Genomic DNA, 138,401 nt, shown 5'->3' with positions numbered 1-138,401 from the left:
AAGGATGTTGGTGGCAGCATTGCAGGAAAGTAGGGAGACTAAAGGGCCTACTAGGGCACGGTCAGAAAAGGATCGGTGTGCAATCGATTAGAAGAAGGGACACTGGAAAAGAGAATGTCCAGAAAGGAAAAAGAAAAATAGGATTCAGACACAATTGAGGAGAATTATTAGGGAGGACTGGAGAGAACCACGAATACCCTGGCAGACTCTATGGTTATAATGAGGCTAGGGGAAAAGGAAAAGAAATTGGAATGCCTGGTTGATAACAGGAGCAACCTTTTCAGTCTTAAATCAAGCCTTGCTACCTTTGGATGAGAGCTGTGTTTGTGTGGTAGGGGCTACAGGTCAGACCAAGAAGGTGCATTTTTTTAAACCTCTTAGATATAAATATGGTAAAACCTGGGGCTTACCAAAGATTTTATATATGCCAAATGCCCAAGAGTCATTACTAGGAAGGGACTTGTTAGAAGCATTGGCAGCTGAAATTAAATTTAATAAGGGGAAGGTAGAATTTAGGGTAAGGGAGGAACAGCTAATTGAGGTTTTAAGTCTTGCACTAATGAGCCCTCAATGAGAGGAAAACAAAATAATAGAAAGCATAAAAGATCAGAGATATCCTGGGGTTTGGGACACTGAGCAACCTGGAAGGGCCAAAAATGCCTTACCAATAATAATACATCTTAAACCCAGAGCTCAACCAATCAGGATAAAGCAATATCCTTTAAGGAGAAAAGATAGGGAAGGAATTTTGCCCATTATAGGAAAATTTATAAAATATGGGCTATTAGCAGAATGTGAATCATCATACAATACCCCAATTTTGCCTGTGAAGAAACCCACAGGAGAGTACCAGGTAGTACAGGATCTAAGGGCCATAAATACAATTACGAGGGACATTCATCCAGTAGTAGCAAACCCATACACTCTCTTAACTCAATTGAGGACAGAGTTAGAATGGTTTATCGTTTTTTTTTCTGCCTACCCCTGGCCCCTGAAAGTCAGTCACTGTTTGCTTTTGAATGGGAGAATCCAGAAACTAACAGAAAATGTCAACTGACCTGGACAGTGTTGCCCCAGGGATTTAAAAACAGCCTCACTATTTTTGAAAATCAACTGGCAAAAGAATTGGAGAAGTGGGATCAGCCAGAAGGAGACGGAGTCCTGCTACAGTATGTAGACGACATCTTGATAGCAACTTGAACCACAGAAGAATGTGAACAATGGACTGTGAGTATGTTAAATTTTCTGGGACTTGATGGGTATCGAGTCTCCCCACAAAAGGCCCAAGTAGTACAGCAGCAAGTAACTTACTTGGGATATGAACTGACTGCAGGGAAGTAATGGACAGCCAGTAATCCATGATTGTTTGGAAACAATCGAGGCTACTTACTCCAGCAGACCTAACCTGAAGGAAGAACCCCTGGAGACGGCAGATCATAACTGGTACACTGATGGAAGCAGTTTTGTGATCCAGGGAGAAAGAATGGCTGGTTATGCTGTAACTATTGATGAAGAGGTGATTGAGGCAGAAGCCCTACCGGGTAACACCTCTGCCCAAAAGGCAGAAATAATAGCTCTGACTAGAGCCCTAGAGCTCTCTCAAGGAAAGAGTACAAACATATGGACAGACTCCAAGTATGCCTTTGGAGTAGTGCATGCCCATGGAGCCATCTGGAAAGAGAGAGGACTATTGTCAACCCAAGGAAAAGGCATTAAGCATGCAGAAGAAATATTGAGGTTATTTGAAGCAGTACAAAACCCAAGCAAAGTAGCTATAACGCACTGCAGAGCACACCAAAAGGGAAACACTGGTCAGGAAAGAGGTAACCGGTTGGCAGATGATACGGCTAAAACAGTGGCCAGGGAGGGGAAAGAGGTCCCGGATGCTAAACTGACAATTGAGCAAAAGGAACCAGAACCTGTGTATAACACAGAAGATCAGAAATTAATTAAGGACCTTTTAGGGACTAGGATAGGGAAAGGATGTGCTAGGACACCAGATGGAAAATTAGTCATACCTACTAACTTCCTTTGGGCATCTCTTCAGATGGAACACGGAATAACTCATTGGGGAACGGAAGCTCTGTATCAAAAATTGTTTCAGGAGTGTACAGCACAGAAACTGTACACCAGTCTAGAGCAGGTAACTCGACAATGTGAAGTATGCCTTAGGGCCAACCCCAAGGTGGTGAAAGAAGTCAATCTGGGACAAATTAGTAGAGGAAATTATCTGGCACAACAGTGTCGAATTGATTTCACTGAACTCCAAAGAAAGGGGGATATAGATATCTTTTGGTACTTACTGACACCTTCTCTGGTTGGCCAGAAGCATTTCCCTGTCACAAAAAGAAAGCTCAGGAGGTTACCAAAGCAATGTTACAAGAAATAATACCCCGGGCTGGGGTGCCTGCTACTATTTCCTCAGACAGAAGATTACATTTTGTGGCCAAGGTAGTACAATAAATAAGTAAAATCTTAGGAATTGATTGGCAACTCCACACTCCTTACACTCCATACTCAAGTGGACAGGAGGAGAAAATGAACCATTTAACTGAGAATCAGATAATAAAAATTGGACAGGAGGCAAAACTCCCTTGGCCACAAGCATTACCAATTGCTCTGTTGTGAATTCGAACTAAGCAAAGGACTAAGGAGAAGCTAAGTCCATTTGAAATTCTACTTGGAAGACCCTATGTGGTGGGAACAATGGATCCTTCCGAACCAGGGCAGTTCAGAGAAGAGATGCTGAATAAGTATGTCCAACAGATTTATAAGAATTTAAACATGATTAACAAACAAGTGGTTGGAACCAATGTGAGGGGACTAGACAGACCAGTTCGTGATGTGGAACCTGGAGACTGTGTCTATGTTAGATCTCTTTCAGAAAATCCTCTGGAACCCAAGTGGACAGGACCATATCAAGTGTTGCTTATATCCTTCACAGCCATCAAAATCAGAGAGCAAGCTGCTCGGACACACCACACGTGAGTAAAGAAGGCAAAAGGCAGCCCTTGGAAAGCAGAAGAGCTGGGAGATTTGAAGTTGAAAATAACTTGTCAATAATGTTTACTTATTTGCTGTTATTTAAAATAATAATAGTGGGAGCATGGGATGATAACTTGCATGTAAAGTGATGAGAAACATAACTTTAGGGTTTAAGCTAGAATCTTGTTGGGTATGTACCACTCTCCCAACTGACCAATTAGAAGTGCCACTTTATGGAATACCTCATAAGAACCGGACATTTGAAGTTAAAGTAGGTAAAGAATTTTCAGATTTTACGAGCCAATATGGAATGGGGAATGGAGAAAAGGGACCTAAATATGATCTTTTACCCTGGGATGAGAAACAAGAAACTAAAGCATAGGCAAGATTTACTCACAGAAATATTACCAGATTCCCATTTGGGAATAGGCATTTTTTTTAAATATTTGAGTTACTGTCCTAGAAGAGGCATTAATAAACCAGCTAAACTGGCCACTGACGTTTCTCCTCCCTGCCTGTTGCAGTGGTCCAGGTTCGCGGTCAAGGAGCCAATAGGCAGGCACCGTTGATGCTGCCTGGGGGGGGTGGAAGCTGGACCCCATGCCTCACATTTCACACAGACAACTGCATGTGTCAGAGGCTAGTCGAGAAGGTGTGTACTGTTTGCCCACCACACAGCACTTTGAACTGATTGGCGATATTTGAAAAGGTAATCTGCCATTGGGCCATCCAGTTTTCAAAAGGGGAATTTATAGGGGATGATTCGAAAGCCCATATCCCTGTTCCTTAGCGGGATTCAAGAAGGTGACAAGTACCCACTTTGTGCCTGTCTTCAGGGTAGTTACCTCCTATTGTCCTCGTAGCAGCGTGTTGGGTTCCAAGCCACATCACAGCGGAGTGCTCTCTCTTTCTCTCCCTCACTTCCAATTTGGGACTTGTTTTTGGATTATCCCTGCCCTTTGGACTACAAATTGCAGCTCCGTGCATCTCTTCATTTGTCAAGAGTTTGGGTGACTATAAGCTCAGCAGTTCTTGAGTAACTAAAGCTAATTTACTTGGTTATTTCTAAAGTTCACAGACTGTTTCTCTGTGGTTTAACTCCACAGTGAGGCTGGGAGGGTCTATCCTGCCTCCCGAGGTGGCATAGTTGTTTGTTTTCGTGTTTTAAGAGTTTCCAGTTTGTTCCTCTGTATTCCAAGCTTCTGATTTTTCTAGACCGTTATTCCATTGTTCATTAATGTCCTATAGTGTGCAATCAACCTATCACCAACTGGGCAAAAGAACCTGAATCAAATTAGCATGGAAAAATTTTTTTATATCTAATAAATCATATTAATATTTATCAGATTTCCATCTTATAAATTTGATCATAAATCATATCAGTTACCAGATTGTACAAATACTACTAAAGTAGGAAAATTTAAAGGACTCAAGAGGAGGCTAAAACAGTATTATGATTTTAAAAAGCAATCGTATTTGAATCGGTGTAAGATGGCTGCAGGTTGGGGGTGGCTGTGCGGAGATGGATATGCACGAAAGAGCTTACTGGAGAACTGGGAAGGACACTGTGTGGGGGACAATTGATCCCACAGTATACAATACATAATGAAATAATTACAGGGATTGTAAGAAGTCCCTGCAGAAGGGTAAAAAGAGTAATAAACCCACTAGCAGAGAGACTGAGGGGATTCCATAGTTTTGTCAGATGGCTGATTCCTACGCTAGGAGTAAGTGAATTAGAAAAGGCTATAGTGAATATCTCAGCCACTATGGAGATTGCCCTTTCAGCAACTGAGGATGCCACTGGGCAGAGCAGAAAGAAATAGAGTCCACATAAAATTACAGGACAGTTTAATACGCTTTAGATATTTTATTTGCCAAAGAAGGACGACTATGTACAATAGTGAATGATAGTTGTTGCTCACATGCAAATGAGGAAAAGAAGATAGAAACAGACTTGCATAAAATACGGGAACAAAGTAAGGTATTCCATGAAGTTAGCAGGGATGATGTATCATACGGATTTTCAAACCTCTGGGAGAAGTTAACCTCGTGGATGCCCAACATTTTCTGGCTTAAACAGTTATTAGTAGGAATTGTAATGATTATCATATTAATAGTATTAATATTAGTCTTGATTAAGGTAATTATGTGTATTGAAAAGAGTGATATGAAATCCTATCAGAGGTATATAAATTATAAACTTAGGCATGATCTGGAAACAGGAAATTATTTTAAGAAAATGTAGTATAGGAATATACTATTGGGCGGAAGAAATGGGGAAATTGATTGAAGAAGAAAAGCAAAATAAACAGAAACCAGGACTTTCTGTGAGACATCAACATACGCCTGTTGTTCTTAAATACATAATGTTTGCATAGATAGGAAGAACCAGGACTTCCTGTGTAAACATCAACCCCCCAGGGATCAGTGCTGGGCCCCATCCTGTTCAATATCTTTATTGATGATCTGGATGAGGGGATTGAGTCCATCATCAGTAAATTTGCAGATGACACCAAGCTGGGAGCAGGTGTTGATCTGTTAGAAGGTAGAAGGGCTCTGCAGAGGGACCTTGACAGGCTGGACAGATGGGCAGAGTCCAACATGATGGCAGTCAACAAATCCAAGTGCCGGGTGCTCCACTTTGGCCACACCAACCCCATGCAGAGCTACAGGCTGGGGTCAGAGTGGCTGGAGAGCAGCCAGGTGGAAAGGGACCTGGGGGTACTGGTTGACAGGCGCCTGAACATGAGCCAGCAGTGTGCCCAGGTGGCCAAGAGAGCCAATGGCATCCTGGCCTGCATCAGGCACAGTGTGGCCAGCAGGAGCAGGGAGGTCATTGTACCCCTGTACACAGCACTGGTTAGGCCACACCTTGAGTACTGTGTCCAGTTCTGGGCCCCTCAGTTTAGGAAAGATGTTGAATTGCTGGAGCATGTCCAGAGAAGGGCAACGAGGCTGGTGAGAGGCCTTGAGCACAAGCCCTATGAGGAGAGGCTGAGGGAGCTGGGACTGTTTAGCCTGGAGAAGAGGAGGCTCAGGGGTGACCTCATTGCTCTCTACAACTACCTGAAGGGAGGTTGTAGCCAGGAGGGGTTTGGTCTCTTCTCCCAGGCAACCAGCACCAGAACAAGAGGACATAGTCTCAAGCTGTGCCAGGGGAGGTTTAGGCTGGAGGTGAGGAGAAAGTTCTTCACAGAGAGAGTGGTTGGCCATTGGAATGGGCTGCCCAGGGAGGTGGTGGAGTCACCATCCCTGGAGGTGTTCAAGAGGGGATTGGACGTGGCACTTGGTGTCATGGTTTAGATAGTCATGAGGTTTAGGGTGACAGGTTGGACTCGATGATCTTTGAGGTCTCTTCCAGCCTTCTTGATTCTATGATTCTATGATACCTCTGTCGTTTTTACATTGATAAATTTCTGAATAGGTAAGAAGCATGGACTATACATGTTTGTACTAAAACCCCTTTCAATACACAGGTCTTTTGGGAGAGATCCTACCTGTGTCCAGTGCTGTAACAAAGGCATAATACGAGAAACTTACTAAGTTTCTTGTCCTTCTCTAAATCATCTGCACAATTAAGAATTTCACTGAGTCCACCCCTCTCCGAGCATGTGTGAACCTGAGGATCAGCTAGTGAACAGACTGATGGGGAACATTGGATAACCAGCAGGGAAGGTCAGGAGGATTCTTCTTGAAGACCCCAGAGCGCACATGTGAGAGAGACATTTGCATCCATCCCCATGAGATCCAAGAGACTGATGAAGACGATAAAGATTTCTGGGCAGTGATGAAAATGCAACGATGCTGCTTTAAACGCTGTAACCAAACCCTCTTCGACAGGTGCAGACTTTGCAGGAACACCCGTCTGCACCTCCTCATCTGAAATCAAGCCTCCCTAAATGTTCGAACACGGTCTTGGAGCATTCGAATACGAGATTTTCGGTAACAGAACTATCCCGGGTCAGGTTGTTTGCGGCTCTGAGCAATCTGCTGTAGTTGCAGATGTCCTTGATGACTGCACGAGGCCGCCCTGGATGAGCTAGAAAACTCCTTCCCACACAAACCACCCTGTGCCGCTCTAACCACCCGAAGCCGGAAAGCCCGCACCGCCGCGCACGCACCGCGCCGCGCGCGCTTCCGCTTCCGGTATCACTTCCTCACTTCCTGTGCCGGAGCGGCTGCCATGGCCGTGCTTGCCTCCAATCCCAACAACCCCGTGGTCTTCTTCGATGTCACCATCGGCGGGCAGGTGGGCGTGGCGCGGTCCGGGTGCTGCGATCTGTGACGGGCGGCGCCTGCGGGGCTGTGCTGGGAGGGAGAGGGGCTGCAGTGGAGCACCGAGGGAGGGGAGGGGAGCACTACAGAGTGGGGTCGGCAGGGTGCATGGCGGGGGCGGGGGGGCTGTAGAGGGTGTATGAGCGCAGAGAGGAATTGTGGGGGTGCACTGGGCTTGTATGGTGAGTGGAGGGGAGCACATAAGGCTATGGAGTGGGAGGAGCAAGGGACCTGCAGTGTCTATCTGGGAGCAGTTTTGCAGGGGTGCACAGCTCAGGTTGCTGTAGGGGTTTAATTGGGCATGTGGGAGTGCAAAGGAGGCGCAACTGGGAGCGGGAGTGGCCCAAGAGTTCATTGTGGGGCTTTCAGGGGGTCAACTGGAAGAGCTTTGAGGGGTGCAACAAGAGGGAACAGCAGGGGTCTGTACAGTGACAGGGTGCATGGGAAGGGGCTTCAGGGGAGGGGAGGAGAAGTGTATTTAGAGGGACTCACCGGGAGGGAAGGGTGCAGCAGGAGGTTGAATATGGGGGAGAACCCTAGATGTGGACCCTGGTGTGTGTGAGTAGGGCCCAGAAAGCTCACCTGGCCACTGTCTCCCCAGGAGGTTGGGCGCATGAAGATTGAGCTGTTTGCTGATGTTGTACCCAAAACAGCTGAGAACTTCAGGTAAGCAGCAGCCAGTGCTCCTGCAGCTCAGCCTGGACACGTGCTGCAGAGGCTTTTTTCAGTGCAGGAATGTCTCTGGAAGCACAGTGAGTGCCTGCCCCCTACAGCCACTGCACCCACTTTGTTCTTCTCTCTTCTCCCAGAGAGATGTGACCTTGTGCACCTTCCTAAATTCCCTGGGGGAGTCCGTTTGGCTGGAAGGGAATGGGCTCCTTTTTCTGCTCCCTCTGTGGAGTTCTGATACACTTGGTACATTTATAGAATCATACAATCACAGAATTGGTAGGGACATCTGGAGATCATCAAGTCCAACCAACTGCTAAAGAAGGTATGCCTAGGGCAGGTTGCAAAGGAACACATCCAGGAGGGTTTGGAAAGTCTTCAAAGAAGGAGACTCCACAACCTCTCTGGACAGCCTGCTCCAGGGCTCTGTCACCTTCCAAGAAGTTTCTTCGTAAGTTCAAGTGAAACCTCTTGTGTTCCAGTTTGCACTCATTGCCCCTTGTACAATCACTGGCCACCTTCTGCCTTTTATACAAAGCAGTCCCTCAATACCATGGTGGAGTTCTCCTGGCACTTGCTGAAAGATGTACTGCTTAGACATCCCACACTTCCACAGAATACCCATGGAGATACATTATTCATTGTAAAAGATGCTGCCTGCTCCCTATTCACTGTCTCTCACATCCTCAGTGTTATATATCTGCCCCTCTCAACTGCAGAAAGCACAGAAGTCTGTTTTGAAACAGCAGCAGGGAGGCATTGCTGCCTGTTCCTGTTTCACTTGGGAGGTCCCCAGTGCAGTAAGGAAAGTCCTGTACAGCAGGCAGTGCATGGTCAGTGAGCTTCTGTGTCCTCAGAGTTCATCTCTAACCTCACACTCTGCTCTTGTTTTTGTTTTCCAGGCAATTCTGTACAGGGGAATTCAGGTGAGTGGGTTAAAGTGCTCTTTTAAGTAGCCTACTCAGAGAAACAGGGCTGGGTGAGAAGGAAATTTCTCTTACTACAGTAGCACAACCTGCAAGGGTTACAGAAGTCTGCTCTGAGGAAGTTGTGCCAGGCTCAGTCAGTCACGGACAAGGCAGGCTTCCCCTTCTGGGCATGACTTTGTGCTCAGGTTGCTCTAAAAAGCCCCTTCTGCAAATTCCACCTGCTGATGCTGCACACCATGCTGGGATCCCATGAGGATGGTGGTACAGATGTTGTAGGGAACCATGTTGCTGAGCATGCAGAGCCCATTCAAAGTGGTCTCTGTTGGCCTCTGATGGCACCAGGGTGCAGCATTTGGCTCTGTAGCAAGGCAGCTGATAACATACAGGGTAACCCCTTGGAACTCAATTCCTGGGATAGCAAGTATTGTATTGGCAATGATTTTCCTTTTTGTTTCCTTGCAGGAAAGATGGTGTGCCTATAGGTTACAAAGGAAGCACTTTCCACAGGTAATTCATCTACTTAAACAGCAGCCTGAGCTAGAGGTAGTTTTGAGAGCTGTCTCAAGGTCCTTACTGGTCTAAGAGTCATTTTGTAGGTCACTGCTAATGTTGTCCTTCTGGGGATTTGTGGGCTTCAGGGATGTTCTCAGATGTGCATTGTGGGATCACTGGGAGGGATCCCCTGTACCTGGTGTGCCAGGTCAGAGATGATTTTTCTGGCATCGCTGTCCCTGGTTGAGCAGCAGGTCCCAAATTACCTGATAGCAACCAACAGTTAATGTTGCGGATTTTAGATTGTAGCATTTGTAGACCCTGATAACTTCGGTTGTACTGCAAGGCAGAACTCCTTTTTACCATGTTAAGCTTCTTGAGGCATTTGTCTGCTGAGGACTAAGTATTGTTTTACTTTTTAGGGTTATAAAAGATTTCATGATCCAAGGAGGTGACTTTGTAAATGTATGTACTTCTCTATTCCTTTTATACTTTTCCTGCATGCTCTGATGTGCAGCTCCTTCCAAGGACCCATGCTGATTGGCGGGATCTGTTGGCTCTCAGTAATAACAGGAGGTTTCCTCATAGCATTGCTGCCATTTTACTGCAACAGATCAGAAATTCCTTGAAAACAAATGTGGAGTCTTGTTTGAGCATACCTTCTGCATCCCAAAGCATTTCCTCCCTGCAAAAGTGTGGCACTACAGCTGGAGGCTTTCAAACAGGCAAAGATTTTTATACCCTGTTAGAGAATCCTGGAGTGGCTCAGGTTGGAAGGGACCTCAGAGATCATCTACTCCAACCTCCCCACCATGGGCAGGGACACCTCTCAGCTAGACTCAGCTGCTCAAGGCCTCACCCAGCCTGGCCTTGAACACCCCCAGGAAAGAGGCAGCCACAACCTGCTTGGGCAGCCTCTTCCAGAGTCTCACCACCTTCCTACTGAAGAACTTCTTCCTCAGATCCAGTCTAACCCTGCTCTGCCTCAGCTTCAAACCATTCTCCGTGTCCTGTCTCTAGACACCCTTAGGACAAGTCCCTCTGCAGCCTTCCTGTAGGATCCCTTCAGGTATGGGAAGGGAGCCCTAAGGTCCCCCTGGAGTCTTCTTCTCCTTGCACTTTGACTGGTTGAACCTCATGCAGCTGGCTTTAGCCCGCTTTTCAAGCCTGTCAAGATCCTTCTGGATGCCATCCCTGCCCTACAGTGAGTCCACTGCTCAATCCTCAAGCAAAAGGACAGGGTCAAACTCAGCCCAAAATGGATGTAGAGCCATTTATATACACGAGCAACAAACTTCACGTTTCATGCATGAAGAGGAGCAATGACTGGTTTCTACCTACACAGTACAGTGTTAAGTCACACAGATATTGGCTGAATCTACAGAGCTGGTAAAGATTAAATCCAAGCTTCCCAGAGGGAGATGGAGGCTCTATGTTGCTTGGTATGGCCCCACCTGGATTTTGCAGGGAAAAGGAAGGTGACTAAGAGCTAGTGTGATGAGAAAAGCAGAAGTGGTTGTGCAGAAACACTTAGCTGATGGGATGGTTACTTCTTTAATTTTATTTGCTGTCATTCCACTGAAAACAAGGAAGTGATCTCTCTGTTCAGCAAGAACAAACCTAACAGGAAAATGAGCTGCTAGCAATATCCTGTGTGCAGTTCCACATCTTCTGCTCTGCTTGCCTTCCCCTTGCTTCTTTTCCTCCTGTTCTTCACTGAACTGCCAGCTTCTAGCCAGTCACACAATCTGTCTGAGCAGTCAGTGAGACTGTTCTTGCTCCTCAAGAGCAAGTCTGATTTATAGGACTGTAGAATCACAGAATGGTTTGGGTTGGAAGGAACCTGCAATGGTCGTTTACTCCAGGCCCCCTGCAGCCAGAAGGGAGATCTTAGATTATCTTGCTTTGTCAAGCCTGACCTTGAATATCTCCAAGGATGAGGCCTCAGTTACCCCCCTGAGCAACTTGTTGCAGTGTACCGCTACCCTCACGGTGCAGAACATGTTCCTCACACCCAATCTAAATCTGCTCTAGTTTGAAGCTGTTGTTGCTCATCCTGTCCCTGCAGGCCTTTGCAAACAGTCCCTCCGCAGCCTTCTTGTAGCCCCTTCAGGTACTGGAAAGTTGCTTGAAGGTTTCCCTGGAGCCTTCTCTTCTCCGTGCTGGACACCTCCAGCTCCCTCAGCCTGTCCTTGTTGCAGAGGTGCTCCAACCCCCTGATCATCCTCTGGACCTTCTCCATCAGGTCCATGTCCTTCCTGTGTTGAAGGTACCAGAGCTGGATGCAACATTCTAGAGCAGAGGAACAGAATCGCCTCTCTCCCATTGTGGCAGTTTAGGCTGGGTGCCCCCTGCCACTGCCGCATGAGATACACCTCTGGTGTCCTGGGTGCCCACCCACAGGGGTGGACACAGGAAACGACGTATTTCTACCCATAAGTCCTGCGCCCTATAAGGCCATCTGCAGAGTCATTCTCTTCCTCTTTCTTCCCTCTCTGCTCCCCTGGGAGATGTCCTCTCTTATCGGGTAATGCCGGGGGAGTATCCTCAAGGCCTCTTAGGCCTGACTAGGCCTAATGCCAGGAGGAGAATGGAGGGGGGACAGTCTCAGACCTGGCCAGCCTGAGACTTGCCTAGCAGCGGGAGGGGGAAGAAAGAGCCCTGGGGGGTTTGGGTTTACCCTCAGGTGGGAAGAAGGGAAGGATTGGGAAGCTTTGGGAATCTGTGAGGGGTTCTGTACGCTTGGGGATACTCTTTGCCACTATGCTTTGTAGTCTTTTGTAGCTTCACCAATTGCTTTTCCATTTAAACTTTCCATCACTCTCCAATCCGTTTGTGTGAGTCTCATTCTTTTGTCCCTTTCGGGGCAAGAGACAATCTGTCTGGCCCCAAACCAGCACACCCATCTGCTGGACACGCTGTTTTTGATGCAGCCCAGGATGCCATGTCCACTTCCCATCCACCAGAAGTCCCAAGTCCTTTTCCTCAGGGCTGCTTCCTGGCCCCATCCCCCAGCCTGTATTGATAATGAGGATTATTTTGGCCTGGGTGCAGGACCCTGCACTTGCTCTTGTTGAACCTCATGAGGTTCACCTGGGGCCACTCTCCAGCTTGTCCAGATCCTCCTGGATGACATCCCATCCCTCTGGCATATCCCTCAAGCTGTGTGGTGCACTGGACTTGTTGTAGGTCAGAGGTAGCATCCTGAAGGATCTTGACAGGCTTGAGAAGTGTGCCAGTGCCAACTGCACAAGGTTCAACCAGTCAAAGTACAAAGTCCTGCAGCTGGATCAGGCCAATCCCAGGCATAAATCCAGGCTGGGTGCAGAGTGTGTTGAGAGCAGCCCCGAAGAAAGAGACTTAGGGGTGTTGGTTGCTGAGCAGCTCCCCAGGAGCCAGCAATGCCCTCATGCAGCCCAGAAGGCAGTTGGGTGCTGGGCTGCATCCAGAGGAGTGTAGGCAGCAGGGCAAGAGAGGGGATTCTGCCCCTTGACTCTGCTCTGCTGTGAGACCTTGCTTCCAATCCTGCCTCCACTTCTGGTGTCCCCGGCAGGAGGACACAGAGCTGCTGGAGAGAGTCCAGAGAAGGCCACAAAGATGATCCAAGGGCTGGAGCACCTCTGCTATGAGGACAGGCTGAGGGAGCTGGGGGTGTTCAGCCTGGAGAAGACTCCAGGGGGACCTCAGAGCTGCCTTCCAGTACCTGAAGGGATCCTACAGGCAGGGCTGCAGAGGGACTTTGCATGAGGGTGTCTAGAGACAGGGCAAGGGGAAATGATTTGAAGCTGAGACAGAGCAGGGTTAGACTGGAACTGAGGAAGAAGTTTTTCAGTAGAAGGGTGGTGAGACCCTGGAACAGGTTGCTCAGGGAGGCTGTGGCTGCCTCCTCCCTGGGGGTGTTCAAGGCCAGGCTAGGTGAGGCCTTGAGCAGCTGAGTCTGGTTGAGAGGTGTCCCTGCCCCTGGTGGGTAGGTTGTGAGCTGTTGTGGGATGAGTTTAATTTTCTGCAGCAATTCCTACAGAACAAATGCTGTGGCTGACTGGACACCTTTCTCTTGCAGGGAGATGGCACTGGAGTAGCCAGTATATACAGAGGACCTTTTGCGGATGAAAACTTCAAGCTGAAACACTCCGCACCTGGGCTGCTCTCCATGGTGAGTGTAAAATGATGACATGCTGGAGCTAAAAAGCTTTTGGTACTTTCTCTGTGCCCTTTTCTTAACTGGATAAATTATTTGCCAGGCAACAGAAATCTCCATCATTTTAGATACAAGGTCTGCTTTGTAACTCCTTGTTAGAAGGCTCCTCAGGGGTTGATATGTTGAGTAACACAAAAGTCCTGATCCTGCAGCATCCTTTCTTTGTTAACTGTTGGGGGGCTGAGGCAGGCTCTGATCAGCTTTTGGAATAGCTTGATCCTTACAGTTTCCATACAGTGGCAAGTGGTGGTGTTTTCTTCTTCCCTGATACTACCACTGATCCTGAGGTGGAGACGAAGAGATTTGGGATTTTCAAAGTTACTGTGGTAGCTTCCTGTTGAACATTGTAGGACAGACTGCAACCTTTCCATGTTCTCTGTCTGTGCACTGACTTCTGCAGTAGAGAACAAGTGGAGTTGGTGTTTCAGTGTTCCTGTCCACAAGTGCTGCTTGCCCACTTCTTCTCAGCTGCCCTGCTCTTAAAACCACTTGAATGGGGCATTTGCTCTGTGGATTAGTTAATCATGAAAGACATCATAAGAAGGACACAGAGCTGTTGGAGCAAGTCCAGAGGAGGCTGCTAAGATGATCCAAGGGCTGGAGCACCTGTGCTGTGAAGACAGGCTGAGGGAGCTGGGGGTGTTCAGCCTGGAGAGGAAAAGGCTCCAGAGGTCCTCAGAGCTGCCTTCCAATACCTGAAGGGATCCTGCAGGAAGGCTGCTGAGGGTGTCTAGAGACAGGACAAGGAAGAATGGTTTGAAGCTGAGGCAGAGCAGGGATAGACTGAATCTGAGGAAGAAGTTCTTCAGTAGGAGGGTGGTGAGACTCTGGAACAGGTTGCCTAGAGAGGTTGTGGCTGCCTTTTCCCTGGGGCCAGGTGGATGAGGCTTTGAGCAATCTGGGCTGGTGGGAGGTGTCCCTCCCCATGGCAAGGGGCTGGAACTGGATTCATAGCTTCATAGAATACTAGGTTGGTAGGGACCTCAAGGATCATCCAGTCCAACCTTTCAGAGTAAGAATAGTGTTGAAATGAGCTGGCCCAGCACCCTGGTAAGCTGGGCCTTGACACTCTCTGATGTAGGGGAATCCAGCACCTCCCTGGGGAGTTTATTCCAATGTCCACTAGTTTGAATGGTGAAAACATTTTTTTCTGGCATCCATTTGGAATCTCCCCAGTAGCAACCTGTGCCCATCCCCTCTTGTCTTCACGATGGGACTCTGTACAAAGGGAGTCTGTCTCATGAGAGCTGCTGGTTATGTACCTGTACGTGGTTATGAAGTCTTCCCTAAGCATTCTCCAGGCTGAGCAAACCCAGTTGTCTCAGCCTTCCCTCAATGACATGGCTTCCAGTCCTCTGATCATTCTTGGGGCCCTTCTCTGGATCCTTCCCAGCCTGTCCCCATCCTTCTTGTACAGCAAGAACCAAACCTGTGCGTGGTGCTCAAGGTGCAGCCTGCCCAGCACTGAGCAAGGTGGGACAATGACATCTTTATTCCTGCCTGTAGTACCCTGATTAATGCATCCCAGCATCCTTGATGGCTTTCTTTGCCACTGCAGCTCGTTGTTCACTCATCTTGAGCCTTTTGTTCACCAAGACCCCCGGTCCCTCTCCACAGGGCTGCTCTCAAGCCAGGTGGCTCCTAATCTGAGCTGCATTCCTGGGTTATGTGTTCCCAGGTGCAAGACCCTATACTTGGTTAAACTTTGCACAGATGATCTTTAAGCTCCCTTCCAACCCAAACTGTTCTGAGTCTCTGAAGTCTGGAACTGTACACATTTGATATTTTGCCATTCCCACCCCCCAGGCAAACAGTGGCCCAAGTACCAATGGCTGCCAGTTTTTCATCACGTGTTCCAAGTGTGATTGGTTGGATGGCAAGCACGTCGTGTTTGGTGAGTCCCTGCAGCCTGTGGTGCCCCCTCACAGACACTCATAAAGCAGCTGCCTTTTTCCCTCCACCCCCTTCCCCCACTTATGCCAGCAGAGGTGATAGAATGAGAAGAAATGGCCTGAAATTGTGCCAGGGAAGGGTTAGGTTGGAGGAAAAATTTCTTTGCGGCAAGAGTGTAACAGGCTGCCCAGGTGGGTGGTGGAGTCCCTGTCCCTGGTGGTGTTCAAGAAACATGTGGGCATGGCACTTTGGGATATGGTTTAATGGCCATGGTGGTGTTGGGTGTTGGTTGGACTCCGTGATCTGGAACAATTTGTGCCAGGGCAGAAGGGACAGATGAGCAAAGGGGTGATTTTCTTCTCCACTGTTGGAGAGTTTTCACCAGAGGTTTTAGATAATAATTCTAGGAAACCACAGCTGCTCATTTTTTCTTGTACTGCCACTTGAACATGTAGGGTTTCAAGGCTAGACTTTAAGCTGGTGTCCTCGTACCACTTCCTTTGATTCTTAAGTACCACTGACATTGTTCGTTGTGGGTTTTGTGTCCTTAGAGGCTGTGGTGGTAGCAGGCAGTTCATGCTGTGTTCTAGCACAGCTAGAATCTCAAACCCTACATATCCACTCATCTCCCCTGCAATCAGAAAATGTGCTTGGTTTCTTCTGAATGTGGAAAATGTTTTAAGAGGGCTTGTTTCCTTTATCAGTTTGGGGATAGATGACAAACCCTGAAGTGTCCCTAGCATAAGAAGGACATGGAACTGCGGGAGCAAATCCAGAGGAGGGCCACAAAGATGATCCAAAGGCTGGAGCACCTCTGCTCTGAGGCCAGGCTGAGGGAGCTGAGGTTGTTCAGCCTGGAGAAAATTCTGGGAGGATCTTAGAGCTGCCTTCCCATACCTGAAGGGATCCTACAGAAAGCTGCAGAGGGACTTGTCCTAAGGTTGTCTAGAGACAGGACAAGGGGGAATGGTTTGAAGCTGAGGCAGAGCAGGGTTGGACTGGATCTGAGGAAGAAGTTATTCAGTAGGAGGGTAGTGAGACTCTGGAACAGGTTGCCCAGGGAGGCTGTGGCTGCCTTCTCCCTGGGGGTGTTCAAGGCCAGGCTGGGTGAGGTCTTGAGCAGCTGAGTCTGGTTGAGAGGTGTCCCTGCCCATGGTGGGGAGATTGGAATAGATGATCTCTGAGTTCCCTTCCAACCTGAGCCATTCTAAGTGTCCAGTAGCTATGGGCTCCACAAGACTTTTGAGAAGGAACAAAAATGCACATACTTGTGATCAGTGGTAGGGAGCAAAGGTGAAAATGGGCTGTACTGAAGTGGATTCCTTTTCTTGTTCTAGGTAAAATTGTCGATGGGCTGTTGGTCATGAGAAAAATTGAAGTAAGTTGAATTTGCCTCTTTGTCTGTGAATGTCCATGTTGGAAAGTCATGTAGCAGATTAACTAACCTGGATTGTTCTGTGGTCTCCCACTGTCTGGTTCCAGGATACCAGGGAATGGCAGTGTTGATAACTTCTTAGGGGTTGTCCTCATTCTAGAGTAGCAAAGGGCTGTCAGACTAACTCTCGCAATGCTGCCCTCTTGTGCTTGCTGGTTAGTCTCTGAGTGGGGATTGTGAGGTTTTGGCTTTATTTGTAATGCTTTGCATTTGTTCAGGGAGCTGAATTGAATCATCACCAGCTTAGAGCAGTGTTTGGAGCAGATCACTTCTGTGACACTGCCTGGCATTTTGCAGCTAATGCTAAATCATCTGTTCTGTGATCAGCATGTTCAATAAGAAAAAATAACCTCATCTTCTGATGGCCTTCCAGAAGCTAAACATAAATATGTTCAGGGGTGGTGATTGGTACCACCATTGAGAGTGGGTGTCACAGTAGGATAATGAGTAGATTTAGCAAGTAACAGTGAGTTCTAGACAGACAAGATGGGCTGCATCCAGAGGAGTGTGGCCAGCAGGGCAGGAGAGGGCATTCTGCCCCTTGACTCTGCTCTGCTGAGACCTCACCTCCAATCCTGCCTCAAGGTCTGGTGTTCCCAGCATAAGAAGGAAACAGAGCTGCTGGAATGAGTCCAGAGGATGCCACAAAGATGATCCAAGGGCTGGAGCACCTCTGCTATGAGGACAGGCTGAGGGAGCTGGGGGTGTTCAGCTTGGAGAAGAGAAGACTCTAGGGGGACCTTAGAGCTGGCTTCCAGTACCTGAAGGGATCCTACAGGAAGGCTGCAGAGGGACTTTGCATGAGGGTGTCTAGAGACAGGACTAGGGGGAATGGTTTGAAGCTGAGGCAGAGCAGGGTTAGACTGGAACTGAGGAAGAAGTTTTTCAGTAGGAGAGTGGTGAGCCTCTGGAACAGGTTGCCCAGGGAGGCTGTGGCTGCCTTCTCCCTGGGGGTGTTCAAGGCCAGGCCAGGTGAGGCCTTGAGCAGCTGAGTCTGGTTGAGAGGTGTCCCTGCCTATGGTGGGGAGGTTGGAGTAGGTGATCTGAGGTCCCTTCCAACTTGAGCCACTCCAGGATCCTATGACAACAGTAACTCCATGCCACACACATGGGGTCATGTGCACAAGACCCTCTAAATCTAGATAGTGGGGCAAACACAGAGTTGACAGCTGTGAGGTTGAGAAAAGTTCCCACACAAGGAGCTGTACAGCATGATACAGCCCATGTGCTGGTAGCACTCTTGGCCAGAAGCACTGATGGAAAGGTTATGGTGTCCCTGCTTTGTGCATCACTGCAGAAAAGGGCAAGTTAAAGGAAACAAGAGGCTCAGGAAAAAGAACTCTAGTGCATCAGAATGAGATTCAGAAGGAGGGTTGCTCTGTAATTGCCCTGTGTGCAGATTCCCCTTTGGCAGGGGCCAATAAGAAAAATGGAGACAGTCTCTTGAGCAGAGCTTGCTGTGACAGGACACGGGGTGATGGCTTGCAACTAAAAGAGGTAGATTCAGGCTGGAGAGAAGGGAAAAATTTGTTATACTGAGGGTGCTGAGATGCCCCATCCCTAGAACTATTCCAGGTCAGGTTGGATGGGGCTCTGCTTTGGTTGAAGGTGTCCCTGCTGACTGCAGTGGGGTTGGATTATATGACCTTTAAATGTCCTTTCCAACCCAAACCATCATGTGATTCTATCATTCTGTATAAATGCAAGTTTGCTTTGCATGTGGAACTGTAACTGATTGCTTTAAAGATTTAAGCCAGAGCAGCCTCAAGTGGTGTGGTGCCTGTGCTGTATCTTGTGAGGACCTCTCCAGTTTTTGCTCTGTTCCTTCCCTTCCATCCAGAGGATTAGAGTCTGGTCTGTATCCCAAACCTCTGCACAGACAGTTCTCTGCCAAAATTGTGACAGTGCTTCTGTATTACTCAGCTGTGTCAGGGTTTCCCTGTTGCTGATGTTGCACAGACACCTCTTCTCCAGCCTTCAACCACCTGTCATTCCCAGGATTTCCTGTGGTTTTGTAAGATTTACCATTAGATATTTGTTTGTCTCCAGAATGTGCCTACAGGTCCAAATAACAAACCCAAGCTGCCAGTTGTGATCTCTCAGTGTGGGGAAATGTAAAGCAGAGATTGGTAAGTCTTAGTTTTCACAGGCACCCAGTGCCATCTCCTTACTTCTTTCTTGACTCATTTTCACATTCACTTGAGCCTGCAATGAGCTGACTCAGCTCAGTGAGACACCAGAACATGCTTCTCTAACAACATTAGGTTTTTGTCACCTCACCTCCCTGAACTGGCTTCCTCTGAGCTACACAAACATGAAAGGCAGTGCTTGAGGGGTAAGATTTTGCAGCTGCAGGCAAGGGGAGGGTGGGGTTGTGGGAGCTGAGCCTTGAGTGGGGTTAGGCTGCAAGGGAAGTGCAACAGGAATCCAGCTGGTGTTACCCAGGCAGTCTGGGGGCTGGGAAGCTTCACTTTGTCCTGTTGGTTGGTGAGCTCTGGTCGCTACAGAAAGCACAGCATCTGTGTGTGAGGCAGGTAGAGATGAAGAAGGGACAAGGAGGAAGAGAGGACTTGAGCCTGCTTGCTCAGTACAGCTGCAGGACTGCCACCAGTGAATGGCCAAGAAGCTGTCATGTTCATGGTGTGAAACAACTACCACTGTGCTCATCTGAAGGAGGAGGTTTCCAGAGCTTGCTGTTGTTCAGGCTCTATTTTGGTTAAAGCAATGGGCTCAGGGCAGAGCTCAGGCTCTCATGCTCTCATGCTGTGTTCCCTCTCCATTTGCCTGCCCACTTTACTGTAAAAACACAAACATTTAAACAAATCTGTCTAGATTTCAGTGTGTCAGGCTGCTGTATTGGCCTTTTTGGTTGCTGATTTTTAAAATGGCAGCAGGCACTGACAAAAATAATTCCCCACAGCTTTTGATCTTTTATTAAATAGTGTCTAAAGACATCTCGAATTGCCCACAAAGCTGCCTTCCCACCTTCTATAAGAAAGTCTTTCAGATCTGCAGTGCAGACTCCTGTCTGATGAAGTGACAACAAGAAATTGAATCATTGTTTGATTTCCCTGGTGCTTCTGGTAGCATTTATAAGCTTTTGAAGGTAGGGTCAACCTTTTTAACAGACTTTCTTGCACATGGGCTGTGGGTCAAAGGGTCAGATCCCTTTCAGGGCTGTGCTCAGGCCTAGACTTTGTTTGGAGAACACAAGTCTTTGGCCAACATCCAACTTGAGACTGGAAGCTTTTAATTTCTAGTTATGAGGCAAGTGCCACCTTGCTTACTTCCCAGGCAGGTCTGAGGAACTGTCTTTCTGCACCCTTCTGGCAAGGGAAACAGGCACTCTTGGTTTGAAGTTTGGAGGTAGATGCAGTTGCCTGGCATGGAGACCCAGAAGGGCTCCTAAGTTCTCCTGCTCAGAGTTAAGGTGAGCATGCAGCAATTACGCTGCCTTGAACCTCACGGTAACAGCACCCAGGTCATTGCAGAGCCTTGCTGTTGTGTGATGAGTTGCAAATGTCTGTTCAGCACTTTGGACCTCTTTCTTCTCTGTTTCAGTGTTCCTTCACCAGTGGTTAGGCCTCTGCTGGCCCCAAGCAGTTCCAGCTCCAGACAGTTCTCCCACTGCCCCAGCTCTCTCTGCCCGCCACATCTCCACTCTTGACATTCTCCTGAAATGTTTTAAATAGCTGACATCTGTCTTTTGGGGTTTTCTGTTTTGAAATGTAAATAAAGAGTTTTGTTACATCTGTGTACAGCATGCATCAGTTACCATGCTTGGGAGCAGGTTCCTCTTCAGGTGAGGATGGCTGGAGCATTTCCAGCAAGGTGTACCAGCCCCAGCTGGTTCTATAGGGAACATTTTCTGAGCCTAGTGTTGAGGGGTACTGCTGCTAGACCTTTGCAAAACAGGAAAGAAGGGGTGAAGGGAGCATGGCAGGGCTGTGTTACATCAACTCCTTTACTCAAGACAGCCTGGCACATAGGTTCTTGGCATCTCATAAGCTTAGGAAGTGTGGGTTAGATGAGTGAACAGTGAGGTGGATTGAGAACTGGCTGAACATCAGAGCTCAGACAGTTGTGATCAGCAGTGCAGTCCAGTTGGAGGCCTGTAGCTCATGGTGTTCTCCAAGGGTCAGTCAGTACAGGGCCCAGTCTTGTTCATTATATTCATCAGTGTCCTGGATGAAGGAACAGTGCATGCTAAGCCAGTTTGCTGATGAGACAGAACTGAGAGGGGTGGCTGACACCCCCTCAGGCTGTGCTGCCATCCAGGGAGGCCTGAACAGGCTGAAGAACTGGGCAGAGGAACCTCATGGAGTTAACAAGGGCCAGCACAAGATCCTGCACCTGGGGAGGAACAACTCCTGCACCAGTACAGGTGAGGAGGGACCTGCTGGGAAGGATCTTTAAGGAGAAAGACCCAAGTTCACCATGAGCCAGCAATGTGCCTTCATGCCTCAAGAAGGCCAATGGTATCCTGGGGTACATTCAGAAGAGTGTGGCCGGCAGGTCAAGGTAGGTTCTCCTTCCCCTCTTCTCTGCCCTGGTGAGGCCACAGCTGAAATCCTGGGTCCAGTTCTGGGCTCCCCAGCTGAAGAGAGAAAAAACTATGGGAGAGAGTCCAGTGGAGGCTATGAAGATGCTGAGTGGCCTGGAGCATCTCTATGAGGAGGAAAGGCTGAGGGACCTGAGGCTGTTGAGCCTGGAGAAGAGCAGCCCCAGAGGGGATTTGACCAATACTTGCCAATATCTAAAGGGCAGGTGTCAAGAGAATGGGGCCAGATTTGAGTGGTGCCCAGCAACAGGACAAGGCTCCATGGGTGCAAACTGAAACCCAGGAGGTTCCATCAGAACCAGAAGAAGAACACCTTTGCTGTGAGGGTTCCAGAGCACTGGAGCAGGCTGCCCAGAGAGGGTGGAGTCTCCTTCTCTGGAGAGATTCCAAACCCACCTAGATGTGATCCTGGGAAGCCTGCTGTGGGTGTCCCTGCTTTAGCAGATGGTTGGACTGGATGATCCCCAAAGGTCCCTTCCAACCATGGTGGTTTTATGACCTGGAGAGTCTCCAGAATCTTTCTATAGGCAGCCTTACTGAAGCACAAGAAATCAGCGTGACACAGACTTCCATCCCCATGGAACTCTGGGGCGAGTTAGTTGTAAACAAGCATTTTTAAAACCTGGCACTAGGCTGTTACAGGAATTTACCTGGGGGTACAGGGATGTGAGCCGGCCTTTGGGCTGGGAAGCAGAGAATAGCTGTGCTGTAGGTGTGAAATTCAGGGCTCCTCATTCTGTATGGTTTCAAAGAGCACAGCCAAGGCTGCAGGCTGGTGGAAAAACTCTCCCAGAACTGAGCTCAGCTGTCTGCTGACAAGAAAGCCCCCCTCACAGGTGCTAGGCTACAGCACAGGGTTTCTCATTTGGCAGATTAAGTATAAAGGAGGTGGGACAAATTCTGTTGTGTCACCTGCACGCCTTTCATCCCATCTAGATATATCCCATCACTGCTTGGGCATCAGCAGTGCCTTGAGTGGGGCTATCTTGGATGTGAGGGTGATCTGGCTGCGACATCTGTCACCCCATTGATCACCAGGGTTGATTCAGCTGATCTGGCTGGATAGGCGGGTGTCCCCTTCCTCCCTCACCGCTCCATGTGCGCCCTCCCGAAGCTGCGCGCTCGGTCGAAGAGGACGACCTTCCCTGATAGAGACGGTACCATTCATCGGTCAAGGCTATATGGTAGCTGCACTCCCCTGCTAGAACCTCCAAACAAGCTCAAGGTCCATTTGTAGGAGAACATAGAGTAGTCAAGCTTCCAAGACTGCAGACACATCCAAGTGAGGCACTGCATGGGGCAGTCTGAGAAATATAAAAAGGGAGACCTCATTGCTGTCTACAACTACCTGAAGGGAGGTTGTAGCCAGGAGGGGTTTGGTCTCTTCTCCCAGGTAACCAGCACCAGAACAAGAGGACATAGTCTCAAGCTGCGCCAGGGGAGGTTTAGGCTGGAGGTGAGGAGAAAGTTCTTCACACAGAGAGAGGTTGGCCATTGGAATGGGCTGCCCAGGGAGGTGGTGGAGTCACCATCCCTGGAGGTGTTCAAGGGGGGGTTGGACGTGGCACTTGGTGCCATGGTTTAGATAGTCATGAGGTTTAGGGTGACAGGTTGGACTCGATGATCTTTGAGGTCTCTTCCAACCTTCTTGATTCTATGATTCTGTCTCCAGGAGGTGCAGTCCGCCCACTTAATTTGTGCATTACCCAGTGCTGGGCAGCAAGCACTGAAGTGCTGGAGGACCAGCCCCACATGTATACCTTGGTGTGCTTGTTTATCTGATGTGACCAAAGTCCTTGAAGACTTTCCTGGTCTCTGTTCCTGGGATTGCAGAGCTGCTGAGGACACTCATGCTCACTTCTCTCCAGCCCAAGGCCTTCTTGTACCTGCAGAACACCAGATTGATGAAAGAAACACAAAGCACACACCACCATCCCTTTCCTCTCCAGCCCCAGAAAGACTTTGCAGAAGGCTCTTCCCAGTGAGACGAAGGTTGAAGATTCCCAAGAGAGCGCTAAAAAAAACCGGACTTGGATGACTGCTGTCGGATAGAGGTGATCAAAACCAGAGAAACTCAGATGCTGGTCCTGCTCAGGAAGTGTGCCCTGATGGCCCTTCCCTGTGGGGTTTAGGCAGGAGCTTGGCTCTGGGCAGCTCACATTGCTTTGCCTGCTGGCTGCAGAGCTGGGCTTTGCAGTTCTGGCTGCGGGTACCCAAATTCACCACTCTTCTTCAACAGGGAATCCAGCTCCTCTTTGGGTCCAGGCTCAGCAGTACTTTCTCAGCCTGATGTACTCATGTTCCTGCAACCAGCCTGTCACCCTGCCTGCAAAGCAGGGGTCACAGAGCTTCCCCAAATTAACAGCAGCCAATCCCTTACAACCTCTCTGAAAGTTGTTCCCATGATTAATTATATCTGGCTATGTTGTTCTTTGATGCTGAGCATGCATAGTTTCAGCTTTCCAGCTGAACCCTTCAGATATGTTGTGTGTAACAAGTCCTCTTAGTTCATTTGAGGATGAGATTAGCTTCTGGGCCCTGCAGTGTTGTGTCATCATCCTCCCCCATCCACATGACTGCCATGGTGGCCGACATTTTCTCCTGTAGGTGCATGGCCCTGACATCCTCACAGGCTTCATCACTGAGATTTGAAGTTTTCTGCCCAGCTTTCTCCCTCTAGAGTCCCTCAGATGGCGGATTCCCTATTTGCCATTATAGTTTAACATCCATTTTTCAATGGACATACTAAGCATCATCCACTTTTGATACCATTGTGTTTTCAAGGTCACAATGCTGATGTGAATCCCTTGTGGAATTGTGTTATTGTTTTAAAGCTCTCCATTAGCCAAGTTGGAGATCTCAAGGAGAAGTTACCAAGATAGCTTGACAAGGCCTATGTCCATAACCCCAGTTGTGGTAGGTTGACCCTGGCCCCGTCCAAGACTCTCACCTGGCTCTGGTGTGATGTGGGAGACCAGGTTCCTGGCTTTTATCTTCCACACTAAGATAGGGGTATCAACAGTAATCTGTGGGTGATGCTGGAAGGGCTGATACCAAGGGCATACGCTACACCAAAGATGGGTCAGGAAACTGCCTGTGTGGGGAGCAGGGCTCAGAGCTGCCTCATACTCTCCATCCCTCTGGCAGAGAAGCTCTGCTGAGAAGGAAGGAGGGCAAGGGAAGATGGCTTTGACTAGACTAAAAACTAGGCTTTGAAGAGACCTCTGACCCAGGTCTACAGCCTGGCTCTTAAAATGACTCAATTAGGAGGCATTCCGTGGAGTGACTGTACAGGCAGGTGTGATCCCAGGAGCTCCTGTGGAGCAACACAAGCATAGACAGCAGAGCCCATGCAGTGCACCTGCCCTTCATCGTGTCTCAGTTATGTAGGTGCAGCCCAGACCCTTTTCCCCTCCTCACCAGGAGGCACATGCCTCAGGACCTCTGCCTCACCTGGGGTGGTAGTGAGACGAGGCTGAGCTGCTCCCCAGGAGGGATCAGACTGGGCCACCAGCAGCCGCGGAGGGAGTTAGGCTAGGTCTCCCCACAACGTTCAAGACAGTGCTTTAACTGCGGGTTGTGACGTTGGAATCGAGTCCTCCGAGTCTCCAGCTCTGTCATTCCCCACCGTTCATTAACGCTTTGGGAAGCGCCGGGGCTCCCTCCGCCTTCGTTTTCTTAAAGTGAGGGGAAACGCCGGCAGCGAGGGGCGTTGGGCCGAGTGCCGGTAACAGCAGAGCAGGGGCGGCCCGAGCGGAGGGTGTGAGAGGTATAGGGGTAACTGGCGGTAACGAGGCGGGCGCTGCCACATGGCCCCGCGCGTTTCCCCAGCCAGGCCCGTTGGGGGTGGGAACGGCGGCCGCGGCCAACCAGAGCGTGGGGGTGGAGACTTCGGGTAGACCGGTGAGAAAAGAGAGCCTGGCAGCCGCGGCCGGAGCAGCCAATGGACACGCGTGGCTGTAGAGAGACAGGTACCACCACCAATAGGTGTTCGATAAGGGGCTGTGGCCGTGCGGGGAAAACCAATGGGCTCTCCAGGCGTTTAACGGACGGTCCGGGAGACGAATAGTGTGGCTCGTGGGCGGGGCGCGCGGGGTGGCTAGCCGGTGCGGGCCGCCATTGTGGCCAGTTCGATCGGTATCAGGAGCGGAGAGCGGAGCTCAGCGAGCCCGGAGCAGGGAGCAGCCCCCCCACGGCCGGCCTCAGTCACCATCACACCGCGGGAGGCGGCGCAAACAGCCAGTCACCACCACCGTCCGCACCGAACAGCCGCCGCCATGAGCAGCGAGGCCGAGACCCAGCCGCCCGCCGCCCCCGTCCCTGCGGCGGCCCCCGCCGCCCCCGCCGACTCTAAGCCTAACGGCGGCACCGGGAACGGGAGCAGCGGCTTGGCGTCGGCGGCGCCTCCCGCCGGCGGGGACAAGAAGGTCATCGGTGAGGGGAAGGGCGGGGGCGGCGGGAATCGGGGCGGGGAGGGTACGTCCGCGGCGGTTGGGAGGCCTCGGCGGCGGCGCGAGACCCCCCCCCCCGCCCCCCTCTAAACGCCATCGCGGAGGGGCGGCGCGAGCTCCCCCTCACTGAGGGGCGGCGCGCGCTGCCTCCCGCCGGCGCGCGCGCCCCCACGCTCGCGGCCATTGGGCTCTCTCCGCCGCCTCTTCCTCCTCCCGCGCGCGCCGCCGGGCCCCGCGTGTCGGCGGATGGGGGCGGGGCGGCTCAAAATGTCCGCCACGCGGGGTCTTTGTGTGCGCCGCCCCGCCACGTGCCGCGCTGACGCCGCCGCCGCCTCTCGCCCCTCTCCTCAGCAACGAAGGTTTTGGGAACAGTGAAATGGTTCAACGTGAGGAACGGTTACGGCTTCATCAACAGGTGAGGGCCTAGGGGGCGCTGGGGAGCGGGCGCGGGGGCAAGGCCTCTGCTCGGGCCCTGGAGGCCTTGGGCCCGACGCGGAGCACGCTGCTGGATGACACGGGCTGCTGCGGGGCTTGGGGGAATCAGGGGCTTGGTGACACTTGGCCGGTGTGTCCTGCCTCTGTCTCAGGAGTTCTATTACCGTCGGTTTTTATTTGGTTGTCTTTTTAGTGCTTTAATCTCGGCGAAACCCCACTCACCTGATGGCTGTATTGGGATGCCATACTTACTACGTTAATTTTTTTTTTGATGGTTTGAGTTTTGGGGTTGGTTCGGTTGGGTTTATTTCTGTTAAGGTTATAAAAGTCTGGTGACTGTTAGCACACAAAATACTTGTTTAAACTCTTGCATGAGGTTCCGTTACATCAGTGCAAGTCAAAATGGCTGTGAGCATTTTGTAATTACAAGCACCCTCTCCTGAGGAAACCCTGAAGGTATGGGGAATGGAGCAAAATTCACATTTGTGCACCACACATCGAGTGTATAAAGGGGTCTCAAGAAGTAAGTGCCTAAAAGATTCTTTTTATAGTAGTATTTCAAGGGAAAAAAACACTTAAAGGTTTGTGTAAATACTTAAAGTTGGTATATCAGTGTAGCTGTCCAGAGGTGGAGGAGTCCTGGAGTTGTTCTGCCAACCAGTTCTGGATAATTGGGGTACTTATCAGTTCTGGAGGGCCTCCCCACAGGTTGCTTTGCAGAGGCCATAATCCAAAGCACCCTTCTCTTTACCTGCCTCATATCTCACCTGCAGTTTCAGAATTTGGCTGATGCCTTGGGAACCTCTCTTGAAGGAAGCAAGTGTAGACACTGGTGCTTCTGGTGGGGCTTTTATTTCAGTTTAAATACTACTGCTTTTTTAAAAACTGTGTTACCTTAAAACAATCTTAAGGGTCTGCCAAGTTTCTTAATTGGTTTTGTGCCAGCAGCTTTTAAAAACTTGTCTCTAAGTCTGCAGTTTGCATTCTTTATGCAGAATTGAGTGTTCAATGTTGTGTAGTTGAGGTATGCTGTAAACTTCAGCTTTGCTGACTTTTGTAAAGGCATATACGGGCCAGGAACTCTGCCTCCAGGGAAGGCTTTTTTTCCCCACTTCCTTTGCTAGTGGAAGCGCTCAAGAGCGTGAGTCAAGGGAGGAAGTGACAGCAGCTAGTTAAGACATCCAATGGCTTCCCCAGCCATTCATTTGGCAGCTGTTTAATCCCTGAGGTTGCCATTTTTAATGAGAAACCCAGGATGATCTCGTTTTATCAGGAGATTAGAGCCACAGCCTGAGAGCCAAACTGGAGGACATTTCCTGAACTCTGGAATCGCTTTGGCTTGATGTGAGGGAGACTTCACCAGAGCTCCTGCCCTTGGTTGTCTTTGCTTCACCCAGGACTATCTACAGCTAAAAATACCTTGGGAATGAAAATTAGTTGTGGTGTAGTTGCATGTTAACTTCTAAGTGTTTCCTGTGTTCTTTTAATGTTTAAAGGGCATCTCTGTTCTGAAATGCTAGATTGGCATCCGAGTGTCTGTCAGTTGTATGTTGGAGTTACCAAAACAAGCTGCTGACTTGGTCCTTGCTGTAACTGCAGCCATGCATTGATACCTGGCTTTGTGTTTAGTGCTCTGCTGGGCTGAACACTGGTGCTTCTTTAGTGTCTGCTTGTCTTCCTAGTATTTTGTATTTTTAGGGTTTAAAGAATTAAAGGGACAGATAAGCTAAATGGCTTGTTAGGCCTTCAGATCAGGGCTTTCTTTTGTACCTTTCAAGTTTTCTTTAAGAAAATCATCATTTCCTGTTACTCCATCCAACTGGCTGCACTCTTGCTGTGCTTCTAGGTGTGCTTTTTCTGGAAAGCAGTGTCCAGACAATGTGGCAGGTGCTGAGGTTTAAAATCAACTGATATATTTTTTAACGAACTGTGTATACCCCTTGAGCTCTGTGACAGTCAGTTGTTGATCTAAAATCCCAGTGTCCTCTTCAATGGAAACCACGTTTTCAAAAGGACTTTAGAAACAAGCACCTGATGATGTGGAGATGTTGGGCAGGAGTGCAGAGCATCCCTATTTGCCACACATAGGCACTGTCCCTTCCTATTGCCATTGTCTGCAGAGTGAAGGAGGGTGCTGAGCATTGGTACTGAAACCTGTTAGTGGTAAGAGACTGCCAAGAAGAATGTTTTGGCTCGGGCTTTGCAGAGGTTTCTGGATGCCTCACTGCAGAGCTTTGGAGATAAGCAGCCTCGTGATGATCAGACTAGTTCTGCTTTGTGGTCTTTTAACTGCCATTTTTCCAGTAACCTCAGGGGCCTGTAGGCCTCAATTCCAAGAGAGGAAGCAATGTGGCTTATTTATGGTGCTGCCCCACAGAATTGTCATTGCTTGGATTAAGTTTTTAGCAAAGTCTTAGTTATTCTTGTGTTTTAAAGCCAGTGGTGAGGAAAACCTAGCTTTATCTTCAAAGGAAAAATTAATTCTTTATTGTGTTACCCATAGCTCTAAGCTCTCCAGTTCTGAGTACATTTTCACATAGCCTTCCTTAGCAGTGTTTTTAACCAGCAGTTCTAAGAAATAAAAGCCACTTTGTTACTGTTCAAACCATCCTGTTGTAACAAAGCACTGCAGCAAGATTCACTGGATGTAGTGCAAGCTTTGAGGGGGGGCATTCGGTTTGTTTTAAGTGGGCAGCTTGGACACTTTCAGCTCTACCTTGTAATTGCAGAACAGAAACTTCACTGACTTAAGTTGGTGCCATATTGTGGTTGCAGCATGGTGTTGTGGAAGCTATATCATGGTCACACTGAGGGATGCTTTTGGATCTCTGTAGATACAGACCTGAGCTGTTTTATGTTTGTTGTGAGGGGACAGACCCAAATCCTTTCCTCTCTGTGCTCACAAATACAGCGTGAGTAAGCTGTCTTCAATGGTCAGCTGGTGGTGTTGCTTTCTAAATGAGGAAGACATCGAGAGTGAGAGGATGTCACTCTGGAGAGGTCACACAAGTGTTGATGTCATGGCCTGTTTCAGAGGTTTCCATAGCTGATCTCCCACATGAAACACTTCCAGGAATGATTGACTGGGCACTGTCAGGTGTTTGATCTTCAAATGGTGGATGTGAAAGAGAGAGGGGTGTGTGAAAGGCTGTCACATGCAACTTCTGGACTCTTCTGTGCTCTGAACCTTGTGAGTGCTAAGTGAGTAAGGGACTAGCTGAGAGTGGGTTGAGGAGTGTTGATGCTTAGAGCTTGACAGATCCATGTTTTGACTCCACCCCAAAGAACTGATTTTTTTTAATTTACTGTGAATTTCACACATGAATTTAAATTTTCTGTTGTCTTGCAGGAATGACACCAAGGAAGATGTGTTTGTCCATCAGGTAAGATTTCCCTGAAACTGAAGGTTAACACCTCTGAAACTTGATGTGCATGACCTGTGTAATGAGGATTGAAGCTGTGGAAGAACCTTGTGTTCTCCAAGAGCTGTTACTTGAACACAAACAACTGTTTCTCACTATTGAGTTGCAACCTGCTTGTGGTGAGGACATAGATATGGGGGGTTGGGTAGGCTGGTGCCGATGTCTGCACATATGCTCTGCTGGCTTGGAGATGCCTGTTGGAAGTACAATTAAACTGCCTGGTGGATTTGTGTAGTTGTTAAATGGAAATAAAGTGAAATGAGAAGCTTGCAGCAGGGGGAGAAATTACTTGGGTTGTCACAGAGATGCAATGTCATTGAAGATTTTTTTAGGCAAAACTTAAAGAATTTGTTGCTTAAGGCTTTCAGTGACAATCCACAAATATTTGAATAGGCACTTAATCTGTGTAATAGGTATGTGGACCTAGCTGTCATGGACAGTAGCACAGGAACCTCTGGGAGCCAGCCCAGGGTGAGGCTGTGCCATATTTCATGGGGCAGGTTGGCCTTAGCCCATGCCTTTGACTTGTGAGGCTGTGATCAGCAGCTCCCATGTCTCCTGTTGTGAAGCAGCCCACAAGGAGCTGCTGAGCCTCTTGGAGTCAATGGATTTTGTTTCAAATGAGGAGTATTCTGATGGAAAAAATAACCCCTGAAAAGTGCTTTGACTTGAGTTTGATTTTGCCAGCTCTGTTTCTTGCTTATACCACATCTGAATTACCTGTAGGAGCACTTGTTTAGAAAACGTTGTTAGTGATGGGCAGTGGAGAAAGGCCAAGTGACTCCACTGTGTGTGACTGAGGCAATAATACCTGCCCTGAAGGCAAGCTTCCAGGCTCCAGTACTTGATGTGCAGGTGGGGTTACCTGTAAGTGACCTTAGGTAACGGTCAGACTGCACAGGTAAACATTGTCTATGTTTCTAATAGCAGAGTTTGGCAGTAATTTGTTTAATAATTTTCTCAATAAGAACAGTTTTAGAGCTCTAATCTGAAAGAAATCAGCTTGCTTTAGGAGTTATAGCTGTGTATGCTTTTTGCCATCCTCATCATCAAGCTCTCAGGAAGAGCTGTTTGACTCAGCTGCTGTTATATAGGTTGAGATTTGGGGTCATGTTTTTGTTCCATTCAGGAAAAGAAAACCAATTCAAATTCTGTTGCTGGTATTTTATAAAGTTGTTGGACTTGCTTTACTGTTTGGTTGCAGTGTTTGGTAAGCAGAGTGTGGCTGAGAGCACAGTGTATCAAGTAGGAATTCAGCTGTCAAAAGTACAGTCCACTGCTGAAGAGCAGAGAACGTTCACTGCTTTCTGGTGATGTCCTTTAACATGCAGATACAGAGGCTTGTTTGGTTCTGACACCTTGAGAGGTGATCTTTTGGTGTACAATACACAGCTGAAGTGAGTTTGTGGTTCATTGGTCAATACTGTGGCCATAATGGTGGTGTTGGAAGCCTCAGAGGCAGAAACATTTGATTTATGGCCGTGGCTGTATTTGTGTAGCTTGGGCTGTATAGGATGTGCTGGGTGTGTGGTTGGAAAGAGGGTTCTGTATCAGTGCATGTGCTTCAGAGGAAGAGGCAACGGCTGTGGGAGTGTTCAGTGCCAAACTGGTCAGCTGTGCTGTGGCCAGGCTGCGTGGCAGGGGTGGGTTGGTGGGGTGTGCTCAAACTGCTTTATCAGCTTGCAGACACTGTTGACAGATGTTTCCAGTCAGTGCTAAAGCTGTTGCATGTTTCAGATGGGCCAGGAATGCAGTAAAGTAGGTACAGTTTATGGCTTCCTGGATTTTCACAGAGGTTTAATTGCTTTTTCAGGAGTCCAGGTCTTCCTCCTAAGATACTAAATACTCAAGTTCCTTAATGCTTTTTAAAAGAAAAAAGTCTTCAGTTATGTTAAGTGGTATTCTCATGCTGTGCCTGGAACTAATTCTGCAATTCTCTGTTGTTAGACTGCCATAAAGAAGAACAACCCCAGGAAGTACCTCCGCAGTGTAGGAGATGGCGAGACGGTGGAGTTTGATGTGGTTGAGGGAGAAAAGGTGAGGGCATCTCTGGGGGGCTGAGCTGCAGGCTCTGCTGTTGTGCCTGTGGTTTGAGTTGATGCCTATTGACAACTCTGGGGATGAATGGTTCTCCATTGCTTTGCAGCGTGCCTTGTAAATGGTGAGTGGGTGTTCAACTCTGTTCTGCTGTAACTTTGGTGCTGTGTAGGGTGCGGAGGCAGCCAACGTTACAGGTCCTGGTGGAGTCCCAGTGCAAGGCAGCAAATATGCAGCAGACCGTAACCATTACAGACGATACCCACGTCGCAGGGGTCCTCCACGCAACTACCAGCAAAACTACCAGAACAGTGAGAGTGGGGAAAAGAACGAAGGAGCAGAGAACGTACCAGAAGGCCAAGCCCAGCAACGCCGTCCCTACCGCAGGCGGCGGTACCCACCTTACTATATGCGGAGGCCCTACGGGCGTCGACCACAATATTCTAACCCTCCTGTGCAGGGAGAGATAGTGGAGGTAAGGTCTGCTTCAGCTGGCTGGCTGAGGAGCAGGGTGATGGGATGCAGGTTTTTGTAGCTACTTGGGATTGTTTTGGTAAGGTTTGACAGCAGGACAAAACAGCAGAGCGGATGTTGATAAGCTGAAGGTTTTAGTGTTGTAGCTTTGAAAAAGAGAAGGTGGCTCGTTTTGTGTTAACTTGATGAAGTGTGAGTGGCATCTGTGGGCTTCTGCATGTGGCAGAGATGGTTTGTTGCCTCTTATATTCCAGGGTGCTGACAACCAGGGTGCAGGAGAACAAGGCAGACCAGTCAGGCAGAACATGTATCGAGGTTATAGACCACGGTTTCGCAGGTATGCTGCAGATCAGCTCTGTCTTTGTAAAACCTTGCCTTGTAGCAACAGAGACAGAACATGGCGCTGGTCAGATGCTGCACTGTTAAAGCCTAGCTTGACTTTCAGGGGTCCTCCTCGTCAGAGACAGCCTAGGGAGGATGGGAACGAAGAAGATAAAGAGAATCAAGGAGATGAGACCCAAAGTCAGCAGCCACCTCAACGTCGGTACCGCCGTAACTTCAACTACCGACGCAGACGCCCAGAGAACCCTAAACCACAAGATGGCAAAGAGACGAAGGCAGCCGAACCAGCAGCTGAGAACACGTCCGCTCCCGAGGCCGAGCAGGGCGGGGCTGAGTAAACGCCGGCTTTACCATCGACCATCCTCCGGGTGCGTGCCTGCGCTGTCTGGCTGCTCCCTGCCCTGCACGCAGTGGGAGCACTTCTCGCTCCTGTGCTGTGCCAGTGGCACTCAGGGGCAAGCCTGTGCAGCTGAGCTGTGCAGGTGCTGATGGACTGGGACTGCAGGCTTTCCTTGATGCTGATGGAGTCTCTGCCTAGAACACTGCTCATCTGAAAAGCAGTCAAGGCTCACAGCAGTCTGCGTTTACCCAGAAATGGTCGTTCTAGTGGTGCTGGTGTCGTGACGAGAGCAGCCAGGAGAAACAGGTCCTGTGGTTTTAGTTGGCATTGTGAGCACCTGAGATTTGAGCACTCAGTCCTGAAGAGAAAGTGAGCAGCATTGAGACCTTTGGTGTTCACCCCTAGAAAGCTGATGCAGAGTTTGCAGGAGCCTATCAGTTTTTATCTAGAAAGTTTTTATCTAAACAAAGTGCTGGAAGCAGTGGCTGAGATGGTTCTTTGCATGGAGCATCCCAGGCAGCAGGGGAGGGAGTGCTGGGGTGCTAGTTGTGGCTGCCACTTGGGAGGATGGTGTGAAGGGCAGCGTGAAAACCCTGCTTTTGTTGGGAGGCGGACTGGCTGTGACACAGCCTGTCTGGTGCTGTCTTCCGATGGCCAGTTTTGCTCATCTGGGAGTGTTTTCACTGCCAGGACTCACTTGTTCTGCACTTTTCCTGGTACCTCCCTTTTCTGTCCTTCCCCTTTCTTCTCACCAGCATTCCTATGTTGTTTCTTGTGTCCTACTCATCCCTCATTGCCTGGAGAGCAGGCATACAGAAGGAAGCCACTAGGCTCTGGTGGTGGTGTTGACATTAATGGGATAATCAGGGAGCTGGGCATGGAGAGTTATCTTGGTGTGGGCAGTGGCCGCAGACTTCTGAAGCTGTGGAGATTCAATTCTTGGCTTGGGTGGTGCTGGATTTGTGGTGCAGGTGAATTACTTGATACCTCTCCAGGCTGCAGTGTTTTCTGTGTGCTGGATGCCAACCTTATTTGTATCCTGGTGTTCATCTTAGTAGTTCTCACCCACTGGATGCCATGGGCTTGAGGATGGTACTGTGCTGACGCTTCGTTGCTCTGTCTTGTCTGTTGATGGTATTGGACAGGGATAAATTGTAGTTTCTGTGGTTTAGGCAGTGATGTACCAAGGGCACACTGTCTGTGCTAGGCACAGGTAGAAATCTGCTCTGTAGCTGCCTTCCCCAAGGTCTTCAGTTCTTGTGCCCATCCAGGGGTGGCCTGGACTTCCTATCTGCATTTGCAGAGCTTTGTGTACCCCCAGAGCCTGTCAGAACAGCACTCCACAGGCATCAGAGTAGGTGAGGTGGCAGCAGGGGGAGGGGATTCCCTTGTACCGAATTCGGTGTCTTCTCTTCCTGGATGCCTTTGCACTTTTGTATCGATGGTGGCAGTTCTAGTCACAGATCGTAGGAGTCTGGTGGGCTGATCCAAGATTGGTGTTCTTGGGTGTATAGGAAGGGAAGAATTTACCAGTGAGACATGGTAAATGTAGACAACAGAGGTACCCCTCTCACACCTGTCTGATCATTTTTTTTTTTCCTTTTTTCAGTTTAGTCATCAAAGAAAAGACATAAGAAATGAAGAAGAAAACGAAATTCCAGCAATAAGAAATGAACAAAAGAATTGGAACTGAAGACCTTAAGTGCTTGCTTTTTGCTGTTGACCAGATTACTAGAACTATCTGCATTGTCTATGCAGCATGGGATTTTTATTATTTTTACCTAAAGAAGTCTCCTTTTGGAAACGATAAACACGTTTTTTAAAAGTCTGTTTTTTCTCAATATACCTTTAAAGGTTTTTAAATTGTTTCATATCTGGTCAAGTTGAGATTTTTAAGAACTTCATTTTTAATTTGTATGAAATATACACCTGATTTTTTCAAGTCAAACTGCAAGCATCTCTTAATAAAGGTCTTAAGGAGTTAACTTTGTGTGCTTGGTTGTTTGGAACCCATTTGTGTGTGGAAGGAGAGGACAGTGGATGTTTGGGGACTGACAGCAGCTGGGGGTCAATCTGGGCTCTAGGAAAGGGGAGGTGCTTGTGTCCATCCAGTGCCTTCCCAAGAACTCTGGGAGCGGTTTGAGGAGGTTTGATTTAAAAACAAAACAAAACCCACCACAAACAAAAAAAACACCAAACCACATAAACCCCCCAACCTGACCACTGGCAGTGTGCTGAGCTGCTTAGAACACAGCTGGGATGTCTTAGCAAGGGTGTGGCTGCAGAAGTTCTTGGGGGTCTTGCTCCTGATGTGTGGGAAGGGGAATTGCGAGTGGTAGGGAGCAGAAACCTTGGGAAATGCAGGTTCCCAACTGGGCTTGAAAGTGAGAGCAGCCTGGTGGCAGTCTTGGTTGTGCACAGGCCTGGTTCAGCCACCTTACTCTGCAGGGCTACTCTGCATCCAGGCAGGTGTGGGAGAACCTGGAAGCTTCAGGTGGTGAGAGGCTCCTCGTATTCCTGCAGTGCCCAGCCACAGTGCGTGCTGTCACACTAGGGGTGAAGGAACACAGAGCTGCACCTCAGAGCAAAGCCAGTGAGAGCCAGTGGAGCTGTTGCAAATGCTGCTTCTGTTCTCCCATGTGCTCCAGTGGCAGCCTGGCAGCCACTGAATGCACTGGGGGGCTGGGGTTTGCTCTCTAAAAACCTTCTTGCATACTCTGACTGCCCATCCTCCAGGTGGCTCCATCCTTTGGACCACTGACAGCAAACCTCCTGTCATGCAGCTTTAGTGGTCAGAGTTCTTCATTATTCAGGTCCCTGGGGAAAAATTATGGGCCTTCCACACTTGGTAGTAATTTACTAAATGAGCCAGTGCTGATGCCAGCGACAGGTTTGCTCCTGTGCTTCAGGACAGAGCAGCTGCTAGGGGTGTTTCTGTATCACACCCAAAGCAGGGAGCTGAGATAAAGCCACAGATTTGCTGCTGTTCAGCTTCATTAAAAATGATGTTCCTAGCTTCCCTTGGCTTGGGAGGACCCTGCAGCTTCTCGGGTGTGCGTAGGTGTCTTGAATCCTTCCCGGGCTACCAAAGTTTTGCTGCGAGTCTCCTGTGCCTTTCATAGAATTGCACAGTCTTAGAGGTTGGAAGGGACCTCCAGAGATTATCAAATCCTAACCTCCTTGCCACAGCAGATTCAGCTGGGGCAGGCCACACAGGAACACATCCAGATGGGCTTTGAAAGTCCCCAGAGAAGAGATTGCTTCCTGTGGTGGGGACTGGCTGTAGCCCTCTGGCAGGATCTGCTCAGGCCAGGGGCTTTGTCTGCTGCTCTTGGTGCCACAAAGCTCATTTTGGGGACCTTCTCTGCAGGGGCATGGTTTCTGTGGGCTAGCCTTTGGGGGGAAGCAAGAGATGAGTATAAACAGTAAGCAGACTGTGACTGCCAGTGGGCTGGTGGTGGGCTTGGATTCTGGTTTGTTTTCCTAACGGTTTGCAAAGAGAAAAATAATTCCCTTGGAAAAGAGAGCTCCTGGTCTGTGTAGGCTGAAAACCCCAACTTTGCAGGCAGAGTATCTCTGTGCTTCATCTCCATGTGCTCAACCTAGGTTGCTGAAGCATTCCTCTGATGATCCTCCATGAGGTCATTAATAAGCCCACCTCCTGCTGTCAAGCTACTGAATGTGGGGGTGGTTTCCAGGATGGGCTGATGTGTTAGTGACCAGGGGTGCCAGGCACCTGGAGTCAGTGTTGCTCTAGAAATGCTTTCTGTGAAATCCCTCCAATGTCAGAGACACTCCTTTGTCCTCAGTGTCCCGCCAGCTTCCCCAGGGGACTTGGGGTGTCTTAAAGCAACACTTTTTCTGGGGTTTATGTTCATGAAATCTGGCTCTAAGTCAGGGAAAAAAACCTCTGTGGGTGACTTCTGCAGCCCCTTAGTTTTTTGCAGCCACTGATACCACAGCTCACACAGGCCCTCCAATCAGAGCCTTAAAGCAATCCCAGAGATACCCCAGTTCAGGTGATGGTGCTTTACTGGGGCCAGGCAGGGTGAGGAGAGTGTCCAGCAGCAGGGCTGGCTGTGGGGGTGCCGCTGCCCATCACACACGGGAGTCCATGGCGTACATCTGACTCGTGGCTGTTTGGCTCTGGGGCTGGACAAGCCTCTGGGGTTGCCATTGGCTGCTGGGATCTGTGAGGAAAGAGTTGGGGTTGTGCCATGGCTGGCAGAGTGGGGAGGCTTGGGGGTGCCACAGGGATACTGCAGGAGAGATGAACTCAGCCCACACTGTGGGGTCAACTTCCACCACTGCGATTAGGCATCAGGGCTGGAGATGATGTCTGGTGAGGCATCACCTGTCCTATGGCCTTGATGGTGGGGCCAGATTTTCACCAGTGCATCATTAACAGCCACTAGCTCAGGCTTTGGCTAGTCAGAGTGATACAGCTCCAACATGGCTACTGCTTTGAGTAGACATCAACACTACTTCCAGGACCTCAGGGTCCCAGAGATGTCAATGGAGAATTTCTATGCCCCCTCCATGCCCTTAAAGGCCTTAGGGAGACCTAACAGCCCAGTCCTGCCTAGTATGGTCCAGCCTCCCCTGACAAGGAGCAGAGGCCAGACACAGAGGAGTTCCCCGTGATCAAGCTGGATCCTCTGTACATGCACCCATGTACATTCTTGCAGGACAAAAGTCTACTTAAGGTGGGATGGGGTGGGACAGGACAGACTGACCTGTGCAGGAATGGAGGCAGCAAGTTAGCAGGATGGAAGCCACAAGGCAGCCTGTCGAGCCAGCCATCCCCAGCCAGCATGACCAGCCAAAGTCATAGTGGACCCCCAGGAATATGTTGTGTGACACCAGCATGGCCCGCTCCACATAGACATCCACTGCATACCACACAGAGCCCACAAGACCTAGGATGCCTAGGAGGAATGGGACTGGTTAAGAAAGAGCCACACAACCCCTCCCATGCTCCCCAAGACCCATCTGGGGCTGCCCCTAGCTGCTGGTGTCTCCCCCAGTCCCTATCAAACATGAACTCTCCCAGCCACGCACTGCCAAAGCCAAGGATGACACCAGCCCCGTAGCACATCTTCAGTTTGACACAAGGATCTTCCTTGAGGAACTTGATGCAGTCGAGCCCAAGAAGCAATGTGACCAAAGCCAGGCCAGCCAGGAGGTCAGCTGTGATCAGCAGGGTCCGTGTCACCACAATCTTCACTGGGCAGAGAGGGGAAAAAACCAGACAGAAAGCAGGCTGAGGAATGGTCAGAGGAACTGGTTTCCCTGCTTCAGATTGCTGCCCGTGTGCCTGCTCACCATGGCTGTAGGAGATACCTACATTGGGACCCACCAACTCCATGCTTGCTATATGATGTATGCAAAGTGTTCACCAGGCTCATCAGAACCCTTGCAACAGGACTTCACGAGCCTGCTTTTAGCCCACCTTGAGAAACCAAGCAGCTTAAGGTGCAGAAGTCAGCACACGTGGTGTAGGCAGACCTTGCACACTTAGCAGAAGATGCTGCTGTCCGTACTGGCCTTTTTCCCCTCCAAGTTTTGTTGCTGGTGCTTTGAACAGCATGGAAAATCAGAGAGCTGGTGTGGGTCACACCACCAGTGATGTGCTCCTTGGAAAGCCTTTTACCCAAAGCAGTCCCCCTGAATACACACTGACTCTTGGTTCCTTTCTCCCCAGCCCAAATCTGGGTTGTCCCATGTCATCACCTTATACAAGAGCATATATACAGCGCCTGACGTGCTCTGTGCGGGCCAGGACAAATATCCATGCCATGCTGTGACTGTCCATAGGCTGAGGACTCAAGTCTTTGGCCAGTGGGAATGGTCCTCACCCCTGCATGCAGCATCGGTGGGGTTGCAAATCCCACCATGCAATGGGAGACAGAAACTGCGCCTGAGCACCTCATCATTGTGAGGTGACACAGCTTCATGGCCTGTCTCCTGCTTGGTGACTGCTTGGCAGAGCTGGCTGCGCCATGGATTGTTGAGCCATGCTGATGGGGCAGGAGACCAAGAGAAGCCCTGGGCCTGCATTGCTAATTACTGCAATGAGGATCATCTTGAAAAGCAAAGAGAGAAAATGCAGCTGTGAACTTTAAGAAACACCTCCAGGCCATGCCAGCTCACCTGGGTGGTCAGCCAGTATGGAGTCATACTGGTCACAGGTCCTTACCCCATCTTGCATGTTGGTGACACACTCCTTCCAAAGCCCCCGGCATTTGTGACTTACCTGGAAGCAGGAGAAAGGCAGTCAGGCAAAAAGCACCAAACCCCACCCCAGTTCCCCAAGGAATACCCCAAAAGAGCAAATCTTCACACTCTCATCACCACAGCTGAACGTGTCCCTGTGACTCTATGCCCCTATTAAAAGAAGGATCTGGAGATGCTGGAATGTGTCCAGAGAAGGGCCACGAGGATGAGCAGATGGCTGGAGCTGCTCTGCTCTGGAGACAGACTGAGTTGGGGTTGTTTAGTCTGGAGAAGTGAAGGCTCCAAGGAGACCTTCTTGTGGCCTTTCAGTATCTGAAGGGCGCCTACAGGAAATCTGGTGAGGGACTTTTTAGGGTGTCAGGGTGTGATAGGACTAGGGGAATGGAGCAAAACTAGAAGTGGGAAGATTCAGATTGGATGTTAGGAAGAAGTTCTTCACCATGAGGGTGGTGAGACAGTGGAATAGGTTGCCCAGGGAGGTGGTGGAAGCCTCATCCCTGGGGTTTTGAAGGCCAGGCTGGATGTGGCTCTGAGCAACCTTATCTAGTGTGAGGTGTCCCTGTCCATGGCAGGGGGGTTGGAAGTGGATGATCCTTGAGGTCCCTTCCAACCCTGACAGTTCTGTGATTCTATGACTCCCTACTCACACCTTGCTCTCTGTCTCCTGCTTCTGCTTCTGCTTCAGCACTTCTCCCTCTTCCTAATCCTCCAATTCAGGTAGAAAGCAGTGGATTTGTCCCATCATGTCCCCTTTCCAAGCCCATGGAGACATGGTGCAACCCCACGGATATCGAGGCACCCACCTCGCTCCCAGCTCTTAACCTTGAAGTTGGTTACTCTGCTCACCTCCAAGCTGTCATCAGCATTCACCATCCAGCAGTCGGTGCATGTGGCAAGGAGCAGGAAGAGGGCTGAGAGGAGAGCAAGACTGAAAGCCATCATCTGCAAGGCTGCACTCATGGGGTAACCTGCAAGGGCACAGAGATGTCCTCCCACCTCACCTCTGGCCACTTCCCAGATCCCTGACTCACAACGGACAAAGTGCCACCTAGGCCAGAGTGTCCCCTGGATCACTATGAGTCATCTGGGCTCCATCTCATGGTTCTCAGTGCTGCCAAAATGCTCTGATACCCTTAGGCAAGGTTGGTGCACCAGGTTTGCCTGCAGACAAAGCCTACAGAGTTATTTGAGTCCTGTAGTGGAGGTGTGGGATGCCTCTCTCACAAACAGACCATGTCTGTTGTTGAACCAGTTACCATCCCAGCTCAGAGCAGTGGACATCATATCTCCAAAAACCTGAACATGAATGTCTCTTTGCTGTGGTTTGCAACCCAAGATGCTAAATACTTTAGCACCTGAAGTTCCAGCTGCTGTGACAGCCCTCTGGGCAGAGGAGTTTCCATAGTGGGTTAATTGATGGGACTGGGTGGGTCTCTGAGGTGCAGGGGTTAATTATTGTAGGGTCCTGACTCTTCACCATCACTGCATTTGTGACCTTGAGCCAGATGCTTCCCAACATGTGGCATGACACAGACTTCCCTGTGGAGCAGAAGTAGGAAGGAGGGTCATGGTCCCCACACTCAGTGTGCAGCACCTCCCACCACATGCCCTCTTGGGATGTTGCTGGGAGCAGAGCTACCACTCACCCCATCTCTAAGTATTTCCATCAGCTTTACTCATAACAGAATCGTAGAATGGCTCGGGTTGAACAAGACCTCAGAGCTCAGCTGCTCCAACCTCTCCACCACATGCAGGGACACCTCTCAAGTAGACTCAGCTGCTCAAGGCCTCATCCAACCTGGCCTTTAACATCCCCAGGGAAGAGACAGCCACAACCTCCCTGAGCAGAGTCTCACCAACCTCCTACTGAAGAACTTCTCCCTCAGCTCCAGTCTAACCCTGCTCTCCCTTGGCTTCAGACCATTCCCCCTTGTCCTGTCTCATGCACCAACATGAAAAGTCCCTCGGCAGCATTCCTGTAAGATCCCTTCAGATACTGGAAGGCAGCTCTAAGGTCCCCCTGGAGCCTTCCCTTCTTCAGGCTGAACAATCCTACTCGCTCAGCCTGTTCCCATAGCAGAGGTACTCCAGTGTACTCAGTGCAGCTTACTAACAGCACAGTCTCACAGTATATCAGAGGCTGGAAGGGACCTCAAGAGGTCATCAGGTCCAACCACCCTACCAAAGCAGGATCACTTAGGGTAGTCTGCACAGGAATGCATCCAGGTGGGTTTGGAAAGCCTCCAGAGAAGGAGACTCCACAACCCCCCCGGGCAGCCTGCTCCAGTGCTCTGTCACCCTCACTGTAAAGAAGTTTCTCCTCACATTGAGCTGAAATCTTCTATGTTCAAGTTTGAACCCATTGTTCCTTGGCTTATCACTGTGCACTACTCAAAAGAGCCTGGCCTCCTCCTCCTGACACCCAGCCCTCAGATATTTATACACATTGATGAGATCCCCTCTCAGTCTTCTCTTCTCCAGACTAAACAGCCCCAGGGCTCTCAGTCTCTCTTCACAGGGAGATGCTCAAGTCCCCAAATCATCCTCATGGCTCTCTGTTGGACTCTCTCCAGCAGGTCTCTGTCTCTCTTGAACTGGGGCGCCCCAAACTGGACACAGTATTGCAGGTGTGGTCTCACCAGGGCAGAGTAGAGAGGTAGAACTTCCCTAGATCTGCTGAACACACCCTTCTTGATGGACCCCAGGATCCCATTGGCCACCAGGGCACATTGTTGTCCCATGCAGAACTCACTGTCCACCAGCACTCCAAGGTCTTTCTCCATGGAGCTGCTCTCCAGCAGGGCAGCCTCTAACCTGTCCTGGTGCCTGCTGTTACTCCTCCCCAGATGCAGGACCCTGCACTTGTCCTTATTAAACTTCATGAGGTTCTCCTTCACCCAGCTCTCAGCCTGTCCAGGTCATGTTGGATGCAGCACAGCCTGAGGGGTGTCAGCCAACCCCCCCAGTTCTGTATCATCAGGAACTTGCTGAGGGTCCTCTCAATGCCCTCAGCCAGGTTGATGATAAAGATATTGAACAAAACTGGACCCAGTACCCATCCCTGGGGAGCACCACTGGCCACAGGCCTCCAAGCTGACTCTGTGCCACTGATGACAACCCTCTGAGCTCTGTTGTGGAGCCAGTTTTCAATCCACTTCACTGACCAGCCTTCTATGCCACATCTCCTGAGCTTTCCAGCAGCCTCTTAAAGCCCAACTTACAACCTTTTTTGAATCTCCTGCGCTAACTCTCCATGACTTTGGATTTTTCTACTAGGCCTTGGCTGTTTTGGAGCCTTTGAAGAAAAGAAAAAAAACCAAAAAAAACCCAACAAAACAAAACAAAAACCCCAAACAAAAAACACTAACACCCCTCCCCCCCCCAAAAAAAAAAAAAAAACAAAACAAAACAGAAAAAAACCAGCAAAAAGAAAGCAGCCATCAGCCTCCAGTGAAAGCAGCTCTGAATCCCACCAGTGATCAAAAGGGGCTTGGGGGCAGGGAGGCAGAATTACCTTCACCACAGGCTCATCCTTGCTGGGGCAGGAAGATGGCCAAAGCTCTTTGTCACCAGGTACTGGAGCTGGAGATGTGGCTCTTGAAGGCTTTCAAATACTGATGGGATTTGATCCTGATCCACCTGATGGAGCTGGGGAATGCAACACCAGCCAGGGCCTGTGCTGGGGTATTTAAGGTTTTTCCAAGGCATGTCAGATGGACTTTGTTCTCCACTGCCTGATGGGCATCCCTGTGGTTACAATGGTAATGGGCTGGAAATGGAGCCTCTCCAAAAAACACCACATGTGGGATCCTGCTGGGAACACTCCCCAGGTGGAAGACTCTGTGTTCTGGGGAAATATCCCATCTTGTTTAATTAGACCTTTTAATTACTGCCTAGGATTATGTGGCCTAAGATATGTTGGGTCCCCATATAACTGAGTCACTGGGGTGGAAGTAGCTGGAGAAAGAAGTTAAAATGAGAGGAGCATCCTTAAAACCCCTTGGCCAGGCAGCCAGCCAGTAATTAACACACTTTTTTATTCCCATAATCTGGAAAACAAGAGATAATGATTGCAGTGCTTCAGATAACGCAGCCTGTCAGCCTCTGAGGACACTGTTGTGACCCTGGAAGCTGGTATCCCACCTGCCTAGCACTTGGTGCTGCCCTAAAAACTTCAGGTTTGTTGTCTGATCCCCTACTATTTGGAAAAAAAAATTACTTTTGCTCTCTATGTCTCACAGACCCTCCTGTCTATGCATCCTGTGAGCATCCCCCACACCAGCCATGCCCTGTGGCACTTGGGCATTGCTACACCATCCTCTCCACAGAATCATAGAATCACAGAGTGGTTGCAGGGGACCTTTAAAGGTCTCTCACTCTCTAGTTCAACTCCCCTGCAGCCAGCAGGGACATCTGTAACTAGAGGAGGTTGCTCAGAGCCCAAACCAACCTCACCTGCAGTGGTTCAGGGGTATGGCATCTCCCACCTCTCTGGGCAGCCTGGGCCAGCCTCTCATCACCCTCAGTGTCAGACATTTCTCGCTCTCTCCAGTCTGAATTTCCTTCTTTTAGTTTCAAACCATCCTCCTTTGTCTTGTCACAACAGCCCCTGAGAAAAAGGCTGTGCCTAGCTTTCTGCTTGGCCCCTTGAAGCACTGAAATGCCACCAGGTCTCCCTGGAGCCTTCTCCTCTCCAGGCTGAACAACCCCAATTCTTTCAGCCTGGCCTCACAGCAGAGGGCTTCCAGCCCTGCCAGCATTGCTGTGGCCTCCTCTGGCCCTGCTCCACCAGGTCCCTGTTCGTGCTGAGGACTCCAGAGCTGCCCCAGTACTGCAGGGGGGGTGTCAGCAGAGCACAACAGAGGGGCAGAATCCCCTCCCTGCCCCTGCTGACCACAATTCCCACAAATTTCTATTCCATGGATTATATTTCAGATACACACTTGGCGGTGGGGGGGAGGGGGGGGGGGGGCAGGTTTGTTTTGGGTTAGTTCTTTCCTTGATAATCCTGCACAGAACTGAGCTGTGGGAGTCTTGGCAGTGCCCTAAGTGCTTAGCAAATCCTTAAGGTTCAATCCCGCACAGGGCCACAGGTGCCTGATTGGTGCAGTTGCTGCAGTATGAGTTTGGGTTATCCCTGATTCACACATTAAGAGAGTGTGCCAGGCTGGAAGGAACCCTCCAAGGTCATCTTGTCCAACCCCTGCAGTCCACAGGGTCATCTCCAGCTACAGCAGGTTGCCCAGGGCCACATCATATCTGACCTTGAATGTCTTCAGGGATGGGGACTCAGCCATAACCCTGGACAACCTGGTCCAGTATTTCACCATCCTCATGGTGCAGAATTTCCTCCTGATGCCCAACCTAAACCTCCCCTGCTCCAATTTCAACCCATTGCCCCTTGTCCTGTCCCCACAGGCCCTTCTGAACAGTCCCTCCCCGGTCTTCCTGTAGCCCCCTTCAGATTTTGAAATGCAGCTCTAAGGTCTGCCTGGAGCTTCTCTTCTCTCTCTTCTGCCTTCTCTTCTCCAGGCTGAACAGCCCCAAATCCCTCAGCCTGTCCCCATAGCAGAGGTTCTCTAGCCCTCTTTATGGCCTCCTCTGGGCCTTCTCCATCAGGTCCATGTTCTTCTTATGTTGGGGGTTCCATAGCTGGACACAGCACTGCAGGTGAGGTCTCACCAGAGCAGAACAGAGGGGCAGAATCATTTGGTAGGTGGCAGGTTCAGCTCTTTGGCCCAGAATGGTGAAATAGCACTGAAAATACCAAGGAGCTTTGTGAGCCTCCATTTCCCCAACAGTTATGTCTCAGGAGTTTATGGTACTCCATGACAGGTGAAACTCTGGTGTGACCCCCAAGCAATACAGAGCTGCAGCTGTGTGCCCTGGTGACACCCATCAAAGTTTTTATTTGCTGTTCATCAGCACAGTCGGTTTATTACGTATCTAATGAATCTGCTTTGCCAGGTTGTAAGTGAGGCCTTCTGGGGCTTGCAGAGGCTCAGGGAGAGAGGTAGATCTGTCAGTAGTTGGATAATTAAGATTGTTTTCTTGCTTAATGAAGATGAAAATCAGATTTCCTGTCCCACGCGGTTTGTAAAACCCATGAGGTAAAAAAATGATGCTGCCAGGATATCCCAAATCTTTGTGTGCAGGGATTGCTGCTGTGGCTAAGGGAAAAAAAAGAAATAAAGATGTTCTCTTTGTTGGGGTCACCTTCTGGAGGTGGAGAGGACTCTGGGGATGCTGGTGAAGCAGAGTAACAAATAAGAATGAACAGAAATGAAGAAATCTTCGAAATCCTGGGGCTCAGTGCTGGGGCCAGGCCTGTTTAACGTCTTTATCAGTGATCTGGACAAGGGAACTGAGTGCACCCCTAGTAAGTTTGCAGACAACACGAGGCTTGGTGGGATGTTCATCTGCTGGAGAGCTGAAGGCTCTACAGAGGGATCTGGCCAGGCTGGATTGATGCACCAGGGCCAATTGTGGGAAGTTTGATAAGGCCAAGTGATGGGTTCTGCACTTTCGCCACAACCCCAGCAGCACTGGGGAGGAGTGGTTGGAAAGCTGCTCAGCAGAGAAGGACCTGGGGATGTTGATGGACAGCCAGATGAAGATGAGCTAGTATGTGCCCAGATGGCCAATAAGGCCAGCAGCATCCTGGCCTGGATCAGCAATGGTGTGCTCAGCAGGAGCAGGGCAGGGATTGTTCCTCTGTACTGGGCACTGGTGGGGCCACACCTTGAGTACTGGGTTCAGCTTTGGGGCCCTCACTCCAAGGACACTGGGGGACTGGAGTGTCCAGAGAAGGGCAACAAAGCTGGTGAGGAGCAGCTGAGGGACCTGGGTGGTTTAGTCTGAAAAGGAGGCTAAAGGGAGACCATCTGGCTCTCTGCAATGCCTTGAAAGGAGGCTGGAGCATGGTGGGCTCTGTTCAACCAAATAACAAGTGATAGCCCAAGAGGAAATGGCATCAAGTTGCACCAGAGGAGTTTCAGGTTAGACATTAGGAACAACTTCTTCACTGGAAGGGTTCTTAGGTACTGGAAGAGGCTGCCCAGGGGAGGTGGTGGAGTCACCATCCCTGGGGGTGTTTTGAGTTATGTAGATGTGGTGCTGAGGGACATGGTTTAGTTGAGGACTTGTCAGTGTTAGGCTAAGGATTGGATGGGATGATCTGAAAGGGCTTTTCCAGTCTGGGCAGTTCGGTGAGTTTTAGAACAGCCCCAGCTCAGCAGCATGAGCACAGCCCCACCACACAGCTCAGCCCCTGGCCAAGGGCAGCACTGCACAGAAACATCTCCTTGCTAAATGTAACAGAGGGCACTGAAATGGATTCCCTCATTAGTTTGGTTTTTGTTTTTTTTTTTTCTCCTCTACTGTTCATGTGGAATTTCTGTGCCATGGTGATTTGGTGAGATTTGCTGTGATCTTGGCCCCCCGGGGGGGTCTCATTTTTCCTTTTCCATCATCTCTGCCTACTTAAAAATATTATTTCATGGGGTTTTGAATACAAGCAGAGGTCTGACCAGGAACCTAAACACTGCTCCTCACACTGCTTTTATTAAATGAAAGAAGCTATCGATGGGGGGAAAGCCCCTGTCTGAGTGTGGACATGACAGGGGCAGAGGTAAATCCCATGCAGAGCAGCGAGCCTGACATCCCATTCCCATCTTCTGACCCACTTTGCCCTGCGCAGAAGACAGGAGGGATTGTCCAGAGGACAGGGTGGGGACCTTTGTACCCCAAAACATGTTATCACTTCTCAGCTATTTTCAAACACACACCCCCTGCATTTGATGTGCTTCCAGCCAGGGCATCCACCCATAGGGAACCCTTGAGTGAGCCATAGAGATGTCACAGGAGTCAAGACTCCACGTTTGTGCTTTTTGAGGTGGGATAGCGTCTGTTGTGGAGCATGTGCTGGCAGGACAAGGAACCTAAGACAAGACAGCTACCACGCAAAAACCTGGCTGAGCATCCCCAGGCTGGGGGAATCCTGCCCCTCTGCAGGGAAAGCAAGAATCATATTAAATTAGTGAAGTGCCTGATGAAGGACAGGCCAGCTCTGAACTGATGGCAAATGGGAGAAAATAAGGAAGAGCCCAGCTTGCAGGTCCACAACAGGAGAATGCTGGTGGCATTTCAGCCTTGGGAACAGCCCTGTGAAGGGATCAAGCAGTGGCTGCAAGCAGGAGATGCTGGGTCCAACCCCACTGCATGGGACACCCAGGCTTTTCCAGGGGGTTCACCTTAAACTGAGGGATTTTTAAGGTTGCATCCACTCTTTGGAGAGTGACACATGGGATGAGACTCAAGAGATTGATTCACACCACAGGTAAGCTCATCAAGGGCAAGAAGCTCCTGTGGGCACCAGCTGCAAGAAGTGCTGAGAACCCAGCAAAGGAGCAGCTAGTGGGTACTGGAAGGGGGAGAACAAAGAGATGATTTGGGAGCAATGTCCACAATTGGAAATATTTTAATCCCACTGAGTCACAATTTTTAGTTCAAATAACTGACCAAAAAAATGCATTTAGCCTCCCCCAGCCCCATTCTCCTGCCCATGCCGCATAGAAAAGTTAATGTAATTTCCTATTAAAAGGATAAAACCCTCCTGGGCAGTACCATGGTGTGAAACGCCTTTGGGCTGATTTTTTGCTGTTACAGAGCAGGAGTTTCCTTCCCAGTCCTCACTGCAGCAGCTTTGGGGGTGTTTGGGGAGGGGAACCCCATCAACTGGGTGCAGGCACCCGAGCACCCAATGGGCGTAGCCAGGCTACGAGCTGGGCTCTCCCCTGACAGCTGAAGACAGTTTGAGAGGGGGTCTGCGATTTAAAAGAGAAAGAGGCTGTTAGTGCCCCCAGGCAGGGAGACATCAATCTCTGGCTGGAACTGCTGTGCTTCCCGCACTGGCAGAACAGGACCAACGGCAGCGCTGTGGGCATGAAATAGCACAGAAGAAAACAAAGGAAAACAGAGGAAAATAAAGCAAAATAAAATAGAGGAAAGTAAAACAGAGGGAGGAAAATAAAATAGAGGGGTGATAACCAAAATAAAATAGAGGAAAACAAGTAAAATGAAATAAAATAAAACATAGTAGAATAAAGGAAAATACGAATAGCAGAGCAAATTAAAATAAAATTGAGTATAATAAAATTGCAAAAGTCAGCTCCTTCAGCTAACAGGGATTTGGGAAAAACCCCCCGATGTTCAAGCAGTTTGCCTCATTTCCATGTTTGGGGCAGGTGACCCAGCACAGGCAGGGCAGATGGAGGTCGTGGGCTTGGGGGATTTGCGGCTGGAAGCAGAGCTCTGGCCCGAGCAGAGCCAGCAGTGGCAGTGCAGGTGAGGTACGAGGAGGTGGAGGCAGTGAGCACGTCCACAGCTGAAGTCTCCAGTGCCTGCTCTGGGCTCCTGGCAGGGTTTGGACACGGCAGGGAGGCAGCAGAGCTTCACGGGTCGGCCCCTCTGTACCCGAACGAGCTGTGCCAGGCAGCAGAACCAAAACAACCCCTGCTCTGTGTGCACAGCCCTGTTTTTCCTGCTTAAATTTGACCAATGCTTTCTTTTGCAGCTTAACGAGGCCACATACTTGTGCCTGGTGAGAACTAAGCCCAAGGGTAGGTTTTAGCTCAGCTGGAGCAACCAGACTTAAATAAAGAATTAATAACAATGTTTAAAATAAACAGGAATTTGAAAAACACCTGGCTTTTGGCAAGCACTAAGGCAGAGCCCAAAAAACCTCCCTGTGCCCAAAGCAGGGCACAGGGTCGCTCAACTTGGGATGAGTCAAGAGGAGGTGGGCAGCAGCTTCATCCAAGGCAAGCCAAGCGCTGGCTTGCCACCCCAAAACGTGGGGCAGGGAGGGGGTATCCCAGCACAAAGCACTGCTGTGAGGCACCCCCCTGTCCCCTGCAGGACCAGCAGCGTGGGCAGCAGCAGCAGCCGGTCACTCTGCCAGTGGACACGATCCAGCCACCCACATCCTGGACATCCCAGGAGAGGCCAGCATGCCTAGCTAGAGGCAGCGTGGCAGGGATGGACATGGGAGCTGTGACCCCCAAAAACTCCTCCCTATTTTAGAGGACAGTGCTGCAAAGGGTGGTGCAAAAATCTGGAAGATGAGAAGGACGAGAACGGTCTCATGGAGCATCCAGGGACCTGGCAGGGTGGGAGTGCCAGGTTCTTGCCTGGTTTTGAGAGGGGAGGGAGGCACTTGCTGTTAGGAGGGAAGGGTTGGGGATCAGACGTACTCCCGAGCCGTGGAAGGCTGTGACTGCTGGTAGTACTGCTGGCCTTGGCGGGCCTTGGCAGGACAGGAGCAGCACAGGAGGGACCCCCCGATCATGGTGAGGCTGGCAGCGCCCCAGCCGATGAAGAGAGCTGAGCCAAACTCATACCTGAGGCAAGAGAGAGAAGGGAACATCAGGATGAGGGTGCAAAAAAGACAGAAGACCAAAGAAAGATTGGCAAAGAATGCTTCAAGTCTTAATAAGGTCACAAGTTGGATGTTGGCTCCTTTTCTCTCCAGCCATCCTCACCTTTCACATTGGTTAGATCCAGCTACTATGGTTCACAGAATCCTATCAGGGTGAGGGTTGGAAGGGATCTCTAGAGATCAGTCAGTTCAACCACCTGCTAAAGCAGTGGCATGCGCAGCATGTTGCTCAGGATCACATCCAGGTAGATTTGGAATCTCTCCAGACAAGGAGATTCCACAACCTCACTGGGCAGCCTGCTCCAGGGCTCCAGCGACCTCACACCAAAAAAGTTTCTCCTCATCTTCAGATGGAACCTTCTGGGTTCCAGTTTGTGCCTGTTGCCCTTTTGTCCTGTCATTGGGCACCAGTTAAAAGAGTCTGGCCCCATCCTTTTGCCCCCCACAGGTCCTTTAGCTCTTGCTGAGCATTGATCAGACCCCCTCTCAAGGCTGCTTTCTCCAGGGCTAACACCCCCAGGGCTCTCAGCCTTTCCTCCTCACAGAGATGCTCCAGACCCCTCAGCAGCTTTGCAGCCTCTGCTGGATTCTCTCCAACAGTTCCCTGTCACTCTTTAGCTAGGGAACCCATCACTGGACCCAGAATTCCAGATCTGGCCTCACCAGGATAGAGAGGAAGGAGAACCTCCCTCAATCTGCTGGTCTCATTCTTCTTAATGTACCCCAGGAGATCATTTGCCTTTTTGGCCACAAGGTCACATTGCTGGCTCATGGTTGAACTTCTTGTCCTCCCAGATCCTTTCCCACAGAGCTGCTCCCCAGCAGATCACCCCTCACCTGTGCTGGTATAGGGCACTGTCCCTTCCCAAGTGCAGAACCCTACAGTTGCCCTTGCTGAACCTCATAAGACTTCCTCTGCCCACCTCTCTCCACTTTCCGTGTGTTTTAATCCTCCCTTGGGCTGAAATTCTGTATGAGTGCTCTGACTTTGACCCTCTGTAAAGTCAGTGGTGGCACCAACTAAAGCTTTACCACCAGGGACATTTTCTTCAACATGGCATCTGTGAGACTGAAGAGGTCCCAGCCCATGTGGCACATCTGCCTAAGACCCCACATATTGCCAAAACCTGCAAGGGACATGATGAGGTTTGGACAAAGAACATCCCATGAGCTGGGCTCTCACCTGGCGTTGATGGGGACGCTGCTCTCTCTGAAGAACTCGTAGGTCACCTGTGTTGCATACAAGGACACCGCAGCCAGCGTGCACAGACCTGGTCACAGAATCACAGAGGAGGTTAGGTTGGAAGGGACCTTTAAATGTCATCTAATCCAACCTCCTTGCAGTATGCAGGGATATCTACAACTAAACGTCAAATGCTGAACATGAACACCAGCCTATCACCAAAGCTCTCCCCTTGCTCTGTCAAACAGCTTTTAGAAGGCATTTGAGATTTTATGCATCAGAGAGGCACCTGGAGTTGCCTTACCAGAGAGAACAAAGAGGACACCTCCAGCAACAGCGATGCGGCTCTTGGTAAGAGGATCCTCTTCACCTACTTTGGTGCACTTCATGCCCACCATGCTCACGATGATGCCAAAGAAGCCCAGGAGGAGAGAAATCACCATGAGAGCCCGGGAAGTCTGGATGTGAACTGCAAGGGGTGGGGAGAAAAGCTGCTTGCCAGCTTGTGCCAGTCTCCGAAAACAAGGTCACTTTGTCCCATGCTGGGGACCAACCTGTCCTTAACCCTGTCCTTACTGCAATGGCTCCTGTGTCACCTCTTCCCCGTATGGTAGGGACACCTCCACTCCAGGCACTTCCCTGACCTTTCTCTCTGCCACACTCATCCTCACACTGATTTTTTGGACTGGGAAATACCTCACCCACAAGGTCCCCAAACACCACAGGAGCGATGCACAGTCTGGTGCCTGTGATGTTCTCATGGAACAGTCGGTCCCCAAACCTGGAACTTGAAACCCCATGAGTGGGAGCAACGAGGATCAAGTCCATGCGGAAAAGAGGGGCTCAGACAGAGTGGGGATAGGGGCCAAAGGAGGGCTCAGAGCTACAGGGTAGAGAAGGAGGCTTGTACCCACAATTGTGGCTTAGATCAGTGGAGGGGAAAAGAGGGTTTAGACCCTTTTGAGGGGGGTTCAAGCTTGGACCCATGGCTGAGGAGGGGCTCTGACCTGCTGGGAGCTCCGACCACTGAAGGGGCATGGGGGTTCAGACCCATGGGGGCATTCAGACGTGTGGAGTATACATACCTGTTGTGGGGGATTCAGAACCTGTTGCAAGGCTCAGAACCACGGGAGCTGGGGTTCAAACTCATAGAGCAGCTCATATCCATATGAGGGGGGAGGTGAAACCCATAGGAGGGGCTCAGACCCATGGGGAGTGTTCAGACTGTTATGGGGGAGACAGTCAAACCCATATAGACGGGCTCAGAGCAATATGAAGGGGGTGTTTCACCCCCACAGAATGGCTTAGACCTCTACAGGGACTCAGACCTGCAGGAGGGCTCAGCCCCATAGCAAGGGGAGTTTCAAACCCAGGGAGGGACTCAGATCTATGCAGGGGGAATTGAACCCGTAAGAGGAACTCAGTCCCGTACGGGGTGGGGGGCAGAGGGGCTCTGCCCTGCCGGGGCAAAGGGCAGCTCGGACGCCCCGGGGAGCCCGGACGCCAGCCGGGGCAGCGCTGACCCGCGGCAGCAGCGAAGCCCCGTCCGTACCCACCGTCGAGAGAGAGCAGCGAGTCGTGCAGGCGGCACTGGACCTGCCCGGTGCTCTGCGCAGCGCAGCTCATCCACAGCCCCTCGTGCAGCCCCACGGCCGTGATGATCGCGTCCCCCGCGTACGAGCTCTGCCGCCATTGCGGCAAGGCGGCCGCCGCCAGCGCCGCCACCCAGCCGCTCAGGGCCGCCAGGTACCCGGCCAGCTCCCGCGCCCCACCGCCCATCGCCGCCGCCGCCGCCGCCGCCGCCGCCGCCGCCCGGACGCCGCCGCCGCCACAGCCCGCTGCGGCCCCGGCTCCACCTCGGCTCCGCCCCGGTAGGACTGGAGAAGCTGGGGGAGGGAAGAAGCGAGGGGCAGCTGCTGGAAGGGTCGGGGGATTGGGTATGGGAGGGGCAGATCGGGAACCAGGGCGGGGAGATTTAGGGACGGTGGAGTGGGAAGGTTTGGATCCTGGGGACTGCGCTGTAGGGCACGGGACGGGTTCGGTCCCCAGCAGGGAGATTCGGGTCTTGAGGGAGATAGGGACCCCCCAAGCAACATTGGAGAGAGATAGGAAAATGGGGGACCCCATGGGAGGCAGGAAAAAGGGACTGGGGGAGGTGAGCCCAAACCCCCTCCGTGCTGCCCTGCATCCCTGCCCGGGGCCAGGACCCCTCCTCTAGAGCTGCAGAGGCCCCGGGGGTGGCTCCAGGAATTAAACACGAGCGTGGGGAAGGGGATCATGCCCTCTGCACGGCTGGGCCTGGCCCTCCAGGCACACTACCCATGGCTCAACAAGAGCCTCCATTGATGGCAGCATCCCCCCCGCAGAAGGGAAACACAGGGTGTGGGGGGACACGTGCCACCACCCTGGTGACACCAAGCAAGCAGCAGCCCCAGGACCTGGCAATCGTTAACAGCCTCAGCCTCATCAGCAGTCTGCTCACGCACACAGCCGGCCAGGGTTGGGCACCACAGTGGTGGGCAACCACCACTGGGACCATCCATTTGTCTGGGAGAAACCAGCACCCTCCTCTCTCACCCCAATGCTGAACAGGACCTACCCTACACCCTCTTCAAATATTCTGGGGGTGCAGAGCTCTACAGCATGGGGCAGGTTTTATTTACTCACATTCCCTGGATGGTTATGGTAATGGCCAGGGCTGGACAGAAGTGGGAACAATTCAATGCCCTGTACCAGGGTGCCACCATGCTCAATGTCCTTCTTGTTCAAGGACAGCTCCCTCCTGCCTGGAGTCATGGGTCCCTTCCCACGCTGCAGGAGTGGGGTCGAGGGGATGCTGTGGGGTTCATGAAAGTGTTGAAGCCCCTACAGGACCTGCCTGCCTTTCCCAAAGCCCCCTTTGTCCCCTCAAAAAAATCATAGAGCCATGGAATGTTTTGGGTTGGAAGGGATCTTTAAAAGTCATCCAGCCCAACCCCCTGCAGCCAGCAGGGACATCTGCAACTAGAGCAGGTTGCTCAAAGGCCCAAACAACCTCATCTGGAATGTTCCAGAGATGGGGAATCTCCCACCTCTCTGGGCAACCTGGACCAGGGTCTCACCACTCTCAGTGTCAAACATTTCTCCCTTCCCTAAATCTCCCTCTTTTAGTTTCAAACCATCCTCCCTTGTCCTGTCACAACAGGCCCTGCTCAAAAGTCTGTCCCCAGCTTTCTGCTTGGCCTCTTTCAGTACGGAAAGGCCACCAGAAGGTGTCCCTGGAGCCTTCTCTTCTCTAGGCTGACCAAACCCAACTCTCTCAGCCTGGCCTCACAGCAGAGGGCTTCCAGCCCTGACAGCATTGCTGTGGCCTCCTCTGGCCATGTCTCTCCTATGCTGAGGACTCTAGAATTTTCATGGGGTTGCAGGGATGCAAACCCCTGAAGTCTGCAAGGTGAGAAGGATGCAGCCCAACACTGGACAAGAGCCAATGGTGGTGGGGGGACAGCAGACTCCAGCTCCCATTCAGCAGGTGACAGCTTAAAAAAAACCCACCTTTATTCACCCATTTTCTGCAGAAGTCACTTAAATAGCTGCAGGTTCAGCTGAGCAGATAGGCACATGCCTGCTATTCAACATCAGGTCTTCACCCCTAAGAGTGTCCCTCCCTTGTCCCCCATGTGACTTCCCCCACAGTCTCCATGACAGTCCCAGGTCACCTCTGCAGGAGGGGTATTGAGTGCTGCTGGAGTAGAGCAGGATATCCCCCAGCTCCCCATCCCATATTGTCTGAGGGCATAGGGGATCCCTGCTGGCATGCCCATGGCTGAGTAGTCTGGGTCTGTAATGCTGGTGCCACTGTCCATGGCTGTGTCCCCATGAGATGTCACAGCTCATCCTTCTCCACGGTGACAGTGGCTGGCAGCTCCTGCTCTGGCTCCTGAGGCAGATCCCCCTCTTCTGTGCTGAAAAGCATCTTCACCAGGTCAGCCGCCTGCACACGCTCCTGTGGGACAGACCCATGGCAGTCAGCACAGCCACAGCACCCTGAGCCCTCCTGCTGCTGGGACAGAGCTTACCCGCTCGCTGTGCCGAGGGTCCAGGGTGAACCAGAGGGCAATGGCACAGCGCTGGCCCTTGGTCACAGCCTTCACTCCGTGAGGGTTCTCTGAGCCAGAGGAGAAGCCAACGGCGCGGCCGCACTGAGGCTGCACCTCCGCCTGCAATGGATGGGAGACCCTGCTCAGGATGCAGTGGGTGGGTGAGGGGACGAGTTCATCCCCCCTCAACCCAACTTCATCCCTCGTGGTGGCACAGAAGACAGAGCCAGCAAGAGCTGGGTTGGTGCTACACATGGATCCTCAAGCAGCTGAGCCACTTACAGTCTCAGTCTTGGCATCCAGTTCGGTGAAATAGAAAGCTCCTCCTTCAAAGTCCCCATTGAGGTAGAGGATGGCACTAAATGAAGCAGAAGACAAATGGAGGTGACAGCCATCACCACAGCTCCAGCAAGCATGTAAGTCTGGAGTTGCCCCAACACCATTGCAAGAGCCAGAGACAGCAGAGCTCAGGATGGGCTGTTTTCCCACCCTGCTCCTCTCAACCCAGGTGCCCTCTTGGGGGGAAGCTCTGCCTGACAGACACCATCAGTACCTGTAATCCCGGAAGGTGTAGGCTGGGGGTTCCTTCACACACACCAGAGCCTCTGTGTTGAGTATGCAGTTGTCCACGTGCACCTCATGACTGTTGTCACTCCGGCCTTCTTGCTTCTCTAGGGTGAAACAAGACCTGGCGCATCAGGACCCCTGTGACCCTGCAGGAACAGGGTCTGTCCCCAGGCACCATGTGCTTGGAGGTGACAAGAAAATCAGCCATAGCCTAAGGCCCTCCTATTTGCTGGAGCATGGACCATGAGAGGCTATTTGCGTAGCACAAGTCTCCGTTGACTTGTCCCATGGCTTCCCCATGGTCCTCCAGCCAGCCTCTCCCAGCACCTGATCATAAATGCCTCCAGGTGCTGAAATCCAGCAAGAAGCCACTTGTCCTACTGGAGGCAACCAACAGAGCTGCTCATGATCCCAAAGTGGGCTCATGAACAAGCTCCCCACATCTTCTTTTAGGGAAAAGGAGCAGCAAGGAGGTCTCTGTGGAAAGGTCCAAGAGCAGACCAATGCAGCTGTTAGATGGGACCCAGACAGGTCAAGAGGCTGAAGGAGACTTGACTCTCCTTGGGTTGTGCTCCTCCAGAGCCATGCTCACCATTGATGGCTGTGCGGCACACCAGATGGGAGTAGGAGAAGTGGAGTGGAACCTCCAGGCGGAAGTAGGACTCCATCATGTGCCGCACCTTCTCCGTCACGTTGTAGTAGAGGTAGGCGCTCTGCAGGGGCACCTTGCCCTCCTGGCCCAGCTGTGGGGGATGAAGAGGACACAGGCCTCAGCCCCAGGCAGGTTGGGCAAACAGGGGCAGCTGCTTGCCCTCAAACCCCGCCTCGCTGTCTCAATAGCCTGCTTCTGTCTCCTCCCCACAGCCACCGTAACCTTGAGAGCCTTGAGCACAGTCACTCCATAGAAGGTCTCACTGGGGGTGTGAGGAGATGTCTTCCCACGATAGCCATCCCCGGCGGAAGCAGCTGCCTGCAAAACTCCATTGATGTTACTGGTCTGGCTTCCAGACCACAGGACGGGGACCCTTCAACAGCCCTGTGCCATGCCCTCCCTGTGCTCACGTTGGTGAGTCTCCGCAGCTCCTGGCATTCCTCGGCAGAAAGAACCCCATCCACCACCACGCGCTGGGAGCCGTTCAGGGCCTTGGAGTTCATGGTGACACTGGCTCCTTTGTACATCAAGGGGCCACCTGTGGCACAAATGGGATCAGGTCATAGGGATAGGTGCCACCAACCCCAGCATAGAGTGCTGGGGGAAGCTGCGATCCTGCCACCACCCATGTGGAGGGAACATGAGTTGGTAGCAGGGGACACAGAGGTCTCCATCCCACCTTCCCTCCTGGCCCTACGCACCTTCACGGATAAACTTGCTCATATCAGCAGACTCCTTGGACTTCTCCTCCACCAGAGTCTCAATCTCCTTCATGAGGTTGCCAATCTCCTCTGAGATGCGTGCTGCTGTCTCCCGCTCCACCCTGGGCACACGGCAGACATCAGCTCCACTGCCCCACTGTCCGCATCTCAGGAACAAGGGGCAGCAGGACAAGCTGTCGCCAGGGGCCAGTGGCAAGGCCCAGGCTGAGGAGAGTTATCTCAACATAGCCTTCAATTCGAGCTGCTCAGAATCAACTACCCATCGCCATCAACCCCAAGCACTGATCCAAAGCAAAGTTCTGCCCTCTAGCAAGATCTCCCTGCCCCACCAAAAAATCTCCCTGGCAGCAGTTTCATGGTCATGGCCTTTGGTCCCAACTCTATGGGGGAACATCCCATTTTTCCCTGCTGTTGGGAAGGCTTTGCCTTGAGCTTGGGGAGCACTCACTTTTGTTTCTCTTGCAGTCTTTTTGGTATCACCTTTTCAGGTGTCCATGTGTCCTGCAGCCAGAAAGAAAACATCAGGAACTGGATGAGGATCCAACTGGGAAACGAATCACTCATCCTCTTCCCTTCTGGCCACCATGTCCAGCCTGGTCCAGCACTACTCACTGGGTCCACGAAGGGAATGCCAAAGATGTCATAGCTGAAGAACAGCAGCTCTTTCTCCATCAGGCTTCGCTGGCGGTACGCCTGGATCTCCTGTGGCAGGGGCCAGAGGGATGGGGTGAGGGCACAGCAGGAGGGCTTTGTAAAGGCCCCAGGCAAGGGCAGGAGGGTGCAGGGTTTACATCACTCCTACAATCCTTGTGCCAGTCCTGGTTTTCCAGTCCCTCAGACAGCTGGAAGTAAGTGGCTTTCCCCATTCTACATGGACAGGGAAGACAGAGGTACATGCATGCCTCTCCTGCAGGAAGCTCTTCAGAAGTAGATTCCCTTCCCCACCCCAGCTGATGCAGGCCTCCATCTCCACCTACTATTTCTCAGGAAGCACCTGAGCATCTGTATCCAGCTATTATGAAGCCAAATCCTCTCATTTTTAAGTAATTCACTTCAGTTGCAGAAGCCTGGCAGAGCTGGGCTTAGATTTTCCTGAAAAGCCTGTCTGCCTCTTGCAGCTCTCTCCTACAAGAGCTGGTCCATTTGTGCAGGCCATCAGGCCTTCACAGAACGTTACGGGTTGGAAGGGACCTTGAAATATCCAGTCCAACCCCCCTGTCAGAGAAGGATCACCCAGAGCAGATCACACAGGAACTCATACAGGTGGGTACAAGTGAAAAAATGTTTCCTCCTGTTTTCATGGAACTTTCTATGCCTCACCTTCTGCCACTGCCCCTTGCGCTGTCATTGGGCATCACCCAGCTCCAGCCTCTTGGCATTCACCCTGCACATCTTTATCAACATGAATGAGGTCAGCCCTTAGTTTACTCTGCTCCAAGCTAAAGAGCCCTCAGCTCTCTCAGGCTCTCCTTGGCTCTCCTCATAAGGAAGATGTTCCACTCCCTTTACCATTTTCATGGCTCTGAGCTGGACTCTTTCAAGCAGTTCCCTGAGGTCCTTCCTGAACTGAGTGGCCCAGAACTGGACACAATATTCCATATGTGGCCTCACCAGGGCAGAGTAGAGGGGCAGGAGAACCTCTCTGGACCTGCTAACCACAGCCCTTCTAATCCACCCCAGAATGGTGTTGGCCTTCTTGGCCACAAGAGCACATTGCTGGCTTATCCACTAAGACCCCCAGGTCCTTTTCCCCTTCATTGCTCTCCAACAGTTCAGTCCCCAACCTATACTGATCCATGGGGTTGTGCTTTCCCAGGTGAAAGACTCTACACTTGCACTTGTTGAACTTCATTAAATTTCTTCCCTTGGCCAAAGAATCTTTGCCAGTGGTGCTTTTCACTTTCTCAGCTGTTTTCCAGATTGTTTGATCTTGCATCCATCCATTCCTCTCCACTTTGCCACCAAAGGATGGCTGGACCACAGCAAACACAACCACAATAGACACCAAAACCTGTGCAAAGGGACCCAAGGAGGGGAGAAGATTTCCCTGCAAAGGTTCAGCCCAGCAGGGTGCTCACCTCTCGGGGCTGGATGGGATCTGCCAGGTTTTGACCCAGGACAGCAGTGTAATAGGCCAAATTCTGGTTCATCACCTCATCATTTGGGAAGAAGAGCAGGTAGGTTTTTGCACATTCAATGGCTTTTTCGTAATTCCCATCTGCAAAGAGAAATGGGCTGATGATGGGACATCCCAGAGCATCAGAGGCAAAACAAACATGGATATGGAAGGGAAACGAGACAAGGTCCTGGCTCTTGTCCAAAGGGTGCCCCAAGTGGGACAGACAGCCTGGAGCACAGACAGCTGCTGCTACAAAGGCAAAATGCAGAGTTTGAGGCACTCTTCTGCCTCCAGAACCACCTCATCAGAAATCAGGGCCACTGCTCAGGTAGTTTCCTTGCTTGGAAAACATCTTGAAGCCTATTTTCAGGCAGCAAAACCCAACCATTTCCAGGCTAACCTGCAATTTTCAGCCACTTGAGTGCCCTGACCCACTTTAATCTACAGGATTGCAGCTTTTCAATCTTCTCAGATTTCATTTTGGGTTTCTTTCCTCCTTTTGGAGAAATTTGCACAGAAAGAGTTTTTATTTTTCTAAGGAGGTGAACAGAAAATAACATTTGGTACATTTGCAAGAGGTAGATGGCTGGCAGGACAACAAACATCCTTCTCTAGGCTGTTATTTCACGTGGAAAGGCAAGCTGTCCAGAATCAGAGCACCTAGAGATACATGGAGGATTTTGCAACCAGGAGCAGCAAGACCCAGATCAATATTTCTGGCTGCGTGAACCTCATGAAGTTCAGCAAGGTAAAGTGAAGAGTCTTCCTGAGGTACCACTAAAGACTGGGGAATGGATGGATTTAGAGCAGCACTTGTGGAGAAGGACTTGGAGATACTGCTGGATGAAAGATTGGACATGACATGGCAATGTGCACTCACAGCCAGAAAGGGAACTATATCCTGGGCTTCATCCAGCGTTGGGGTACACAGCATAGGAAGAGCATGGATTCGTTAAGAGTGTGTCAAGAGGTAAAAAAATGGTCAGAGGCTTCAGGGAGACCTTACTGCAGCCTTCCAGTACTTAAACAGGACTTAAAAGAAAGATAGTGACAGGGTTTGCAGGGACAGGACAAGAGCCAGTGGTTTTAAACCTTCTATAATGAGGGTGGTGAGACACTGGACCAGGTTGCCCAGAGAAGTTGTGGATGCACCATCACCAGAAGTATTGAAGGTCAGGTTGGACAGGACTCTAAGCAATCTGATCTGGTGCAAGATGTCCCTGCACCTTGGGTTGGACTAGATGGTCTTTGACGGTGTCTAAACCATTCTCTGAGTCTGTTGAGTTTTGCCTGTCTGTGTGGGGCGTGCTGTCCAGCACCAATGGCCAACGCAGGATGGGGCAACAAGCTGCTTACTGTTGTAGTAGGCAAACTGCAAGTAGTTGAAGTGTGAGGGCAGGAAATCCTCCAAAGGCTTCTCCCGGCCAGGTTGTGAGGCCAGCTCCGTAACGCAGCCCTGCTTGCAGCTCAGCACCTGCATGTAGTGATCTGGTGGAAAGAAAACCCAGGTCACTGCTTGTGGCCACCCAAAGGCTTGTGGACAGGACCTTGATGGGTCTCCTCCCCAGCCTTCTGCTCACAGTGGGACTGTTGCCAGCTTTTCAGTGATAGAAACCCTCAAGGATGATGGCTGCCTGCCTCTGTGTGATCAGTGGAGGGGCTATACCGCACTCTGGAGACACAGTGGCCAAACTCCTCCCTTTCATCCTGATGCCCCTCTGATGGCCGTCTCCTGTTGCTTCATATCCTTCTGGAATTTGAGGATTCCTGGGCATTACCCCCAGCGCTGGGAACAGGCAAACACCTCCTGCCACTTACTGGCCATACTCCTCTACATGAAACTTAGGATAGATAGGATTTGCCCTCTTTGGGCACCCACCATCCCTTGGGGCCATTGGGGACCTCTTTGAGGGACACCACACCCCAGTATTGTCCCCTTCCCTTGAAAGGGCAGAGTATGCATGGCTCCCACCTGTGATGCCCTGGAAAAGGTCTGCGTTGTACTCCAGGTAGTTGTAGCCCTCATAATCGTAGGGCCCCTCGCAGAGCACGCGGCACTCAGCGTCTGCCACAAAATACTCCTCCAGTGCCTTCTCCAGGTGTAGGATGGCAGCAGCAGGCTGCTCCTCTGTGTAAAATCGGACACCCAGCTGAAACTCACTCTGCAGAGGAAGGAGAAATGGGGGGGGGGGGGGCTCAATGCTGCATTCCCTGTGATGGACCACCTGGGGTGCCACGGGACAGGGATGGACCTCCTGCACTAAGGTGGCATCTCATGAGCTTGACCACCCCCAATCCAGCAGCAGAGGGATGTTTTGGGACAGGCTGCCCAAGACAGGGGAGAGTGTCTCACCATGTGGGGTTTGGCCTCCAGGTCGGTGAAGTCCTCCTCGTGGACACCTGCCATGGCTTGGTAGTACTCCAGGTTCTGCCTCATCTCCTGGTGTCCAGGGTTGGCTACGAAGAAGGTGTGTGCCGCTGATGCAGCCTTTGCGGGCCGGTTCATCTGGGCAGGATGGGAGGCAAGGAAGGGGTGAGAGAGCTCCCACCCCACGGCGTGGACCCTGCGGGATGTGGGGGGGATCCCTGCTCCTGGGGCATCACAGTTGGGGGGTCCCGCAGCCAGGATGGGGCAGTGACGGGGCGGCTCCGGTAGGCTCCGACGTGGCACTGAGGCGGGGTGTGGGAGGCCAGGGAAAGGATGGGCAGGACGCGGGGCCGCCGTCCAAAATCCCCCATCCCACTGGGGAGGGCTCCGGACGCCTCCTGGCGTTCAGGACCCTCGACCCCATCGGGAACGTTCCACAACGGGATCGCCCCCGCCCGGGTCTCTCAAGTCTCATCCCACTGCCTCGTCCCCGAGTCCCGAGATCCCTCCGGGCATCGCGCCCGCTGCAGATCTGCGCACACTGGGATACCTCATGCCTTCCCTCTCCGGGATCGCTGCGGGTGCTGTCGCCCTCGGAGTGCCCTCAGCCCCTTCCCCAATTCCGTCGCCGGTCGCGTACCTTGAAGTAGGCGACCTGGAGGTAGTTGTAGGGGCTGCGCTTGCTGAACTCCCGATCCAGCTCGTCGCCCACCCGGTACCGCGAGGGCGCGGGGGGCCCGCAGCCCCGCAGGCAGGCAGCGCGGCGCAAAAGCCCCCGGAAGAAAAGCAGGTCGCGAATCACCGATCCTGAATGGGTCTCGATTCCCTCCGCCGGTCCCGCTGTGGCGTTGGCGCAGTGCAGGCGGCACCGCACCAGCCGGGCGCGCAGGGCCGCGCGGGCCCGCAGTGCCCGCTCCATCTGTAGCACCACAGCGGGCCAGTCACCCCGGGAGTACGCCTCGGCGCCGGCGGCGAACAGAGCGTCCGGGGGCTCGGCCGGCAGCGGGAGATCGGCCGGTCCTGGCATCGGTCCCGGCTCCAGTGGCGTCGCCGCCCGCGTCAGCAACAGCAGCGACGATGGCAACAGCAGCAGCAGCAGCAGCACGATCACCGCCATCGCCGAGCCCCGGGACCGCGCCCGCGGACTCCACACCCCTGAACCGGGCACCGGAGTCCGCCCCACCCGCCAATCAACTCACGCCGCGGCTCCGCCCCGCTAGCGGAAGGGGCGGGGCTGGGCGGCCGGTGATGGCGGCAGAGGGCGGTGCGGGGAGTGCTGGCTTGGGCCTGGCTTTGGTGGAGGGTAACGCAAGCCGTGCCGCCTGTGTCGGGGACCCCAGGGACCTGGTGGCCCTAGCCCGGCAGGTTCAGCAGGTGAGGGCTGGGCCTCGGTAGTGGGGCGGCGGGAGCAGGCCCGGGGCCGAGCGGGTGCCCGGGGTCCCGCTCCTTCCCAACCGTCTCCAGGGCCTCATCAGCTGGCGGTGGCCCTGGTGCTTCTCAGCACGTCCCGCTGCTCTCCGCGGTCCCCGGCGTCCTCCCAGTGTGTCCCGTGGTCTGCAGTGCCTCCCACTATATCCCACTGTACCCCCGCTGTATGCCCCATTGCCTCCCAGTTCATTCTTGCAGTCCCCAGTGATCCATACCGTTCATGCTTCCAGTACCTCCCATGGCACTTCTGTGCCTCCTTGCTGTGTCTTGTTGCCCCCCTAGAAACTCTTGGAATATCCCACTAAGCTCCCAATCCATCCCAGTATGCCCTGCTGCCTCCTGTTCTGGTGCATTTAGTCCACCCTTGTGTTTCCAGGAGCGTCCTACTGCCCTGTCCCACTCCATCCCAGTACTTCCTGATAAATCTATTCCATTTCAGTGATTTCCAGTCCACCCCAGTTCCTCCTGATAGGTTCTGCACCTCCCAGTGCCTCCCAGTATGTTCTACTAGTACCTTCTGGTACATGCTACTACATTCCAGTAATATCCTCCTCCAGTATGTCCCCCACCTTCTCACTCCAGCTACATGCTTTCCTTTAAGCCCTGCTGCCGCCTCCTAATCTATCCTGCTACGTCTTGGTCCACCCGAGTGCTTTCCAGTATGTCCTCTTCCCTTCCATTGCCAACCAGCATATGCAGGGTGCCTGGTCCTTGCTCCATGGCTGTCACCTCAGTGCCCAGGACTGCGTGGTTGCTCCACAGCCACATGTGGGACAGCTCCTGCACCATCCACAGTCCTGTTCAGGCCTGGAATGGGACCACGGCTGCTGCTTCTCCAGTGCATGCTCAGCATGGCGAAGTCCAAAGGGCCATGGCTCTTGCCAGTCCTGCCCAGACCTCATTGTTCCTTGCAGGGGGATGAGTTCATCCGAGCTAATGCCTGCAGCAAGCTGACTGTCATCGCCGAGCAGATCCGGTCCTTGCAGGAGCAGGCACGGAAGGTGAGGATGTGTCTGTGGCCTTGTCCTTAGAATCACAGAGTCACTGATTGGTCTGAGGGGCAAGGGACCTTTAAAATGGGGGTCCAACCCCCTGCAGCCAGCAGGGACATCTGCAAGTAGACCTCACCTTGAATGGTTTCAGGGGTGGGGCATCACCCACCTCTCTGGGCAGCCTGGGACAGAGTCTCACCACCCCTTGTCTTGTCACAACAGGCCCTGAGAAAAAGGCTGTGCCTAACTTTCTGCTTGGCCCCTTGAAGCACTGAAATGCCACCAGGTCTCCCTGGAGCCTTCTCCTCTCCAGGCTGAACAACCCCAATTCTTTCAGCCTGGCCTCACAGCAGAGTGCTTCCAGCCCTGCCAGCATTGCTGTGGCCTCCTCTGACCCTGCTCCACCAGGTCCCTGTCTGTGCTGAGGACTCCAGAGCTGCACCAGCACTGCAGGGGGGGTGTCAGCAGAGCACAACAGAGGGGCAGAATCTCCTCCCTGCCCCTGCTACCCACACTACTAGGGATCAGACCAGGACAGGCTGAGTCTGGGCTGGCAATGCTCGGTGCCAGCTCCTGTCCAGCTTTGCACCCCCCAGCACCCCCAAGTCCTGCTCCACAGGGCTGCTCTCCAGCCCTTATCCCCAGCCTGGATTGATACCAGGGTTTCCCTGATGCTGGTGCAGGACATTGTACTTGGCCTGCTGAACCTCCTGAGGTTCACCTAGGCTTACTTCCCAAGCTTGTCATCTGCATACTTGCTGCAAGTGCACTCAATTCCACTGTCTGTCTCACTGATGAAGATATTGAACAGCACTGGTCCTGAGGGTCACCGATACCCATCTGGACATCAAGCCATTAAGCACTACCCTCTAAATGTGACCATCCAGCCAATTCCTTTCCCACATCTCTCAGAGAGAAGGATGTAGTGGGGAATGGTGTCACAAGTCTGTGAGGAGAGGGAGATGAGCATGTACCTTAACTGCCAGAGGTTTGGAAAGAGCTAAGGCCTGGGTATGACTGATGGCCAGGAGAAGAGAAGGTTCAGTAGAAAATAGGAGTTCATTGTCTGGTATCAGCTGGGGACAGGGGATTTGGTTTTGATGCTTTCCTCAAGCCCTTGGTATCTCAGGAAGACATCTGTTAAGGGGAGGAGCAAGGGTGGCTCAGGTGTCAGGAAGGACAGAGGTGGCTCTGCTTTTGGCAGTGGGGTGACAGTGTGGCTCTGAGCCCCTGGGAGGGGTGAGCTGTTGTCTCCTAGTGGGCTTGGTTTTCCAGTTTGTCCTTCTTTGGTGGAACAGGTGCTTCAACTCAGCATTCACTCTTGGGTGTGAAATCTCAGAGCCAGAGGGGGAAAGTTGGTGTCACTGGCCTGCTGCCATCAAGGCCACTACATCATGCAATTGTTAACTGGTGGAGATGGAGCTGGGGAGCGCTCAGCTGGTGGACCTGGGGAGAAGAATTCCCCTTTGTTTGCTGTTGCCTTCCCTCAGGGACCACAGCAGGGAAGCCCCCAGGGTCTTGCAGCTGCATATGGAAATGAGGAATGAGTCCAGCATGCGGTGGGGTCAGGCACAGAAGTGAACCTGGGGCTGTGGTGATGAGGTCCTTGATGCTTGGAGGGGTGCAGGGTCTCTGAGGTCCAGATGAAAGGGGAAACTTGGAGAACACTTCTGTCTCTTTGGAAGCATCTGCTTTCTGAGGCAAGTAAAGATGTGCCACGTGAAGCCAGATGTATACTGGGGAGGACAAGGCTGTGCAAGCAGCAAGTCAAGCGACATCTCCTGGGCTCCTGACAGGCAACAGCGTGTTCTCATTTTATTTCAAGTGTGGAAATGTTGCATTTGGTTCTGTAGGTTTTGGATGAAGCTAACAGAGATGCTGATCTGCACCACGTGGCCTGCAACCTCGTGAAGAAGCCAGGAAACATTTACTACATGTACAGGCGGGAGAGTGGCCAGCGATACTTCTCCATCTTGTCTCCTAAGGTGGGTGGTTACAGCCCCTGAGGAAGCAGAGAGGGGAAAAAATACCCCACATTTCTGGTGCTTGGACACTTCTGAACCTCAGACAAAAGCACCGGCTTGATGGGGACACTTGGCTCTTGCTCAGTTGGTGTCTGCCCTCAGTCTGAGTTACTCTGCTGGTGTAAAAGAGATATTGTGAAGTTCTCTTAGCTATTGGTGGATGGTGGGCAAGAAGACCTTTGGTGCCTGGACCTGAATTCTGCTTTTTGTTCCCTGCTGTTCTTTCCCTGAAGAACTGCAAATATGCTCTGAGCCTTCCGTGTCTGGTGTGACTGTCTGGCAGGGTGGTCTCCTCCTGTCCCTCAGCCTAGGGAGCGCGTTTGCAGCTTGGTAGGAGTGCTCTTGGAGGTATTGTCCTTCCAGCCCACCCATTTTCTTACATGCAGGGTGATGGGTTCAGAGCAAAGCACTGAGCACATAAAGGAGCCCCTCAGTTCAAGAAGCACCTCAGGGAACTGCTTGAGAGAGTGCAGCCATAAAGCTGCTGCAGGCAGTGAAACATCTCCCAGTAAGGCCAGGCTGAGGGAGCTGGGGCTTGGAGCTTGGAGCAGAGCAGCCTGAGGGCTGCCCTCATTGCTGGGGATAAAGCTGTGCAGGGCTGGAGCGAGACTCTGCTCAGGGATGGCCAAGGACAGCACAAGGGGCACTGGGGGCAAGCTGGAGAAGAGGAGGTGCCAGGGGAACGGGAGGGAAAACTTTGTCACTGTGAGGGTGCTGGAGCCCTGGAGCAGGCTGCCCAGAGAGGTTGTGGAGTCTCCTGCTCTGGAGACTTTCCTTCTCTGGATGTGTTCCTGTGTGACCTGCCCTGGCAGGGGTGTTGGACTCAATGAATTGTTTCGAGGTCCCTTTCAACCCCTAACAATCGTGATTCTGTGAGCTTTCTGCAGGTCAGGTAGATCTTGTGTCCTCAAGGATAGCACAGCTTAGCCACAGGGGAAGCTGAGAAGTGATGTGAATCTCTCCTTTCTTCTCCAGGAATGGGGGACCAGTCCTCACGAATTTCTCGGTGCCTATAAGCTCCAGCATGATATGTCCTGGACTCCGTTTGAGGACATCGAGAGACGGGATGCTGAAATCGACATCTTGGACAAGCTGCTGAGTCGGCAGGCAGCACTGCCCCCGTGTGTGGAGCCCAACTTCCAGGGCCTGACCCAGTGACATAAGTGACCACATGGGGACCTCCCAAGCAGAGTCCCTGTGTGAGTACACACAGTGCCTATACACTGCCAAAGGCAGGGCAAGGAAGGAGAGCAAGAAAACAAAATGCTGTTGCCACTAATACTTGCTCTGTGCTTTAATGAGACCAGTTCTGCAGTCTGGATTTTCTAGGGGGTTTGAGTAATTTATTTCTTTGACTTAAGCAAAGCTGGAGCAAGAGGCAGGTAATAGCAGGTGGAGTCAAATCCAGGAGGGCTTGGGGCAAAAATGCTTGGGGCAGATGCAGTATTGCTATAAAATATGTCCTACCTGTCTGGTGTATCTCCTTGTGGCTACCTGTGGCAGATGATGATTTCAGGGCTGGATTTTGCCCCTCATTATAATGTCCATATTTAGGAAGCTCTGGGGCTTGGCAAGAGTGGTCAAAGCCCCACACAGAAAGGTCTATTGTGACCTGAGTCTGTTGGTCTCTGTCCCAGCTGGCCTGAACCCTTGAGTCAAGCATGTGTGACCTGGAGTTCTCTTCTCTTCTCTGGGAATAGTGTCCTCAAAAGTGCCAGGTGCTCTTAAAAAAGTGCACATTTCACAGTCCTTGTGCATTCCCCTCGACTTTGAGTGGTCGAGCTGCCAGGGTGCAGGGACACCGAATGCCTCTGTGCCAGAGCAGCAGAGAAAATAAATCGGTTTTGGTCTCAGATGTAACTCTGAGACAGCCCCTGTGTCCTTGTCTGCATGGCAAGCATCCCTTTGGCTTTACCACAGAGACTTGGTAGTCTGTGGGGCTGGTTTGTCATCTCCAACCTCACATTTTCCACCAAGAGGCAAATATCAGAGCTGCTGAGGTGATGTTTTCCCTCTGTCCAGCTGCACAGGGCTCCTCCAGGAGCTCACTGGCTCCTCTGTGAGGAGCCAAGTTGGAATTGTACTGATAGAGAAGATGTCCAGGCTGCATCCTGGAGTGTAAAGTCAGGTCTGGTCAGATTCTCCCATGGCTTGTTCACCTCCCTGAGATGACCTTATATGCTGCTCCAGGCATTGCAAATGCACACTGGCCATAGCCTCTTGCTCCCAGGTCCCTTTCAACTTATGTCTTTCCATTTCAATGTCTGAACCTACTGCTTCAGGTCAGGTGCTTCAGGTCAGGGGAGGGAGGACCTCTTTGTTTACAGAGTCCTGCATCTGGGAAGCAAGAATAAACTGCAGCAGTACAGGTTAGGAGGGGATCTGCTGGAGAGCAGCCCTGGAGAGAAGGACCTGGGAGTGCTGGTGGGCAGCAAGTTTTGCATGGGACAGCAATGTGTCCTGGTGGCCAAGAAGGCCAATGGGGTCCTGGGGTGCATTCAGAGGAGTGGGGCCAGCAGAGCCAGGAAGGTTCTCCCCCCCTGTACTCTGGCCTGGTGAGGCCCCACCTGGAATATTGCATCCAGTTCTGGGCTCCCCAGTTCAAGAGGGACAGGAATCTGCTGGAGAGAGTCCAAGGAGGGCTACAAGGATGCTGAAGGGACTGGAGCACTGCCTGGTGAGGAGAGGCTGAGAGCCCTGGGGCTGTTTAGTCTGGAGAGAAGAGGACTGAGAGGAGATTTAATAAATGTTTATAAATGTCTGAGAGGTGGGTGTCAAGAGGGAGGGGACAGCCTCTGCTCAGTTGCACCCTGGGATAGGACAAGGGGCAATGGATATAAACTCCAGCACAGGGGGTTCCACCTCAAAATGAGGAGGAACTTTTTCACTGTGAGGGTCACAGAGCACTGGAACAGGCTGCCCAGGAGGTTGTGGAGTCTCCTTCTCTGGAGACTTTCAAGCCCTGTCTGGATGTGTTCCTGTGTGACCTGTGCTGGATTCTATGGTCCTGCTATGGCAGGTGGTTTGGACTTGAGGATCTCCAGAGGTCCTTTCCAACCCCTAACATCCTCTGATCCTGTGGATTCCCAAGAGACCCTTGGGGAGCAACACCAGCACTGGGGCTTGCCATTGCTGCAGTTTGTTCCCCATTCAGCAGGGCACTGCCTCTCTTGCAATCTCTGATCACCCTCTACCCCCTGGAACACCCTGGCAGGTGCCTTTAAAGATGCTCGAGGCTGCTGGCAGCACCTATTTCCTGTGGGTCAAGCCCTTCTCTGCTTGGATCACAGAAGGATGGGAGGCTTGAAATAGCTCCCCAGCAGCCCAGGGTTTTTTTTGTCCCAGATTTTCTTCTCCCAGCTCTTCCAGGTGCAGTTGCTCATCCTAACCATGGTGTGGTTTAGCCTCTGCTTGGCAGAAACCTCGTCCTTGGAGTCCACATGGGACATTTCAATCACCTTTTCCCAGCTCACCCTCCCTCACTTGGAGCACAAGGGCAGGTTAAAAGCAATATATTATTGTTATTATTAATTGACCTGGGTATAAGTTCCTTATCAAGTCATAAGTGTCTAATGTAATGGGTTTTTTCCTGGTTGTTTCATACCCCAGGTCTTATTTTATTGCACGTTATTAAATGCTTCCCTGGAAGGGAGAAAGTTAATTACTGCGTGGGCTTTGCCATGGTACTAATTACAGCAACACTGGAGATCTTCCTGTGTTGATTTATGCTCCTCTGGGAAGAGGAGATTCTTGCCCCAGTTCTTGTCATTAAAATCTATACAATGCTATGTGCAAGAGGATGTCTGCAGCCCTCAGCAGTTGGTGAATTCATGTGCATTGGTGGCATCTCACGTTTGCTTTCCTACATCTGCAACACCCCATAGCTCCCTGGTGTCCTGCAGTTCTTTTCTGTGCTGGCAAGACCCCAAAGAGCAGAACCGCTATTGCTGTGTATTTGTCTGAAAACACACAGAAGGTATGAGGAGGCCATGGAGATGGTTTGCTTGTGCTCAGTCTTCTGCACTCTGGGAAATGAGGATGTGGCTGCTGAATGGTCCCATTCCAGATCAGGGTGGTGATGCTGCAAAGGAGGAACTGTTTCCCTGGAACAACTTGCCCAGCATTGCCATCTCAGCTCATTTTTGATCTAATTGAACTCAAAAAGCTGACGCATTGTCAGAAGTGTTTGGAAGGTGCTGCTGTGGAGCTGCGCATCCTGTGGAAAATGGGAAAGGATGGAGCTTGTGGCAAAGAGATGAGCTAGAGCCTGCTGCAATGCTTGCAGTGAGGATCAGCTTCTGGAGACCTGAGGAGGTAGTGCTCAGTGCTGGATTCCTTGAGTCCCTCCAGGTTCATGATCTTGCCTCAGCTTCTACCGAGTCACTGCTTTTATGGGTTGTTGGCTTGACAGGGCAGGGAATTAATCCAAAAGTCGGCTGGGAAGAGTCAGCAGGACACGGTGCTGGAGGGCAGAGGTTGTCCACGGAGGGTTATGAGCTCTGTCTTGCTCCAGTGTGTTTTTCAAGCCTTTCATTTCGGCGAGTGTGCGCCCTCTGTCTGGAGAAACAGCCATGTGGGTAAAATGAGACCAAGGCAGAGCCGGAGGATGCAGGGTGGTGCATTTCTGGAGTAACAATGTTAAAAATCAGCAGTCATCTACAGGACTTTGTTTCCATTCACGGTTTCATCTGGAAGATGACTTTTGAAGCTGCTCTTCTCCCTTTGGTGTTCTGTGAGTGCTCGGGACAGGGGTGTACGCGGTCTAAAGGCAATGGGTTGCTCCAAAATCCCCAGGGACAGACAATCTTTGCAGGACAAGACAGATGGGCCTCTGACACTGCTAACGTTGAGCAGAGCAGCTTTTGCTGCTGGATAAACCAGGACTTGTTGAAAATGGCTGGCAGAAAGGTGCTTTGGTGCTTTTGACATCTGATCTTGGGTGCTCCCCAGAGCTGATGTTTGCTGACTCCCAGCACTGTGGCCCTAAGACTGGTAGCTCTTCCTGAATTCTAACAACCAAATAACTCTAAACAAGTTTGCTGTTTCAGGCCAGATTTTGGTTCCTGCTTTTTGATTGGCAGCACCCAGAGATTTTCTTCCTATGTTCTTGATCCCAAAGGATGTTTATTTTAGTTGAGAGGTTTAAGGGAATTTAGTTTTAACATCCAATACATGGCGGGCTTGTCTCCCAGACAGAAGGCTTCTCTCCACAAGGGATGCTGGGGCTCCCTGGCCTTTTTTGTTTCAGCTTCAGGCAAGAAAAAAAAGAACAAAAACTGGAGGGAATTTGGGAATGGTGATGCAGGGTTGCATCCTGTATGGGAGGCTCTGGGCCGTTCCGTGTGCTCCTGCAGCCCCGAAGTGCAGGCACATGGGTGCAGATGCGAGGTGAGGGTTCCCTCAGAACCTGAGGTGTGGACATGGAGGACGGCTGCGGGCACGGCCCGGGGGTCTCTCCGCTGGCAGCTCCTTAGCCGCAAGCCCGCGGCGTCCTCCTGCTCCCCGGCTCGCCGCAGGCGCGGCTGTGCCGGCCGGGCAGCACCCCCTGCCGGCCGCGCCCTGCTTCTACCCGCCCTCCTCTACCGGCCACCGCCCCGCGCGGCGTCCTTTGCGTGGTGACGTCACGAGCGTCTTGCCCCTGTGCCTGAGCCGAGGAGACCCCGCAGCGAGCTGCCAACGCCCGGCGGAGACTCCGAGGTAAGCGGCCGCGCTGTGCCGGGTATGGCACCGCCAAGACACCTCCCCAGCCTCTTCTTCCCTCTCCTCCCGCTAAACATCGCTGGGCTGTGCCCCTGCCGTGCGGGAGGCCCCCTCCTATGCCCGAGGGATGTGTGCGGGGCCTCCCCGGGCTTCCGCCGGTGGGGGTTGGCCTTTCCAGGGCCGCGAGCGAGGGGTGCGGGCTCGGCGGAGCCCTCCCTGTGCCTGTTGCTGGGGGCTTGGCGTCTGCGGGATCGGTCTTCTCGGGGAACGCGGTGGCGGGCCGCTACCCTTTCCTCTCCTCCCCTCCCCCGCTTCCTGGCGCGGCGGGTGGGGTCCCGACCCTCGGCGCGGGGAAGCTGCGGCAGGAAGCCCTCCTGGGGCATCGGCCTCCTGGCGGTGACTCCCCTGCCCGCGGCTCGGCTGCGCGGGGGACTGTGGGCAGAAGCCTCGAGGGTCGGCTTGTGCGGGGTTGGGGGGGCTGCACATGAGGCTTCCTGGCTTCTTTCAGGCGAACAGCGCCGGACGCCGTGGTGGATCTGAGTCGCGGTGGGGGTACGGAGTGAGGGCCCAGCTCAAGCTGGGAAAAAGTCGGTTCTTACATTAAAAAAAAAAAAAAAGAAAGAGTTGGGAGGTGCTTCGTGGCTTTTGCCTGCCTAGGTGTGAGCTTACCCGAGAAGTATCATACAGTGCTGGTGGCGTCTCTGGTTTTGGCTAGGGTAAGAGCCGGTGCAGCTTCGAGGGTTGGTGTTGCCATATGTTTCTCGTTTGAAGTCTCAGCAGGATGTGCATTCTACAACAGCACCTCACCTGGCCGTGTTTTTAGGGTTTGTTAAGTGCCCTGGACTTGAGCAGTATTTTTACCCGTATGTGGGTAGAACTGGCAGCTGGTGGCAACAGTGGGAGCCACTGGTGCAGCTGGGTAGCTGTGAAGATAGCAATCGGTGATGTGAAACCTGTGCTTAATTCCAAACGGACAGAATTCTTGTTACCCTCTCTGTCTGGGTACCTTAACCGGTGGAGCCGGAGCAGCTTTGCTATCCTCGTTTGACAAAAGTATGAGGAGGACGAGGCCTTAACGAGGAGGCCATGTTTGATGCCAAGTGGGTAGTCAGAAGTAGTTTAGTCTGGCCATCTGTGATTGTCTTTGTCTGACGTCCATCTGTGTTTCTCCTCGCCTGGCAAAGAGGTGCTAACTATCTGTATTCAAAGTCTTAAATAACACTGCTTCAAATTTGCTTTTTTTTGAAAGGGTATTTAAAGCTTGGATCAAGCTCCTCCTTTTCCTAATTGCAGTAACTCAGTAAAGCACTTAAAGCGTCTCCCTTTCAGTTAGCAAAAGGATCTTATGCAAACCTGACTTGAGATAGAAAGCCCTTGTATTCAGCTAGTTATGTGTGGAAAACATTCTGTTTTGTAAACTGTTCCTTCTTGTTAGTTGGGTTGTGAGGAAGGCAGGATAGGTAAATGTGTATTTGAGGCAAGTCTTAGGGATGCACGTAAGACCTGATTCTGTTACTAATTGCAGAACTGACTTTGTGTTTGAACTGTTCACTTGTATGCTTAGGTAACAATGACAAAAAGGAATAAAAACTGCTGTGATGCAAGATAAAACATGTTTGCAGTTTGCTAATGTGTTCTAGGCAGAAATTTTAATCATTAGATTTGCATACTTTGAACTTGGTTATTCATGACCTGTAACTGATGCTCTTAATGCATTATCTGTTCTGCTTTGAAATGGGTTCTTTGCCTGAAACTGATGGCCATTTAGGGAGGTTCCTGACATTTTCACCGTTTAATAGAAATGTTTTGGAAGTCCTAGAGTGCCTAGGGTGTCTGAAATGGAAAATGTAGATCTTCTGCTAAAAGAACAATAGTAAACAGAAATGGAGCCCATCTGAAGAATGTAGGGATTTCCCTGATGAGCATCCAGCTGCACTTACTTTACTGTAAAGCATGTGAAAGGCTGATCTTGATGCAAAAGCTCCTTCTGGATGAAATGCAGCTGTAGTACTAAAATGAGTTTTCAAGTCTTGTGAGCATAGACAGACAGGCATCTTAATCAAAATCTTTTTGACAGCTCTCTGTTACTCTGCAAGCTTCAAAGTGAGTGCAGCTGGGTCCCAGCTCTGCTTCTGGCTCCTGAGAGCTTGTCCAACACATGAATGTGCATTGCTGCTGTTGGGGCATGGAGTGTTTGCTGCTGAGACCAGTGCTCACAGCTTGTGTTGCCTTGTGTGTCCTAGCCCTCACTTTCCTCTGCATGCCTCTTGTGGCCAGCTGAGCTTCCATGCTGTCATTGGACTCAGTCTTATGAATTGCAGTGGTCTGAGCTTGTATACTAACAGCCTGCAAGGAGGAATTGTAGAGAATTCATTCTTCAGGCTCTGTTCTCGAGAGAACTGCATTTTGATGTTGTAGAAGATGAAGGTGCTGTCAAATTAAAGGCAAGTGGGATTGGTTTCTGATACTGTGGGTAGCAAGCAGCTCTCTTTAACCACTTAGCTAACTGTAAACTTCTGCCTTGGCTTGACTTCGTAATCCTAAATGCAGGTGATAAACCCCTCTCTTTTTAGTATTTAGTATGTAACAAATAAACCAGCTTACTGACTAGATAAGCTTTTTATGCTAAGTTTTAAAAGGCATTTAAAGCATCTTCACACTTCTGCAGCCTGAATTAGGTGGCTTCCTTCAAGCCCTGTTCAAAAGAGCTTACACCATGCTTGCTAAGGGTATCCATCAAAAAGGATTGCCCCTAGGAATGGCAGGTGAAACCCTTTCACCACATCATCTCCCTGGGCTAAAGCCTGGCACAGAGTTATCCTTCCTGAGTATATCTGGCCACCTGTCCGTACTTGTTCCACTGCCTCTTGCAGCCCTTTCTGCATCTTTATGATGGTGTACAGGTGAATGCCTGAGAGAAGTGACAGAAATGGCGTTGCAAGGCATTCCCAGCTCTTGGTGGGGATACTTTAGATTGTTGATGGTGGAACAGCTGGATTTGTTTATCCAGCCCTGGGTGTGCAGCAAGCTTAAAATAATGAGTACAAGAAGCTGAATTTCAATGTTGTTGTTGTGTAATTAATATTTGTAAGCTTCCCTTCAAGTTTCATAGATAATGATTTCAATTTTAAAGAGTTTTACAACTTAAAAATACTGTTTGACCTGCTCTCAGTAGAGCAGCTGTCCTTTTCTTGGTGTGTTGACTCTTCTTCTGAACAAGTGGCATTTTATAAAGAGAAACAAAGAGTTAGTTTGCAAAAGCTTTTAAAAGCCATTGTTCAGTTTTAAGTGTTTGTGCTGGTAATTCCTCCATTGCTTCTGAATGTTGTGGTGGAATTCCTAGCAGGAGAGTTAATCTGAGCACTCTTCTTCTGTCCAGTGTAAAATCAACCCCAAACTTTTATTCAAAAAGTAAGGTGAGGGGTTCCACTGAGCCTCCTGCCTGGAGGGAATGTGTGGATGTGAGCTCATTTGTGCCAAGAGCTCTGTGCCTGGGGTCAGGTGGCGTGGTATGGGTGCATGTTTTCTAAGTGGAGACCAGACTGTGGCAGGGAGAAGGTATTTTATCAAGCTAATAGGGTAAAGTTTAAACTGCAGAGTAAAGTGGGACCAGTCAAGGCCCAGAGGCAGACTGCTGGGTACAACTGGAGGGGCTTGCTGTCAACTTGTGCCAGACTAGCTAAGGCTGCCATAATTGTCTTGGTTTGTAACAGGCTGGTTTGAATTGCTCAGCTCTTCTCACGCTGAAAGATGCTCTGCTGTGTTTTTGGCCAATGATGAGCATTCTGTTTTGGGGGGAAACAGGGAAAAAGTGCTCTTGCAGCTTTGGATGTAAGGCATCTGCTTCTTCACAAACTTGTGTGGCTGTTTGCATTGGGCTGTCTGTCAGTGGTAAGCAACTGCTGTAAAGGAGCTGGTGGGAGGGCTGGTGCTGGGCTTGGATTTGACAGCAAGCCTGTTCTGGTTGTGGTTCACCTTGGGGTGCTTGAGCAGTGGCCTCCAGCTGAGTGACTTCTGGTTCTTGTCAAATGTTGCTGAGCTAAAAGCTTAGTTCCTCTCAGAAGGATCCTCCTCTTCCATATCCTGCAGTGGGGGCTGTTACTTCTTGGGCATCTTCTGCACTTACCTGCTGCTGAGAAGCTGCCAGTTGCCTGCTTAGCTGCAGTCCTGGTGCTGTGGTAGTCTTGCTTTCTGCTGTGCCAGGGAGGGTGCTCCCAGCTGCTCAGGTTTCTTCTACTGGTTAGGTGAGTGCTGGGCAACCTGTCCTGCCTCAGTTCTGATGTTAGCAAGTTACTAGGTTAGCTTTGATAGAAACATCAAGGTAGCTCAGTGTTTGGGAAAGGTTGCTTTTGCAGTATCTTTTTAACAGAGCTTTCTCTCTTGTGCTTGGCCCTTAACATGCTGAATCCTCAAAGCATCCTTTGAGCTGTGTGCATGGAACACCCACAACTGTCCTCTCCCTGAAGCATAATGGGAATAAGGAGTGATTTGTGCATGCAGGGTTCTGTGCAAAAATATGCCTCAAAATAAAGGAGGTTAAATGCAACTCTTAAATGCAGTTGACCATGGGTTTGGAGAGAGAAAAAGTGAGGCTGGTGCATGCTGTGGTTTGGAGGGGTGTGCAGATGGGAGCAGAGATCAGCTCCTGTTTTTAAATACTAACAGCCTAAAATGTGGTATTAAAATGCTGAACATGATTTTGTTACATGGCAGAGTAGAACAGCTTGCTGTAGAGTGTGAAAGTGAGGGTAATAATGTAAGATTAAAAAGCCTGTGACAGAGAAGGACTTGATGGAAGCCCACACGCTTGCCAGTGTTTAATCTGGGGCAGGTTTTCCCAGTGCTGACAGCTGGTTTTGACAGTGTAACCTCAATGAGAGTGAGAACAGAAGGGTTGATGTTTTTGTTTTTTTACTATTGGTGATAAAGTGAAGGTGGCTCTTTGGAGCTCTGTAGTGGCCCAGATCAGCAGTGCCATTGCCAGGGCAGATACGGGCATGGTTGGACCATGTGTAACTGCTGGGGCGGCAAAGAGCCCACTGCCTGACCAGCCTGCATGGGGGGCTTTCTTGATTTGAGTTCAGGACTAAAAGGGGACAGTGTGGCTCTCCTCTTCTGTTCTTTGAAGTTAGAGACCTTGAAATGTTCGTAGTTTAAGTGCAGGCTTTTGAAATTTCCCTGCCTAGCTGTCTTTGTGTCTGATCTTGTGTGTGTTTCTGCTTTACCAGTTTGCTGTGAGGAGCCTTCACATGAAGAGGCGCAAAGCAGCTCTCAGTTTTCACAGGAAAAGTTTCATTGCCTGTAGAAGATACCAGCTGATCTCACACTTAGGTTTTAAGGAGAGATCTTTCTTCTTCCTTGGGAATTTGTAGTAACTTGTCCAGAAATAAATGCTGCAGAGTCACAGAGGTGTTTGGATATATGTAAGCTCTGTTGAGTGGCAGACTTAAGGATGTTCCAAGATCACAGGCATATACTTTATCTCAAACAAGGATTCCCATGATTTTGTGGGTTTCAAGAACCAGCATCAGCCTGAGAGCTCTTTTAAGTCTATGATGGTGCTGGTTCATCTGCACTGGTGATGGTGACTCCGTGTTCCTTCATTCAGTGCATTTCTGTGGGCTGCCTCAGTGTTTCCTATCCCTGAAACTGTGGGAGTGGGCAGGCATATGAGACAGAGCCTACCAGTCCTACCAGTGTGCTTTGCTGCCGACAGAGACCTGCTGGCTGCAGTTCAGGGTCTTGACTCAAATTCTTGTGTCTTGACACCAGCCTGTAGCACAACTGAACTTTCTTGGCTGTATGTTTCATAACTGGAGACCAAACAGCAATGCTGGTTTGTGGAGATGGTTCTCCTCTGTGGTGTGCAAGTTCTGAGATATTTAACGGATTGTGTGACTTAGTCTGTTGGAAAAAACTTCTAAGATGGAGTCCAACCCTCAACCCAACACCACCATGACCATTAAACCATGTCCCCAAGTGCTATTCACACATATCTTGAACACCTTCAGGGATGGTGGTTCCACCACCTCCCTGGGCAGCCTGTTCCAGTCCCTGAGCACTCTTGCAGCAAAGAAATTGTTTCTAATCTCCAACCTAAACGTCCCCAGGCACATTTCAGGCCATTTGCTCTCTATCACCTGATACTTGTTAGTGGCAGTTAAAAAAAAACAACTTAGTAGTAAGGATATCTCTTTAAAAGATCCTTAACTGATGTTTCTTCTTCCTTTGCTTTTTGCCTTGGATTTGTGATTTGACTTGTTATAAGGGAGTGCAACTCCTGCACTGTTGTGTAATTCGACAGCTGCTTTAAGCTCTGCTTAAAAAAACAAGTTCCCAGGCCTTCAGCTCAGCTTGGAAGCTTTGGGAGTAAACATACTTGGTTGTGGAACTTGTGTGCCTGCAGCAGCCCTAGCTGTGGGGAGGAAAGACAGGTGGTCCTGGACACCAGCTGCTTGAGAGTGTGTGCTTTTAAATTTCATTTCCCACAGTACTAGCATAGAAGTGACAGATGGGTTTAGTTCTGGGGTGAGATCTCCATGAGAAAGAGGGTTCTTAGCAGGCATAAAGGTGGCCTTTGGGCTGTGAGATCCAGGTCATGTCTGTAAATGGTAGCTGTCCACCTGCAGAGGAGAATACTGGCTGCAGGAATGCTGCTTTTGAAACTGCTTTTGCTTTCTCTGTGCCAGAGAGTATTTTTGGAGTTCAGCTCTTAATCGGAACCTAGCTTCTGCTCATGCAGCCCAGCAGGTGAGTCATAACCTAGGCTGCATCCAGAGGAGTGTGGCCAGCAGGGCATGAGAGGGAATTCTGCCCCTTGACTCTGCTCTGCTGAGACCCTGCCTCCAGGTTTGGTGTCCCCAGCAGATTGAGTCCAGAGGAGGCCACAAAGATGATCCAAGGGCTGGAGCACCTCTGCTATGAGGACAGGCTGGGGGTGTTCAGAGACATTAGAGCTTCCTTCCGATACCTGAAGGGATCCTACAGGAAGGCTGCAGAGGGACTTTTCATGAGGTGTCTAGAGACAGGACAAGGGAGAATGGTTTGAAGCTGAGGCAAAGCAGGATTAGACTGGATCTGAGGAAGAAGTTCTTCAGTAGGAGGGTGGTGAGACTCTGGAATAGCCTGTCCAGGGAGGCTATGGCTGCCTTCTCCTTGGGGGTGTTCAAGGTCAGGTTGAACGAGGTCTTAAGCAGCTGAGTCTAGTTGAGAGGTATCCCTGCCCATGGTGGGGAGGTTGGGGTAGAGATCCCTTCTAACCTGAGCTGTTCTAGGATTCTCTGATTCTGTTGCTGTTTTGCATCATGGATTTGTGACAGTTACCAGTGTACCAAGAGGAGGCCCAAGCTCTTTAAGGCTGACAGCTGAACTCCTGTGGTCTCTTGGTTAGTGGTTTGTGATCTTCACAGAGAACTGTAGCCTTGCGTGCAGTGATCATTGTGCTTAGGTGTTTGCTGTGCCAGGGTGGTGATAGTGGCATGCACTTAGATGCTGCTCCATAAATGCTGATAGGCATCTGTGGTACAGAAACGCTAGAGCTTGAATCATGGTAGCTGATTACCTCTGGTGCCCTGACATGAGAGACTTAGCACTTTGGAAAGCAAAAGTGTTCGTTTCTGGTAGTGGTAGAGGAGGTGGCAGAGGGCAAGATAAGAAATGGCAGCAGTGCAGAAGCATAGAAGTGGTTAGCAGAGATCTTGAGTCAGATCCTGTGGAAAGCTGTTACTTTAATTGTGGGCTCCTGAGTGCTTTGGCCCCCTAGGAGTAAGGTGAATAACCTGCTTACTGTGAAATGACATTGGGGTGGGGTGAAGAGCTGCTTCTTAGTCTTTAGAACTGGCTGCTTGTTTTCTTGCTGTGTGGAACAGGTTCTCAAGCAGAGTTTGTGACAGGCTGGTTAAGCTTTGCTGCCTCAGTAAATGGTGTTTGCTGACAAGCATCCTGAAATGGTTCTTGGTTATCAGCTGGCAGCCATACATGCCAGGCTGCCTTCAGCTGGTACCTGTGGGGAAATGGCAGCAGTTTCAGTCCTGTCTGAAAGAGGAAGTCATCGTGCTGCTGAGGCTCGGCAGGAAACTGGTGCAGGATGTGTAGACAGATTCAACAGCTTGGTTTTCTATTGGCTAGGAGAATCATTTTAACTTGAAGATAGACTGCAGCACCTTAAAAAACAGAGGCATCTGAATCAGCTTGAAGGCTTATGGGTTCCACTTCCAACTGCACGTACAGCAAGAGTTAAGGCCAAAGCCTCTTGGTTTAGAAGGGAACAGATTGTGTGCAGGGACCCACAAAATGTCACCTCATTCTTCATACTGGAGCAGGCTGCCCAGAGAGGTTGTGGAGTCCCCTCTTGGGCCTTTAACAACCTGTCCTGAGTGACCTGCCCTGGGTGATTCTACTTTGGCAGGGTGCTTGGACTCAAATGATCTCGAGAGGCCCTTTCCAACCCCTGATATTCTGTGTTGCAGTGATACAGCTGCTATCATATATTGCAGCTCCTCTGCATTCCAGGCAGGCCATAGAACTCAGGAGCTCCTATGGTAACACCACCTTTGGTCTGCTTGCTTTTAAAATGAAAACCTTCAGCTTTCACAAGAGGATTTGTAGCCTTGTGGTGTTGGGGTGCCTTTGGGACAGCATTTCATGCAACCTGTGTTTGGTAAGTGGGAACCTGCCATAGTTATCATAGATTTCTTCAGTGTTTGGTGATCTCTTGATACATGCACAGACCTGTGTGAAGAAAGTGAATAATTTTTCTTTGCTCTGGGAAGGTTCTCCCCAGCATCCCACCAGAGGCTCCAGTGACCTCTTCACTGCTTACATTGCTGTTACTGCTGGAGGCTGGAGAGGGACTTTTCATAAGGATGTCTAGAGACAGGCCAAGGGGGAGTGGTTTGAAGCTGAGGGAGAGTAGGGTTAGACTGGAGCTGAGGAAAAAATTCTTAAGTCGGAGGGTGGTGAGACTCAGGAATAGGCTGCCCAGGGAGGCTGTGGCTGCTTCCTCCCTGGGGGTATTAGAGGCCAGGCTAGGTGAGGCCTTGAGCAGCTGAGTCTGATTGAGAGGTGTTCCTGTGCATGACAGAGGGGTTGGAGTGGATGATCTCTGAGGTCCCTTCCAGCCTGAGCCATTCTAGGGTTCTCTGACTCTGCTATTGGGGAGCAATCCTAAATGCAGATCCACCTCTTTCACAAAAGTGGAACTGAACTTTAAAGCAACGTTCTGTAAACTGGGCCAGTTCAGTGTGCAGTGGGGCCACAGAGGTTACCAGGCTTTGTAATCAACAGTTCTCCAGGACACTGCTGAGTTCTGTGAGATCCTGCTGGTGTGGTCATCTACTGAACAGCTTAAAAGTCAATAAATATTAGGAGTATCGTCATTTAAGAAGTACTTTGCTGAAGCACTCAAGTACAGTGCAGAGAGGTTTGAGAACTTAAATCAGTTTGTTGCTGTGCTTCTTTTTTTTTTTTTTTTTAATGAAGTCTTTAGCTCTTGTTGAACAGAACTTAGTTCTGGTGACTTTAGATTGGATGTTAGGAACAAGTTCTTTAGAATGAGGGTGACTGAGCACTGGAACAGGTTGCCCAGGGAAGTGGTTGGGGCCACATCCCTGGAGATATTCAAGGTGAGGCTTGACAGGTCTCTGGGCAGCCTGATCTAGTGGAGGATGTCCTTGCTCACTGGAGGAGGGGTTGGACTGGATGACCTCCCCAGGTCCCTTCCAACTCTATGACTTGCATCACATTCCCAGTCTCTATCAGCTTTGGAAAAGGCAGTAAAAAAACCTCATAAAATCTCCAAGCAATTTATTGGAGTCCAGTTCTTCTCAAATTCTCAACATGGAATGGGCTTGAGCAGATGTCTCCAAATCCGCTCACTGCACTCAAATGAGGATGGCTTTGGTGCTTTCCAGTCTCAGTCCTCTCAGATATTTAAAACTATTTGGGATGTTTTCCATTGGGTGTTGTATTTGTAGACTTCCTTTTACTAGGCTGCTTTGGAAAGGGAACAAGCCCAAACCTCTTCTAACTTGTTTTCCCCTCCCTTGGTATTTCATTCTGGGAACCCGTTATTAGGAGGAGAGTGGTCCCTATGGAAGAGTAGGTCCCAGGATGTTGCTTTTAAGCTCCCTGCAAATGAGCCTGTTCTCATCTGTGTTCTGTGGATCTTTTAGAAGAGGCAAACATCAAGTCTGGATAAAATCTGGAAAGCCAAATAATTCAAGTCAGATAATTTACTGCACAATTCCACTTTCCCACTGGTGAGACTTTGGAGGCTTGTGGTTAAGACTCTAAATCTGTTTAACACTTAGGCTGTCTTATTTCAGTATTGAAAGGTAAAATAGATATCTATTAACATAGGGTGAGGGGAGCTCTTTAGCTAAAGGTGTGCTCAGGTCCTTTAAAGGTGTACTGCTCTAGTGTGGGGCTGAGGGAGAATTCAGCAGTTGTGTGGGAGATGTGGTAGTCGCTGCATAGAGAACTTCTGGTATTAGTTCAGTGCTTTTGATGGTAAATATTGTTAATTTCTTCTTAGAGCAAGACCTGGGCCTTTCCAGGTCCTGTTGTACAGTTCAGCTTCTGTTTTATGCTCCAAATTGAGACCTTGGGTTGTGTGTGCTCTGTTTTGGTTCCTCTGCCAGAAAGCTTCAAGGGCTGGTGGGAGAAGGTGCTGTGAGGTGTGAGTTCAGAGCCTTGGCCTTGTGCCCACACTCTGCTGCAGGGTGGTGCACGTTGAAGTCAGTGATGTGCACCACGCTAACCCTGTGGGAGTGAATTGGAGGTGGCAGGGTGAGGAGAAGCAGTGCTTCTGTAGGAAATGCTCTTCAACTGCTGGTGTGCTCTGCTCCGCAGAGTTCTGTCTCTCTGCAGGAGTCAGAACTGACTTCATGGTAGTGATCTGCCTGCCAGGCACCTGTGTCCAGCCTGTGCTTTGTCTGAGCTGCAGTCTCTGGCCTGAGCCCCTGCCGGAGGACCACAGCTTCTGTCCCAGAGCCCCTGTAGGGATGTGGCTGTGTCAAAGGACAGGAAAAAGGTGGAGGTTTGCTGTCTGCTTGTGATCTCTTTCGGACACTGTGCTCTCGTTGGGTTGATTGCTTGGTGCTCTTTGGAGGAATGAAGTTTAAAGAGTAAAACTAAACATAGCCCTTTTAGTTAAAAAAAAATCAAATAAAAAGTATTTGTGAGCTTTCTTTGTACAAGTGCATATCCAGAGTGTAAAGTTTTATAGCTAAGCATGGATTGGTTTGCTGGAGTGAGCATAGGAAGAGCTTTGGAGTCTGTATTATCCCCTGGTGTGCTTCCCATATTCTGGAAAGGCTGTCTCAAAGGTCTGTGACCTGCAAATGGACTAAATAAATAAACACATTGTTGTACCAGGAGTGTAGAAGAGGAGGTAGAGCAGGAAAGGAGGGGAGGGATTCAGAATGGAGGAGGAGGTGTCTGCTGCAAGAGGGCAGGCTGGAAAGTGAGGTTGGGTTTCTCTGGAGGGCTTAACCTTGGAGCTAGATGAGCTTCTCTTCTTGTAATAGCACTTGGGGTGAGTAAAGGACAGCTGGAGCATGGATTCTCTGAGCCTGGGTGGGCAGTGGAGTGAATTCCAGCTGAAACTGAAGTGACTGGGAAACCCAATGTGGAGGGTTTTGTGCTTCATGTAGTAACTCTGTGAGGAGTTAACAAAGGCTGCCACCTGTGCTGTGGGGTGGCATAAGTGAATGGCTGTGTCAAATCCCGAAACAAAAGGCAGGGAGGGTGCCCTGTGGTGAGGATAAGGCTGGGAAGCTGCTGAGACATGCTGGTAATTGAGGCTGACTTGAGCTGGTTAGCTGGGGCTTGCTGCCTGTTTGGATGTGTTTTTGTTTAAAAACCTACTTCAAAAATGACTCAGCCCTTTTCAACTTCGTTTTGAGCATGAAGCTTTTCTTAATTTGGGCCTCAGCTGCTCTGTTCCCTCGCCTGCTTGCTTTCTGGTGAAGTTTTTATTATTTTTATTTATTATAAAAAAAGTGCTGCCTGTGATCAGTGGCAGCAGGGTGGCAAGGCAGGACTGTGTGAGCACCTTCTTGGTGGAGGCAATAGTGACCAATATGATATAAACAGCTGGGCACAGAAGCTGTCTTTTGGAATGGAAACAATTGCTTTGTCCATCTGAGTAAATGTGTGTTTGTTCCAGGGCCAAATTGTAGAGCTTGTGGTGTGAAAGTTACATGGCTTTGCTGTGCTGATAATCCTCTGTGAAACTGAGATTTCTGGTAGAAATCAACAGATTCTGTTCCTATGGTAATTCTGAAATGTGAACACAGGACAGAGAACTGGTGACACTGCCTGATGGCTCTGCAAATCCTGTGTCTCTGTATGTTGGAAAAAGATCTATAATAGTGGTGTTGTGAGTTGGTGGTAAACCAGAGCATAGGATCATAGAATCATCAAGGCTGGATCATTGAATCCAACCATAACCTGGCCACCATGGCCACTAAACCATGTCCTGAAGCACCACATCTTGAACCCCTCCAGGGATGGTGACTACACCACCTCCCTGGGCAGCCTGTTCCAAACCCTTACCACTCTCTCACTAAAGAATTCTTTCCTCATGTCCAATCCATACCTCCCCTGGCACAGCTTCAAGCCATTGCCTCTCATCCTGTTGCTGGTTACCTGGGAGAAGAGACCAACCCCAGCCTCACTCCAACCTCCTTCCAGGGAGCTGTAGAGAGCAGTGAGGTCTCCCCTCAGCCTCCTCTTTTTCAGACTGAACGACCCCAGCTCCCTCAGCCACTCCTTATATGAAGCCCTCCAAACCCCTCAGCAGCCTTTGTTGCTCTTCTCTGGACACCCTCCATCCCCTCAGTGTCTCCTATCCTGTGGTGCCCAGAACTCAACCTAGGACTCAAGCTGTGGCGTCACCAGGGCTGAGTGCCGGGACACCATCACTTCCTTACTCCTGCTGGCCACGCTGGTTTAATCCAGGCCAGGATGCCCTTGGTCTTCTTGGCCTCCTGGGCACACTGCTGGCTCATGTTCAGCTGCCCACCAGCACCCCCAGATCCTTTCCCACCTGGCTGCTTTCCAGCCAGATGCTGGCTAATTTCCTGCTCTGAGGAACAGATTTTGCTGCCTTTTCCTGAAACTGGCTTGGCGTGGATCCCTTTGTGGCTTGTGGCAGTGGTGGTGATCGGTGTCACCTTCCGTATGCTGCTGTTATGAACTTGGTTGTTATCAAGGTAGGTCTATTAGGAACAATGTTTGTCAAAATCTTTGCGCATCATTGCAGCATCTGAAGGAGAGCTGCTTGTAAAAGGTTTACTCTGAGTTGCTAGCAATTGCTTTTCCTTGCAAGTGTGGCAGTGCCCTGTACAGGATCAAATCATCAAAGCTGGAGAACAGGGCTGCTCAGGGAACTGGGGTTGTGTGGTCTGGGAGGCTCTCTTTAGCTTCCTGAAAGGAGTTGGAGTGAGGTGGGGGTTGGTCTCTTCTGCCTAGTATCAGGTGATAGGAGGAGAGGAAATGCTTTGAAATTGTCCCAAGGAAGGTTTAGGTTGGAGATGAGGAAAAATGTCTGCTGCAAGAGTGGTCAGGGCCTTGAACAGGCTACCCAGGTAAGTGGTGGAGTCGCCATCCCTGGAGGTGTTCAAGAAACGTGGACTCTTGGGGACATGGTTTATTGGGCATGGTGGTGTCGGGTAGATGGTTGGATGATCTTGAAGATCTTTTCCAACGCAAACAATTCTGGGATTCCATGATTTTGTGTTGCTAGTTGTGATCCGAATGCTCAAAACCCTGCAACTGCATCATACTTCTGGATAAGTGAGAACTGAAATCACAGAATCATAGAATTGTTTTGGTTGGAAAAGATCTCAATAGATCAAGCCCAATCATCAACCTCACACCACCATGGCCTAAATCCCCAGAAGTGCCAGAAGTTCAGCAGGGATTGGTTTAGGTTTCTTTAACCCAGTTACTCAGCACTGAGAGCCATGGTGCACCCTTGCTGGACTCAAGCTTCATCACCATTCTCAGGGTACATCTCCTGCAGTTGATGTCTCAGCCTCTCCCGCAGCACCTTGGCAGGGGAACTCAGTTTGCAGGCCTTTGTTGTTATAAATAAAAGTACTTCCAATGATATGGAAGAGTTGAAAGGCAGTGGAAGCTTTGCTACTGGGCTTGCTGAGGGCAGGGTTTCATGCATAGGTGTGAATGAGTGACCAGAGGCCTGGTACTGGCAGCTTTCCTTGGCACTAGAGGTAGCTGGCTAAGGTTTGGAGCAGTTACCCACATAAAATACTGATTTAGTCCATGTACTGAAGTCTGTCCTGGGACTGTGTTGCAGTAGCCAGGTGCATCAGGATTTTGCTATGCCTGTGGAGCAGTGCCCAAAGTTCCAACCCCCTGCTATGGTCAGGGACACCTTCCACCAGCCCAGGTTGCTCAAGGCCTCATCCGGCCTGGTCTTGAACTCCTCTATGGAGGAAGCATCCACAGCCTCCCTGGGCAACCTGTTCCAGTGTCTCCCCACCCTCACTCTAAAGAATTTCTTCCTGATTTCCAGTCTAAATCCACCCTGCTCTAGTTTAAATCCATTGCTCCTCATCCTGTCATCACAGGCCCTTGTCAAATGTCCCTCCCTAGCTCTGTACCCTCTCCAGCAGTTCCATGTGCTTCTTATGCTGGGGGCTTCAGAACTGGTCAGAGTGCTGCAGGTGGAGTCTCAGCAGAGCAGAGTAGAGGGGCATAATCCCTTCCCTTGACCTGCTGACCATACATCTTTTGGTGCAGCTCGGGACACAGTTGGCCTGGGCTGCCAGTGACCGTTGCTGAATCACATCCATGCATTAAAAACAGTCTGGAAAAGCCTAAGGATCTTTTTTGCACCTTTTAAGTAATGAGGCAAAATTGCACAAGATTGGAGCAACTGAATTTCCTCAGTCCTGCTTCCCAGGGTAGAAAAGTGACACAGGCCTGGTGGTGTGTGGAAGTTGTGTGCAGTGGGAAGGGTCTGGCTGTAGGGAGGGGGTTTTGTGTGTTTGAGCAGCTTCCTATTGGCTCCTGTACGAATGGCAGAATAGTGGGGTTGGAAGGGATCCCAGAGATCATCCAGTCCAATCGCCTGCCAGAGCAGGATCGCCCAGGGCAGGTCACACAGGAATCCATCCATGCAGGTTCTGAAAGTCTCCAGAGAAGGAAACTCCAAAGCCTTGCTCGACAGCCTGCTCCATGGCTCCACCACCCTCACACTAGTGCCTCCTCAAGTTGAGGTGGAACCTCCTGGGTTCCAGCTTGTATCTGTTGTTGCTTGTCCTATCACTGGGCACCACTGAAAAGAGCCTGGCACCTTCCTCTTGCCCCCCACCCCTCAGATATTTATAGACATTGATCTCCTCTCAGCCTTCTCTTCTACAGACTAAGCCCCAGGTCTCACAGTCTTTCTTCACAGTCCCCTGATCATCCTAATAGCCTCCATTGGACTCTCTCCAGCAGATCTCTCTCTCTCTTGAACTGGAATCCCAAACCTTGTTGTTAGTGGTCTGGGCTCCAGTCAGAGCTCCCCAGTGCCATGTGCTGCTATGGAGTGAGTACAAGAAAGATCTCAATGCACCTTTCTCTTCTCTTCCAGGTCACCGTTGGAGTTGACATTCTAGTAGGCTTCAGCTATGCAGACGATCAAGTGTGTGGTGGTGGGTGATGGTGCTGTGGGGAAAACCTGCCTGCTGATCTCCTACACAACAAACAAATTCCCATCGGAGTATGTACCAACGGTGAGTGTGGGAATGGTTCCCGGGGCTCTGGACATGACAGCTCGGGGCAGCATGGCTTGTGCTACCAGCTAACCTTGATGGCATGCACACCCTGATACTGTTCTTACTGCCTGCTTTCCTCCTGGGGGCTAGCTAAACCATCATAGAATAGGAATAATCAATGTTTGGTGCATTTCTGCTCCCTGTCTTTGGTGGGCTAGTGCTGGGCTGCCTTTCCTGTATCTGGTCAGTTCCTGTTGCTTGACTGCAGAATCTGGGCTACTGCTTGTTGGTAGCTTGCAGTTAGCTATTGACAGGGCTATTTGCAGTTGTTAGGACTGTGAAGTGGAGGGCAGGCAGCAGGAATGCTGCCTCTCCAGCTTGCGCTCTCTCAGTACTTGCCACATCTGTGCATTTAGGGAAAGTGGGATTTTGTGTTGCAGGAGTGGTCATTGACTGCAGTTCACATTTTCTGATGCCTAGTTTTGGTTTGAAACCCAAAGGTTGTACAGTGAACTCTGGAGTGTGGTGAGAACCTCAGCTAAGCATGAGAAACACCTTTGGGTTTGGGCTGTGCAGGCTCATTCATTTGTACTTGGAAATGTTGGCTCACTGTGTGTAGTCCTTGACTATTTCTGAGGAACCTTTTGGAGTTCTACAGGCTCAGTTTTCCAAGATACTGAATCCCTTGATACACATAAAGATGAAAGTGGGAGCAGTTTGCTGACTTCCTGGGAGGCCTTTGCATTATTTCCCAATCTTAATACTGCACATGCAGGATCAGCACCCTGACACTGAGGGGGCTTGTTTGTTTAGCCATCTGCATGTTTTTACTAGATTTCTTTGTTATGGACCCAAAAAGACAGTACATGTACATCTTGAAAAGTTTCCCTAGGTACTTCCAATCCAGGCTGGGTGCAGAGTGGGTTGAGAGTAGCTCTGAACAAAGAGACTTGGGGGTCTTGGTTGCTGTGAGCAGCCAACCCAGGAGCCAACAGTGTCCTCATACAGCCCAGAAGGCAGCTGTGTGCTGGGCTGCATTCAGAGGAGCATAGATACCAGGGCAAGAGAGAGGATTCTGCCCCTTGACTCTGCTGAGACCCCACCTCAAATCCTGCCTCCAGTTCTGGTGTCCCCAGCAGAAAAAGGACACAGAGCTCTTGGAGAGAGTCCAGAGAAGGCCACAAAGATGATCCAAGGACTGGAACAGCTCTCCTATGAGGACAGGCTGAGGGAGCTGGGGGTATTCAGCTTGGAGAAGAGAAGACTCTAGGGGGACCTTAGAGCTGCCTTCCAGTACCTGAAGGGATCCTACAGGAAGGCTGCAGAGGGACTTTGCAGGACAAGGGGGAATGGTTTGAAGCGGAGGGATCTGGATCTGAGGAAGAAGTCTTTCAGTGGGAGGGTGGTGAAACTCTGGAACAGGTTGCCAGGGGAGGTTGTCACTGCCTCCTATCTGGAGGTGTTCAAGGTCAGGTTGGATGAGGCCTTAAGCAGCTAAGTCTAGTTGAGAGGTGTCCCTGCCCATGGTAGGGAGGTTGGAGTAGATGATCTCTGAGGTCCCTTCCCACCCAAGCATTCTTTGATTCTGTGCTTCCAAGCACATTTGAGTCTGGAAACGTATTGCCAAGAGGTTGAGGTGAAAGAGTCAATCATCTTCTCTGCTGTTATCAAGCAGCTTTAAAGAACAGATAGCTCCTCAGAGGTGCCAGCTAGCTCTGTCTGATGGCTCTTTCAGAATAGCTGCTTCTTGTTTAAGATGTCATCTCTTTGTGGAAAAGAATTTGCAGTGAACTTCATTGCCTTTCACAGGTATTTGCTTTATAGCTATCCAGAAGTCTTCAACTTGCCCAGTTTAAGAATGGGACAGAATTCCACAGGACGAAAGCTTGGGTTTAGTCGTGGATCTGGAGCTAAAGATGAAAGGACTCCCAGACCTGGGAGTGTTCAGATTGGGTGCTGTGGCCACTGTTAGGAAATGTGAGGGTTGTGCTCAAGGCATAGAGACCCAAGTTCAGCCACTCTCTTGGAGCTCCTCTGTTATGGACTGTTAGGGAAGGAACTCCTTTTGAGTCTGCTTTGCAGTTTCCCAGTTTTTGAGAGTATCCTGCAATGCTCCAACGACAGCTGCACCCTGTGGTGAACCTGTGGAAGGCTGGTTGCCCTGTTTAATCTGTTCTTTGTAGTCAAGACAAAGTGAAAGAGAGCAGTGAGTGTTTCCATACTTCTTCCTTGTGAAATGACCTTAAATGGTGTTGAAAAATGTTGTAATTCTAAAATGTATGTTTTGAAAGCTTGGGAGTTTGCTGGCCTGCAGATGGTGGTGCTGTCCATAAATCCCTGCTCACAAGCACTGTGGAAAAGCTGCTTAGCGAAAGCTACTGAGCAGTGAAGTGTGTTCCAAGGTGTGCTAGGGCTGAAACCAGGCAACTTCTAAAGCTGTCCCATGTTTCTGAAATAACATTGCATAGAATGGCTCCGGTTGGAAGGGATATTGAAGATCATCCAACCCCCTGCTATGATAGGGACACCTCCCACCAGCCCAGGTTGCTGAAGGCCTCATCCAGCTTGGTCTTGAACTCCTCTATGGAGGGAGCATCCACAGCCTCCCTGGGCAACCTGTTCCAGTGTCTCCCCACCCTCACTCTAAGGAATTTATTCCTAATCTCCAGTCTAAATCCACCCTGCTCTAGTTTAAATCCATTGCTCCTCATCCTCTCATCACAGGCCCTTGTCAAATGTCCCTCCTCAGCTTTCCTGTAGCCTTTTTTAGCTGCTCTAAGGTCTCCCTGGAGCCTTCTCTTCTTCAGGCTGAAGATACCCAGCTTCCTCAGCCTGTCCTTGTAGGAAAGGTTCTCCAGCCCTCTGATCGTCTTTGTGGCCCTCCTCTGTACCCTCTCCAACAGTTCCATGCCCTTATGCTGGGTGCTCCAGAGCTGAAGGCAGTGCTGCAGGTGGGTCTCAGCAGAACAGAGGCAGGGAATCCTTTGAATGCGTGTTTTGATTCAGCCCAGGACATGGGTGGTTTTTGGACTTCTAGCATCCGTTGCTGGCTCATGTCAAGCTCCTCATCCACCAGCACTCCCAAATCCTTCTCTGCAGTGCTGCTCTCAATCTGCTTGTCACCCAGCCTGGATATCTTCTTGAGATTGCCCCCACACATAGTTGTGGAACTTGCTGTTCTGGGGATATCAGAGGCCTGTTCCTGATCTTGGGTATGGCCTGGGATGTACTTCAGAGTCTGGAAAGTACTAAGTAGCATCTAAAATTCTGGCTAATACCTCTAGTAATAAATGAGCAAAGACATAGAAGAGATAGCATTGTTCCCAGAATGATGGCAAGCTGTCTGTCAGCAAACTGTCATAGACCCAGAATGCTTGTGGCTGAATGAAAACCCTAGAGGAAAAAGTATTTAGCAGGAAGAGAATCTGGAGATAAAATTCTCTTTTTGAGAATGTGGTAAATAATGGTGGTAGCTCACAACCAGCAGGGCAACAAACACCAGGAATCCAGCAGCAGCAGCTGCTGCAAAGTCTTTGGAGAGGAAGGTGCCACCTTGTTTGAGGGTGGCCAGCAGTCTAGGGTACAAAGCAGGTGGTGAAGTTTGGGATGCTTTAGCTTGGGTCTGGCTTCACATGGGGCTGCTCCTGTGAGCTGGCTGTGCTGTGACCCTGCATGGCTGGACTTGTGCAGCAGCATGGCAAAAACACCAGTGGAGGTTGTAGCAGCTCAGTTTCTTTCACTTGGCTCTGTGCTTGGTATCTCTTTCTCTTTTTTGAAGCTATTTTCCTAGTGGGAGATGGGTTTTTTACTGGTACTTCACGTGGTTTGTTACCTGTGTGGGTTTTTTTGAGGCCACTGCCTGTCCCTTGCTGCTCTTTGAGAACAGCAGTGGCCTGTGTTGGCAGATCAGGTGTGAGTCCTGTCACACATCGACCCTGGCTTTCACAGCCTAGCTGGCTGTGGCAGGTATGGAAACCTCTTGTTGGGTTAGTTCTTGCTCTGTTTTTTAGGCTGTTTGGCATAATTGAGGATGAAATTTTCTGTAGGTGTTGCTATGAGACTGTCTGCAGGTTTGTCTGAAGGTTGGCTCTGTAATCCTGGCCTCCTGAGGGCTGAACCCCAGAACAGCAGTGACTGTACCTCAAACATAACCAAAAAAATCCCAGTTTAGAGTATGCTGCTGGGCCCTGAGTGGTAGCTCGAAGGACTACTGCTGACTTCCTGCTCATGGGGTAAAATGAGGGGGTGTCTTTGGGCTGCCAAACCATCTTCTGACAAAGGCAAGCACTCAGACCTTGAGCATGGAGTATGCTAGGTTCTTGTTCTGCACACAACACTTGATGAGTTCTCATCCTGACCTGGCCTTTGGAGTCTTGGAAGTCATGGCACTTCATTGAACATTGAATATGTTCTGTGAAGGGTCTTCCACTCTCCTTGAGCCTGAAGATTGTGCTTGAAGCTGGACACTCTAGGGGGTTCAGTGAGGCAGACTCACAGAATGTGTCAGGTCAGAAGGGACCTCAGAGATCATCTGCTCCAACCTCCCCTCCAAGAGCAGGGACACCTCCCAGCTAGACGCAGCTGCTCATGGCCTCATCCAGCCTGGCCTTGAACACCCCAAGGGAAGAAGCAGCCACAACCTTCCTGCACAGGCTATTCTAGAGTCCCACCACTCTCCTACTGAAAAACTTCTTTCTCAGCTCCAGTCTAACCCTGCTCTGCCTCAGCTTCAAACCATTCCCGCTTTTCCTATCCCCAGGCACCCTCATGCAAAGTCCCTCTGCAGCCTTCCTGTAGTATCCCTTCAGGTACTGGAAGGCAGCTCTGAGATCCCCCTGGAGTCTTCTCTTCTCTGGGGTGAACAACCCCAGCTCCCTCAGCCTGTGCTCATAGCAGCCTCAGAGTCAATCCAGTGGGGACAGGGTTTAGGGCCATGGAGACGAGTGGTGAAATCTCTGGCATCACTTTGAAACATGGAATTGTATCTCCAAGCTAGTCTTGTGCTTCCAGCTGCTGTTCCTAGGGATACCCAGATGCCTTCTCAGCTACTTTCTCACGTGCTGTGAGTTGTGAAAAGCTGAAAATCTGAGCGTGGTGTCAGGTACTGCTTTAAGCAGGGCAGTCAGGTGGCAAGGAGATGGGCCTGGGCTCTGGAAAGGTCAGCTTTGAAATGCTGTCTCCCCACTCTTGTCCAGTTTGTAGTGGGAATTTTTCAAGGACCTAAGCTGCTGAAGCCTTGTTAATTGACTGCTTGTTTTCCCATGTACCCTCCCTCCTCACTTTCATTGGAAGCTTTTGAGATGGCTGCTGGCCTCTTTAATGTTGGGGTTTACTTTTTGGGCTGCTTTGACTTCAAGTTTTGTGGCAAAGCAGAGCTTCCCTCTAATTTGGAGATCTCAGCTCTCTCTTACTTGCAACTCAGTATTCAGGGACAGGGTTTTTTAGTAGTGGGAAGGAATTTTTGCCGGAGGTGCTTTCTGCAGTGCTGTCCACTAAAGGTAAAACACCTATTGAAGGGAGGATACTGTCCTTAGACAGCTGGCTGTGGGTGTTGAAGGATTCATCTTTGGGTAGGTCATAGAGTCATAGAACCACCAAGTCTGGAAAAAACCTTTAAGATCATTGAATCCAACCATAACCTGGCCACCATGGCCACTAAACCATGTCCTGAAGCACCACATCTTGAACCCCTCCAGGGATGGTGACTACACCACCTCCCTGGGCAGCCTGTTCCAAACCCTTACCACTCTCTCACTAAAGAATTCTTTCCTCATGTCCAGTCCATACCTCCCCTGGCACAGCTTCAAGCCATTGCCTCTCATCCTGTTGCTGGTTACCTGGGAGAAGAGACCAACCCCAGCCTCACTCCAACCTCCTTCCAGGGAGCTGTAGAGAGCAGTGAGGTCTCCCCTCAGCCTCCTCTTCTCCAGACTGAACAACCCCAGCTCCCTCAGCCACTCCTTATATGAAGCCCTTCAAACCCCTCAGCAGCCTTGTTGCTCTTCTCTGGACACCCTCCATCCCCTCAGTGTCTCCTATCCTGTGGTGCCCAGAACTCAACCTAGGACTCAAGCTGTGGCGTCACCAGGGCTGAGTGCCGGGACACCATCACTTCCTTACTCCTGCTGGCCACGCTGGTTTAATCCAGGCCAGGATGCCCTTGGTCTTCTTGGCCCCCTGGGCACACTGCTGGCTCATGTTCAGCTGCCCACCAGCACCCCCAGATCCTTTCCCACCTGGCTGCTTTCCAGCCACTCTGCCTCAGGCCTTGGAGCATTGCTTGGGGTTGTGCAGGACCTGGCCCTTGGTCTCATTAAACCTCACTAAGTTGACCTCAGGTCCTTATGCTGTCATGTTGTAAATATGTTACTAGGTAAGGGATTTTTGGTAGTGTCAGCTTTTGATCTGTGCAGGGGTTCTGCCTTTCAGGGCGGGGCTGTTGTGCTAGATGCTGCACAGAGGCAGCATAACTTGGCTTCTGGAGATGGATTCTCCATTTGCAATTGGAGTAAAGCCAACACTGATTCCTTTTGACTAATTCGATTGGTCAGGGTGGAGGACAAGTTTGTGTGGACAAGATGGAGACTTCATTGCATTCTTCAGGTGTTTGGAAAGATGAATTCAGAGGATTCGGGTCCTGTGAGGAGTGGCCCCATATTGAAGGGCAGGGCCTTCACCGGGTCTGTCTTTGTGAGGACCTGGTTACTGTGTCAGAGCAAGCATGAGGGCTGACATCTCTGTGGTAACATGTGAAACTTCTTTGCCACTCCAGGCAGGGGCTGGTGCAGCCATGGCTATGCTGTGCCTTTGCTGTGGATGCCTTATATGATGCGGTAATTGAATGGGTAGATGCAGGGAAGCCAGTGGATGTAGTCTGCCTTAGCAAGGCTTTTGACACTGTCTCCCATAACATCCTGGTGAGCAAGCTCAGGAAGTGTGGGACAGAAAAACAGACACTGCAATGGCTTAGGAACTGGTTACAAAATAGAGTCCAAAGAGTGCAGGTCAATGGTGCCAAGGCCAGCTGGAGAGCTGTGACCACTGGAGTCCCCCAGGAATCAGTGCTGGGTCCAGTCCTGTTCAACATCTTCATGAATGACATTGTTGAGAGGACAGACAGAGGGAGTCTGCTCATCAAGTTTGCTGATGATACCAAATTGGGAGGCTTGGCTGAGTCACCTGGAGGCTTTGGGGCCATTCAGCGAGACCTGGGCAGACTGAGCTGCAGTGACCATGAAGCAGTTGAATTTAAGATCCTCAGGGCAACCAGGAGGACGTATCCCAAGCTTACGACCCTGGACTCTAGGCGTGCAGACTTTGATCACTTCAGGGATCTGCTGGCCAAAGTATCATGGGATGAAGCCCTAGATGGAAGAGGGGTCCAGGACAGCTGGTCAGTATTCAAGGATCACCTCCTCTGTGTCCAGGAGCAATGTATACCAACAAAGAGGATAGCAGGGAAGAATGCTAGGAGTTCTGCCTGGATGAGCAAGGAGCTCCTGGACACTCTATCACTTAAAAGGAAACTACAAGGAGTGGAAGAAAGGACAGCTAGAATGGGGGTATATAAGGAAGCTGCCTGAGCAGCAAGAGATCTGGTTAGGAAAGCCAAGGCACAGTTTGAATTGAATCTAGCCAGGGAGCTCAAAGGGAACACCAAGAATTTCTATAGGTATATTAATGGTAAAAAGAAGCCCAGGGAAGGTGTGGGCCCTGTAGAAAGGAAACAGGTGAAACGGTCACAAGTGACCTGGAAAAGGCTGAGGTTCTCAATGACTTCTTTGCCTCAGTCTTCACTGCAAAGGCCTCCAGCCACACTCCTCGAGTCATGGAAGATAATGGCAGGATCTGGAAGGAAGAACTGCCCATCATAAGTGAAGATCAGGTTCGTGATCACCTGAAGAACCTGAAAGCGTTCAAGTCCATGGGACCCGACGGGATACACCCATGGGTACTGAGAGAACTGGCAGATGAGGCTGCTAAACCCCTCTCTATTATGTTCCAAAAGTCCTGGCAGTCTGGGGAAATCCCCACTGACTGGAAAAGAGGAAACATAACTCCCATTTTCAAAAAGGGGAAGAAGGAAGAACCAGGGAGCTACAGGCCAGGCAGTCTCACCTCTGTGCCCGGTAAGATTATGGAGCAGATCCTCCTGAGGCACTACTGAGACAGAAGAATAGTGAAGAGGTGATTGGGTACAGTCAGCATGGGTTTACCAAGGGCAAATCCTGCCTGACAAACCTGGTGGCCTTCTATGAAGAGGTCACAACATTAATCAATGAGGGGTGAGCAACTGATGTCATTGACCTGGACCTGAGCAAAGCCTTTTCAACACTGTCCCACACCACATCCTCCTCTCCAAGCTGGTGCCGTCTGGGTTTGATGGATGGACCATTCAGTGGATAAAGAACTGGCTGGTTGGCTGCACCCAAGGAGTGGCTGTCAATGGCTCCACGTCCCAGTGGAGGCCAGTGACAAGTGGAGTCCCTCAGGGATCAGTCCTGGGACAAGCCTTGTTCAGCATCTTTGTTGGTGACATGCACAGTGGCATTGAGTGCACCCGCAGCAGGTTTGCTGACGACATCAAGCTGTGTGGCACAGCTGACAGCTGGAGGGAAGGGATCCATGCAGAGGGACCTGGACAGGCTGGAGAGGTGGCCACAAGCCAACCTCATGAGGTTCAACAAGACCGAGTGCAAGGTCCTGCATCTGGGTCGAGGCAACCCCAAGCACAAATCCAGGCTGGGCAGGGACTGGCTGGAGAGCAGCCCTGAGGAGAGGGACTTGGGGGTGCTGGTGGATGAGAAGCTCACGATGAACCAGCAGTGTGCACTTGCAGCCCAGAAAGCCAACCAGATCCTGGGCTGCATCAGGAGTGTGGTCAGCAGGTCGAGTGAGGTGATTCTCCCTCCTCTACTCCACTCTGGTGAGACCCCAGTACTGTGTCCAGTTTTGGAGACCCTATTACAAGAGTGATATGGTCTGGTGGCCAGAGAAGGGCCACGAGGATGAGCAGAGGGCTGGAGCTCCTCTTCTATGAGGACAGACTGAGAGAGTTGAGGTTGTTCAGTCTGGAGAAGAGAAGGCTCGGAAGTGACCTTCTTGTGGTGTTCCACTATCTGAAGGGGGCTACAAGAAAGCTGGGGAGGGACTTTTTAGGCTATCAGGTAGTGGCAGGACTAAGGGGACTGGAACAAAGCTGGAAGTGGGGAGATTGAGACCGGACATGAGGAAGAAGTTCTTCACCATGAGGGTGGTGAGAGCCTGGAATGGGTAGTTCAGGGAGGTGGTTGAGGCCCCATCCCTGGAGGTGTTTAAGGCCGGGCTGGATGAGGCTCTGGCCAGCCTGATCCAGTGTGAGGTTTCCCTGCCCATGGCAGGGAGCTTGGAACTGGATGATCCTTGAGGTCCCTTCCACCCTGACTGATTCTATGATTCGATTCTTTGGGGCCATTCGGCGAGACCTGGGCAGACTGAGCACTGGGCAGAGAGGAACCTAATGAGGTTCAACAAGGATAAGTGCAGAGTCCTGCACCTGGGAAGGAAGAATAAACTGCAGCAGTACAGGTTAGGAGGTGATCTGCTTTAGAGCAGCCCTGTGGAGAAGGACTTGGGAGTGCTGGTGGACAGCAAGTTTTGCATGGGACAGCAATGTGTCCTGGTGGCCAAGAAGGCCAATGGGGTCCTGGGGTGCATTCAGAGGAGTGGGGCCAGCAGAGCCAGGAAGGTTCTCCTCCCCCTCTGCTCTGCCCTGGTGAGACCTTGTCTGGAATATTGCATCCAATTCTGGACTCCCCAGTTCAAGAGGGACAGGGATCTGCTGAAGGGAGTCCAAGGGAGAGCTATGAGGATGCTAAAGGCACTGGAGCACTGCCTGGTGAGGAAAGGCTGAGAGACTGGGGCTGATTAGTCTGGAGAAGAGAGGACTGAGAGGGGAGTTGATAAATGTTTATAAATATCTCAGGGGTGGGGGTCAAGAGGGAGGGCACAGCCTCTGCTCAGTTGCACCCTGGGATAGGACCAGGGGCAATGGATATAAACTCCAGCACAGGAGGTTCCGTCTCAAAATGAGGAGGAACTTTTTCACTGTGAGGGTCACAGAGCACTGGAACAGGCTGCCCAGAGAGGTTGTGGAGTTTCCTTCTCTGGATCTTTCAAGACCCATCTGGATGTGTTCTTGTGCTACCTGTGCGGGATTCTATGGTCCTGCTCTGGCAGGGGGGTTGGACTTGAGAATCTTTGAAGGTCCCTTCCAACCCCTAACATCCTGTGATGCTCTGATCCTATGCCCTCTCAGAAGTAGCTCTGGCATCCCTTTTTCAAACTGAACTATGCTCTTAACAGTGTTGACAGTCCGATAGCTTCTGTTATGTCTGGGACAAATCTGAGGTCCTTTGGCTTGGTGAGTAGCTGATGCTTGGAATGGTGACTTATTGACATCCTCTGAAATGTGCTTCTCTTCTTCCCAGGTTTTTGATAACTATGCAGTAACGGTGATGATTGGAGGAGAGCCTTACACCCTAGGCCTCTTTGATACTGCAGGTGAGACATCAAGTGCTTGTCATTGTCAGTGCCCAAGGCTGTTGTTGAGCTGATGCTGAACATGAAGACCTAACATACACTTTGCTCTTTTTATGAAAGGGTCTGTCTTCACCTTTGGGGAGTTGCAAAATTGCGTTCACTTAAAAAAAACCTCAAACCCAACCAACTTCCTCCCCTCCTGCAACCTCCTTTTAAAACTGTTTTGTTTTGTAACACTAGAGAACAGGTTTCAAACTTCTACCTCTAATCTAGGTTGTAACTGGAAGAGAGGAATTTGTGTCTTTTTAATGAAACTGAGAAGAAAATTGTGTTGAGTAAGAGCTGGATTGTGTATGGGCTTTGTTTAGTAACCAGCCTGGGTTTCCACCAAATGTCAAGGCAGAATGACTTTTAGAACATCTTAGGTGTGCATGTGGCATGTCTCTCTCAGGTCAAGTTGAGATGTGTGGAGTTTCCTAAGCTCTATCACTGTATTCTTTAAAATGGAAGCTGCAAGCCCCTTTGTTTATGGTTTTAGGACTGGTTTCTGCCTTCTGATTAAACAGCTGCACCCATTGCTTTTGCACATGTGAAAATCTAGCAAGGGAGGGTAGCAACTGGTCCAACTGCTTACCCATAATAGTACCAAAGTGGTGTGGCAGCATCTTCCTGAGAGCTTAGTTAATAAACTGTTACCTAGAACTTCATCTGGCTGTTTCCAGCTGTCTTCTTCCAGACAAATGGTGAAGTGTCATGCTTGATTAATGAAATGATCTCATGCTTCAAATGATACTTTAGAGCCTCAGTTGCTTCATTTGTTCTCCCATATGTGATTTTCTGTGTTAGTTATTGCAGACTTCCCAGCATACAGAAGAGAGGCTCCTTCCTGACACCCAGGTTGCTGCAGGGACCAGTACTTAGCTGAGTCTCAGCTATAGTATCCAGCTATAGTATCCTGGAGCTGCACAAGCTCCTTCTCTGCCTGTTTTCTTGCTGAGGTCTGGCCTCTGGACACTGGTGCAGGGGTAGCTGTGTGTATCCATGTCCTGTCTATCAATATGAGCACAGCAGCCCATCTAGGGCTTCTCAGAGCTTACCAGGGGGTTGGACTGCATGCAGGTGACTCCATGCACTTGGGAATAGAAGAGCTTTCCTTTCAGAGCTGGGGGTTTGCTCTTTAAAGGTCACCTGCTTTTTGCTAAGTAGCAACCAGCATGAGTTACAGAACTTAGGTGGATAAACCCCTGTTATTGACAAATCAGAAGTGTGTGTTTTGAGGCATTTAGAACAAGGGTTTCAGATTTGCTGATCAGCGTGTATAGCAACTCCTTCAGTACCCGGTTTGCTTTCTACAGTGCTGCTGAATTGAGAGGAGGAGGAAGTTTTTGCTCAGGCTTAGTGGGGCAGTGCTAGTGGTGCCTTGCAGGGATTGCCTGCTCTCTTTTGTACTCAAAGGGTAAAGCCTGGCTGCCTCTGAGCACAGTCCCCACTAGGGACTTCGTTTAGGGGAATGCTGCTGGATGGTTGGGGCACACTGACGTGGAACAGCAGCATTCTCCTCTTCCTGCTTGGAGAACTTCTCTTAAGTGTTCACAAGCACGGGTCAGAATGTTCTAGTGATCAAGACTGCCTTATTTTTCTCCTTCCTCTGGCTGCAGGGTTTTTGCCAGATAATGAAATTTGGTGGCATAATACTTTTAATGACAAGGTGTAGAAGGCCTCACCCCTAACCTCTGGTTCTTATCTATAACCAGATCCATCTTCTGCAGTTTCTTGGTTACAGTGGAGGAAAGTGTTCTACAGTCTGAGAGTGTTTGAGAGCCTGCCCCTGGTAGACTTCCAAGCTCTTCTGTGGCTTTAAGCAGCTCATTGTTACGTAGCAACTGAAAGAATTCTGTAGTTGAAAACTAAGCTCTGAGAATGTTTGGGTTCAGGGCATGCTGTTTGCTTAAGTTAGGATTAATGACAATGATGCCATTGTGCTGGAATATGCACCCCAACCACCTCTGAAGGGCAGGGTTTAACTGGCTGGGCCTAATACTGTGTTGATTTTTCTCCCCTTCTAGGTCAGGAAGACTATGATAGATTACGACCCCTCAGCTATCCACAGACAGATGTATTTCTGGTCTGTTTTTCAGTGGTATCTCCTTCTTCATTTGAAAATGTGAAAGAAAAGGTTGGTCAAACTCTGCCTGAAAATGGCAGAGCTGCAGCAATTACTGAAACACAGGAGGAGTTACCTTGGGTGGTTAGTAACAAACAATGTGTCTTCTCTGTCTGTAGTGGGTACCTGAAATTACTCACCACTGTCCAAAGACTCCTTTCCTGCTTGTTGGGACCCAAATTGATCTAAGAGATGATCCCTCAACAATTGAGAAACTCGCCAAGAACAAGCAGAAGCCCATAACTCCAGAGACGGCCGAGAAACTGGCCCGGGACCTGAAGGCTGTCAAATATGTGGAATGCTCTGCACTCACGCAGGTGAGGGCTGGTCTTGGACCAGGTTTGATTTTTTTTTTTTTTTTTTTTTGGTTTGTTTGTTTTGTTTTCTTTCCCTAGTTTTGGGGAAAACCAGTTCAATATGGTTGTGAAAGGATATGAGCTCTGCTTCTGTTGGTGACACAGCAGCCTTCTCTTTGTCCTGTTGTTCTGAGTCACCAGAAGCTGACAGCAGTAGAAAGACAATGGGTGTGTGAGGATCAGGCTTAGAGGGGCTGTGCTCTGTGCTGGCTTTTGCATCGGAGGAAGACGGCTATTGAAACCCAGAAGGTGTGTGATGAACTTCACCTGGGTTAGGACACAGAGTGCAACTCACTGCTGAAGCAACCAGGCAAAGAAAAAACTTCTCCAAAAGTCAGTTCTGGTACTTCCAGCTTGCAGAGCTGAGAGCTTCTTTCCTGCAGCTGCCTTAAGATGGAAGTTCTGTTGAAACAATAATCATGAAATATTTCTTAAGACATAAATGTAGTGATGGTTGTGAGAACTAATTAGTGAACATAATTCTAAAGCCAACTAAAATAGCTGATTGGAGGCCAGGAAACCTGATTATCCTTTCCCTTTAAGTTATGAATACTAAGGTGGGTGGATGGGAGACATCGTCTGGGTAGCTGGCAGCTTGCCTTGGCTTTGAATGCCCTGGGAGGTTTAATCTCGTCTGCCTGCTCCTGCAGCACTGACTGCAGCTTTTTAACAATTCCCTTTGCGCTGCTCTATTTAAAAATTGTCCCTTCCTGATGTGCATGGAATGAGGAGTGCAGTGTTGGATCTCTCTCTCTTTAGTTTTGTTGTGTGTTTATCTCTAGTATCTTGAGCTCAAAGCTTTATTGCTGAGCTGCCTGAAGTTCTGCTTGGCATCTTTTGCCCAGACTGTGTGTTGATTCTTCCAGTTGGGATCCTGAGGTATTTTTGTAACAAAGCTTTGCCTGAGTATTGGTGAGATGGAGGGGCCAGGACTCTGGCACTGGAGGTGTTGTGGTGAGGTACACTGCAGTTCATCCTGGGAGTCCTGGATCAAGAGATGGTCCTGGCTGTGCTTCCCTACTGCCCACATGGAAGCTGAGGGTTATTTGTGCTTGAGCTGTTAGATCTGTTCAGTCTAGAAAACCATTTCAGATGATGTCTGGCAGATACTGAATGCTGCTGCTAACTAGGCTGCAGAAGCTGCTAGTTGGATAAATATGTACCAATACTTTTGTTCTTTACTTGCTCACCCAGACCCTTTCATCTGCAGCCTTGGTTAGTCTGCTCAGATTGCATGGAAGCACTTGGAGCTAGCGGAGGGCTGATGTGATTACAAGTCCCAGTGTTTAGCCACGCTCTTTATTTACAGACAGACTAAACTGTATCTGTTGCAGAGAACACTTGGAAGCTCAGCCTGAATTTCTGCCAGAGTGCCAGCACTTGTGTGCCTGTTGATGATGTTAGGAATCGGGAGTAAGGAGGGAGGAGGGTTCAGAAGCCTTGTTAGAAGACTAGTTGGCGTGCATCTGCTCTGTGCATCTTCCTTCAGTTGCTGACTCCCTTCACAAGCACCTCTTTGCTCAGTCTGTTAGCAATGGCTGCCAAAGAGAAATGTGGATGATCTGTGAAGGGTTGTTTGAAGTTCCCAAGCTGGCAGCTTGCTAAGCACGGAAGTCAGCTGGCTTTCCTAGCCAGGAGGGATGTTTTCCAGCCTGCAAGGCAGTGTGGTAGGAGCTGGTTTCAACTGAAATGAGACTCAGCTGAGTGGTTCAATCTCTCTTTACCTTGGCTTCCATGTACACACTTCACCACTGCAATTTAGGATGATTTTTTTTTTTCCTTCCCAATTAATTTACAAGTGACTTTGCCACCCCAGTAGCAAGTAAACAGTAAGTCACCGAGCCCAGCACATGTTTGTTTTTCATTCCTGGGAGGAAGAATTTGCTTGTCTGTGTGGAAGAGTTGATGTCCTGAACAGTACTAGGTGAGCCCTAAGTGGCTGAGTTTGATTTTCTGTGAAAGCAGAATAACTTTTCCTCCCTGACTCAGGGTGATTGCAGTGCTGAGGGTCCCCCTTTGCCTCTGGTCGTGGAATCTCTTTTTGTGCTGAAGGCACTTTCAATGTCTGCCTTCAACCTTTCTCTGCAAAGCAGTGCCCAGCAGTACTGTCCCAAGTAGATGGCATTTTGCTGTTGGGGGAGGGTGATTGGCAGACTGATTACAGCTGAAGTGATTGCTTCTGTTACACTCGGGAGTGAGCTTTCTGAGTGGGCTTTCTGAAGTTCAATGCTAGTACCTAACATAAGAGAGACCTTTGGATTCATTTCCTTTTTTGCCCCCTGATGGAGGGCTGGCAGTGTGACACAGTCAGGTTTCTAGTGACTTATTCTGGCTGTGAGTGAGGGAAGTGACAGGAGCTGGATCTCAGCCTGTTCCTCAGAGCAGCCTAGGAGCCCCGTTGCTTTGACTGGAGGATGGAGGACTGTGTGCCAGTGCTGTCAAACATTTGCCTTCATGTGGTTACTCTCCTATTACCAGTCCCGTTTTTACAGCAGTTTTGTCTTTGCCCTGTGGGGGTTTTTCTCCTCTTCCCTTATTCTAACTTTTTTTTGGTCCTTCAAAACAAACACCAAACTGTCTTTTTCTTAGGCAGATTGATTCTCTTGTGCACTAGGAAAACAAAAGAGGAGTCCCTGAGTAGGAGCAATCAGGAAGCATATTTTCTTGGCTCTTGTCATACCTGGGTTCTTACTCTAACATCACTTACCTGAGTTTAGACTGCAGCCTTATTCTTGTAGACAAGGACAATGCAGTTAAGTGCTCAGCCACATGGGCAGTGGCATTGAAGCACCCTCCGCAGGTCTGCCCAGACACCAAGCTGTGTGGTGCACTGGACTCATTGGAGGGCAGGGATAGCAACCAGAAGGGTCTTGAAAGGCTTGAGAAGTGTGCCAGTGCCAGTTGCATGAGGTTCAACCAAATTGCAAGGTCCTGCAGCTGGGTCAGGCCGGTCCCAAGTACAGTTCCAGGCTGGGTGCAGTGTTTTGAGAGCCGCTCTGAAGAAAGAGACTTGGGAGTCTTGGTTGCTGAGAGCAGCCAACCCAGGAGCCAGCAGTGCCCAGAAGGCAGCTGTGTGCTGGGCTGCATCCAGAGAAGTGTGGCCAGCAGGGCAAGAGAGGGGATTCTGCCCCTTGACTCTGCTGTGCTGAGACCCCACCTCAAATCCTGCCTCCAGTTCTGGTGTCCCCAGCAGAAAAAGGATACAGAGCTCTTGGAGAGAGAGTCTAGAGAAGGCCACAAAGATGATCCAAGGACTGGAGCAGCTCTCCTATGAGGACAGGCTGAGGGAGCTGGGGGTATTCAGCCTGGAGAAGAGAAGATTCCAGGGGGGCCTCAGAGCTGCCTTCCAGTACCTGAAGGGATCCTACAGGAAGGCTGCAGAGGGACTTTGCATGAGGGTGTCTAGAGACAGGACAAGGGGAAATGGTTTGAAGCTGAGGGATCTGGATCTGAGGAAGAAGTCTTTCAGTGGGAGGGTGGTGAAACTCTGGAACAGGTTGCCAAGGGAGGTTGTGGGTGCCTCCTCCATGGGTGTGTTCAAGGTCAGGCTGGACGAGGCATTGAGCAGCTGAGTCTAGCTGGGAGGTGTCCCTGCTCATGGTGGGGAGGCTGGAGCAGATGATCTCTGAAGTCCCTTCCAAACTGAACAATTCTATGATTCACATGGGCATTACTTCTCTGAACTCTCCAGCTGTTTTGTCAGCATGGGTTGCAAATAATTTACAAAAAAACCCAACACAACCAAACCCCCCCCCCCCAAACAAAGCCCCCAGTCAGCCGTTCCTGGGGAGGATACACAGAGTGATTGGACACAGGAATTGCCTTACGTTATTTGAAGTACATTCTTGCATATAACATGATGGATTTAAATGCTTCCAGATGGCATTGCCTTAGAGCTCTCCCATGTATGTGCTGCGGTAAAACAAGATTAAAGGCCTTCTAAAAGGGATCTCTGCAGTGCAATCTGTGAGCGAAAGCTCAGCGACGCCGCAGTGTTGTCGGCTCACAAACCTGAGTTCTGACAGTCTGCAGCTGTTTGCAGGAAGGGCTGCAAGTTTTGCTGTTTGTCATTGGCTGGGGTAAAGCAATTCTTGTGCATTTATGAAGGTTGCACTCCTGACAGTAGATTTAGGCGAGTCCAGTTGGCATGAACCAAGACAGGTTTCACTGCTGGTGCTGTGGCCCTGGCAGAGCTGTGGCAGCGGTAAGGCTGCAGTGTGCCTGATGTGCTTGTGGCAAACCCAATGCATGCTTCGTGCTCCACTGTGATCCCAGCAGGCTCCTGGCAGCACTGTGCTGCTGTGGTGTTGGTTCTTGGCTGTTCCAGTCCCAGCACTGTTTCTGTCTCGCTCTGACTCGAGTGGTTTTTACTTGCTTTGGTGACTAAGCTGAATAACTGAGAGGCACTGTGTGTTGCTGTGCTGGCTCTCCTTGGCAGAGGAGCAGCACTGGTAAGGTACTGCATCACTTCTGAGAGACTGAGAGCCAGTGTCTGAAGGCGATCATGCTTACCAGAGAGGTACTGCTTTGATCCCAGATCATGTTGTCCAGCCATCTGGAGATCCTCAGTTATTCAGGGGCTGAATTCACAAAGCAGAGGGGTGTTTGGAGCCATTGCTGCACAGGTGGTTGGGAGCAGTAAGTCTGTGTATCCAAGGGGCTTGCTTTGCCGCCAGGAATGACTACCAAAGGTTTACCTGACCTCTTGGATCGCTGTGGATGGTGGGACAAGCTACTCTCCACTGTTTTTATTACGCTGTGAAGTCTCCAGGTCTATATTCAGCAGTTAAGTGGGAACCACCCTCTCTTGTGCAGCGCCTCTCACCCCTGTGTTCTTGTCAATTGTTGCTGGCTTTGCCTCTGCCTTTCTGGGGGTTCATTTGGTCTAACCTGCTCCCTCACAGCCTCTAAATGAGATTTTCTCCTGAGATCTACTTTGTTTTTACGCAAAGTAAATCTGGTTACTGCCTCGGTGAATTCAGCCTGGTCTGTCCTCAATGCTCTTTGTATCTGCTTGTTTTTCTCTAATCCTCTAACCTGGCTGCTGTTTTTTCTCCTCCCCTCTGTCTTGTAGAGAGGTCTGAAGAATGTGTTTGATGAGGCTATCCTAGCTGCCCTCGAGCCTCCGGAAACTCAGCCCAAAAGGAAGTGCTGTATATTCTAAACTTTCTCCTTCCCCTCTTGCTGCTGCTTCCTCTGTCCCACTACTGTAGAAACCTGATTAAAAAAATGAGTCAAACCACCTTGGTTGAAAGCTGTTGAGCCTGCTTACCACCTTAGAGCAACCTTGGTCTTAGCTCTTGGACTGAAAACAATTCCTAAGCTCTTAGTGAAACGTTGTGACTGTGGAACACGAACTGGACTCGCTTAACTCTCTGCTGCTTGGGTTGCCAGATGTGGGTAGCTTTATAATTCAGGCTGCTGGGGGAGAAGGATCTGGTTCCATCCTAATTTAAAGAAAGATCAAAAGAATAAGTTGTGATGTTTGATCTTCCTGAATCCAACTGGAAGAAACTCATCCTGTGTTTTCGAAGTTTCTACTTGTGACTCTTGTTAACTGTATTTGCATGACAAAAGTACATGGACTGGTGATCTGCAAGTGATGCTGTAATGTGAAAGGTTCTCTGGTTCTCCTTTGTGCAGTGAGATGTTTTTCTGTTGCTGTTGCTTTGGCTGTCTGTGCTGTAGTGGCTATCTGTCAGTCCTTGGGGGGAAGGAAATCTCAATGTACTTGCTACTGCTTTCTGAAATGTTAAAACTTTTGCTTTCTCTAACGTGGTAGACCTCTTCATTTCAATAATAGATCCTTAAAGCCTGTTATGTTAAGATGTAAAGCTGCTTCTTACTATCATGCTCTGATTTTTATTGTTTTAAGGTGAAAACATCAATTGTAGCTTGTCTTTCAATTTCGAAATTAAAAATTGCAGTTGTTTGTATAAGTGTCTGATGAAGCTTTCTTCTGTTTTGCTCTTTCTGGCTTCAGTTTAACACAATGCAATATATGGAACCTGCTTTGTACTCTCCCATCTTGACCTCTCTGATAACCATGCTCAGCTTCTGGGCTCCACCTGGCTGCTTCTCACTGTGGGGCGTGTGGGGCCGGAGCCGTACCGGAGCCGTTGATCGTTGCATGCTTGCCTTGTCTCTTCTCTCCTGGACACAAGGGGCGTGCTTCAGATCCAGCTCCTCATTGGAATGCAGCACTTCCTGCTTTGTTATTAGCATGCAAAACCAGTTAGTAGCCAACTAAGCACAAAGATTGCCTTGAGGAGGTGACTTCCTTTTGTGTGTTGCTTCTTGTAAAGTAGCCTGGTCTGGTCTGGAGGAGTGGTCAGACCTGGTCAGAAAATGCTCAGCACAGCTTGGGCAGAGCCTGGCTAGCAGAGCAGGCTCTGGCTTAGTTCATCAGTAGAGGGATTTGTCTGCCTCTGTCTGTTTCTGTGTGAAAACTTAAAAATGAGCCTGCCCCTTTCTCTCTTTGCCCCTTTTCAGAAAGGCCTAAAGAATGTATTTGACGAAGCGATATTGGCTGCCCTGGAGCCCCCGGAGCCGAAGAAGACTCGCAGGTGTGTGCTGCTATGAACATCCCTCCACAGCCCCTTCTGCAAAGCTGGTGTTCAATGTCATACTAAAAGCAACGTTTAAATCAAACTAAAGATACAGATCTGAAAATTTGTTTTTGCAATAATGACCTGCCCTGCACTTCCATCTCCCCTGTGCTCCCTGTGTGAGGTGAGAATGTTAGTGCTCATTCCCCAGCGCCCCTCCACCCAGTTCAACTAGTTAATTTTGAGTAATTAGGTATTACCAGAAAACACTGATCAATACTAGGGGGTTATTTTGTTTACTGTTTCTAATTTTTTTTGTTTGTTTTGTTGTTGTTCAAAATCCAGGCATGCTTGTGATGTCTTTTTCTGTAACAGACTAATTCTAGGCTGTTTCACTGAAAGCCTTGTCCCTTCTGCTAATCTGGCAAGACTTGGTTCTGGATTCAAGAACTTTTAGGGCTGTGCTGCAGCCAGACAGCAGCCTGGGTGTGAGCAGACTTTAGTACTAAAGGCGAATACAGGAAAGTAAAATGTCCCAAGCTGGTGCTCCTCCAAGGAGGAGTGTAGAAAATGCATCTGCATCTCCTCTGAAGTTGCCTTGTATCTCTTCCCCTGGCTTTCCACTGTGCAGGTTATAAATTTCTACACCATCCTCTAAGTTATGAAGCCTTAGGAACAGGAGAATCCTTGTCTCTGGATGCACCATCAGACTTGAAACTAGCCTGCCAGTCTCTTCCTTAACCTTTGACATGATAAGCTTTTGTCATGTGATGAATAACTGCACCTCTTTAAGCTTGCCCAACTGATTCAGTTGGCTTTTAACAAATCCACCTTCTACTAATTCTTAATGATTAGAGACGCTCTTAGCATGCCCAGCAAGCAGACTGCTGTGTGAACACTCTGAAGCAACCTGTTGGGTGGTAGTTTTGAAGCTGGCCCCTGTTGGTGCACTTTTGAATGGCTTTGGCATGCTTCAGGAAGGGGTGGAAAGGTAAACCTGTGCCAGCAGGAAGGAACTACAGGGAGTGGTTTCTAGTGTTAGTGTGGCACCATACGGGGACCAGTTAAGGGAATCCCCTTGTTTGGCATTTCGCTCCTAAGTAACCTTGAAGCTGTAAGAGGGGCTCCAGCCCACTGAGGATCATGTGCAGGGTCTCTGAGCAGACTGACTGCAGTGTCCTAGGGATTTTACCCAAAAGAGATTTTGGCTTCCAAATTCAAACATGTTTTAAGACTTAGGGAATCTTCTCCATCTTCCAAAATTCCAATTTCTTGTAGACTCATTAGTGTTAAACTGATGCTTTTTTGTGTCTAAGTTCTTTGTATATGCATTCTTTTCAGATGTATTAAACATAAAGTATCTTCACAAGCCTGCTTGAGGGTAGTTATTTCCCTTGTCTTTCTCTTGAGCCTGAAGGAGTTGTAAATGTGGCTTTTATTCCTCTCCTCCTTGCAAGTTAGTTTGTGTCTTTCTTTAATCCTAGAATGGCTCAGGTTGGAAGGGACCTCAGAGATCATCTACTCCAAACTCCCTGCCATGGGCAGGGCCTCTCAACTAGACTTGGCTGCACCAGGCCTCATCCAACCTGGCATTGAACACCCCCAGGGAGGAGGCAGCCACAGCCTTCCTGGGCAGCCTCTTCCAGAGTTTACCACCCTGGTACTGAAGAACTTCTTCTTCAGCTCCAGTCTAACCCTGCTCTCCCTCAGCCTCAAACAATTTCCCCTTGTCCTGTCTCTAGACACCCTCAAGAAAAATCCTTCTGCAGCCTTCCTGTAGGATCCCTTCAGGTATGAATCCTGTCAGCTCATCCTTCCCTCATGTCTGATGGTGGCCTCAGTTCTGTCAAGACTGCTCTGATCTTTGATGTCTTTACTCTCATATCCAGCCCTCAAGAGAGGGCCTGGTGGTGCTTAACAAAAGGAATACTCAGTGTTGTGCATATTCCCAAATCCTGACAGTTGGCTTTGGCAGATGATTGGGCTCTTGTAGCTCTTCTGTCAAGGAACTGGTCTGCTCCCTGTTCAGGGGCAGATAGCAAAAGCCCTTAAGGAGCAAATGACATCATACCTATATCCCTTCCCAGAATGTAGGGGATTTAGGACACATTTTTGTTAATTTTCCAAAGAGATGGTCTGACAATGTTGGTACATAACTTGTGCTAATTATTGAAATCTGTTCCAAGGAACCTCCTTAAAAGTAATTTTTAGTTTAAGAAGCTGACCTGTGGGTGCAGTAATCCAAAAGACTAGTGCAGAAATGTGGTTTCACTTTGTTTAGTGATTAGTGCTGCTGTTGAACTTTGGAGTTCAGTCTTTGATTGCTTTCCCCTGTGGGAAGGCTTAGCTGTAAGCCTGAGGCTCCCAGTTGAAAGTGCTGCTGGTACTGGTAGTGCTTTGTGGCAGCTGAGCATTGCTGGCTGCTCTGTGTCCTTAGAGCAGACTGAAACTAACTTCTGTACCTTCTAATTGCTAACCCAAATTCATGTCTCTAAAGCCATCAGCAGAACTGGTGTCTAAGACATTGCTTGCATGAAATCAGCCAGGAAATTTCCTCTGAAGTGGAGGGAGAACCCTGTGAGACTTCTTCAGGTAACAGGGTCACCCTGTCAAGCCTTTAGTCTCTCCCACATCCTTACATGGGCTTGCCTGTAGCTCTCTGCCCCCTCTGCACACGTGTTTATGGCAGTGACCTCTGCCAGTCCTTTCATGCAGGGCTGTTGGATGGAGCAGTAAAGTCCGTGCTGTTAAATTGGTGCCACGAGGTTGCCCTTGGCTCTGGAGGGAATCCTGGAGGTGCTGGATGATGGAAAAACACCATTTTCAAAGAGCAGTGCTGCTTCCTTCCACTCTGTTACATGAGACAGAAGTCTGCCTGACAGCTCCATGAGTCTGATAGCACAGAACCATCCCAGCCCATAGAGGGGCTGAGGTGTTGAATTGTTTAAACAAGCTCAAAGAGCTTACTTGGCTCACAGGCCTTTTCACACCATGCCTTTTAACATGCAGCTTAGCAGTGAGGACTGAGTTCTCAAGCCTGGTGTGTGCTGTGTGCCGGTTTAAGTGGGTTTCTGATAGGAGCTCCTTGGGGTGCACAGGCATGCAATACAGGGGCACAAGCAGGCAAAGCCACCAGCACCACCTTCTTCTGGGAGTCCCCCTTTCAGCTGGCAGGTTTGAAAACAAGGGTGGGAATACCTGGCACTGCCCTTGGTGCTAGTGTGGCAGGAGGATGAGCTGGGATTGCTTTGTGTTGCTGAGGGTTCTCCTCTGAAGATGCACCCACAGCTCTGGGCTGTGAGGGTTCTTGAGGTACCCACACAGCTTGCTGGCACAGAGGCTACAAGAGGTCTGGTCTTGCTTAACCAACTGCTGCACCTGCTGGTGGTACTGCTTGGAAAGGGACAAAATTCGCTGATGGGAGCACCTCTGAGAATCATAGAAGTTGCTCCAAGGACTGAAGGCTGTATGGACACTGAAGAGCAGCTGCTTGCTTTAATAGCTGCAACTCACAGCAATCTTTTAATGAAATCTTCCCCTTATTCATGTCACTGCCGCTGATAGGCCACTGCCTGCAGGCTGGTGGTTTCTGGGTTTCAGCTGGCTCTCCTGTGAACCTCCAACTCGTAATGCTAAAAGCATGTAGTGGAGCTCTTGCTTCTGTCACTACTCTGAACAAGTATATCTGTAACAGCTGCTTGTCTCTGGAGCAGTAGTAGCCCTTTCCCTGCCTTGCTTTCACACCATCCCTCACGTCAGCTCCATCAAACTACACAGGGAGAGGATTAATCACTAATTGCACAAAAATGTAACATCTTGCAGGGCTCTTTCCTGCTGACTTGGTAAACCTCACAGCCTATTTTTCATGGTCAAGCTAATGCCAAAATGACTGCAAGGGAGGAGGGAGGAGAGCAGATCTGGTGTAGAGGCTTAGGGAGGCGGTGGGAGCGTGCAGACAGGTAAGCACACCTGTGCCGTGCTGACAAATGGCATGGGTCAGTTTTTCTCGCTGTGCTGTTAATGGAGTTGAAAGGTGGAAATTGCAGACTTTCAGCTAAGTAGCTGAGTACTTAATGTGGGGAGAAGTCTTATGTAAGGGACATACATCAGAGATCTAGAGCAAGAGGTTGGATTCAAGGGTTGATTGGTGGTGGGAGGAGTGTAAGTGCTTTCCAAAGCAGGAGGTGGCTTCAGGCACACCCTTCTGCTCCGTACCTCCCCCATTGTGTGGGAGCTGATGAACTAATCCTCTAGCTCCTGGTGCAGGCATGCCTCTGCATGGCTGCTGGACCTCACACTGGTGTGAAGATTGTGTTAAACTGGTGCTTGTGTTTTCTCTCCAAGCTTCCCCATGCTGTGCCTTCAAAAACATGCTGGAGATGTGAGATTTTCTTCTTGCTCTTCCTTGCCTCTTTCGCTGTGGGGAATGGAAAACTCTGCTGCACCTAGGCAGAAATGGTGCTACTGAGCAACATGTGCAGCTGGTGTCTTCTGAAGTGTTTGGAAGAAGAGTGAGACAGCCCTGCAGCTTTCCCAGGAGAGAGTTATCTACTTAACCATGTTCTTCTTTCCTCTCTTCCCTCTCCATCCCAGTCATGGGCTAGTTCCTGCTGCAAGTGCTGTGCATTGTACTTAGCTGTGGTCTTTACTAAAACATGGGTAGGGAATGGTGTAAGGAAAGATGATCACGTGTGGTAAGAGCTCTGAGAGAAGGGCTTTTTGGAGCAACTCCATCTTCACCACACTACTGAGTCACCCAGACTCATTAGGTTTTTTTTCATGGCATTGCCCAAACTGTGGTACACTTAGCTGCCCACTGCCTGCAGGGCTTTCCAAGCAGTGTGCTCTTATTTGACCTGGGGATGGTCCTCTTTGCTGTTCACTCTCTGCTTGGGTTCTGTCTGCTCTGCCTTTCTTAGGGGGGGTTCCAGAAGGGAGATTTCACAAGGTGCAGCTATTTCATTGTTGGATCAGAGTGGTGTAGAAATCTCCAAGTTATCTGTACTTGATGTGCTCTATTTCATATCCCAGAGTGCTGTTGGATTTGTACTGGGTAAAATTTAAAGGATCTTGTCTTCCAGCAGAGGATGGAGCCTGGGTCTTTGAGGCCCAGCTACACTTAGTTTGAAGGGCCCCCAAGAAGCAGGCAGTGTTGCTGCTGGGTATGCCACTTGGCAGATCTCTCCTTCTGTCTCTGCCATTCACTGCTAGACACAGCTGAAAACAGGCTGATGATTTTGGCCTGTTCCCAAGAGGCAGCAGAGTCCTCTTTTACTTGGCTACCCTCTGGGTCTCATTTTGCAGCTGGTAGTAGCTGCCTCCATTTAAAAACAACTTTGAGTGGGATTTGTGAGAGCTGTTGTGTCAGTGCTGCCCCTGACGCAGCCTTCCTGTGCCTTAACTTAAAGAAACCTCTCTCACCCTGCAGCTGCTTCACATGGGGTGCTGCTGGGGTCCTCTGCTGGGGAGGTGCCTTGCTGTGCTTTCTCTTGCTGCCCATTGCTCTGCTTCCTCTGAGAAACACTCCTCGCTGTTGCTGCTCCTCACCTGAGGACTCTAAGTCACTGGGTACCCAGAGACCTTCTTGCTAGTGAGTAGTAGAACAGAGGAAAGCGTGAAAGAGGGAAGTACTTCTTCAAAACCTGTAATGAATAAACCAAGCAGGTTGCTGGGCACAGCCTGGAGCTCCTGGGGAGGTCACCTAGGCTGGAGGTCCTGCTGCCCCAGCATAAACATAGGGCCAAGAACAGGACCCATCTCCCTCCTCTGCTCTTGTAAGCTGCTGCTACCTGACCAGCTCCTCACTGGAGGTGAGATAAAAATGTAATTTCTCATGGGCTTAGACCAGGATAAAATGCCTGGATAAAAAAGAAAATGGCTTTAGCTTGGACAGAGCAACCTGGATGAGGGCAGGAAAATTAAACTTGGGTGCTGCAGCAGGGCTTCTGTCAGCCCTTACTTAGAATCATAGAATCAACCAGGTTGGAAGAGACCTCCAAGATCATCCAGTCCAACCTCTATCACCCAGCCCTAAGCAACCAACCAGACCATGGCACTAAGTGCCTCATCCAGTCTCCTCTTGAACGTCTCCAGCGATGGCGACTCCACCACCTCCCTGGGCAGCACATTCCAATGGGCAATCACCCTCTCTGTGAAGAACTTCCTCCTACCATCCAGCCTATACCTCCCCTGGCACAACTTGAGACTGTGTCCTCTTGTTCTGCTGCTGGTTGCCTGGGGGAAGAGCCCAACCCCCACCTGGCTACAACCTCCCCTCAGGTAGTTGTAGACAGCAATGAGGGCTCCCCTGAGCCTCCTCTTCTCCGGGCTAAACAACCCCAGCTCCCTCAGCCTCTCCTCCTAGGGTTTGTGTTCCAGACCCCTCACCAGCTTTGTTGCCCTTCTCTGGACACGTTCTAGTACCTCAACATCTCTCTTAAATTGAGAAGCCCAGAAGTGGACACAATGCTCAAGGTGTGGCCTGACCCAGGCTGAGTACAGAGGAAGAATAACCTTCCTTAACCTGCTGGCTACACTATTCCTGATACAGGCCAGGATGCCATTGGCCTTCCTGGCCACCTGGGCACTTGGCTCTGGGTTTTTTGACCTGTCCTCATGCTGCTCCCTGGTGCTTGCTCTTCAGCTTCACTGGGGGTGCAGCGTAACAAAAGCCAAGCATTTGCCAGACTCCCTCATTCAGTGGTCCCCAGAAACTAGCAGAGTCTTCTCTTTATCCTGAAAATGGTTTGGACTCAAATTGTCAGGGTAACTCGAGAGCATCACTGCTGAGGACCAAATCAATACAGTCCCTCTGCGCTGTGTGCTGACAGGCCCCTGGGGCCAGAGGACTTCCCTAGGACCTTGACGCTACACATGACCGCTGAAGGGCAGCGAATGCTGGGGTGCAGCTGGGCAGGCAGCCTTCGGTGCGCTGCCAGGGAGAGTGGAGGCGGCCAGGCCCGCCAGGAGCCCTGCTCCCTGCTGCCCTCTGGTGGTCTCAGACAGAAGGACGGGGAGGAGGAATCGCCGAGCTCCTGACGTCAGCCTCTGCAGCAAACCCACCCCGGCGCTCCCGCACCGTTCCCACACCGCTGCTGTTGCTGCGCCACGCGTGGAGCGGGAGCCAGCGGCAGGGACACGGGGGACTTGGCTCCAGCAGTGCTCCGGGCCTGCTGTGGGGCCTGGCGCATGCGTGGTGCTAATAAAGCTGCCTAGGGACTAAAGGAAGTGTGCTGTGAGGGTTACAGAGTTTGTGACTGGGGTGCCAGGTTGAGGTGCTGGAGCCCTGGAGCAGGAAAACACAGACTAAAGGCTTTAAAGCAGCCGCTGGGGCTCTCCATAACAGATGGGCTGGAGCGCTGAAGCACAGTTTGAGTGAACGTGAGCCAGCAATGGCATTTGTAGGCCGGAAAACCAGTGGCAGCCTGGGCTGCCTCCAAAACTGGCCAGAGAGGGAGAGAGGGGATCCTGGCCTTCTGCTCTGTGGGATGTCACCTGCAGTGCTGTGTCCAGCTCTGGAGCCCTCAACTCAAGAGGGACATAGACCTGCTGGAGCAGGTCCAGAGGAGGCCACAAAGATGATCAGAGGACTGGAGAACCTCTCCTGTAAAGACAAACTGGGAGAGTTGTTCAGCCTTGAGAAGAGAAAACTCCAGGGATACCTTTGAGTTGTATTTCAGTATCTCAGGGGGACCTACAGGAAGACTGGAGGGGGACTGTTTAGAAGGGTGATAGGATGAGGGCAATGATTTGAAACTGGAGCAGGGCAGAATTAGGTTGGACCTCAGGAGGAAGTTCTGCACAATGAGGGTGGTGAAATACTGGAGCAGGTTGCCCATGGATGTGGCTGAGGCCCCATCCCTGGAGACATTCAAGGTCAGACTTGCTGTGTCCCTGGGCAGCCTGCTGTAGTTGGAGGTGTCCCCACTGACTGCAGGGGAATTGGACAAGATGACATTTGAGGGTCTGTTCCAGCCCTATGCAGTATGTCAGTCTGTGACTATCACCTTTCATCCCTTGCCATCAGTATTTGTGTTGGGACAAGCTCCATAAATACAGCATTGAACTGGGCACTTAACTAAGTTCCTGACTTTGAGACTTTACACATGTATGACCATCACTTCTGAATTTCCAGCTTTTCCTTGCTTTTCAAAAAATGAAGACCCAGATGAGTGCTGTGTGGTGCAGCCTGTGGGGGTTGCCTGTGGCTGTGTGTATATCTCACTCCTGCCAGGTCTCTGCTGACTATGCCTCTCCAGCTCCAGAAGTGCCCATGTGAAAAACATGATCAAACTCCTCCAACCCCACAGCCCAGCAGTGTGCTGGTCCTGTCTGTGGCTGGAGCTGGATGAATGCTGCAGGTGAGTGTGGCTGCCCTGGGGTTGTCTGTGCCCCATGAGTGGATGTTTCCCTGGCAGTACCTAGAGTGGGTATGAAAACATGGGATGTGTGCAAGGCATCCTGCTGACACCTCAGCAAATGCTGCTGCTGCTGCTGTGAAGTCCAGCTCCTCTTTCCTGAATAAAAGTGGTTTCTACAGAGGAGGTCTGGGACAGTGATGACTTGCCAGTGCTCAGCCTGTGAGAGGACATCAGTACCTCCTGTTTTGGGGTGGTTTCTCCCCAAAGCATAGCTGTGATTGCATGGGGAGAGGAGAGGGATTGTCACATTCTCGGAGAGGTTTCTTAGGTTTTCTAACACCTTGAATTTAGCATGGGATCTAGGCTCTGGGGTGCTAGCCCTCACAGAGGCAGGACCTCCCTGTGCTCTGAGTACTTTGGCTACAGCAAGAGGGAGTTTACCCAGGAGAAACTTTCAGCTCTTGACCCTTCCTGAAGATTTTGGGATCATCAGAGAAGCGGGGAGGGAGATACCCTTGGCAAGAGCTGTGGCAGCAGTGAAGCAGGTAGGTATTGTGTCCCCCTCCTTCATGATACTCTGGCAGTTTGAAGGTGTTTCTCTTCCTCATCAGGTGAGTGCCTTCAAAACAGCCTGCACCCCTGCTTTGTGGCTAGTCCTGATCTGGGGCATTTGCTTCCTGGATCTTTTCCCTTTCGCCTTTCACAGTTTGATACCCAAGGAGAACTGGAGATGCCAGCACTTCCCAGAGCTCCCAGCAGAGTGGTTTCCTAGTTACCTGCCTGTCCCAGTTCTGGGCTGTGTACCTCAGAATCATAGAAACATCTTGGTGGAAAAAGACCTTTAGGATTACTTAAGTCCAACTGTTAACCCAGCACTGCCAGGTCACTGCTAAACCATGTCCCTCAGCACCACATCTACACAGCTTGAATCCCCTCCAGGAATGAGGAATCCACCACTGCCCTGGGCAGCCTGTTCCAGGCATTGGCAACCCGTTTGGGAAAGACAGGAAGGTCAGCAAGGTGGGCTGCTGGAATGGCTCTGGAGAGCAACTGGGATGTATCAAGCTCTATCTAGGTGGGGAGAAGAGGTATCTGTGAAAAGCTTGTGGGTTAGAAGGGACAGGCTGAAAGGACTGACGCTGCAGTGGGTGTAGCCACCTGGTGAGGAAATCGAGGAGGCCTTCTACAGACAGCTTCAAGCAGCCCCACGGTCACCTGCCCTGATGCTCATGAGCGCACAGAGGACACTGCCAGCCAGTCTGCTGATGACACCAAAGTGGGAGCAGTGGCTGACACCCCATCAGGCTGTGCTGACACTCAGCGGGAGCTGGGCAGGGATAAATGGAATGAAATCCAACAAGGATAAGGATTTAGTCTGGCACCTTGGAAAGAACAATCCCAGGACCAGGATAGGCTGGGGACTGAGCTGTTGGAGAGCAGTGAAGGGGAAAGGCACATGGGGCTCGTGGTGCACAGAAGGATGCCCATGAGCCAGCAATGTGCCCTGATGGCCACGAAGGCCAAGGGCATCCTGGCCTGGATTAAAAGGGTTGTGGTGAGTAGGTCAGAGAGGTTTTCCTGCACCTCTCCTCTGCCCTGGTGAGGCCATATCTGGAATATTGTGTCCAGTTCTGGGCCCTCAGTTCAAGAAGGACCTCAGGGAACTGCTTGAGAGAGTCCAGCACAGAGCTACAGAGCTGCTGCAGGCAATGGAACATCTCTGTGAGGCCAGGCTGAGGGAGCTGGGGCTTGGAGCTGGGAGCAGAGCAGCCTGAGGGCTGCCCTCATTGCTGGGGATAAAGCTGTGCAGGGCTGGAGCCAGGCTCTGCTCAGGGATGTCCAAGGACAGGACAAGGGGCACTGGGGGCTGTGTCTAGCTGAGAGGTGTCCCTGTGTGTGGCAGGGGGGTTGGATTAGATGATCTGAGGTCACTTCCAACCTGAGCCATTCTGTGATTCTGTCACATCCAGTCTCAGAAGGGATTTGTCCTGAATTCAGGCACTGGAGCTAATGAATCTTACAGGTAAGTTTCTTTGAGTTCCTTTTGCAATCTCAAGATTCATCTCAAGAAATAGTAAACCAGGTGAAAACACAAGGAGGGCTTCATGGTTGAACAAAGAGCTCCTAGTCCAAGTCAAACACAAAGAGTGTTTGAGGATCATGTGAGGAAGTAGCAGGGCAGTCAATGGGATTGGAACCCTGAACTTCAGGAGAGCCAACTTTGACCACTTCTGAAACCTACTTGGAGGAATCCTGAGGGTTAGGACTCTGGCAGGCAGGGGAGTCGAGGAGAGCTGGTTGATATTCAAGCACTTCCTCCAAGCTCAAGATGAGTGCATCCCTATGAGTAAGAAATCAAACAAAGGAAACAGGAGACCTGCATGGAGCAAGGAACTTCAGGGAAAAACTCAGCTGCAGTTCCTAGTATGTGGAAAAAGGGACTGGCCACTTGGCAGGAATATAAGAATGTTACCAGAATATGTAGGGATGCGACAAGGAAAGCTGAGGCCCTCTTGGAGTTAGATCTGGCAAAGGGTGTAAAAGGCATCAATAAGGGCTTCTTCAGGTGCACCAGCAGGAAAAGGCGGCCTGTGGAAAATGTGGGCCCACTGCTGAATGAAGTGGGTGGTCTGGTGATGGTGGATACAAAAAGGCAGAGTTATTGAATGTCTTTTTTGCTTCAGTCTTTACTGCTAAGACCAGTCTTCAGGAATCCCTGTTCCTGGAGGTAGGAAGGCCTGGAGGAAGGAAGACTCTCTTGGTTAAGGAGAACTAGGTTAGAGATCACCTAGACAAGCTGGAGACCCACCAATCCATGGGCCCACAAGTGCTGAAGGACCTGGCGATATTATTGGTAAGCTGCTCTCCATCATTTTAGAAAGGTGGTGGCTAAGAGGAAGTGCCTGAGGACTGGCACACCTCCTGGTTTGTTCTATTGTTGATTTGCAGTGAGGGGAAGGTTGACCTCTTCTGGTGTGATGCTTTCCCTGTGCTTATCAAGGCAGCTGCACTCATGGATATTGTTCAGCTCATTCTTCCCTCTCTCAAAAGGGACTGGTCTGAAGCTTGAGGAGGGGAGATTGAGACTGGAGATTACGAAGAAATTCTTTAGAGTGGGGGAGACACTGGAACAGGTTGCCCAAGGAGGTTGTGGAATCCTCCTCCCTGGAGGCAGTCAAGGCCAGGTTGGGTGAGGCCTTGAGCAACCTGGGCTGGTGGGAGGAGTCCCTGCCCATGGCAGGGAGTTGGAACTGGATGATCTTTGAGGTGCCTTCCAACCCAAACCATTCTGTGATTCTATGACTGGAGGAAAGCCAACGTGACCTCTTTGGAGACATTCAAAACCTGCCCGGATGAGTTCCTGTGTGACCTGCTCTAGGTGATCCTGTTCTAGCATGGGGATTAGACTGGATGATCTTTTGAGGTCCCTTCCAACCCCTAACGTTCTGTGATTCTGTGACTCCGTGACTTCAGTCTTCAAAAAGAGCAAGGAGTAGGACTCTGGGTGCAACAGGGCAGTCATCCTCACTTCAGTTCCTGGAAATGTGCTGCAATAGCTCATTCTGGAGGTCATCTCTAGGCATACAGAAGTAAAGATTAGTAGTCAGCATGGATTCATGAAGTGGAAATCGTGGTTGACCAATGTGATAACCTGTGATGGGGTGACCAGGTGGGTAGATGAGGGGACAGCAGTGGGTGTTGTCCATCTTGACTCCTATAATATCCTCAAGGGTAAGCTTAGGAAGTATGAATTAGAAGAGTGGGCAGTGAGGTGGATTGAGAACAACAGAGCTTGGAGCACTGTGAGCAGCACTGTGAGGGCTGGAGTGCTAGTAAGGGCTCTCAACTTGTTGCCTGAAGACACTGGAACAGATTTCTCAAAGAGGTGGTGAAAGCCCCATGTCTGGAGGTTTTTAAGGCCAAGCTGGATGTGGCTCTGGGCAACATGACCTAGTGGGAAGTGTGCCTGCCTATGGCAGGTGGGGTGGAACTGGATGATCCTTGAGGTCCCTTCCAATCTTAACAATTCTGTAAGTCTGTGATTGAGAGAGCTGGGGCTGTTTAGCCTGGAGAAGAGAAGGCTGAGAGGGGATCTCATCAGTAATTATTAAAAAAGGTGGGTGTCAGGAGGATGGGGACAGGTGCTTTTCAGTGGTGCCCAGTGTCAGGGCAGTGGGTGCAGACTGGAACCCAGGAAACTCCACTTTAACATGAGAGAAAACTTCTTTGAGGGTGATGGAGCCCTGAAGCAGAGGTTGAGAAGTCTACTCTGGAGGCTTTCAAAACTTGCCTGGATGTGTTCCTCTGCAACCTTATCTAGGTGAACCTGCTTTGGCAGAGGGGTTGGACTAGATGTTCCCAAGAGGTCCCTTTCAACCCCCACTGTTCTGTGATTCTGTGAAGAGATTGTTCCTAGTGTCCAAGCTAAACCTCCTCAGGCACAACCCAAAGCTGTTTTCTCTTGTCCTGTTGCTTGTTCCTTGGGAGAAGAGGCTGATCTCTACCTAACTGCAGCCTCCTTTCAGGGAACTTTAGAGAGCCAGAAGGTCTGCCCTCAGCCTCCTCTTCTCCAGGCTGAACAACCCCAGTTCCCTCAGCTGCTCCCCACAAGATTTATGCTCTAGACCCCTCCCATCTGAGCGCTGGTGCAGGGTGGGTAGCAGCTCCTCCATGAGCTGCGCACAGAGTGGTGCTAATGCAGCAAAGTCAGAAACCTTGAAGGGAGGAAGCTGATAGTGAGCACCTGCATGCACAGGTGGGAACTGATGTCTGCCAAGCAAGGTAAGTGACTGCTTTGGCCCTCCAGGAGCATTTCAGCCTTCTCACCTGCCTGCCTTCATGCCCTGCATGGGCTGTGGTGGGTGGAGAGAGGATGCTTGGACATCTGTAGGACCTCACAGTGTGTGAAAGGCTTCTCCTGTAAATATGGTCTGGCTTCTGACATTCTGCTGGGGAGTGTCTGCCTCAGGCACTGCTTTTAGAAACTGCTGAGGCATCACCCTGGCAGCCAAGAGGCTGTTGGTGGTGTCCTGGAGACACAAGGGAGGGACCTCTGGTGTGCTGCTGCATGGATGGGGAGGTTGGGCCATGTCTGAACAACGCAGCTGTGGAGGAAAAGCCGAAGTGGGAGGAGGCAGAAGGTTCACAGATGGTGGGGGTGGGGGTGGCTGTGATGTGGTTGCATGGCCACTGCTGGCTGCTCTTATCCAGAGTTTGATTTTAAGAGCTGTCTGCTGGCTTGCCCTGGAGCACAGCATCCCTGGCCTCATCGCAAGTGTTGGCAATGCTGGAATGTGCAAGTGGCTACTGAGGTCACTACTGACAACAGGGATACTTGGCAACCTGGGAGGTGGTTACAGGCAGTCCCTGGAGGGGTTCAGCCCTGCTTAGGGGTTGGAGCCTCCTGTGCCAGCAAAGGGTGAGCTCGTGAGTATTGATTCAGCTATGAGTTTGTCCTGACCTGTGGTCAGATCATGGCAGAGGATGGGTTCTGCTGAGCTCTCCAGGCACAGTGGAGAGCTGTCACAGGAACTCTCTAAACTGGAGATACCATGGGTGTGACTGGTGTGGCACTGCAGCCTTCATAGCTCTGGAGCTTGTCTTGTGGTGAACCTGAGCATGCAGCAGCAACCACAGCTCTCCAGCTCTGAAGCACAAGAAGCAGCCTTTTCTATGATGCTGCTTTTCTCTGCTCAGGTTTCACACTAGGCCCAGGGCTCTGGAGGAAAATCAGGCAGGGATCATGGTGCTGTAGGCACAGGACTGGGAGCACTTCTGGTGTTTTTTGGATTTGGGGGCAAAGAAATGAGCCCCTCAGCTCTCCTGGGGATGGACAGCTGCATGTATATCTCAGGCAGATAAATCTGGGCTGTTGTCAGTACCTGAGCTCCATGAATGCAGGGAGGATACCTGACACTGGTGGGACTCCAGCAGCCATGAAGGCTGGCAGGGGTCTCCACCCTGCCTGGTGTGTAGAGTACGTATGGTGCCTGGGGGTGCAGAGTACAGCCAGCCCCAGTACAGCAGGGATTTAGCCTCTGCTGCCTGTGTTGGGCTCATGTGGGGGCAAGGCAAGACAAGTCATGGCTGAGTCCCTGCTATATGCAGAGCTGGTGTTTGTCCTCTGCTGGGACAGGTGTCCTTGGTGCTCTTCCTGGAGGCTGCAGAACTTTTTTTTTTCCTTTGAATTAATGAAAAGAAAAAAGGGAATGGAGAGAGGAGGGGAAAAAAAAGGAAGAAAAATAAGTCTGTGATGGCAAGTGAGGGCCAGCTCTCCCAGGAGGTGCTTAGGAACCTGGCTCTGAGCAACGTTTAAAGCCCTGTTAAAATAAACGCTGAGCTGCTTTGTGCAATGGATTTCTCTTCCCTTCTTTGACAAATGCTCTGGAATGTGCTGCAATAACAAGAGGTGGTCATTTGTCACCTCCCTGCACTGGGAGAACATGTGGGGATGGAGTCAGCTGCAAGAAATAATCTGGAATTTCTGCCTTCTTCTCAGCACATGGCTCTGTATGGCCCCTGCAGCTAATGGTGCCCTGTCACCCAGGCAGCTTTCCCCTTCCTCTGCTCATGGTGACTTCCCAGCATCTCTCCATGACATCCAGTGACAGGAGAAGAGGCAATCACAGGATCAGAGGATGTTAGGTTCTGGAAGGGACCTCTGGAGATCCTCCAGTCCATCTCCCCGCCAAGGCAGAACCATAGAATCCAGCACAGGTCACACAGGAACACATCCAGATGGGTCTTGAAAGTCTCCAGAGAAGGAGCAGCCTGTTCCAGTGCTCTGTGACCCTCACAGTGAAGACGTTCCTCCTCATGTTGAGGTGGAATTTCCTATGCTGTAGTTTCCACCTATTGCCCCTTGTCCAATCACAGGGCACAGTGAACCTGTCCCTTCCTTCCTGACCCCTAGACCTAAGATATTGATAGACATTGATGAGTTCCCTCTCAGCCTTCTCCTCTCCAGACTAAACAGTCCCAGCGTTGTTTATATCCTTTGCCCCTGGTCCTATCCCAGGGTGCAACTGAGCAGAGGCTGTGCCCTCCCTCTTGACCCCCACCCCTGAGATATTTATAAACATTTATCAACTCCCCTCTCAGTCCTCTCTTCTCCAGACTAATCAGCCCCAGTCTCTCAGCCTTTCCTCACCAGGCAGTGCTCCAGTGCCTTTAGCATCCTCATAGCTCTCCCTTGGACTCCCTTCAGCAGATCCCTGTCCCTCTTGAACTGGGGAGTCCAGAATTGGATGCAATATTCCAGACAAGGTCTCACCAGGGCAGAGCAGAGGGGGAGGAGAACCTTCCTGGCTCTGCTGGCCCCACTCCTCTGAATGCACCCCAGGACCCCATTGGCCTTCTTGGCCACCAGGACACATTGCTGTCCCATGCAAAACTTGCTGTCCACCAGCACTCCCAAGTCCTTCTCCACAGGGCTGCTCTAAAGCAGATCACCTCCTAACCTGTACTGCTGCAGTTTATTCTTCCTTCCCAGGTGCAGGACTCTGCACTTATCCTTGTTGAACCTCATTAGGTTCCTCTCTGCCCAGTGCTCAGTCTGCCCAGGTCTCGCCGAATGGCCCCAAAGAATCGAATCATAGAATCAGTCAGGGTGGAAGGGACCACAAGGATCATCCAGTTCCAAGCTCCCTGCCATGGGCAGGGAAACCTCACACTGGATCAGGCTGGCCAGAGCCTCATCCAGCCCGGCCTTAAACACCTCCAGGGATGGGGCCTCAACCACCTCCCTGAACTACCCATTCCAGGCTCTCACCACCCTCATGGTGAAGAACTTCTTCCTCATGTCCGGTCTCAATCTCCCCACTTCCAGCTTTGTTCCAGTCCCCTTAGTCCTGCCACTACCTGATAGCCTAAAAAGTCCCTCCCCAGCTTTCTTGTAGCCCCCTTCAGATAGTGGAACACCACAAGAAGGTCACTTCCGAGCCTTCTCTTCTCCAGACTGAACAACCTCAACTCTCTCAGTCTGTCCTCATAGAAGAGGAGCTCCAGCCCTCTGCTCATCCTCGTGGCCCTTCTCTGGCCACCAGACCATATCACTCTTGTAATAGGGTCTCCAAAACTGGACACAGTACTGGGGTCTCACCAGAGTGGAGTAGAGGAGGGAGAATCACCTCACTCGACCTGCTGACCACACTCCTGATGCAGCCCAGGATCTGGTTGGCTTTCTGGGCTGCAAGTGCACACTGCTGGTTCATCGTGAGCTTCTCATCCACCAGCACCCCCAAGTCCCTCTCCTCAGGGCTGCTCTCCAGCCAGTCCCTGCCCAGCCTGGATTTGTGCTTGGGGTTGCCTCGACCCAGATGCAGGACCTTGCACTCGGTCTTGTTGAACCTCATGAGGTTGGCTTGTGGCCACCTCTCCAGCCTGTCCAGGTCCCTCTGCATGGATCCCTTCCCTCCAGCTGTCAGCTGTGCCACACAGCTTGATGTCGTCAGCAAACCTGCTGCGGGTGCACTCAATGCCACTGTGCATGTCACCAACAAAGATGCTGAACAAGGCTTGTCCCAGGACTGATCCCTGAGGGACTCCACTTGTCACTGGCCTCCACTGGGACGTGGAGCCATTGACAGCCACTCCTTGGGTGCAGCCAACCAGCCAGTTCTTTATCCACTGAATGGTCCATCCATCAAACCCAGACGGCACCAGCTTGGAGAGGAGGATGTGGTGTGGGACAGTGTTGAAAAGGCTTTGCTCAGGTCCAGGTCAATGACATCAGTTGCTCACCCCTCATTGATTAATGTTGTGACCTCTTCATAGAAGGCCACCAGGTTTGTCAGGCAGGATTTGCCCTTGGTAAACCCATGCTGACTGTACCCAATCACCTCTTCACTATTCTTCTGTCTCAGTAGTGCCTCAGGAGGATCTGCTCCATAATCTTACCGGGCACAGAGGTGAGACTGCCTGGCCTGTAGCTCCCTGGTTCTTCCTTCTTCCCCTTTTTGAAAATGGGAGTTATGTTTCCTCTTTTCCAGTCAGTGGGGATTTCCCCAGACTGCCAGGACTTTTGGAACATAATAGAGAGGGGTTTAGCAGCCTCATCTGCCAGTTCTCTCAGTACCCATGGGTGTATCCCGTCGGGTCCCATGGACTTGAACGCTTTCAGGTTCTTCAGGTGATCACGAACCTGATCTTCACTTATGATGGGCAGTTCTTCCTTCCAGATCCTGCCATTATCTTCCATGACTCGAGGAGTGTGGCTGGAGGCCTTTGCAGTGAAGACTGAGGCAAAGAAGTCATTGAGAACCTCAGCCTTTTCCAGGTCACTTGTGACCGTTTCACCTGTTTCCTTTCTACAGGGCCCACACCTTCCCTGGGCTTCTTTTTACCATTAATATACCTATAGAAATTCTTGGTGTTCCCTTTGAGCTCCCTGGCTAGATTCAATTCAAACTGTGCCTTGGCTTTCCTAACCAGATCTCTTGCTGCTCAGGCAGCTTCCTTATATACCCCCATTCTAGCTGTCCTTTCTTCCACTCCTTGTAGTTTCCTTTTAAGTGATAGAGTGTCCAGGAGCTCCTTGCTCATCCAGGCAGAACTCCTAGCATTCTTCCCTGCTATCCTCTTTGTTGGTATACATTGCTCCTGGACACAGAGGAGGTGATCCTTGAATACTGACCAGCTGTCCTGGACCCCTCTTCCATCTAGGGCTTCATCCCATGATACTTTGGCCAGCAGATCCCTGAAGTGATCAAAGTCTGCACGCCTAGAGTCCAGGGTCGTAAGCTTGGGATACGTCCTCCTGGTTGCCCTGAGGATCTTAAATTCAACTGCTTCATGGTCACTGCAGCTCAGTCTGCCCAGGTCTCGCTGAATGGCCCCAAAGCCTCCAGGTGACTCAGCCAAGCCTCCCAATTTGGTATCATCAGCAAACTTGATGAGCAGACTCCCTCTGTCTGTCCTCTCAACAATGTCATTCATGAAGATGTTGAACAGGACTGGACCCAGCACTGATTCCTGGGGGACTCCAGTGGTCACAGCTCTCCAGCTGGCCTTGGCACCATTGACCTGCACTCTTTGGACTCTATTTTGTAACCAGTTCCTAAGCCATTGCAGTGTCTGTTTTTCTGTCCCACACTTCCTGAGCTTGCTCACCAGGATGTTATGGGAGACAGTGTCAAAAGCCTTGCTAAGGCAGACTACATCCACTGGCTTCCCTGCATCTACCCATTCAATTACCGCATCATATAAGGCATCCACAGCAAAGGCACAGCATAGCCATGGCTGCACCAGCCCCTGCCTGGAGTGGCAAAGAAGTTTCACATGTTACCACAGAGATGTCAGCCCTCATGCTTGCTCTGACACAGTAACCAGGTCCTCACAAAGACAGACCCGGTGAAGGCCCTGCCCTTCAATATGGGGCCACTCCTCACAGGACCCGAATCCTCTGAATTCATCTTTCCAAACACCTGAAGAATGCAATGAAGTCTCCATCTTGTCCACACAAACTTGTCCTCCACCCTGACCAATCGAATTAGTCAAAAGGAATCAGTGTTGGCTTTACTCCAATTGCAAATGGAGAATCCATCTCCAGAAGCCAAGTTATGCTGCCTCTGTGCAGCATCTAGCACAACAGCCCCACCCTGAAAGGCAGAACCCCTGCACAGATCAAAAGCTGACACTACCAAAAATCCCTTACCTAGTAACATATTTACAACATGACAGCATAAGGACCTGAGGTCAACTTAGTGAGGTTTAATGAGACCAAGGGCCAGGTCCTGCACAACCCCAAGCAATGCTCCAAGGCCTGAGGCAGAGTGGCTGGAAAGCAGCCAGGTGGGAAAGGATCTGGGGGTGCTGGTGGGCAGCTGAACATGAGCCAGCAGTGTGCCCAGGGGGCCAAGAAGACCAAGGGCATCCTGGCCTGGATTAAACCAGCGTGGCCAGCAGGAGTAAGGAAGTGATGGTGTCCCGGCACTCAGCCCTGGTGATGCCACAGCTTGAGTCCTAGGTTGAGTTCTGGGCACCACAGGATAGGAGACACTGAGGGGCTGGAGGGTGTCCAGAGAAGAGCAACAAGGCTGCTGAGGGGTTTGAAGGGCTTCATATAAGGAGTGGCTGAGGGAGCTGGGGTTGTTCAGTCTGGAGAAGAGGAGGCTGAGGGGAGACCTCACTGCTCTCTACAGCTCCCTGGAAGGAGGTTGGAGTGAGGCTGGGGTTGGTCTCTTCTCCCAGGTAACCAGCAACAGGATGAGAGGCAATGGCTTGAAGCTGTGCCAGGGGAGGTATGGAGTCCAGGGTCGTAAGCTTGGGATACGTCCTCCTGGTTGCCCTGAGGATCTTAAATTCAACTGCTTCATGGTCACTGCAGCCAAGGCTGTCCCTGAGCCTCACATTGGTCACCAACCCTTCCCTGTTGGTGAGAACAAGGTCCAGCACAGCACTTTTCTTGTTGGTTCCTCTATCATTTGGAGGAGGAGGTCATCATCTATGCAATCCAGGAACTTCCTGGATTGCTGGTGCCTTGCTGTGTTGTCCCACCAGCAGATGTCAGGGTGGTTGAAATCCCCCATGAGGACCAGGGCTTGTGACCCTCTATTTGCCTGTGGAGGGCCTCATCTGCTTGGCTCTGCTGGTCAGGTGGCCTGTAGCAGACCCCTACAGTAACATCACCCTCCCCTGTCTTGCCTTTAATTTTAACCCATACACTCTCAACCAACTCATCAGCCTTCCCCAGGTGGAGCTCCACTGATTCCAGCTGCTCACTGATATAGAGGGCAATGCCTCCTCCTCTCCTTCCCTGCCTATCCTTCCTAAAGAGCTTGTACCCATCTATCCCTGCATTCCAGTCATGGGAATCATCCCACCAAGTTTCAGTAATAGCCACTATGTTGTGGCATCCCAGCAGCACAGTGGCCCTTAATTCATCCTGTTTGTTGCCCAGGCTGTGTGCATTAGTATAGAGGCACTTCAGCTGGGCTGGCCCTGTCGTCCTCTTGTGCCAATTCCCCTTGATTTCCTTGGAGTATCCTGGTGTATTATCCCTGGCTTGCCTCAGAGCTGCAAGTTGAGAGCCCTCACTAGCTCTCCATCCCTCTGCCTCTGGTGAGCTGCCCCTCTGTTTGTCACTGGCCAGCAGAAGACCATTAACCCCTTCCCCCTTCAAATCTATCAATGAGCCCTGCCAATTCCTGCCCCAGGATCCTTTTCTCCCTCTGGGACAAGTGCATCCCATTAGTTGTTTGCAGCGCTGGTGCCTTGTAAACTGAGCCGTGATTGTAGAATCCAAATCCCTATTGATGACACCAGCCCTGGAGCCATGAATTGACCTCTTGGCTCTTCCTATACATTCCCTTGCCCATCACTGATGTTAGAGGGATAGAGGAGAACACAACTTGAGCTTCTGATCCCTTTAGCAGTTGCCCTAAGGTCCTGAAGTCTCTTTTAATTGATCGTGAACCTCTCACTGTTGCATCGTCACTACCCACCTGGAAGACCAGAAATGGGTAGTAGTCTGAAGGACTCACGAGGTTGGGAATTTTACCTACGATGTCCCTTACCTGGGCACCAGGAAGGCAGCAGACCTCTCTATGAAGTGGATTCGGTCTGCGTATTGGGCCCTCTGCTCCAAGGCCCAAAGCCTCCAGGTGACTCGGCCAAGCCTCCCAATTTGGTATCATCAGCAAACTTGCTGAGCAGACTCCCTCTGTCTGTCCTCTCAACAATGTCATTCATGAAGATGTTGAACAGGACTGGACCCAGCACTGATTCCTGGGGGACTCCAGTGGTCACAGCTCTCCAGCTGGCCTTGGCACCACTGACCTGCACTCTTTGGACTCTATTGTGTAACCAGTTCCTAAGCCATTGCAGTGTCTGTTTTTCTGTCCCACACTTCCTGAGCTTCCTCACCAGGATGTTATGGGAGACAGTGTCAAAAGCCTTGCTAAGGCAGACTACATCCACTGGTTTCCCTGCACCTCCCCATTCAATTACAGCATCACAGAAGGCTATCAGATTAGTCAAGCAGGATTTCCCCTTGGTAAATCCATGCTGACTGCTCCTGATCATCATCTTCTCTTCCAAGGGCCTAGAGATGACCTCCAGGATGAGCTGCTCTATTGTTTTTCCAGGGATGGAGGTGAGTCTTACTGAGTACTTTCCTGGAACCTCTTTCTTGGCCTTTTTGAAGACTGCAGTGACATTTGCTTTCCTCCAGTCCTCAGGCACCTTTCCTATCTGCCAGGATATTTAAAAAATGATGGAGAGTGGTAGGGCAACAACATCAGGCAGTTCCCTCAGCATTTTTGGGTGCATCTCATCAGAGCCCATGGACTTGTGTATGGGCAATGGGGGCAAGCTGGAGCAGAGGAGGTTCAGAAAGGAGAACATTTTCATTGTGAGGGTGACAGAGCCCTGGAGCACGCTGCCCAGAGAGGTTGTGGACATTCAAAACCCACCTGGATTTGTTTCTGTGTGACCTGCCCCAGGTGATCCTGTGCTGGCAGGAGGGTTGGGCTTTATGATCTTTCAAGATCATAAAGAGTTTTTCTGCTTTCCTGCTGCATGCAGTGTGGCTGTGGCTCTGGCACTGGGACTGTGGCACTGTCAGTATTGCTGTGGATGAAGCTGGAAAGGACTCAGGGCACCAGCTTCTGAGGGAAATGGTGCAGACCTGGCCTCTGATGGAAGCAGATGCTGTAGGGGTAAAGCACAGGGGTGTTAGATCTGGGTTAGTTACAGAGTTGCAGGGGTGGGCAGGATACCCTCTTTGCTGTGGACGCTCATGGCCTGCTCCTTGTGGGCTAGCTGGCAAATCTTCGGAGACTTGAAAGGATCACTTTAGGACCAGCCTGGTGTTTCCAAAGGAGGTGTCACTGTTCCAGTTAAGTGAGCCCTGCACAGCAACAAACTCCCTGAGAGGCTGGAGGAGAGCAGGGGAAAGCTTCTGATGAGTTCCCTTGGCCCTTCCTTTTCCTCCTGAGCAGGTTACAGTGAGGCCTTGGAAGCCCTCACTTGATGGGGGTGAAGCAGCACTGAGCTCTTCAGAGCTTGAGAAGGCTGAGAGGGGACCTTAAGACATCTATAAATATCTGAGTGGTAGGTGTAAGTATGAAGGGACCAGGCTCTTTTTGGTGGTGCCCAGTGATAGGACAAGGACCAACAGATACAAGCTGGAACCCAGGAGGTTCCACCTCAACATGAGGAGAAAATTCTCTGGTGTGAGGGTGCTGGATCCCTGGAGCAGGCTGCCCAGAGAGGTTCTGGAGTCTCCTTCTTTGGAGACATTCAAAAGCCTCCTGGATGTGTTCCTGAGTGACCTGCTCTGGGTGACCCTGCTCTGGCAGGGGCTTGGACTGGGTGATCTCTGGAGGTCCTTTCCAACCCCTAATGTTCTGTGATTCTGTGATTCCCAGGGCCTCAGAGCTGGCCCTGTTGTTTTCTACGAGTTGTGTTTTTCAGGTGTGACTCTTGGAGAGTCTTTTCCAAGAGGCACAGCAGAAGTGATTAGTGTTATGTTTACTCAACCTCAGCTACAGCTGAACAAACTTTATTTTTCTTCCTTAAGAATTGAGTGACAATTAAACCAGTTTACTTGTTAGTGCTGTTACATAGTATCCTGTGTTTTTCTTTATGTCCCCTTTATGATCCTAAAGATGCTCCAATGGGCTGTGGGGCAGCAGGTCCATGTGGGTCTGGACAGCCCCACAAGTGACTTTTAGTGGAGCTGGCAGCCAAGCTGGCTGGGAGCATGGTGGAAATGTTAAGCCTCTTTCCCTTGAAACCACTGATTTTAAAAATGAAAGTATTATTCCTAAAAACATCATTTAGCCTCTTCTGCCAAGGGATGAGGCAGATGTAATGCAGGTGGCATCCTTGCTTTTGTAGGCTGTGGCAACCTTCGCTGTCCTGGGGTGGATTTTCAGGCTCCTCCCACACAGGTACAGACCCCTTGTCCCTGGTGGATGTTGTCTTATAGAATCACGGAATGGTTGGGGTTGGAATGGACCTGTAAATCTTGTCTAGTCCAACCCTCTGCAGTCAGCAGAGACATCTGCAGCTTCAGCAGGTTGCTCAGAGCCCCAGACAACCTGACCTGGAATGGTTCCACAGATGGGCATCTCCCACCTCTCTGGGCAACCTGTCTTCATAAAGAATTTCTTCCTTCTACCTGCTCTAAATCTCTCCTCTTCTAGATTCAAACCATCACCCCTCATCCTGTCACAACAGAACCTGCTTAAAAGATTGTCCCTGTCTTTATTTTGTCCTGCCTTTTAAGTTATGGAAGACCTTGTCTCAAGCGATGTTATCTCCAGAGCTGGGGTCTCATCAGCAGTCTGGTCCACTTCCCTGCCTTGACTCCACCACAAAGCATCAATGGGCTGATCAGCCAGGATCTCGGCCAGATCTCAGATTCCTGTTGCTATCCCAGGCCCCGTCTGAGGCTGTGCCCTGCAGCTCTTTGCAGCTTATCCACAGCCCGCTAGATGGCAAACAAGTTAAAGCTTTGCTGCTGCGCTGCTGGCCGGGGCCGGGCCCTTGTCCCGGTGCCCAGGAGTGATGCTGCACAGAGTTTTGTTGTTTGGTTTTTTTTTTTTTTTTTTCTTCCTTGCTGGGGGCCGTCTGCAGCAGCAGCCACCGGCTGTGTGTCCAGTGCAATCATTTACATTTCCAGCTCCTTTACATAACATCAACACAGAGGGGACAAACCGCGGAGCTGTTTACAGCAGCGCCGGCAGAGCAGGGCTGGAGGAGCCGCGGCCAGCTGGGCTCCTGCCGCCGGCTCTGCTGCCTTTGGCCTCCTCCAGGTGAGCCCAGCTCCGGCTTACAGAGGACCGGGAGGAAGAGGAGAAGGGCGAAGGGGTTTAGTGGGACAGGTTGTGTCCACTGATGTTCAACACAGTCCAGGTTTTCTAGCACGTCCCTGGCTGCAAAGTGAGCTCATCCTAAGTGCGCTGAAGCTGTGTCCCCAGATGTGGGGTAGTTTCTGCAATGGTGACAGGGCAGTCACCCTGTGGGGACTGTGACCCAGGTTTTGTAGAGGCCTGTACCAGCTGTGGTGCTGCCCAGATGCCCCATCCCCTTCTATGGATATTTATTGAGTGCTGCTCTCTGTCCCTTAGTGTCATAACTCTGGTGAACCTGAGGTGGTTTGTCCACTTTGGTGAAAGCATTTGCTAAGGAGGGTGGAACAAACCTGTCCCAGGGAGGACAGTGCCATGAGGCTGGTGCCTCTCCCCAGCTTTGGCTATGGACCTCTTCACATTGTTACACAAAGGGAAGATGCTGCTCAGGCTTGTGAGCTGGGGCTTTTTTTTCCTTTTTCTTTCTTTTCTTTCTTTTTTCTTGTTTTTATCCCCTGGAGGTTTTGGTGGAATAGAGGAACATTTTTGCCTCCCAAAAGTGAAGAAGCTTGAATCCACTGGGCTGATGAGTCTTGCGATGTGGAAAAGCTGCTACCAGAGAACCTGGGAACATAGATGCCTGAATAATTCAGGAGACTGATGGATACAAGTGCTGAGGTGCCCAGAGAGCTGTCTCTGAAAACCCGTTCAAGACTTTATCTTGAGAGGCTGAAATATCTTTGAAAATCTGGCTGCAGTGCCTGGCCAGAGCTCAGCCAGCACACCTAGAAAGCAGTGCTGCTCTTGCTGATGGAACTGTGGTGCTCCAGGGGGCTTTTGGAAATGGGAGCTTTGACCCCATGGCCTGATCATGCCTGTCCTGCTCCTGAGCCCTGTCTGGAGATATGACAGGGAATGATTCACCCTGAGGTGGGTGTTCAGATGAGTTCCTAAACTTGGGAGAAGTAGGGAAGGGTCTGGACTCTGTGATGTGTCCACAGTACTGCTGGCAGTGCCTGTGTGACCCTTCAGTGATGAACATGGCTGTTAATGCAGCAGGAAAGCCTGAGTGCAGTGCTGTGGACATTGAATTCTTGCCCTGAGTGTTCCTTGGAGCCTGTCCTGCCCTGCTGTGTGGTGCAGGATTTGTTTCTGCAGGAAAGAGCACCTGAATTTGGATTCTTGCCTCAACCTCACACATTTTAAGTGTCTGCCCCTTACTCTGCTCCCTTCTAGTTTCATTCTGGCTTGGCTCTAGTTTGACTCCAGTGTAGGTTAATCTGTCAAACTTTTTTAACAAACCCACCCAGACATGGAAAGATCTCCAATTTCTGCCTCCTCTCCCTTTTTGTCACTGATCACAATGGTCCTGGTCTAGGAGACCTGATTTCATTCTCTGGGCAGGCTGCAGGTTTGGTTGCTGAAGATAACTAAGTTTACGTGCTGGGCAGAATGTTCAGTCTGCTGCTGGGATGTTTGCAGTGCACAGTGCGTGTGCTGCTCCCTCCAGCTGCTGCCTGTGCGCTGTGTGAGGACAGCCTGCAAGAGGGAGCAGGGCATCTGGTGTGAGACATCCTTGCCGTGTGGTGTTGGGGGTTAGCTTAGGTTTTGGCCACCCATCTTGAAGTGCAGAGCATCAGGGCACTGCTTCAAGCAGGATGGAGCACTGTGTGGGAAGCTCCAAGGTGATGGCAGACTCTGAAATTGCTTCAAGCCACTCAGCAGAGTCGTGGCTATGGCTGGGGGGTGATGCTCAGCAGCCTTTCCTAGCTCTCCATCTGTGCAAGGAGGGAAGGCGTGCTGCCAGTGTGGTGCTGCTCAGGGCAGCTGTTGGCCATCCTGGGGTGCATCAAGGAAAATGTCCAGCAGGTCTAGGGAGGTTCTCCTCCAGCTCTGCTCCACCCTGCTGAGACCACACCTGGAATATTGTATCCAGTTTTGGGCTCCCCAATTCAAGAGACAGGGATCTGCTGGAAAGAGTCCATTGGAGGCTGTGAGGATGATGATGGGACTTGAACATCTCTGTTATGAAGAAAGGCTGAGAGGGGATCTGATCAATGTCTGAGGGGTAGGTGTCAGGATGAAGGTGCCAGGCTCTGTTTGGTGGTGTCCTGTGATAGGACAAGCAACAACAGGTACAAGCTGGAACACAGGAAGTTCCACCTCAACATGAGGAGGAACTTCTTTACTGTGAGTGTGCTAGAGCCCTGGAACAGGCTACCCAAAGAGGTTGTGGAGTCTCCTTCTCTGGAGACATTCAGAACCCTCCTGGATGTGTTCCTGAGTGACCTGCTCTGGGTGATCCTGCTCTGGCAGTGAGGTTGGACTTGATAATCTCTGGAGGCCCCTTCCAATCCCTACCATTCTGTGATTCTGTGACTGGCTGCTGGAGGTGCAGCTGAGTCTGGCTCTTACCTTGCTTTCCCTGGCAGGAAACCCCACAGCCTGGGATCGCTCCAGGCTTGCTCTGTGCAGGCATCACAAATGAAGCCAGGTTTCCAGTCCCTTCCTCACCTGTCCCCTGCCTTCAAGGAGGGTGATAGCAAAGCTGGAGAGCCACAGTCTCCACTTCTACACTAGATGTGTTTTACTACTGCCTTGGGTGGAGTGAGCCAAGTGTCAGGCTGGAGGGAGCAGGATGCACCCTGTGGGTCCTGTCGGACTGGAGCTGTAGGGGAGGCTCCATGCTTTGGGTGTTCATTGCCAGGCCCCTTCTCTCTTAGTGCCTTACCCTCAAGGCACACCAAGAAAGCTAAAGGGGACCAAGGCTCCTTCCTGAGTTCCCAAGCAAATTTGCAGCTTTCCATGGGTAATGTCTTGGAGAGTGAGGACAAGTTGAAAACAAACTGTACTGGAGGAGCTTCTGCTGGCTCTCATGACCCATCCTCAGAAGTCTCTTCCAACCCCTACCATTCTATGATTTTATGATTCTATGGTAATGCCTTGGGACCTGAGGTGCAGGTTTAGGAAGGTCTGCACCACTGTATTTTCATTTCTGGGATCAGCTCAGAGAAGCATGGCTCTGCTGTGCAGCTGACTCTGCCAGTCTTTTGACGTTGTCCTGTCCAAAAAGGACCTGAACCTGCTAGCTTAGATTGCCAGCTCTAGCTCCTTGCTCACATCCCTCCTGAAGGCTGGTTGGAAGGCACAGACATTGGGAAACCTGCTCTTGTATTTGTTGTGATGTTACTGCAGTGACAGAAAGGATCATTTTTGCCACTCTTGGTGCTGTCAGAGCTTGCAGGAACAGAGACCCACCCCCCAGCCAGCAGAGGCTGAGCCCTGGCTGCACGTGGGCTGGGTGGCTGTGTGGGCATCTCAGAAGGGCTGGCTGGGAAAGTCTGTTCCATTCTGGCAGCTGGGAAGCCAAGGCAAAATGGAAGTGTTGATTTATCCAAATTTTCCCAAACCATGTGTTCATTCCTGCCTTTTGGAGCTTTGCTCTTTAATGACCTTGGCTCCTTACTTATCCCTGAAGACCTTGTGTGGGTTGAGTAGAGATCTGATGGGTAGACATCCCAAGAGTTTTCTTGCCTCTATGATGTTCCCAAAATGCAGTAGTGTGGCAGCCATACATCCTGTCTCAGGGCATGCTTCTCATTTGATGTCTTCTTTCCTCCTCCTGCCCATCCTGCTGAGGATAAGATCCTGGTCAAGCCCCTGTCCATCATATTTGAAAGGTTATGGCAGTCTGCTGAAGTCCCTGCTGACTGGAAAAGGGGAAACATCACCCCCACCTGCAACAAGGGATAAAAGGAAGGCCCTGGCAACTCCAGGCCAGTCAGCCTGGCAAGGTCCTGGAGCAGATCCTCCTGAAGGCCTTGCTAAGGCTTATGGAAAATGAAGCAGAGGTGATTGATGGTAACCAATATGGCTTCACCAAGGGCAAACCCTGCTTGATGAGCTTGACAATCATGGACTCAAGGGGTGGCCACTGGCTGGGTAAGGAACTGGCTGGAGGGCTTCACCCAGAGAGTTGCAGTCAACAGCTCAGTGTCCAGATGGGGACCAGTGACAAGTGGAGTCCCTCAGGGGTCAGTACTGGGACCAGTGCTGCTTACCATCTTTGTTGGTGCCATGGGCAATGGGACTGAGGCTCCCTCAGCAGGTCTGCAGCTGTGTGCCCTGCTGACAGCTGCAGGGAAGGGATCCATGCAGAGAGACCTGCACAGGCTGCAGAGCTGGGCCCAGGACAACCTCAGAAGTTCAACAAGGCCAAGTGCGAGGTTCTGCGGCTGGAGTGGGGCAATCCCAAGCACAGATCCAGGCTGGACAAGGAGTGGCTTGGCAGCAGCCTTGGGGAGAAGGCCTTGGGGGTATCAGTTGATGACAGAGTCCCCAGGAGCCAACAATGGTCACTGGCAGCCCAGAGCCAGCCCTGTGCTGAGCTGCATCCAGAGCAGGGAGAGCAGCAGCACAGGGAGGGATTCTGCCCCTTTGCTCTGCTCTGTTCTGCTCTGCTCAGACCCCACCTGCAGCACTGCCTCCAGTTCTGGGGCCCCCAGCACAAGAGGGACCTGGAGCTGCTGGAGAGGGTCCAGAGGAGGCCATAGAAGAGGCCTGGAGAAGAGAAGGCTCCAGGGAGACCTCAGAGGAGCCTTCCAGTAACTGAAGGGGCTCCAGGAGAGCTGGGGAGAGACTTGTGACAAGGGCTGGGAGTGACAGGACAAGAGTCAATGGCTTTGAGCTGGGAGAGGGGAGATTGAGAGTGGAGATGAGGAAGAAATTCTTTAGAGTGAGGGTGGGGAGACATTGGAACAGGTTGCCCAGGGAGGCTGTGGATGTCCCCTGCCTGGAGGTGTTCAAGGCCAGGCTAGATGAGGCCTTGAGCAACCTGGTCTGGTGGGAGGTGTTGGAGAAGGTTGGAACTGGATGATCTCTGAGGTACCTTCCAACCCAAACCATTCTGTGATTGTATGATCCTGAGGATGTGCAGTAGCAGTATCCCAGCCACTGGATACAGCAGCTGGAATACCCTGAGGAGACTGAACAGTGGGTTAAGCCCTGCTGCCTGGGATGAGCAACTCAAGAACATTCTGGTCTTGCCAACTCTGACTGACTGATTCTCCCACAGAATGCCAAACTCTGCATCAATCTACCCCATCCACCCACCAGCCTCTGCCCTAGCCCCCTCTTGTTTTCCTGTCCTGTGGCTCAGTGGATGCATTCACAGGCTGGAAGCTGCTGGGCACACACAGGCACTGTGGAAAGGAGCCCAAGAGCCAGGCAGAGGTGCAGAGGGGACTACTTTGTGATGTGCAGCCTTCCCAGGCTGCTGGCAGCCCCCTAAACCCTCCATCTCTTGCTGCTCCCCTGTCTAGTCCTGGTAGCCCCCAGTCCTTGGCTCCTCAGGGCACGTGCACCAGGCATTGTTTGCTTAACACCCCTGTCCCTCCCCACCATGGGCTCCAGCACAGGGCTGCCTGGCAGAGATCACAGCACAGCTTAAGGCTTTAACCGGATAGGAGGCTTAGTAGCTTGACCCCAGGACTTCTCCACAGCCTTCTCAGGGCAGCAGCTTTGATTTTGCAGCACCTGTGGGAATTGAGTCCTGAGCCAGTGGTCCTGCTGCAGTGGATCCCTGGCCATGCAGCAGGTGCTTTGCAGAGCAGGGGCTGGACAGACCTCTCTGCTTGTAACAGAGAATCTGTGGGTCAGAGGCTGGTGTGTGCACTGTGGCTCATGAAGTTGTTGGTGCCCCTGTCTACACAGTCTGTGCAAGCCTGGCTTCTGCAAGGGAGATGTGGTCACCCCTCTGCTGGATCATGGGGCTGACTAAGGCAGCAGGGGCAGGATGGTCAATCAAGTCCTTGCCTGTCCAAGCGTACTTGAAGAGACCCTGCTAAGGCAGGGTTTTGTTTCCAGCCATGCAAGGGAGATGTGGATTTGGGGTATATTCTTGTAGCTCTCTTCTCCTCTGTGGGTGCCCCCAGCATGTCCCAGCTGTGTCCTGGCATGGATGATGAGTGGGATAAATATGGCCCTGGCTGCAGAAACAGTGAAAAGTGAGGAGGAGCTGGCACACTGGGGTTACAGCCTCTCTGACGGCATCCCCAATACATGCTGAGCCCAGGCAAGGCAGTGCCCAGGGCTCCTGTCATCCTGCTGGCTGCTCTCCTGCACTGCTCCTGACACTCTCCCTGTGTGCTGCCTCCAGCAGGTGTTCGTCCGCTGCCTGGGGACTGTCTTGGTGTGCTTGGACAAGGCAGGCAGCCCTGACCTGCTGGTTGCTGCATGAGTGGCACGGTGCCCTGTGCCAAAGGGCTCCAAGCAGAGATGGCCTGGCGTGGGCTGCTATGCCAAGAATCAGGAATTGCAGTCATCTCCTCTCCTGTCTTCAGCCATCAGTTGGTTTGTCTCCCGGAGAGCAGCCTGGGTGGATCCCTTTGTTATCACAAGTCGTGTCCTGCATTCTCCGTGGAGACACTGTGCCCAATTAGAGCTCTGCAGGCCTATTGCTCCCCAAAGCACAGCGTGCCTCAGCAAAGCCTGGCAACCCTGCTTGCCTGCAGCATCATGAGCTTCAAACAGGAACAAGAGAGCCCTTGGATGAGTTCCAGAACCCTGCCATGGGCTGTCACCGAGCCCAGGAACATCCCCAGCTGCAGCAGGGCTGTGCGGTCCCTGTGGTGATCCAGGACCCTGCAGCCCAGCAGCGCCCGAGCTGAGCAGCAGCAGGAACCGGTGCTGGAGCGAGGGGGCCCAGCAGCGTTCCCTCACCCCCTCCTCACAGCTTCCCCAAGTTGTTATTTCAGCTGCTGGAGCCTCGGCAGGGCTGACAAACACCCCGCAGGTGCTGTTTGCAAGAACATTCTCCCCTCTGGCCAAAGCCCCCGGCTCAGGGCTCCCTCGCCGCCAGGCCCCAGCCCTCACACCTCTGCCGCTCCGGCCCCCCGGGTACGTGGCACATACACGGAGCCTTGTTGCCTGCCTTCGGCCTGACCCGGGCTGCGAACAGAGGCTGCTTTGCTGCTGCTTCACTGCCGGCAGCAGCCTGCGCAGCCGCGGCCACCACGCTCCAGCTCTCCAGGGCTGCCTCTTAACCCGGAGAGGCGGCGGGGTCCCGGTGTTGCTCTTGGCAGGGCCGCCCCGGCCCTGGGAACAGAGGTGAATGTGCGCGGAGGTGTGGGGCGCAAGCCAGGCCGGCTGTTTGTGTTGGACTTGCCGCGCAGGGAATTAGTGCAGCTCGGCTGCTAATTGCTTCTGAAGTGCGGAGCTCCGGCAGGCGGACGCGTGACAGGGACAGGGTGCAGCCGGGGGGAAGAGCTGGCTCCGTGCCCCGCTGCTCAGGACTCCCCAGACCTCAACATCTCGCCTCTCCTGCCTGTGTCAGCTCCATTCAGGCTGCAGGGACAGGAGGTTTTACATGCCTGGCCCAGCTGCGCAGGAGCTCCAGGACTGAGTTCTGATGTTCTCTTTTCGAGGGAGCAAGAGCAGTCCCCTTCCTTGCCCTGCATCATCTCTGCTGTGCTAG

General features: G+C 50.9%; 6 protein-coding genes across 7 annotated transcripts; 3 read left to right on the top strand and 3 right to left on the bottom strand.

Annotated features, from left to right (window-relative positions):
- Positions 1–7,171: 7,171 nt before the first annotated feature.
- PPIH (peptidylprolyl isomerase H) lies at positions 7,172–20,583 on the top strand. Its single transcript, XM_054394940.1, has 10 exons — positions 7,172–7,237; positions 7,865–7,929; positions 8,835–8,858; positions 9,324–9,368; positions 9,776–9,818; positions 13,414–13,506; positions 15,358–15,445; positions 16,782–16,822; positions 18,929–19,008; positions 20,441–20,583. The coding sequence occupies exons 1-9, from the start codon at positions 7,172–7,174 to the stop codon at positions 18,995–18,997; spliced, it is 534 nt and encodes a 177-aa protein (XP_054250915.1). The 3' UTR covers positions 18,998–19,008; positions 20,441–20,583.
- A 5,134-nt stretch (positions 20,584–25,717) lies between these two features.
- YBX1 (Y-box binding protein 1) lies at positions 25,718–34,916 on the top strand. Of its 2 annotated transcripts, none has more exons than XM_054395128.1 (8): positions 25,718–25,874; positions 26,243–26,306; positions 29,676–29,709; positions 31,696–31,785; positions 31,958–32,260; positions 32,514–32,596; positions 32,705–32,969; positions 34,551–34,916. In XM_054395128.1, the coding sequence occupies exons 1-7, from the start codon at positions 25,718–25,720 to the stop codon at positions 32,937–32,939; spliced, it is 966 nt and encodes a 321-aa protein (XP_054251103.1). In that variant the 3' UTR covers positions 32,940–32,969; positions 34,551–34,916. The 2 variants fall into 2 exon arrangements, with proteins under 2 accessions (XP_054251103.1, XP_054251102.1); XM_054395127.1 differs by having other exon boundaries at positions 32,693–32,969.
- Positions 34,917–37,039: 2,123 nt separating this feature from the next.
- Positions 37,040–40,138, bottom strand: LOC128977373 (claudin-16-like). The gene is made up of 5 exons (XM_054394882.1): positions 40,025–40,138; positions 39,095–39,197; positions 38,003–38,167; positions 37,678–37,869; positions 37,040–37,131 (listed from the first exon to the last, which is right to left on the bottom strand). Exons 1-5 carry the CDS (start codon positions 40,136–40,138, stop codon positions 37,040–37,042), a joined length of 666 nt encoding a protein of 221 aa, XP_054250857.1.
- A 9,283-nt stretch (positions 40,139–49,421) lies between these two features.
- Positions 49,422–52,578, bottom strand: CLDN19 (claudin 19). The gene is made up of 4 exons (XM_054394994.1): positions 52,356–52,578; positions 51,104–51,268; positions 50,800–50,887; positions 49,422–49,578 (listed from the first exon to the last, which is right to left on the bottom strand). The coding sequence occupies exons 1-4, from the start codon at positions 52,576–52,578 to the stop codon at positions 49,422–49,424; spliced, it is 633 nt and encodes a 210-aa protein (XP_054250969.1).
- A 2,081-nt stretch (positions 52,579–54,659) lies between these two features.
- On the bottom strand, positions 54,660–65,105 carry P3H1 (prolyl 3-hydroxylase 1). The gene is made up of 17 exons (XM_054394881.1): positions 65,096–65,105; positions 64,873–64,956; positions 61,947–62,410; positions 61,292–61,444; positions 60,911–61,100; positions 60,295–60,426; positions 58,898–59,037; positions 57,432–57,521; positions 57,268–57,320; positions 56,799–56,920; positions 56,508–56,635; positions 56,320–56,415; positions 56,038–56,188; positions 55,432–55,549; positions 55,161–55,236; positions 54,858–54,998; positions 54,660–54,784 (listed from the first exon to the last, which is right to left on the bottom strand). Exons 1-17 carry the CDS (start codon positions 65,103–65,105, stop codon positions 54,665–54,667), a joined length of 2,268 nt encoding a protein of 755 aa, XP_054250856.1. The 3' UTR covers positions 54,660–54,664.
- A 6,304-nt stretch (positions 65,106–71,409) lies between these two features.
- CDC42 (cell division cycle 42) lies at positions 71,410–108,090 on the top strand. The gene is made up of 6 exons (XM_054394984.1): positions 71,410–71,447; positions 87,058–87,199; positions 97,651–97,723; positions 99,769–99,878; positions 99,986–100,183; positions 106,715–108,090. Exons 2-6 carry the CDS (start codon positions 87,095–87,097, stop codon positions 106,802–106,804), a joined length of 576 nt encoding a protein of 191 aa, XP_054250959.1. The 5' UTR covers positions 71,410–71,447; positions 87,058–87,094; the 3' UTR covers positions 106,805–108,090.
- The last annotated feature ends 30,311 nt before the right edge of the window (positions 108,091–138,401 follow it).

Source organism: Indicator indicator, chromosome 32 (genome assembly GCF_027791375.1).
Source record: "Indicator indicator isolate 239-I01 chromosome 32, UM_Iind_1.1, whole genome shotgun sequence".
Classification (NCBI taxonomy): domain Eukaryota; kingdom Metazoa; phylum Chordata; class Aves; order Piciformes; family Indicatoridae; genus Indicator; species Indicator indicator.
The sequence above is the reverse complement of the archived record's forward strand: the minus strand, read 5'-3'. Positions and strand labels throughout refer to the sequence as shown.

Coding starts and splice junctions, on each gene's coding strand:
- PPIH (XM_054394940.1), top strand. CDS start 7,172: ATGGCCGTGCTTGCCTCCAATCCCAACAACCCCGTGGTCTTCTTCGAT. Junction 7,930..8,834: donor AAAACAGCTGAGAACTTCAG/GTAAGCAGCAGC, acceptor TTTGTTTTCCAG/GCAATTCTGTACAGGGGAAT. Junction 8,859..9,323: donor TTCTGTACAGGGGAATTCAG/GTGAGTGGGTTA, acceptor GTTTCCTTGCAG/GAAAGATGGTGTGCCTATAG.
- YBX1 (XM_054395127.1), top strand. CDS start 25,718: ATGAGCAGCGAGGCCGAGACCCAGCCGCCCGCCGCCCCCGTCCCTGCG. Junction 25,875..26,242: donor CGGGGACAAGAAGGTCATCG/GTGAGGGGAAGG, acceptor CCCTCTCCTCAG/CAACGAAGGTTTTGGGAACA. Junction 32,261..32,513: donor TGCAGGGAGAGATAGTGGAG/GTAAGGTCTGCT, acceptor CTTATATTCCAG/GGTGCTGACAACCAGGGTGC.
- LOC128977373 (XM_054394882.1), bottom strand. CDS start 40,138: ATGAGTGCAGCCTTGCAGATGATGGCTTTCAGTCTTGCTCTCCTCTCA. Junction 37,870..38,002: donor TGTCATCCTTGGCTTTGGCA/GTGCGTGGCTGG, acceptor CATTCCTCCTAG/GCATCCTAGGTCTTGTGGGC. Junction 37,132..37,677: donor CTGCCTCCATTCCTGCACAG/GTCAGTCTGTCC, acceptor CTTTCCTCACAG/ATCCCAGCAGCCAATGGCAA.
- CLDN19 (XM_054394994.1), bottom strand. CDS start 52,578: ATGGGCGGTGGGGCGCGGGAGCTGGCCGGGTACCTGGCGGCCCTGAGC. Junction 50,888..51,103: donor TGTCCTCTTTGTTCTCTCTG/GTAAGGCAACTC, acceptor TTCTGTGACCAG/GTCTGTGCACGCTGGCTGCG. Junction 49,579..50,799: donor AGCGTCCCCATCAACGCCAG/GTGAGAGCCCAG, acceptor CTCTTGCCTCAG/GTATGAGTTTGGCTCAGCTC.
- P3H1 (XM_054394881.1), bottom strand. Junction 60,427..60,910: donor CCTTTTCCAGGGCATCACAG/GTGGGAGCCATG, acceptor TCTTTCCACCAG/ATCACTACATGCAGGTGCTG. Junction 57,522..58,897: donor ATCCCATCCAGCCCCGAGAG/GTGAGCACCCTG, acceptor CCCCTGCCACAG/GAGATCCAGGCGTACCGCCA.
- CDC42 (XM_054394984.1), top strand. CDS start 87,095: ATGCAGACGATCAAGTGTGTGGTGGTGGGTGATGGTGCTGTGGGGAAA. Junction 97,724..99,768: donor AGGCCTCTTTGATACTGCAG/GTGAGACATCAA, acceptor CTCCCCTTCTAG/GTCAGGAAGACTATGATAGA. Junction 100,184..106,714: donor AATGCTCTGCACTCACGCAG/GTGAGGGCTGGT, acceptor GCCCCTTTTCAG/AAAGGCCTAAAGAATGTATT.